We start from the raw sequence: 144,179 nt of genomic DNA, 5'->3' as shown, positions 1-144,179 counted from the left end.
TTTATAACTTAATTTGATTTCTAGAACATTTATTTCTCAACAGACAAATTGGAAACATGTATGTAGGAGAGCCATAAATGGGGCAATTATTGTTGGTCCTGATCTTTCCTGAACAAATGTGGAGGAGATTAGTTTAAAAAAGAAGGTGAAGATTTATATACATTTTTTTTAACAAGTTCTGTCATGTTGGAATTATTTAATCTTCTTGCATACAATTTATGGATGGAGGAGTGAATTTGTTAATGTAGAACATATTTCCTGACTTTATTGCTGGGCTATATATTTTCTTGCCTGCATACTGTAGGCAACCTTAGTCATTTTTATGTGCTTTCTTGAGAAAAATCTTCAACAAGCATAAATGAGTGACCCAGTGTTATAATTTTGTCCTCAAGATTGTACATACTCTCTTATCTGGTCTAATGTCTATATTGTTAATGTCTACAAGGTACTAATACATACACTTTATAATCTCTTGGACAATTGAGTGCTTTATCTTCTGATACACCAGGATTAAACTCTAGGTATTATCCAGCTAAAAGCTCTCCTGCTATTCTGTGATGCAAACACAAACCAAGTATATTGATCTTCCTGACAAGTCTAGATGTTGGTTCAGATACTAATGGATGTGAATATAATCCTTCCTCCAAGAGTTTATTCGTTTGCCATATGAAATAATGCATTTTCCAGAGTTTTAAGGCAGTGCAGTTTATTTTTTAAAACAATGCTCCAACTCATTGTATTGTAATTATCTACTGCAGATTATCTAGGGTTGCTAACCAGAAATAAAAATTTGTGCTTGCATTTCTTTAATTTGTGGCATTTTGACTCATTGATTCTCTATGTTTTAGTTGGAATAAAATTTTTTTGGAGAAGAAATCATAAAATGGCATGTAGGGTTGATTAAAATAATTAAACATATCATATTGTTTAATTAATCGACAATACCATTTTTAGGGTAAGAGCAGTAAAATGTAGCACAGAAACAATTTAATTAGCATTAGGGAACATGGACCATCGAATGCAAACAGTGTTTGCAGTGTTAGGCTGAGGGGAGCCATAGAGTGTCTGTGGCCAAATGGAGTAATGTTTGCTTTTGGTTTAATGTTTTGGAACATCATAACTTCATAGAATTGTATGAGTTGGTGTACAGGCAGAACTCACAGTATGGCATCATGTGGACATAGAGAGAGAATATGTGCATGCATGCACAGTGAGATTTTCACATTAAGAAGACATTTCTTCCACAACCAAAATGCTCTTACCTCGGGAGTAGGATGTGATGAGTGACTTCCCAGCTTCAGCAACTCAGCACACACAGCAGTCTGCAGCAGAAACCAAAGGGTATAATAAGCAAATAATGCAAATTACCACAGGCCAAATAAATTCTACCATTGCCCATGATTAGTAAAGGATTCAGTTCATTTTGCAAAGGGCTCTGTAGATTACATTCCAACTCAGAAATGTACAGCTTGATCAGTAAAGTTTGTAAATGACTTTACAGATGAGGGATGCCATTCAATAGTGAAGATGCACTTCAATTGCTAGAGCATTTACAAAACTCGACAGCTGAAATGTGCTGCAGCCCGGAAGCTGGTGACTGGATCTGTTTCAAGTTAAAGGGAATCAGCAGAGTACAGTCTAGAAGGACAGTATATTATATATACAGTGAATGTCTTAATTATTAAATTCTGAAAGTCAATTAGCAAAGTAGGCAACCAACTGACAGCTACAGTGTGAGATTAAATGAAGAAATTTGAGCTTTATCAGTAGTGATGCTGACATTGGGTCATCCAGTATATCTAGAATTTACCCTAGATCACAGTCATCCTTTCCTAGGGGGTGCTATATTCACAAGGAAAAAGGACATATAGGAGGAAAATAACATTTTATCCTTAGCTGGTCTTGGGTCCTCAATGACAGTATAGAGAACTCTAGTTAGTTGTGGCCATGTTTTTCCTCAATCAGTTAGGTTTAATAGCTACATATGGAAACAGGCTGTGGGTGGATAAGGCCTGCTCACTTACAAATTGCTCAAAACTAATATTCCGATTTTATTATTGAGCTGTGTATAGAAATAAATCAAATGAAGGTAGAGGAAAGGGAACTGGGGAATCAAGAAGGGGAGTGGGAAAGAAGGAGAGAATGTGAGGGAGAGAATGAAAGAGACAGGGAGAGAGAGGGAGGAGAGACACAGAGAGAGGCATAGCTGGTCTTTGCAAATGTACCTTCATTGTTTTAGTGCTATTGGATAGAGAGAAGAAGAAAAGAGTGTCTGAAAATGTCAGCATATGGCTTTGATTGCAGAAAAAGTCACCCACAAATATCACCCTTTTAATACAGAGCCTCCATATCCTCTTGCACATGTGTGCAATGTGTGTGTGGACATAAGACCAAAGAGATTTTGACTTCCAGCTGTAGCGTTTCCTCTGAACTATTGACTTGCATATGAAATTGTCTACCAGCAGCCACACTGGAGGTTGCACCAATTCCCAAAATACAACACATTTGAAGATTCTTGATTTTTCCCTCTACTATATTTTCATTCCATTAACACTACCCACTTTAATAGTTTTTCCCCTTTTAGTAATCTACCTCCATCATCCTCTCAATTGCTCGAGCCAGAAATATAAGTGTCATCCTTGATTTCTCCCTTTCTCTTATACCCCTCATCCAATCTATCAGTTCAGCGTATTCAGTCTTTCTCCCAAACATGTCTCCAACATAACCAGCTTTATTTGTTAACATTTTTTTTTCTGTCTCAGTCCATATAGACTGCTATAATAAAAATACCATAGACTGGTGGCCTAGAAACAAAAAAAAAAATATTTCTTACAGTTCTGAAGAATGGGAAGTCCAAGATCAAGGCATTGGCAAATTTGGTGTCTGATCAGGGCCCTCTCCTGGATTACTGACTGTTGTCTTCTTGTTGTGTCTTCACATGATGGAAGGGGCAAGAGATCTCTCTGGGATCTCTTTTATAAGAATACTTATTCTATTCATGAGGGCTCCTTATGATTGAATCACCAAAGTCCCCATCTGCAATACCATCACACTGGGGAATAGGTTTTAACATGTGAATTTGAGGGGGCACAAATATTCGTTCCATAGCACCTTCTTTAGGTCAACATCCTCTCCCACTATGAATAGTGCAACACCTTCCTATATTTATTCTTTGTCCTTTCCAATCCAGTCTTTAGGATTAAGTAGCTTTTTAGGTTATGAAAAGACTATGGCAGCCTTGCTCCCTCTTCCTCTTGCTTACTGTGCTCCTGACATTTTGGGTTGCTTTTACTTCTTTAACTATACCAAGTTCTTCTCAGGCTCAGAGACTTTGCCCATATATTTTCTCTCTCACTCCTGAATCTCTCATGACTGACACCACTGAATCCTCTGGTCTCAATCTACATGTCACCTTTTCACAAAAGTCATCCTGACTATTCTACCTAAAATAGGTCCTCAACGCCCATTCCCACTCTGTTTATTTTCTCATCAATTTCTTTTTTCTTTTTCACATCATAACTAATAATTGTTTGATTTACTACTCAAAATTGTTTTTCTGAAACTTGTAAACTATATTAGAATATTTGGCGACTTGGAGTCAATCACAGGTAATGTTGCCCTCTTAAGACCCACTCTTCCCTCATCAGCTGTCTAGATCTCATATAGTTAGGTCTATCTTTTGAAAACCAGTTTTATTATCCATCTTGCATGAAGCCCTCCCTATTTCATTTACCAATACATACGCTCAGATGTCCATTGGAACATCAACTTAAATGAAGATGCTAAAGTTTTATTAATTAATAGATCATAAGTAAAGTATAATTTGCAAGGGATGTGATTAGGGAATGGGTCTCAATTAGATTATTTTTTATCACACATGCGAGTGACATTTGTTATCCTGGGAAGTATTGGAACAAATGAGTAAAGATCCAATGACTAATAAAACTATTGTAAATTAAACTATATTTTATGCATGTCAAAAAGCAATGTTTTTGATGCAAGATTACATACATTCCTGGAAAGGGATCTATTACTGTGGTCAGCATTGCAGAGTGGCTGAATTTCTTATAACTAGTCATTATTGCCTCCATTTGTAGTGATGCACATACGAAAAGGCCACATATTTACTGAATTGCCTACTGAATGCTTTTACGCAAATAATCTAAGACTGAAAAATACAAACTGGAGACAATAGACAACACTAGGGATCAGAAAAATGTTAATCTTAAAACTACATGCCTAGTTGAAAAGCTCATGTATCCTCTTCTGCTTTCCCTTCCCCTTCCCCTTCCCCTTCCTTTCCCTTGGGATCAAAAAAATGTTAACCTTAAAACTACATGCCTAGTTGAAAAGTTCATGTAACACTGTCCTTCCCTGCCCTGCCCTGCCCTGCCCTTGCCCTTGCCCTTGCCCTTGCCCTTTCTCTTTTCCTTTTCCTTTCCTTTCCCTTTTCCTTTCTCCCTCTCTGTTTTGGCTTTGGAAAGGTGGGGTCACTGGAGAGAGCAACCATAGTCTAGGAAATGATTTCCAATATTCTTTTTCTTGTTGTTTTGATCTGTGTGCCAATATTTAATTAGTTTATTATGAATGGCCATGGTTATGGTGTTTTCCAGACTTTGATATTTCTTTTTTAAATTTTTTTAATTTAAAAATAATAAATTTCTGAGGGCTCTGTTCTGTTCCACTGATCTATGTCTCTGTTGTGGTACCAGTACCATGCTGTTTTGGTTACTGTAGCCTTGTAGTATAGTTTGAAGTCAGGTAGCGTGATGCCTCCAGCTTTGTTCTTTTGGCTTAGGATTGACTTGGCGATGCGGGCTCTTTTTTGGTTCCATATGAACTTTAAAGTAGTTTTTTCCAATTCTGTGAAGAAAGTCATTGGTAGCTTGATGGGGATGGAAGTCAGTGTGGCAATTCCTCAGGGATCTAGAACTAGAAATACCATTTGACCCAGCCATCCCATTACTGGGTATATACCCAAAGGACTATAAATCATGCTGCTATAAAGACACACGCACACGTATGTTTATTGCGGCACTATTCACAATAGCAAAGACTTGGAACCAACCCAAATGTCCAACAACGATAGACTGGATTAAGAAAATGTGGCACATATACACCATGGAATACTATGCAGCTGTAAAAAATGATGAGTTCATGTCCTTTGTAGGGACATGGATGAAACTGGAAAACATCATTCTCAGTAAACTATCGCAAGGACAAAAAACCAAACACCGCATGTTCTCACTCATAGGTGGGAATTGAACAATGAGAACTCATGGACACAGGAAGGGGAACATCACACTCTGGGGACTGTTGTGGGGTGGGGGGACGGGGGAGGGACAGCATTAGGAGATATACCTAATGCTAAATGACGAGTTAATGGGTGCAGGAAATCAACATGGCACATGGATACATATGTAACAAACCTGCACATTGTGCACATGTACCCTAAAACCTAAATTATAATAAAAAAAAAAGAAAAAAGAAAAAGAGAAAAAAATAATAAATTGTAATTTATTTTATTTTAAGTTCCAGGGTACATGTGCAGAATGTGCAGGTTTGTTACATAGGTAAACGCGTGCCATGGTGATTTGTTGCACCTATCAACCCATCACCTAGGTATTCAGCCCAGCACGCATTAGCTATTTTTCCTGATGCTGTCCCTTCCCTCGCCCACACCAACCCTGACAAGCCCCAGTGTGTGTTGTTCCTCTCCATGTGTCTATGTGTTCACATTGTTCAGCTCCTACTTATAAATGAGAACATGTGGTGTTTGGTTTTCTGTTCCTGTGTTAGTTTGCTGAGGATAATGGTTTCCAGCTCCATCTATGTCCCTGCAAAGAATATGATTTCATTCCTTTTTATGGCTGCAGAGTATTTCATGGTGCATATGTACCACATTTTCTTTATCCAGTCTATCAATAATGGGCATTTGGGTTGATTCCATGTCTTTGCTATTGGGAATAGTACTGTAATCAACATATACATGCATGTATTTTTATAATAGAATGATTTTTACCCCTTTGGGTATATATCCAGTATGAGATTGCTGGGTCAAATGGTATTTCTGGTTCTAGATCTTTGAGGAATTTCCTCACTCTGTTCCACAATGATTGAACTAATTTACATTCCCACCAACAGTGTAAAAGTTTTCCTATTTCTCCATAGCCTTGCCAGCATCTGTTGTTTCTTGACTTTTTAATAATTGTCATTCTGATGCGTGAGGTGGTATCTCATTGTGGTTTTGATTTGTATTTCTCTAATGATCAGTGATGCTGAACTTCTTTTTTATATAATTGTTGGTCACATAAATGTCTTCTTTTGAGGCATGTGTCTGTTCATGTCCTTTGCCCACTTTTTAATAGGGTTGTTTGTTTTTTTCTTGTAAATTTGTTTAAGTTCCTTGTAGATTCTAATTATTAGATCTTTGTCGGATGGATAGATTGCAAAAAATTTTCTTCCATTCTATAGGTTGTTTGTTTGTTGGGATGATAGTTTCTTTTGCAGATCTCCTTAGTTTAATTACATCCATTTGTCCATTTTTAAAAAAATTATTATACTTTAAGTTCTGGGGTATACGTGCAGAATGTGCAGGTTTGTTACATAGGTATACATGTGCCGTGGTGGTTTGTTGCACCCATCAATCTGTCATCTACATTAGGTATTTCTCCTAAAGCTATCCCTCACCCCACCCCCTGCCCCCCAACAGGCCCTGGTATGTATGGCCCCTTTCTGTTTTACTTTTGATGTTTTCATCATGAAATCTTTGCCTGTGCCTATGAGCTGAACGGTATTACCTAGATTTTTTTCTAGGGTTTTTATAGTTTTGGGTTTTACATTTAAGTCTTGAATCAATTTTGAGTCAATTTTTGTATAAACTGTAAGGAAGGTATCTAGTTTCAATTTTCTGCATATGGCTAGCCAGTTCTCCTGGCACCATTTATTAAATAGGGAATCCTTTCCCCATTGCTTGTTTTTGTCAGGTTTGTCGAAGATCAGATGGTTGTAGATGTGTGGTCTTATTTCTGAGTTCTCTAATCTGTTCCATTGGTCTGATTGTCTGTTTTTGTACCACCACCATGCTGTTTTGGTTACTGCAGTCTTGCAGTATAGTTTAAAGGTGGGCTGTGTGATGTCTCCAGTATTGTTCTTTTTGCTTAAGCTTGTCTTCATTATTCAGACTCTTTTTTGATTCCGTATGAATTTTAAAATAGTTTTTTCTAATTCTATGAAGAATGTCAATGGTAGTTTAATGGAAATAGCATTGAATTTATAAATTACTTTGGGCAGTGCATCCATTTTCATGATATTGATTCTTCCTATCCATAAGAATGAAATGTTTTTCCATTTGTTTGTCTCCTCTCTGATTTCCCTGAGCAGTGGTTTGTGGTTCTCCTTGAAGAGATTCTTCACTTCTCTCGTTAGCTGTATTCCTAGGTATTTTATTCTCTTTGTAACAATTGTGAATGGGAGTTCATTCATGATTTGGCTCTCTGCTTGTCTGTTGTTGGTGTATAGGAATGCTTGTAATTTTTGCACATTGATTTTATCCTGAGACTTTGCTGAAGTTGCTTATCAGCTTAAGAAGCTTTTGGGCTGAGACAATGGGGTTTTCTTTCTTCTTTTTTTTTGAGATCGAGTGTTGCTCTGTTGTCCAGGCTGGAGTGCAGTGGCATGATCTCAGCTCACTGCAACCTCTGCCTCCCGGGTTCAAGCAATTCTCATGCCTCAGCCTCCCGAGTAGCTGGGATTACAGGCATCTGCCACCATGCCTGGCTAATTTTTATACTTTTAGTAAAGACAGTTCCGCCATGTTGGCCAGACTGGTCTTGGACTCCTGTCCTCAAGTGATCCACCTGCCTTGGCCTCCCGAAGTGCTGGGATTACAGGTGTGAGCCACCACATCCAGCTGCAGGTTTTCTAGATATAGGATCATGTCATCTGCAAACAGACAAAATTTGACTTCCTTTCTTCCCCTCTGAATACCCTTTTATTTCTTTCCCTTGCCTGATTGCCCTGGCCAGAACTTCTAATACTATCTTGAAAGGAGTGGTGAGAGAGGGCATCCTTGTCATGTGCCAGTTTTCAAGGGGAATGCTCCCAGGTTTTGCCCATTCACTATGATATTGGCTGTGGATTTGTCATAAATATCTCTTATTATTTTGAGATACACCCCATCAATACCTAGTTTATTGAGAGTTTTTAGCATGAAGAGATGCTGAATTTTTTCGAAGGCCTTTTCTGCGTCTATTGAGATAATCATGTGGTTTTTGTCTTTAGTTCTGTTTATGTGATGAATTATGTTTAATGATTTGCTTATGTTGAAGTAGTCTTGCATCCTGGGGATGATGCTGACTTGATCATGGTGGATAAGCTTTTTGGTGTGCTGCTGGATTTGGTTTGCTAGTATTTTATTGAGATTTTTGCATCGATGTCCATCAGGAATATTTGCCTGAAGTTTTTTTTGTTGTATCTCTGCCAGGTTCTGGTATCAGGATGATGATGGCCTCATAAAATGATTTAAGGAGGAGTCCCTTCTTTTCAATTGTTTGGAATAGTTTCAGAAGAAATGGTGCCAGCTATATGTCTGGTTCCAGCTGTACATCTGTATATCCGGTCCTGGGCTTTTTTTGGTTGGTAGGCTATTTATTACTGCCTCAATTTCAGAACTTGTTATTGGTCTATTTAGGGATTCAGCTTCTTCTTGGTTCAGTCTTGGGAAAGTGTATGTACCCAGGAATTTATCCATTTCTTCTAGATTTTCTAGTTTATATGCATTAAGGTGTTTATAGTATTCTCGGATGGTTGTTTGTATTTCTGTGGGGTCAGTGGTGATATCCCCTTTATCATTTTTGTATTCTGTCTATTTGATTCTTCTCTCTTTTCTTCTGTATTAGTCTAGCTAGTGGTCTATATATTTGATTTTTTTTTTCAAAAACCAACTCCTGGATTCATTGATTTTTTTTGAAGGGGTTTTCATGTCTCTATCTCCTTCAGTTCCACCACAATCTTGGTTATTTCTTGTCTTCTGCTAGCTTTAGGGTTTGTTTGCTCTTGGTTCTCTAGTTCTTTCAGTTGTGGTGTTAGGATGGCAATTTCAAATCTTTCTAGCTTTTCGATGTGGGAATTTAGTGCTATAAATTTCCCTCAACACAGCTTTAGGTGCATCCCAGAGATTCTGATACGTTGCTTCTTTGTTCCTGTTAGTTTCAAATAACTTCTTGACTTCTGCCTTAATTTCATTATTTACCTAGGAGTCATTCAGGAGATTGTTCAATTTCCATGTAGTTGTGTGGTTTTGAATGAATTTCTTAATCTTGAGTTCTAATTTGACTGCACTGTAGTCTGAGAGACTGTTCATTATCATTTCAGTTCTTTTGCATTTGCTGAGGAGTGTTTTACTTCTAATTATGTGATCAATTTTAGAGTAAGTGCCATGTGGCACTCAGAAGAATGTATATTCTGTTGTTTATGGGTGGAGAGTTCTGCAGATATCTATCAGGTCCACTTGATCCAGAGCTGTGTTCAAGTCCTGAATATCTTTCTTAATTTTTTGTCTCCATGATCTGACTAATATTGACAGTAGGGTGTTAAAGTCTCCTACTATTATTGTGTGGGAGTCTGAGTCTCTTTGTAGGTCTCTAAGAAATTGTTTCATGAACCTAGGTTCTCTTGCATTGGATATATATATATATATATATATATATATATATATATATATAATAGTTAGCTCTTCTTGTTGAATTGACCCCTTTACCATTATGTAATGCCCTTCTTTGTCTGTTTGATATTTGTTGGTTTATTGTTATGTGTGAATTTGATCCTGTCATCATGATGATAGCTGGTTATTTTGCAGGCTTGTCAATGTAGTTGCTTCGTAGTGTCATTGGTCTGTGTACTTCAGTATGTTTTTGTAGTGGCTGGTAATAGTTTTCCTTTCCAAATTTAGTGCTTCCTCAGGAGCTCTTGTAAGGCAGGCCTGATGGTAATGAATTCCTTCAGCATTTGCTTGTCTGAAAAGGATTTCATTTCTCCTTCAGTTATGAAGCTTACTTTGGCCCAATATGAAATTTTGGGATGGAAATTCTTTTCTTTAAGAATGTTGAATATTGGCCCCCAATCTCTTCTGGCTTTAGGGTTTCCACTGAGAGGTCTGCTGTTAGTCTTATGGGCATTCCTTTGTAGCTGATTTGGCCTTTCTCTCTGGTTGCCCTTAACTTTTTTCCTTAATTTCCACCTTGGAGAATCTGATGATTATGTCTTGAGGGTGATCCTCTCATGGAGTGTCTTACTGGGGTTCTGTGGATTTCCTGAATTTGAATGTTGGCCTGTCTTGCTAGCTTGGGGAAGTTCTACTGGATGATATCCTGAAGCATGTTTTCCAACTTGGTTCCATTCTCCCTGTCTCTTTCAGGTACCCCAATCAGTTATAGGTTTGGTCTTTTTACATAATCCCATAATACTTGAAGCTTTTGTTCTTTTCATTCTTTTTTCCTCTAATCTTGTCTGCCTGTCTTATTTCATAAAGATAGTCTTCAAGCTCTGAGATTCTTTCCTTTCTTGATCTATTCGGCTATTGATACTTCTGGTTGCATTGTGAAGTTCTTGTGTTGTGTTTTTCAGCTCCTTCAGGTCATTTATGTTCCTCTTTAAACCAGTTATTCTGGTTAACAGCTCCTATAATATTTTATTATGGTTCTTAGCTTCTTTGCATTGGGTTAGAACATACTCCTTTAGCTCAGTGCAGTTCATTATTACTCACTTTCTGAAGTCTACTTCTGTCAGTTCATCCATCTCTGCCTCCACCCTGTTCTGTGCCCTTGCTGGAGAGGTGTTCCTATAATTTGGAGAAGAGGAACTCTGGATTTTTGAGTTTTCAGCATTTTGTGTCGATTCTTTCTTATATTTGTAAGCTTATCTGCCTTCAGTCTTTGAAGCTGCTGATCTTTAGATGGGTTTTTTGTGTGGGATCTTTTTTGTTGATGTTGTTGTTGCTTTCTGTTTGTTTGCTTTTCTTTTAACAGGCAGGCCCCTCTTCTGTAGGGCTGCTGTGGTTTGCTGGGGGTCCACTCCAGACCCTATTTTCCTGGCTCCCTCCCGCACCTGGAAGTATCACTAGTGGAGGCTGCAGAACAGCAAATATGGCTGTCTATTCCTTCCTCTAAACGGCACTGACCTGATGGTAGTGGGAATGGTCCTGTATAAGGTGTCTGGTGACCCCTTTTGTGGGGGTCTCACCCATTCAGGAGGCATGGGATCAGGGATCCACTTAACGAAGCACTCCAGCTGCCCTGCAGCAGAGTGTGCACTGCACTGGGGAAATCCCCCTCATCTGTACTGCCCAGACTCTTCAGAGACAGCCGGCAGGAAAGACTAAATCTGCTGAGCCCTTGAAACAGAGGCGACCCCTCCACCCAGGGACTCCATCACAGGGAGATCAGAGTTCTGTCTGTAAATCCTTGTCTATAATTGCTGAAATTCCTGCAGGGAGGCCCTGCTCGGTGAGGAGGAATGGATCCAGTTCCCACTTAAAGAAGCAGTCTTGTCACAGTCTTCCACAACCACTGTGTTGCACTGTGAGGAATTCCTCCTGGTCCAAACCACCCAGTCTCCTTAGGGCTGGTAGGGGAAAATGGCAGACTGGAGCCATAGTGGTGGTGGCTGCTCCTCTTCCCCAAGGACTTGGTCATCTTAGGCAGCCTCCAGCCTGCTGCCATTTGCTGCAGTCTGAGTGGCTTCCAAGCATCTGCACAGCTCTGTGCTTGGGACCCAAGGCCCTAGTGGCATGGGCTTATGAGGGGATATCCTGATGGGTTGTACAGATCCATGGGAAAAGTGTGGTTTCTTGGGTGAAGTAGCACAATCACTCACCACCTCCCTTGGCTGAGCTCCCCTTGCCCTGTGTGGCTCCTAGGTGGGCTGTTGCTTCACCCTGCTTTTCCTTGCTCTCCATGGGTCATGCCAACCACCTAGTCAGTCCCAGAGATAACCTGGATACCTCAGCTGAAGGTGCAGTATTCACTCACCGTTTTCATTCTTCTTAGTTGGAGCTGCAGACCGCAGCTACTTCTACTTGGCCATCTTGGCCCTTCCCTCCTATTTATTTCTTTATTAGAGTTACAAGTAAAACAAAAATCTATAGTAAAAAGAATTAATTATGGGTGGGTTGAAGCCTGTTAAGATAAAGTAAAGCAGAATTTTAGACAATTGTAATGCCGTAACACCAGGCATGAAAAATATTTGTGTTTGATTTTAAAAGCTGCTATTATTTATTTAAAGTAATTATTGAACAACTATTGAGTGCCCGGCATTGCATCAGGCATTGGGCATATAATAACTAAGAAGATTTTTTAAAAACTATATAGCCTATGGGTAGAAGACATAAAATAGAAAAACAAACATGTCAGGAGATAATAAGTGTTTTAAAGACAAATGAGTAAGGAAATAAAATAGGATAAGAATAGACCAGAGGGATGCATATGTGTAATAATTTTTTTTAAAAGAAAACGATGACGTTGAAACAGAAATATAAAAGAAGTATGAAAACATGCCAAAAAGAGAAAATAGCATGAGCAATAGCTCTAGAGCACACTAAGAAAGCCAGAAAAAGGATAGATGGTGCCATAGGAAGGAGATGAGGCCAACATGATAGTGGAGGGCTAGACCATGATCAAAGACCTTTGATGTAACTTAGTAGTATATGAGAAGCCACTGAAAAGTTTTGAGGACAGTGGTTACATGTTATAACGTGAAATGATTTATGCTTAAAGAGCACACATATACAAATATATTTTCCATCATAAGTAGGGGTATCACAATCACTTTGCTGGAATCAAAGATTTAAAACAGATGTTTAAAAACTCCAAATAGAGTTTATTACTTACTAGAGATCTATCTTCCTAAAATCTTCAGATAAAATATATCATTAAAAAACCTTATCTGTCACACTGTAGTATACACTAGTGCTAGAGGCAGAGGATATTAAAATTACCATTCTCACAGAATGGTTTCAACTCTTATTGGAATGATCTTTGTAATGATTCTAGTAGAATAAGATTTTAGAACAAATTCTGATTACTAGATTATTTTCTTGATAAAAATAATATGAAAGTTTTCACTTTGCATTTTAGAGACTACATATTAAAGTATTAGTGGTGAAAACATTACGTTTTTAAATTGAGGTTAGAATGACTTTTTTATGGAGGACACTTTTATGGGCCTTTTAGGTATTTAGATATTTGGCCTGATGGCAAATACTCAAAATTGCCTACTTTACACAGTAAAACTACTATTTTAAGCCTTATTCAATCTACATACTTTTATAAGTTGGTCTTAGTTAAATGATTTCTTATTCTGTAAGGTTCTCTTTTTATTATTTTTAATTGACACATTATTTACTCTTCAAAAATCCATTCTTAAAAAAGAAGTCACAAAAAACCCTTCAAAAAATCAATGAATCCAGGAGCTGGTTTTTTGAAAAGATCAACAAAATTGATAGACCGCTAGCAAGACTAATAAAGAAGAAAAGAGAGAAGAATCAAATAGATGCAATAAAAAATGATAAAGGGGATATCACCACCAATCCCACAGAAACACAAACTACCATCAGAGAATACTATAAACACCTCTATGCAAATATACTAGAAAATCTAGAAGAAATGGATAAATTCCTCGACACATACACCCTCCCAAGACTAAACCAGGAAGAAGTTGGATCTCTGAATTGACCAATAACAGGCTCTGAAATTGTGGCAATAATCAACAGCTTACCAACCAAAAAGAGTCCAGGACCAGATGGATTCACAGCTGAATTCTACCAGAGGTACAAGGAGGAACTGGTACCATTCCTTCTGAAACTATTTCAATCGACAGAAAAAGAGGGAATCCTCCCTAACTCATTTTATGAGGCCAGCATCATCCTGATGCCAAAGCCTGGTGGAGACACAACCAAAAAAGAGAGTTTTAGACCAATATCCTTGATAAACATTGATGCAAAAATCCTCAATAAAATACTGGCAAACGGAATCCAGCAGCACATCAAAAAGCTTATCCACTATGATCAAGTGGGCTTCATCCCTGGGATGCAAGGCTGGTTCAACATACGCAAATCAATAAATGTAATTCAGCATATAAACAGAACCAAAGACAAAAACCACATGATTATCTCAATAGATGCAGAAAAGGCCTTTGACAAAATTCAACAACCCTTCATGCTAAAAACTCTCAATAAATTATGTATTGATGGGGCATATCTCAAAATAATAAGAGCTATCTATGACAAACCCACAGCCAATATCATACTGAATGGGCAAAAACTGGAAGCATTCCCTTTGAAAACTGGCACAAGACAGGGATGCCCTCTCTCACCACTCCTATTCAACATAGTGTTGGAAGCTCTGGCCAGGGCAATCAGGCAGGAGAAGGAAATAAAGGGCATTCAATTAGGAAAAGAGGAAGTCAAATTGTCCCTGTTTGCAGATGACATGATTGTATATCTAGAAAACCACATTGTTTCAGCCCAAAATCTCCTTATGCTGATAAGCAAACTCAGCAAAGTCTCAGGATACAAATCAATGTACAAAAATCACAAGCATTCTTGTACACCAATCACAGAGAAACAGAGAGCCAAATCCTGAGTGAAGTCCCATTCACAATTGCTTCAAAGAGAATAAAATACCTAGGAATCCAACTTACAAGAGATGTGAAGGACCTCTTCAAGGACAACTACAAACCACTGCTCAATGAAATAAAAGAGGATACAAACAAATGGAAGAACATTCCATGCTCATGGGTTGGAAGAATCAATATCGTGAAACTGGCCATACTGCCCAAGGTAATTTATAGATTCAATGCCATCCCCATCAAGCTACCAATGACTTTCTTCACAGAATTGGAAAAAACTACTTTGAAGTTCATATGGAACCAAAAAAGAGCCTGCGTCGTGAAGTCAATCCTAAGCCAAAAGAACAAAGCTGGAGGCATCACACTACCTGACTTCAAATTATACTACAAGGCTACAGTAACCAAAACAGCACGGTACTGGTACCAAAACAGAGATATAGATCAATGGAACAAAACACAGACCTCAGAAATAATGCTGCATATCTACAACTATCTGATCTTTGACAAACCTGACAAAAACAAGCAATGGGGAAAGGATTCCCTATTTAATAAATGGTGCTGGGAAAACTGGCTAGCCATACGTAGAAAGCTGGAACTGGATCCCTTCCTCACACCTTATACAAAAATTAATTCAAGGTGGATTAAAGACTTACATGTTAGACCTAAAACCATAAAAACCCTAGAAGAAAACCTAGGCATTACCATTCAGGAAATGGGCATGGACAAGGACTTCATGTCTAAAGCACCAAAAGCAATGGCAACAAAAGCCAAAATTGACGAATGGGATCTAATTATACTAAAGAGCTTCTGCTCAGCAAAAGAAACTACCATCAGAGTGAACAGGCAACCTACAAAATGGGAGAAAATTTTCACAACCTACTCATCTGACAAAGGGCTAATATCCAGAATCTACAATGAAGTCAAAAAAATTTACAAGAAAAAAACAAACAACCCCATCAAAAATTGGGCAAAGGACATGAACAGACACTTCTCAAAAGAAGACATTTGTGCAGCCAACAGACACATGAAAAAATGCTCATCATCACTGGTCATCAGAGAAATGCAAATCAAAACCACAATGAGATACCATCTCACACCAGTTAGAATGGCCATCATTAAAAAGTCAGGAAACAACAGGTGCTGGAGAGGATGTGGAGAAATAGGAACACTTTTACACTGTTGGTGGGACTGTAAACTAGTTCAACCATTGTGGAAGTCAGTGTGGAGATTCCTCAGGGATCTAGAACTAGAAATACCATTTGACCCAGCCATCCCATTACTGGGTATATACCCAAAGGACTATAAATCATGCTGCTATAAAGACATGTGCACATATATGTTTATTGCGGCACTATTCACAGTAGCAAAGAGTTGGAACCAACCCAAATGTCCAACAACAATAGACTGGATTAAGAAAATGTGGCACATATACACCATGGAATACTATGCAGCCATAAAAAAGGATGAGTTCATGTCCTTTGTAGGGACATGGATGAAGCTGGAAACCATCATTCTCAGTAAACTATCACAAGGACAAAAAACCAAACACCGCATGTTCTCACTCATAGGTGGGAATTGAACAGTGAGAACACATGGACACAGGAAGGGGAACATCACACTCTGGGGACTGTTGTGTGGTGGGGGGAGGGAGGAGGGATAGCATTAGGAGATATACCTAATGCTAAATGACGAGTTAATGGGTGCTGCACACCAACATGGCACATGGATACATATGTAACAAACCTGCACATTGTGCACATGTACCCTAAAACTTAAAGTACAATAAAAGAAAAAGAAGTCCACTTTAGATGTGACCTTATGTTAACACATAACTGATTCAATAATGGGAGGAAAAAAGGGAAAGTCAAAGTAGTTTTGATGTTTTTGCCTTTGAAATACTTTAATAAATTCAAGACTGAGGATTAAGAGTGGCAATCAGAAATTATGTGAACTCTTTTAAGCAGAGTTATGTTTCACTGACACAATCCAACAGGCTAGGTAATAGAGAAAATTCATAATTTGCTGCTATATCAGTTTTAATATCCATACTGATTTTGAGAACTTGATATAGCTCAACTCTCAAGGGTATACCTGTAATTATGCTTTTGAGGTGCTCAAGTGCTTTATCACAGAAGGACATTTGAACTCCAACGTGAGAAGGTTAATTATTTAGAATACCCTTGAAAACATTCTCTGGTATGAGTGGATTACATGAAGACACCTTGAAATGACTACAGAAGTCCCAAGAAGGATAAATGTGAAAATCAATGATTTGTCTATGCTGAGTCTCACAAGGCTGCTTTTAGAATATTAATGATATTAGCTGCTAATCCTGTTTTCAGAAACTGTTTAAAAATTTTATTTCTCCCTCTAACAATACATGCCTCTGGAGGATTGTGAATTTTGTATTTCCTGACTTTTCTAATGGGATTAATTCATAGAAATTCATTTGGTGAGAAATAAATCCAACTTTCCTGCCATGGATGTCTCTTTGTAGTCTTCAATATATGAGTCCATGATTTTGAGACTTTTAGATAATAATAACAAGGGGCTGTTATTATTCTAAATTACTAATTAGAACACTTTTAAATCTGAAGTGTCCTCCATATTTGAGAGTCTCATGAGAGAAAAAACTAATATAACTTTGTAAGCATAAATTAAAGAAATCTGAGGTTTCAGTAGCCTACTTCCTTGCCCACACATCTGATGTCCCAAAAATATTTTGGACTGGATATCCTAGGGTTAAGGAAATGCACTGTTAAAACCTTATTCATATTTTTTCTTCTTAAATGTAAGCTTTCTTTCTTCATTAAAAATGAGAAATTTCTCCTAAAAATACAAAATTTGCTTTTTTATTCTATGTAATGACACTGAAGCTTATTATTTTTCTCCTTATCCATCCTAGGTTTTAATTTTTCTTTGTCTTCAGTGTTATCAATGGTCTCAGCAAAAGCCATTCTTTCTCCTTTTGAGGCCCCCTTCTCCACGGATCTGTAGTTCTCCCAGGATCACCATTTTGGCAGAGATTGTAACTCACAACTCAACTTGGCCCAGTCTCGGTAGCAGAATGCACAACACAGTTCAGTTGGATAATATCTTACACTACATATTACATTCTCACAGAATCTTAAGAAGCTTTGAACAACCAGGGAGGTGCTAGGGATCTCTAAAACTGACTGAATTTGTGGATCTTCCCTTTATCACATTGGAATTAACATAATCTTGTTCCATTGACACCTAGTTTCTGTGACTGTCAGTAAAAACTACAAATTCCTGGGAAAGAGAATTTGATTGGTTAGTATGGGTCTGTTGGTCACTGCTGGCTAATTATCTGTGGCTATACATGGGGTCTTTTTGAAGGGTGAGATATCCATTCCTGTGGATCAGGGGCATTTCACCAAGAAGGGAGAAATTATAACAAGTCAGGCAGTCAGTTTAGGAGCGTCTGTTACAGTCATAGGTTGCTTCTGCCTTTGATAAAGAACATAGAGGCTGGGCACTGTGGCTTACACCTGTAATCCCAGCACTTTGGGAGGCCGATGTGGGCAGATCATGAGGTCAGGAGATCGAGACCATCCTGGCTAACACAGCGAAACCCCGTCTCTAGTAAAAATACAAAAAAAAAAAAATTAGCCGGGCATGGTGACAGGCACCTGTAGTCCCAGCTGTTCGGGAGGCTGAGGCGGGAGAATGGCGTGAACCCAGGAGGTGGAACTTGCAGTGAGCCGAGAGCGCGCCACTGCACACCAGCCTGGGCAACTGAGCGAGACTCCGTCTCAGAAAAAAAAAAAAAAAAAAAAGAACATAGAATAACCTCAGCCTAGAGCTCCTCACCCATAGTGGTAGTATTTATTACATCTCACAATACATGTTTACCTCTATGCCATGCCTTGCTATCCTATATGACTATTGATGTATTTAGGATAGAGAGGGGTTTCCTGGAATCTAAACATACTCCACATGGTACCTTCTTCTCTTTCAGTGTTCTTCAGGTCTTAGGTTTTCTCTTGTTATTACTATATGATCACATATGTTTCTTCTGCTTAATTAATTAATTGAACACACATTCATTTAATGTATGATGACCACTGGGCTAGGAGCTAGGGAGGTCTATTATGGGACTACTAATGCTATTCAGTACAAAGTACCTTTTTCTTTTGTTGGTTTAATACTTCTTTTTCTGATCTTTACGTAAGATCTCAAATGCTAATTAAATGCAAGCAGTGTTTTGCATTTTACCCAGACTTCATGATAGCATCTTACCTGTTCCTCTTGAGTCTTGTAGACCAGATATTTATATTCTTATGTAGAAAGGCAAGCTGAAACTGGAAAGTTAAGTTCTTTATTTGGGTTTTTGTTGCTACTAAGTGGCAGATTTAGGACTGGAGTGAATGTCTGACAGTGTACCTAGTAGTAATTTAATATTACAGATTGTGATTTTTTTTCTTCTCCATCTTTACTGTTGAAAGGCCCACTAGCATCAAGTACATTCAAGATATGAGAGTATAAAATAAAGGATTACAGTAAATTTTTGCCAAGTGTATTCTACATCTATAAATCAAAAACCTGTCCCCAAACAATTTAGAAATAAATAATATAGAGTCAATAATTTGGTTGTGTACTGAAATACTGTCTTAACCTAACAAAAATTCATTAGGTTTACCTTTGCTGAATAATTAGAAAAAAATAGAATAATTTAAAATCTGACTCTAAATTTGCTGATGATTAGTAGATATAAAACCACCATCCTTTGTCACTAGAGAAAATTTTTATAATGCGAGTTTGCTGGTGATGAAAGACCATTACTTGTACCAATTACCAAGTTCTTAAATCATTGCATTCCATGAAATACTTAGAATCCAAGCATGATTGCTGAATCAAATCCTAGTTGAAAGAAAGCTATATGTATAAACATAAAAAGTTATTTTTTCATCAAAATATTGAAGTTTTTATCATGATGAAGGGTGACAAAATAATTTTTGAACAAAAATATCTGAGTCAGTGTGTAAATGTTATCAAATAACATTTGAATCAGCAAGATTTATTAAATATCTCCTATGTGACTGATGTGATATTACATAAGTGGAAAGATAAAAAGAAATGAATAAAACAAATAAAAATAAAATTTCATGAAGTACTCTTTAAGAACTTTGATAATTTGATTTAGTGAATTTTGCATTGAAAGGCTTATCTTTTTTACAATTTTCTTACAAAATTCCATATATAATTTGAGATATCTCAGTCATTTTTATAATTTGAAAATTGTAGATAGCATATCACTGGGAATAATTCTTAAAAACTTATTGCTGATTCTACAGTAAGAAAATTAGGAGACTTACTGAGCTAAATATAACATGAGAACTTTCCATCCCTTCTGCTTTATATACTCTCCCACCTTTTCTGCTCTTCCTCTAGGCCACCACCTACTACTTTCACTTTCTTTTTTTTTTTGAGATGGAGTCTCGCTCTGTTGCTTAGGCTGGAGTTTAGTGGCGCGATTTCGGCTCACTACAACCTCCGCCTCCTGGGTTCAAGCGATTCTCCTGTCTCAGCCTCCTGAGTAGCTGGGATTACAAGTGCGTGCCGCCATGCCCAGCTAATTTTTGTATTTTTGGTAGAGATAGGGTTTTACCATGTTGGTCAGGCTGGTCTCGAACTCCTGACCTCATGATCCACCTGCCTTGGCCTCCCAAAGTGCTGGGATTACAGGCGTGAGCCATTGCACCTGGCCTACTCTTGCTTTCTAGTCTTCATTCTGTGCCTCAGCATTTCTGGATTTAAAAACTTTGAGACATTCAAAATTCATTTATTTATTTAAACTAATACTTTAAAGAATCAATTATATAGTAAGCACTGTCTATAGTAAGTCTGAGGCAGCAGTTGAAGGTAAAGAAGATGGTGAGATTTTATTACATTATAGGCAGTGAAAATGGGTAGAAGCGGATGGAATTAAACTTGTTTGGAAGCCATCGTTGTCGTTTCCTGGTGATCAGTGGGTGTTGGGAGGTATCTTTCTCCCAAAGCTTGGTTTGAGAATTGAACATATTAGTCGTTCGATAAATTTTTATTCTACGAGTCTGAATTGATTTTTAATAAAAACATTAAAAATTGTATTAGTATTCATGTTCCAAGCTGCCTTATAAAGACAAACATATTTTGAGATGCACTCAGTTTTCCTATTCTTTTTGCATCATTATGAGATTTATACAAAATATGTTCAACATAAACCTTTAAAATAGAAGGAAGCAGAACAGACTTGTCAACAACTAAATAGGTTGTCAAAATAAATCTATACAATGTCAGATAAAAGTTACAAGTGTCGAATACAAAATTTCAATGAGTATTAAGGCTCCATTTTTAAACAACCTGAAACAAATGTCTTTTCAAAGCATTCTCCTGCCAATAACTATTATTACTGAGGTGGGATAATTTTACCTTCAGTAGCATTACTGCCACATAATTTAGGACAGCCCACATCACTACAGATGTTCTTCAGACAGGCAGATGGGGAATTCATGGACCATTTGCCTTTCTTCCCAGGGGCAAGTGTCAATCTGGAGGAGATATGAAATCCTGCCATTTAGTACCAGGCCAAAACACTCACATGATCTGTATCTATGTTTCAGTTGTTACCTTGAGGTAGAAACTTTTATCTTGACCTTACCATGTAAACAAAACACTCATCATGAGACAAGATGGTGTCTCACAATAAATTGTATATAAATGTGTATACTTCTCTTGTTTTCCTTCTTTTCATTCCATGGCTGGTTTTTTAATGAAATATTCCAGACACCCAAAATACCTAGAGAATAATATAATCAATACTTTCAAAAGCACTGTGCAGCTTGAAAATAAAACTTGAAAGGGACAATTGAAGAACTCTGTGTGGCTCTTTTATATCACATCTTCTCTATTGCCACCAAAGGTAGTCTCTGTTTGAATTTTGCATTTCTTGTCCTCATGCATTTCTTTATACTTTTACTACATGTATATGAAATAAAAGCTTTGTTTGGCAGGTTTTAAATCTTAAATAAATAGTATACTGGTTATTCAATGATCGTCTCTCCACTTCACTCTCATTCTTCTACACTCTGTTGTACGATGCTGGGGCTGAGACTCTACAAGCCACAGTTTTGCTTTGACAGATGGTTCCTAACTAGGCTTTACCAATAGAGACATTAGAGGGAGGCTAGAAGGTTAAAGAAAGAAGGGAATTGTTTTTTGTTTGCTTCCTGTTCCTAGTTTGTTTCTGTTTCTTGTTAGTGAACCTTAGCTTGGCACCTCTCCTTTGCCCCATTAGCAACAGTTTCTTCTATTAGCAGTGGCTGAATCCAGTTTGCAGTTTTACACTTCTAGAACCAGCCTTATTGCTACCTCCTTAGATGCTAGGCACTAGCCTTCAGCACCCCTCATCTCAGGATCTGGATCTTAATTTCACAGGATCCTTTCTGATTTGCAGACAACTGGAGTAGTTAATTAGGCTTCCTCCTCTGAGGTCTGATTTTCAGTATCTTTTGATGAGTAGACATTTTAATTTTGAATGTACTCAAATGTATAAACTTTGTCAACCCAATTAACAACAGAGAGTCTCTCTAATGCAAAATGATACTTATTCAGGATTAGGGCATTGCAGTAGGAATATGTGTGCCATAGTAAACTATGGGTGTATTTAGGGAAGTAAAGGAAGACAGATTTAAAAGAAAAAATGAAGAGGATTACACAATTGTGTTGAGATAATTATCCTTGGCCTCAAGGATTAATAACAAGGATGCCATCAGTCTGGGATTGGACAGCCATTTGCTGGACAGATGTTTCCACAGAAGTAGTTTTCTATGTAAGGTTGTGATTGCCTTTGTGCAATCAGAGTCTTTTGTAGTAGTTTTTGTTATGAGGCATTCATGTATGAGAATCTTCTCTTCATGGCCTTCTTTGGCTCTATTTGTCAGAGCTTTTTAATCTTTTTTTTATCATAAGTATTACATTTTGATTCCAAAAACCTTCACATTTTCTTTTGATCGAGGTCTTTTTCTGAAAGCATTGATGATCAATCATCCTGTAGTTGAGTTTTGAGTGTTACACAGTGCCAAGATGGATGTGTCCGAGGTTGCCGGTCTGGTCCTATGTTGGAGGGAGTGATAGCCAAATAGAAGTTGATGTTAAAACCCTTTTAGCCACATTTGAGCAACGAGGGAAGGTTGAAGGGAGTGACTGTCAGGCTAAGCCAACCTGGAGTCAATTATTAAGCTTAGTTTCATCTGTTTTATAGTATTTTGCTATCATCTCAATGTACTGGGCCATCATTATTCTGTTAAGATTTATACTTCTGCAAAAATTTAAAAAGAAACAAAATTAAAAAAATATAAAGTAAAACTAATGGTAATATGACAATTCCAGTTTGCATAATAGTTTGGAACCATGAACCTAGGCTTAAAGGCAACCAAATGAATAAATCAAATGACCATTATCCTGTCAAGTAGAAAAAGTAGGCATTAAAAGTGATAAGGGTCTCATTATGTTATGGAGTCTTGTTCTAATGCCTTGGGAAAAGCTGTCTACAGCATAAAAATATTAACCTCTTATCCTGGTTTGTAGCTAGAATGTTTCTTGTTACGGTATTGGATGGCTTGGTGAACTTTTTGTATGGCCCTTACATCAGGCATGAGATTTGTTCCTTAATATTCATTTAGTTTCAGCTTATAGGGCTTTAGGAAGACAGCAGTACCTGTTTTTAGAATTCTATGGAAGAATGTTGGATTTAAGGAATGTGGAATAATTTAGAATCTAGTCTAGTCTATAGGTAGATAATAAGAACTTAAAAAAATTCACAGAACTACAATCTAATAACAGATGTATTTTAGCTTTTCTTTAGAAAAGTAACTTTTTATTTCTACATCGATCACATAGGAATCTCAGATTTAGAAATCTCTTGGGGTTATGAAGCCAAACCAAGGCAGAGTTTAGATTTTTCCTGTAGCCTTAAGATTCCTGGACCTGACAGCAAGTAATAATTTTTACTCCCTCACTGTAAGGCTGGGAACCCTTGAAACCAGCCATTTAATGCGCATTCTCAAATACAATATTCCAGTCGAAGCCATGGTAATAAAACCAATGTTTTCAATTTTATCCTGTGATAAATAGGGAACAAATTTTTATTGATCTTATATGCAAATAATTATATTGCTGTAAAAATAGAAGTACTTATGAATAGTTTTTGAATTTTGTAGGGGTCAGGTAGGGAGAAAAAATATTTTCACCTTTATTCAAAAAATATACTTTACTAAATTGTTTTAAACAATAAATAGCTTAAAAGAAAAAATTTTCATCAATCTGGAAAACAGTAAATAATCAATGTTTTATTTTTACTTTTTAATTTAACTTTTAAGTTCAGGGGTACATGTGCAGGTTTATTATATAGGTAAACTTATATAATGAAGGTTTGTTGTACAGATTATTTTATTACTCAGGTATTGATCCTAGTACCCATTAATTATTTTTCCTGATCCTCTCGCTCAGAATCTTCACCCTCAGATAGACCCCAGTGTGTGTTTTTCCCCTCTATGTGTTCGTGTGTTATCATCATTTAGCTCCCACTTATTAGTAAGAACGTGTGGTATTTGGTTTTCTGTTCCTGCTTTTGTTTGCTAAGGAAAATGGCCTCAAACTCCATCCATGTTCCTGCAAAGAACATGATCTCATTTTTATGGCTGTATAGTATTCCATGGTGTATATGTACTACACCTCCTTTATCCAGTCTACCATTTTTAAAATCAAGTTTAGCCTAAAACTGCCTCCTTATGTATTTTAAGTTTGGGCTAAAGGTTTTTCTTTACATTGTGAACTACAACTAGTGGAAGTGTAAACAGACCATAGCCTACACTTGTGCCAATTACCAAGTTTTGGCCAATCAAATGTAGCCAACTGTTAGAACTGCGTTCAAATAAGGTAAATGCTGAGCTGTAAGCAATCCAGCTATCTCTGTATCTGATTTCCATTTTCCATAAGTCACTTTCCTTTTTCTGTCCATAAATCTTCTTCCACCACGTGGCTGGACTGGAGTCTCTGAGCCTACTCTGCCTGGGACGGCTGCCCAATTCAGGAATCATTCATTGCTCAATTAAACTGGTTTAAATTTAATTTGGCTAAAGATTTTCTTTTATCACACTGATGATGGGCATTTAGGTTGATTTATGTCTTTGCTATTGTGAATGGTACTGCAATGAACATATGTGTGCATGTGTCTGTATAATATACTGAATTATATTCCTTTGGGTATATACGCTGTAATGAGATTGCTGGGTTCAATGGTAGTTCTGTGTTTAGGTCTTTGATGAATCACCACACTGTCTTCCACAATGATTGAACTAATTTACACTCCCACCAACAGTGTATAAGTGTTTCTTTTTCTCCACAATATTGCCAGCATCTGTTATTTTTTGACTTTTTAATAATAGCCATTCTGACTGGCGAGAGATGGCATCTCCTTGTGGTTTTGATTTGCCTTATAATCTCTAATGATTATAATGTTGAGCTTGTTTTCACATGCTTGTTGGCTGCATGTATGTCTTTTTTTGAAAAGTGTCTGTGCATGTCCTTTGCCCGCTTTTTAATGTGGTTGTTAGTTTTTTTCTTGTAAATTTAAGTTCCTTATAGACGCTGGATATTATATCATTGTCAGATGCATAGTTGGCAAAAATTTTCTCCCATTCTATAGGTTGTCTGTTGACTCTGTTGATAGTTTCTTTTGCTGAGCAGAAGCTCTTTAGTTTAATTAGATCCTTCGAATAATGATGGTTAAAAATCTAGTGGAATTTTTAATCAGCAATTGACAAGAAAATTTATATCAGTTTTTTTAATATCAAAACTCAATCTTTAGAAAGACTCATAAATAACACCCTTTTAATTATAGCCAACTTGATCACACACAAAATTCCTTTTAGAAATTCATCCTTCACAATCTCATATGACCTGCATGAACCTTTGATGACAAGCTTAGACTTTCTCTTTTCTCCTATATTTTCTCCTTCCTAAATAACCAGTCCTTTTACCTTTGGACAAAAATTTACTGCATAAGATTATTTTTCATAGAAAATCTTTCTTACCAAAAATACACCTCTGTACTTGTAACTTTCTTCACATCTCTCACCTACTTACTGGTTGCTTTTTTTTTTTTTAAAAAAAGGTAGTTTCTTTTTATCTTGTTTCTATTTTTTTTTCTAAATACATATTTTAAAATAACTTCTAAATAACCTGCAAATTAGACAAAAGTATTTTTCTCAATAAAAAACAAATTGTTATACTTTTCTTATAAATTTTATTATCAAAAACACTTGTTTGGTACACTTTGCATACACAATTCTATATGTTAATTAGAATTTTAACTCCTGGTAACCTAATTTTTAGTTAACACCTAGAAAGCAAGACATTTTGAGCTGTCTGTCACATAACAGTATTTTCTAGATGAGAATAATTTTATAATTTTTAGAAACATTTAACAGAACATATTTTTTATGTGTAATAGACCCAAATATATTTAGTGTTTCTATAAAATTTAAGGAGCCAACATGAAATTACATTTATGTTCAGCAATTTGTTTCATTTTTAAAAAATTTTATTTGGAAATGACTCAAACATTTAATGATTATCTACCATAGCTCACTGCAGCCTCAAACTCCTGGGCTTGATCAATTCTCCTGCCTCAGCTTCCCAAGTAGTTGGGACTACAAGGATATGCCACCATGCCCCACCTAATTAATATTTTTTAAGAGATGGTTTCTTGCTATGTTGCCCAGGCTGCTGTAAATGGTTTTTTTCTAAAGTTATATTTTCTGTTTGTTGTTTATAATAGGAATATAATTGATTTTAGTATACTTATATCTGACATACTTGTTGAACTCATTCGTTTAAATGATTTATAGAGTTTTTTTCTACATTTCTTATAGAGGTCATCATTACCTTCAAATTTTGTTTTTTATTTCTAATCATTATACAGTCATGCATCTCATAATGTCCAGTGTGATGGTTAATATTGGGTGTCAACTTGATTGGATTGAAGGATGGAAAGTTCCTGGGTGTGTCTGTGAGGGTGTTGCCAAAGGAGATTAACATTGAAGTCAGTGGACTGGGAGAGAGGCAGGCCCACCCTCAATCTGTGTGGGCACCATCTAATCAGCTGCCAGCATGGCTAGGACAACAGCAGGCAGAGGAAAGTGGAAGGATTAGACTTGCTGAGTCTTCCAGCTTTCATCTTTCTCCTGTGCTAGATGCTTCCTGCCCCTGAACATCGGACTCCAAGTTCTTCAGCTTTTGGACTCTTGGAACTACACCAGTGGTTTGCCAGGGGATCTCAGGCCTTTGGCCACAGACTGAAGGCTGCACTGTCGGCTTCTGTACTTTTGAGGTTTTGGGACTTGGATTGGCTTCCTTGCTCCTTAGCTTGCAGATGGCCTATCGTGGGACTTCACTTTGTGACATGTGAGTCAATAATCCTTAATAAATCCTCCTTCATAGATAAATCCATCCTATTAGTCCTGTCCCTCTAGAGAATCCTGACGAATACATCCAGGATATGCTCAAAGAAATTTGTTGTTAGGCAATTTTGTCCATGTGCGAACATCATAGCTTGTACTTACATAAACCTAGTTTAGCCAATTACACAACTAGGCTATATGCTGTAACATGTTGCTCCTAGACTACAACGTGTACAGCATGTTACTGTACTGTAGGCAATTGTAATATAATGGTAATATTTGTGTGTTAAAACATTTAAACATAGAAAATGTATGGTAAAAATATGGTATAGAAGATGAAAAATGGTAAACCTGTATAGGGCACTTACCATGAATGGGGCTTGTAGGACTGAATGTTGTTCCAGGTGACCCATGAGTGAGTGGTGAGTGAATATAAAGGCCTAGGTCTTTACTGTACACTACTGTGGACTTTATAAACAGTGTATACTTAACGTTATACTAAATTTATAGAAAATATTTTTTATTCAATAATAAATTAAACAGCTAACTGTAACTTTTTACTTTATGTAATTTTTAATATTTTTAACCTTTTGACTTAATAACAGTTTAAACACAAACATATTGTACAGCTATATAAAAAAACAGTTTAAACACAAACATATTGTACAGCTATATAAAAATATCTTCTTTCTTTATATTCTTATTCTACAACCTTTTTATTTTTAAGATTTTCAATTTATTTTACTTTTGAAATATTTTTTGTTGAACACTAAGACACAAAAACACACATTAACTTAGGCCTACACAGGGTCAGGATCATTAATATCACTGTCTTCCACCTCCACGTCTTGTCCCACTGGTAGATCTTCAGGGGAAATAGCAGACATTGGAGCTGTCATTTTCTATGATAAAAACGCTTTCTTCTGGAATACTTCCCTAAAGATCTGCCTGAGGTTGCTTTTCAGTTAACTTTTTAAAAAAAATAAGTAGAAAGAGTACCCTGTAAAAGTTAGTTTAGTAAATATATAAACCAGTAATATAGTCACTTATTATTATCACTATCAAGTATTACGTACTGAACATAATTGTATGTGCTGTACTTTTATATGACTGGCAGTGCATTAGGTGTGTTTACACCGGCATCACCATAGACATATGAGTAGTGCATTACACTATGGCACTATAATGCCTTACAGCATTACTAAGTGATAGGAATTTTTCATTATGATGTTATGGGACCATTGTGGTGTATATGATTTGTTTCTGATTGAAACATTGTTATCTGGTGCACGACTATAAAGTATTTTACTTTTTTTTTAACTCATTGAACTAGGACCACCTTCTGTACCACATTGAATAATCAATGACGGAGGTTAACATTCAGTATGAGTTTTCCCTTGTGTAATTGGTAGATATTCTTTTTCAGGGAGGAAAATATCCTTCTATTCATAGTTTATTGAAAGATTTATTTATGTGGCATGAATGGGTATTCAGTTTTATAGAATGCTTTGTCTATATACGTGGAGATTATAACCATAGAAGAAGTAGGACTAGATAGAGTGTGATAAAAACAACTTTAATTTCATCTCTCTCCTCTGACATCACACCTGCTTAATGCCCTAGTTCTTTTCCAGATCTTGGAATGAAATATAAGGTAGACAGGCGTTTCCTGTCACTACTAGTTTTAAAAAGTGGAAGTAAAAGGTGAGGGATTAGAGGAGGCTTCAGTCTCTTCTAAGCCCAAATATAGCCTCATTTTAGTAGGTAAACCATCTATGTGTGGCTAATCTGAAATCCAAACTTTTCCAGCCCAGTTTTTTTCCTCAATTCCCAGAGTTTTCTCCCATTTGGTTTTGTTTTGGGAATAGAAGCTTAAAGTAGGGCAAGGAGCATGGTCGGCTTTGTTCCTTGGAACTCTGCCTCCTTCGCTGCTCACTAGCTGTTGTAAACCCTCCCAACTCAGGTCTAGAAGAAAGACATTTGGGTGAAAAAGAGAAGAGTTTTTTTTTTTTATTTTTTATTATACTTTAGGTTTTAGGGTACATGTGCACAATGTACAGGTTTGTTACATATGTATCCATGTGCCATGTTGATTTCCTGCACCCATTAACTCGTCATTTAGCATTAGGTATATCTCCTAATGCTGTCCCTCCCCCTTCCCCCAACCCCACAACAGTCCCCGGAGTGTGATGTTCCCCTTCCTGTGTCCATGAGTTCTCATTGTTCAATTCCCACCTATGAGTGAGAATATGCAGTGTTTGGTTTTTTGTCCTTGCGATAGTTTACTGAGAATGATGTTTTCTAGTTTCCTCCATGTCCCTACAAAGGACATGAACTCATCATTTTTTATGGCTGCATAGTATTCCATGGTGTATATGTGCCACATTTTCTTAATCCAGTCTATCGTTGTTGGACATTTGGGTTGGTTCCAAGTCTTTGCTATTGTGAATAGTGCCGCAATAAACATACGTGTGCATGTGTCTTTATAGCAGCATGATTTATAGTCCTTTGGGTATATACCCAGTAATGGGATGGCTGGGTCAAATGGTATTTCTAGTTCTAGATCCCTGAGGAATCGCCACACTGACTTCCACAACGATTGAACTAGTTTACAGTCCCACCAACAGTGTAAAAGTGTTCCTATTTCTCCACATCCTCTCCAGCACCTGTTGTTTCCTGATTTTTTAATGATGGCCATTCTAACTGGTGTGAGATGGTATCTCATTGTGGTTTTGATTTGCATTTCTCCGATGACCAGTGATGATGAGCATTTCTTCGTGTGTTTTTTGGCTGCATAAATATCTTCTTTTGAGAAGTATCTGTTCATGTCCTTTGCCCACTTTTTGGTGGGGTTTTTTGTTTTTTTCTTGTAAATTTGTTTGAGTTCATTGTAGATTCTGGATATTAGCCCTTTGTCAGATGAGTAGGTTGTGAAAATTTTCTCCCATTTTGTAGGTTGCCTGTTCACTCTGATGGTAGTTTCTTTTGCTATGCAGAAGCTCTTTAGTTTAATTAGATCCCATTTGTCAATTTTGGCTTTTGTTGCCATTGCTTTTGGTGTTTTAGACATGAAGTCCTTGCCCACGCCTATGTCCTGAATGGTATTGCCTAGGTTTTCTTGTAGGATTTTAATGGTTTTAGGTCTAACATGTAAGTCTTTAATCCATCTTGAATTAATTTTTGTATAAGGTGTAAGGAAGGGATCCAGTTTCAGCTTTCTACATATGGCTAGCCAGTTTTCCCAGCACTATTTATTAAATAGGGAATCCTTTCCCCATTTCTTGTTTTTGTCAGGTTTGTCAAAGATCAGATAGTTGTAGATATGTGGCATCATTTCTGAGGGCTCTGTTCTGTTCCATTGATCTGTGTCTCTGTTGTGGTACCAGTACCATGCTGTTTTGGTTACTGTAGCCTTGTAGTATAGTTTGAAGTCGGGTAGCGTGATGCCTCCAGCTTTGTTCTTTTGGCTTAGGATTGACTTGGCGATGCGGGCTCTTTTTTGGTTCCATATGAACTTTAAAGTAGTTTTTTCCAATTCTGTGAAGAAAGTCATTGGTAGCTTGATGGGGATGGCATTGAATCTATAAATTACCTTGGGCAGTATGGCCATTTTCACGATATTGATTCTTCCAACCCATGAGCATGGAATATTCTTCCATTTGTTTGTAACCTCTTTTATTTCATTGAGCAGTGGTTTGTAGTTCTCCTTGAAGAGGTCCTTCACATCCCTTGTAAGTTGGATTCGTAGGCATTTTATTCTCTTTCAAGCAATTGTGAATGGGACTTCACTCATGATTTGGCTCTCTGTTTGTCTGTTATTGGTGTACAAGAATGCTTGTGATTTTTGTACATTGATTTTGTATCCCGAGACTTTGCTGAAGTTGCTAATCAGCTTAAGGAGATTTTGGGCTGTGACAATGGGGTTTTCTAGGTATACAATCATGTCATCTGCAAACAGGGACAATTTGACTTCCTCTTTTCCTAATTGAATACCCTTTATTTCCTTCTCCTGCCTGATTGCTCTGGCCAGAACCTCCAGCACTGTGTTGAATAGGAGCGGTGAGAGACAGAACAGTTTTAAATAGCTGGTATTCTCTTGCTCTCGTGTTAGAAATTTGTGGGCTTGACAGATATTCAAACCTGCTTTTTTCCCCTAGTGATTATTTCTGGGATATCCAGAAATTTTCCCTGTCGGAACATAACTGCAGTTCCTATGTTATAGGCTATATCACCTTCAATTTGACATTTATGACTCTGACTCTCCGTTTTTGTTTTCAGGAGTCTATTTCGCTGTTTGGTTAGAGTCTCACGACAATTTCATACCGGTTCCACCCACTTTTAAGTCAGCCCAGCCTATCTGTGCTCTGCTGCCTTGGGTCTATAGCTAAAACTTCTCATGTTTATGTTTTCTAGGTATGTTTAAGAAACTCATTCTCTGTGTGTTCCAAACCCCAAGAGCACATGTATCAAGCAGTTCCCTTGAATTTCATCTCCCTTGACTTGAAGCACCCTCTCTCTGCTTTCCCTAGCAGTTGTTAGGAAGAAGTGCACAGCACTCCAACAACTCTGTAAAGAAATCTCTACAAATCTTTCCAACCAGCTGCTCAACTCTTTAGCTACCTTTTGTATATCCTTATAGTAGCTTATAGCTAAGGTTCTCCTAGTAGGTTTTGTACCATTTCTTCGGCAAATTTTATTTTTCTACCATTTTTCCTTGCAAATTCTGCACAAGTGGATTAGATATAATGTGCAATTATATGGGACATATTCTTGTGTTCCTGTCTTTGGTGGCTTCCGCAAAACAGAAGTGTCCCATTTTAACATGCACCTGTAAAATGATCCAGTGTTTAAAAAAATTTGTGAATGTAGTGAATACATAAATTTTCTAGTGTTAACAATTCTTGCATTTCATCCATATTTATAGAAGATTATTCATAAAATATTATTATCTATACTTAACTGAATGAAGTCAGGCTAATATTCTTTTGCATGCCATCTGTCCCTTCTCTCTGGCTGCTTTATTATCTTCTTTTTGCTTTTGGCACTCTATATTTTCACTATGATTTTTTCAAGTGTAGTTTTCTGTTTGGGAGCTATTTCAGGATTTATGCTCATTGTCAATTCAGGAAAAATTTATTATTCATTTCTTTCAAACTTGCTTCTTTCTCATCTGTCCACTATCTTCTGAAATTCCAGTGAAAAATATATACATTAATCTATCCTTTGTATCTCTTTATCTCTCCTTTATTTCTTTTTCTTTCTCTGTCTTCCTAGGTAATTTATTTAAATCTATTTTTCTGTTCATGAATAATCTTTTCAGATATCCTTTAACTTGCCATTTTATATATTATTGGTATTTTCTATTTAAAATTTTATATTATTTGTTTCACTTAAAAATCTGTCCACTTGTTTCAGGCAGTTCATGTTTTATGAATTTTTGAATTCAACCTTTTATTCTTTCAAAAATTTAAAGCATACTTACGTTATATTCTGATACATTAGTCAGAATTCTCCAGAGAGACAGAGCCAACAGGAGACAGAGAGATGGATGGATAGACAGATGGACAGATCGACAGACAAGAGGGTGTTTATTAGGGGAATTTGCTCACATGATTATGGAGGTTGAGAAGTATTTCCATAGGCTATCTGCAAACTGGAGAACGAGAGAAGCTGGTAGCATGGCTCAGTCCAAGTTTGAAAGCCTCAGAACCAGGGAACCTGATGGTGTAACTCTCAGTTTGAGGCTGAAAAACTGAGAACCTGGGGGACTGCTGGCAGGTCCTGGAGTCCGAAGGCCCGCGATTCTGGAGTACTGACATCCAAGGCTAAAGAAGGACTTTTCAGCTTCAGGAGGTAGAGACGGAAAGTGAGAAGAAAGTGAGTTTGCCTTTCCTCTGCCTTTTTGTTCTACCGAGGCCCTCAGTCAAATGCATGGTGCCCATCCACATTGATTTTCAGCAGATCTTTCTTACTCAGTACACTGATTCAAATGCTAATCTTTCTGGAAACACCCTCACAGATGTACCCATAAATAATGCTTTACCTACTATCCGGGTATCCCTTAATTTGGCTGAATTCATAACTGAAATTAACCATCGCATCTGCATTTTTTCATTCCAAGCATTAGAATCCCAGTGAATTGACTTCAGTCCCAACTGAAATCGTTGGGAATATAATTTGCTTTTTATTGTCTGCTTTTGTTCATAATTGCTTGTTTCTTCATATGTTGTTGTTGTAATAGTTTTGACTTGGGACCAATGTTTGCAATGTTTTTATTATTATTATTTTTTTATTAGTACTAACTGTGTTTGTCCTATTTTGATGATATATCCAAGGAGTACTCTCAACTAGGGAAAACTTAGTTAATTTCTTAGCTAGGGATTTTCTGAACAATGTTAGCAACATAAGTTTGAATCCTAAGCCCTTATAGCACAGTTCTGTGGCTGAGAATTTTCAGGGTAGACTTTTCTTTTTCACTTATCGAGAGCACTGTTCATTTTTATTTAGTCGGATTGGGCTAGGCTTTACTATAGTACAAACCCCAAATGCTCATTAACTTAGTGCAACAAATGCTAATTTATTATTCTTGCTAAGCCCCATATGGGTCAGGGTGGAAGCTATTCTTCACATGGTGACTGAGGGACCCAGATTCCTTCTACCTTGTAGTGCCACCATGTCAGTACATGGCTTCTGAATTTGTGTGCCAGGGAAGGTATTCAGACTGTAATATCATCAGTTATAGAAATCATGCAGAGTTCTTTAACTAGTATAGTTCTCTATTTTTGATCAGTTAATGGTGTTTGAAACTCAGGAAAAAACATTAAATTTTCTATGCTTGCCAAGCACAAGGACTGTTGTTACTGAAAGATTTATTATACACTGCTGTAAAATGTGTGTGTGTATATACATATACATATACACATATATATATGGGTTCAAAATTTCTATGTTAAAATATATATACAGGTTCAAAAATTTCTATGTTCAAATATATATATATTTGTGTATATAAACTATGAATATCTGTATACACACATACACACTCACAGAATAATATAAAAAATACTCAATGTTTTTTAACATAGCAAATGTGAGAACATAAAAACTCTAAAAGTAGGATTGGTGTAGAACTAGAAAGTTTCATTTTTTGACTAATCATTTATTTTGAATAAAATTTTAATTAAAGCATCAGATTGAAGTCCTATGATTAGTCGTAAAGTTGGTCCTTTTCATACGTCAAGATGACTTAATGTGTATCCTATAATCCTATGGCTGTTCTTTTGTCTTTTTATCTAATCTATTGCTGAACCCTCTGACACTTTTCCTTCATATTGGCTATCCGCATTACCTCTTTTTCTACTGTTACAGTGTTGGTTGAGACTATGCTCCTGTCTGGTTTGAATAACAGCAGTCTCATCCAGTAATCCATAGCTTTTCAATTATCCTTTCCACTGACTCTAAACTTATCGTCCCATTTCCTTGCTTTTAGCTTAGTTTCCATGTTTAAATCCAGGACATCATAAACTATATCACCTTCCTAGTCCAGATTTTGTTTCTCATACAGGATAAAATAATTATTTTCTGAATAAGATTCAAATAAGAATTAGATGAAGTTAATTTGAGTTTTAAATTATCAACTAAAATAACTACATTCTTCTCCTTTGTAATAAAAAAATGATAATTCTCAAGAGTAATAGGATACTGAATTCCTTTAGTCAAAGCTTGGGTAGCATGGATAGGTGAAAGGGTCTGTGAAATCCCTCTGTACCTCCAACAAGTAAATTAGTTTCATTAAACTAAAAATAGACCAGTGTGGTTGAAAAAAGTGCAAGTCAAGGGACTAATTGTAGCTTGTTGAAAAGCTGCCATTCTTTAATTCCATATATATTTTAGAAGAAAATTAGCTTTTTAATAAATAGTTACAAAGGAGAAAATAGGATTTGCAAGTTAGATATCATTTATAGTATATATCAAGGGCAATAAAATATCAGTAGGATAAATTAAAAATGATTTCTGCCCTTTCACTGCAATATTCTTCAAAAGATTCATTGATATGCTTTGCCATCAATGCTGACCATCCACTCACTCCTGATCTTCTGGCAACTTTGATTTCTCTCTCCTTTTACTCTAATGAAGTCTCTCTGTTGTCACCAATGAACAAATGGTCACATTTAATTTTTTTCTCTTTAGTCCATATCTGCCTGGACATTTCTGAAACATAACACTGTTGAACATGTTTACCTTCCTTTGCTCCACAACCTCAGCTCCTCTGTGGCGATCTTTTTGAACACACACACACACACACACACACACACACACACACTTTAGAAGGTGAATATATGTTAGACTTTTTTACTCTTTTCATCCCCTAAATGAAAGTATTAATCAAGATTTATTTTAGCCCATTGACTTTATCTTTACATATTCTTCCTCAAATGGTTCTTTCACCCTCACAGCTTAAAGTAACCTCATTCTTATGCCTTTAATTTTAGGGTATCTTGGGCTGTGTTAGAACTAGTTGACTGAACACTGCCTACAGGTCTTTAAATTCTGGGATCTGAGGCTTTAAAATTTTCCATTATGGGAAAACCAAAGGAAATCACTAGGTGGAAAATTAATTTTCTGGAATATAGCAGCAGTGACTCTCAAGGCTGGATTAAATGAAGCTGTAGACTTCATGCAGTCTCAGCTCAGAGCATCTTAATTCTCTCTGGAGATTCTTAACCTCTCCATGATGGCCAATGAGGAAAAGTAATTTATGTAAGTCTGGAGACCCCATCTGAGTGAATCTAGTTGCACTGAAAGAAAGTGATTTACTTTTTTTTGTTTTCTTTTTTCGTTTGTATTATTTCTGCAGTCTTTTCTTCACCTCCCTTTCCAGGTCACTAAAAATACCAGTTGTAAATAGCTTTGCTTGGATTCGTTGCTACAGTGAAATTTTCGGAGACCTTAAATTTTGTTTTGAAGCTTCTGGCTCTGCTCTGAGAAGACGATCATGAAATGGCTGTCTTTCTCTTTTTAGTATGTCCTTAAACTGAAAATTTTTTTAAAAAATTGGTGGGGGTGAATAGTTTATAAAATAGCTCTGTCAGCTACTGTGTAAACTTACAATTTTCCACCAGTGTTTGGAAACATTTATATTTGTGTAGAAGTTCATAGCTCTGTAGCCAAGTTTATTTAACCATAAATAGAATTGGAGAGAAAAAATTTAGAGGGAAGAAACTGGAACTACCCAAGGGGATTAAAGGATTAACATAGCAGATCTCGAACCCATTGTCTTCCTGAGTTGGATTGGGGAATGTGTCACCCTTAGAAAAATAGAAGGCAGGTTACCTGGTCTAATCCACTTAAAACATGCTAACGAAAGACATCCTGGCAAAGCTCATGATATTTATTACTAGCAGAAGTTCTTATCTGTGGAATGCCTTAGGAGGATGTACTTAATTATCTAAGATTGTTTATAGTAAACAAACCTATGGATTTATGTGGACAGCTTGCTGCAAATTGTCACATAAACTATGCAACTATCTGACGTAATCTGCTGCGTATTAGCTTCCTTTGAAATGAACAAAATTCGATAGTGTGGAAGATATCTGATTTTCATATGTTTTATTTGACAATTTGAATATTTTTGTGTATAAATGCAGCTCCAGTATATGTAGCACATAACACTAGTTTTGAAAAAGATAGGTCTAGGTTATGGCATTTAGATTTGTGTTACTTAACTTTTACAACCTCAAGTTTTCCTAATCTTTATAAAGAGAGAACAGACTTGTTCTGAGAGTTTTGCTGGTATTAAATGGTGTACAGGCAGAAAAATTTCACCTCCATCTTCTTAAGGTCTGAGCTGGGTCTGAGGATTAAATTGACATAACATAGATTAACAGGAGAAAAGCATGATACAAACTTTTTTTTTTTTGGGAGGGAAACAGGACCCCTTATAAGGAATTTAAAACCCAGGGTAGTAGTTAAGTCAGTTACTTATTTACTGAATTGAACAAAGAGTAGCAAGCTGTGAAGAAGTGTCTACCTTATGTGGGGAGGCTTAAAAGATGAGTTACTTTTCACAAGGTCTGTATAAGAATTCTTTTTGGCTCCATTCCAAGATGGCCAAATAGGAACAGCTCCAGTCTGCAGCTCCCAGCGTGATCGACACAGAAGATGGGTGATTTCTGCATTTCCAGCTGAAGTACCTGGTTCATCTCATTGGGACTGGTTGGACAGTGAGTGCAGCCCATGGAGGGCGAGCTGAAGCAGGGTGTAGTGTCACCTTACCCGGGAAGCACAAGGGGTCAGGGGATTTCCCTTTCCTAGCCAAGGGAAGCTGTGACAGACTCTACCTGGAAAAATACTCCCACCCAAATACCACACTTTTCCCAAGGTCTTAGCAACTGGCAGACAAGGAGATTCTCTCCCATGCCTGGCTCGGTGGGTCCCACACCCACAGAGCCTTGCTCACTGCTAGCGGAGCAGTCTGAGATCGAACTTTGAGGCAGCAGCCTGGCTAGGGGAGGGGTGTCAGACATTGCTGAGGCTTGAGTAGGTAAACAAAGCTGCCGGGAAGCTCGAACTGGGCAGAGCCCACCACAGCTCAGCAAGGCCTACTGCCCCTATAGACTCCATCTCTGTGGGCAGGGCATAGCTGAACAAAATGTAGCAGACAACTTCTGCAGACTTAAACATCCCTGTCTCACAGCTCTGAAGAGAGCAGTGGTTAACACGGCATTTGAGCTCTGAGAATGGACAGACAGCCTCCTCAAGTGGGTCCCTTACCCCCGTGTAGCCTAACTGGGAGACACCTCCCAGTAGGGGCCGACAGACACCTCACCTAGGTGATTGCCGCTCTGGGACAAAGCTTTCAGTGGAAGGATCATTCAGCAATAGTTGCTGTTCTGCAATATTTGCTGTTCTGCAGCCTCTGCTGGTGATATCCAGGCAAACAGTGTCTGGAGTGGACCTCCAACAAACTCCAACAGAGCTGCAGCTGAGGGACCTGGCTGTTAGAAGGAAAACTAGCAGACAGAAAGGAATAGCATCAACATCAACAAAAAGGACATCCACAACAAAACTCCATTTGTAGGTCACCATCATCAAAGACCAAAGGTAGATAAAACAACAAAGATGGGGAGAAACCAGAGCAGAAAAGCTGAAAATTCTAAAAACCATAGCACCTCTTCTCCCCTAAAGGATTGTAGCTCCTTGCTAACAATGAAACAAAGCTGGATAGAGAATGACTTTGACAAGTTGACAGAAGTAGGCTTCAGAAGGTCAGTAATAACAAACTTCTCTAAGCTAAAGGACCATGTTTTAACCCATTTCAAGGAAGCTAAAAACCATGAAAAAAGATTAGATGAATGGCTAACTAGAATAAACAGTGTAGAAAAGACCCTAAATGGCGTGATGGAGCTGAAAACTATGGCACAAGAAATTCGTGATATATGCACAAGCTTCATTAGCCGGTTCGATCAAGTGGAAGAAAGGGTATCAGTGACCGAAGATCAAATTAATGAAATAAAGTGAGAAGACAAGGTTGGAGAATAAAGAATAAAAAGAAATGAACAAAGCCTCCAAGAAATATGGGACTATGTGAAAAGACAAAAATCTACATTCGACTGGTGAACCTGAAAGTGACAGGGAGAATGGAACCAAATTGCAAAAAAACTCTTCAGGAAATTAACCAGGAGAACTTCTTCAACCTAGCAAAGCAGGCCAACATTCAAATTCAGCAAATACAGAGAACACCACAAAGATACTCCTTGAGAACAGCAACCCCATGACACATGATTGTCAGATTCACCAAGGTTGAAAAGAAGGAAAAAATGTTAAAGGCAGACAGAGAGAAAGGCTGGGTTACCCACAAAGGGAAGCCCATCAGACTAACAGCTGATCTACAAGCTAGAAGAGAGGGGGGGCCAATATTCAAAATTCTTTTTTTTTTATTATTATACTTCAGGTTTTAGGGTACATGTGCACAATGTGCAGGTTTGTTACATATGTATCCATGTGCCATGTTGTTTTGCTGCACCCATTAACTCGTAGTTTAGCATTAGGTATATCTCCTAATGCTGTCCCTTCCCCCTCTCCCCACCCCACAACAGTCCCCGGAGTGTGATGTTCCCCTTCCTGTGTCCATGAGTTCTCATTGTACAATTCCCACCTATGAGTGAGAACATGCGGTGTTTGGTTTTTTGTCCTTGCGATAGTTTACTGAGAATGATGTTTTCCAGTTTCATCAATGTCCCTACAAAGGACATGAACTCATCATTTTTTATGGCTGCATAGTATTCCATGGTGTATATGTGCCACATTTTCTTAATCCAGTCTATCGTTGTTGGACATTTGGGTTGTATACCAATCACAGACAAACAGAGAGCCAAATCATGAGTGAACTCCCATTCACAGTTGCTTCAAAGAGAATAAAATACCTAGGAATCCAACTTACAAGGGATGTGAAGGACCTCTTCAAGGAGAACTACAAACCACTGCTCAATGAAATAAAAGAGGATACAAACAAATGGAAGAACATTCCATGCTCATGGGTTGGAAGAATCAATATTGTGAAAATGGCCATACTGCCCAAGGTAATTTATAGATTCAATGTCATCCCCATCAAGCTACCAATGACTTTCTTCACAGAATTGGAAAAAACTACTTTAAAGTTCATATGGAACCAAAAAAGAGCCCACATCGCCAAGTTAATCCTAAGCCAAAAGAACAAAGCTGGAGGCATCACGCTACGTGACTTGAAACTATACTACAAGTCTATAGTAACCAAAACAGCATGGTACTGGTACCAAAACAGAGACATAGATCAATGGAACAGAACAGAGCCCTCAGAAATGATGCCACATATCTACAACTATGTGATCTTTGACAAACCTGACAAAAACAAGCAATGGGGAAAGGATTCCCTATTTAATAAATTGTGCTGGGGAAACTGGCTAGCCAAATGTAGAAAGCTGAAACTGGATCCCTTCCTTACACCTTATACAAAAATTAATTCAAGATGGATTAAAGACTTACATGTTAGACCTAAAACCATTAAAATCCTACAAGAAAACCTAGGCAATACCATTCAGGACATAGGCGTGGGCAAGGACTTCATGTCTAAAACACCAAAAGCAATGGCAACAAAAGCCAAAATTGACTAATGGGATCTAATTAAACTAAAGAGCTTCTGCTCAGCAAAAGAAACTACCATCAGAGTGAACAGGCAACCTACAGAATAGGAGAAAATTTTCACAACCTACTCATCTGACAAAGGGCTAATATCCAGAATCTACAATGAACTCCAACAAATTTACAAGAAAAAAACAAACAACCCCATCAAAAAGTGGGCAAAGGACATGAACAGACACTTCTCAAAAGAAGACATTTATGCAGCCAAAAAACACATGAAAAAATGCTCATCATCACTGGCCATCAGAGAAATGCAAATCAAAACTACAATGACATACAATCTCACACCAGTTAGAATGGCCATCATTAAAAAGTCAGGAAACAACAGGTGCTGGAGAGAATGTGGAGAAATAGGAACACTTTTACACTGTTGGTGGGACTGTAAACTAGTTCAACCGTTGTGGAAGTCAGTGTGGCGATTCCTCAGGGATCTAGAACTAGAAATACCATTTGACCCAGCCATCCCATTACTGGGTATATACCCAAAGGACTATAAATCATACTGCTATAAAGACACATGCACACGTATGTCTCTTGTGGCACTATTCACAATAGCAAAGAATTGGAACCAACCCAAATGTCCAACAATGATAGACTGGATCAACATTCTTAAAGAAAAGAATTTTCAACTGAGAATTTCATATGCAGCCAAACTAAGCTTCATAAGTGAAGGAGAAATAAAATAATTTACAGACAAACAAATGCTGAGAGATTTTGTCACCACCAGGCCAGCCATAAAAGAGCTCTGGAAGGAAGCACTAAACATGGAAAGGAACAACCGTTACTAGCCACTGCAAAAACATGCCAAATTGTAAAGAACATCAAGGCTAGGAAGGAACTGCATCAACTAACGAACAAAATAACCAGCTAACATCATAATGACAGGATCAAATTCACACATAACAATACTAACCTTAAACGTAAATGGGCTAATGCTCCAATTAAAAGGCACAGACTGACAAATTGGATAAGGAGTCAAGACCCATCAGTGTGCTATATTCAGGAAACCCATCTCACGTGCAGAGACACACATAGACTCAAAATAAAGGGATGGAGGAAGATCTACCAAGCAAATGGAAAACAAAAAAAGGCACCGGTCGCAATCCTAGTCTCTGATAAAACAGACTTTAAACCAACAAAGATCAAAAGAGACAAAGAAGGCCATTACATGATGGTAAAGGGATCAATTCAACAAGAACTAACTATCCCAAATATATATGCACCCAATACAGGAGCACCCAGATTCATAAAGCAAGTCCTTAGTGACCTACAAAGAGACTTAGACTCCCACACAATAATAATGGGAGATTTCAACACCCCACTGTCAACATTAGACAGATCAACAAGGCAGAAAATTAAGAAGGATATCCAGGAATTGAACTCAGCTCTGCACCAAGCGGACCTAATAGACATCTACAGAACTCTCCACCCCAAATCAACAGAATATACTTCTTTTCAGCACCACACCACACCTGTTCCAAAATTGACCACATAGTTGGAAGTAAAGCACTCCTCAGCAAATGTAAAAGAACAGAAATTATAACAAACTGTCTCTCAGACCACAGTGCAATCAAACTGGAACTGAGGATTAAGAAACTCACTGAAAACCACTCAACTACATGGAAACTGAACAACCTGCTCCTGAATGACTACTGGGTACATAACAAAATGAAGGCAGAAATAAAGATGCTCTTTGAAACCAACGAGAACAAAGATACAACATACCAGAATCTCTGGGACACATTCAAAGCAGTGTGTAGAGGAAAACTTATAGCACTAAATGCCCACAAGAGAAAGCAGGAAAGATCTAAAATTGACACCATAACATCACAATTAAAAGAACTAGAGAAGCAAGAGCAAACACATTCAAAAACTAGCAGAAGGCAAGAAATAACTAAGATCAGAGCAGAACTGAAGGAAATAGAGACATAAAAAACTCTTGAAAAAAATCAATGAAACCAGGACCTGGTTTTTTGAGAAGAACAACGAACTTGATAGACTGCTGGCAAGACTAATGAAGAAGAAAAGCGAGAAGAATCAAACAGATGCAATAAAAAATGACAGAGGGGATATCACCACCAATCCCACAGAAATACAATCTACCATCAGAGAATACTATAAACACCTCTACACAAATAAACTAGAAAATCTAGAAGAAATGGATAAATTCCTGGACACATACACTCTCCCAAGACTAAACCAGGAAGAAGTTGAATTTCTGAATAGACCAATAGCAGGCTCTGAAATTGAGGCAATAATTAATAGCTTACCAACCAAAAAAAGTCCAGGACCAGATGGATTCACAGCTGAATTCTACCAGAGGTACAAGGAGGAGCTGGTACCATTCCTTCTGAAACTATTGCAATCAATAAAAAAAGAGGGAATCCTCCCTAACTTATTTTATGAGGCCAGCATCATCCTGATACCAAAGCCTGGCAGAGACACAACAAAAAAAGAGAATTTTAGACCAATAACCTTGATGAACATTGATGCAAAAATCCTCAATAAAATACTGGAAACCGAATCCAGCAGCACATCAAAAAGCTTATCCACCATGATCAAGTGGGTTTCATCCTTTGGATGCAAGGCTGGTTCAACATATGCAAATCAATAAACATAATCCAGCATATAAACAGAACCAAAGACAAAAACCACATGGTTATCTCAATAGATGCAGAAAAGGCCTTTGACAAAATTCAACAACGCTTCATGCTAAAAACTCTCAATAAATTAGGTATTGATGGGACGTATCTCAAAATAATAAGAGCTATCTATGAAAAACCCACAGCCAATATCATACTGAATGGGCAAAAACTGGAAGCATTCCCTTTGAAAACTGGCACAAGACAGGGATTCCCTCTCTCACCGCTCCTATTCAACATAGTGTTGGAAGTTCTGGCCAGGGAAATCAGGCAGGAGAAGGAAATAAAGGGCATTCAATTAGGAAAAGAGGAAGTCAATTTGTCCCTGTTTGCAGATGACGTGATTGTATATCTAGAAAACCCCATCGTCTCAGCCCCAAATCTCCTTATGCTGATAAGCAACTTCAGCAAAGTCTCAGGATACAAAATCAATGTTCAAAAATCACAAGCATTCTTATACACCAATAACAGACAAACAGAGAGCCAAATCGTGAGTGAACTCCCATTCACAATTGCTTCAAAGAGAATAAAATACCTAGGAATCCAACTTACAAGGGATGTGAAGGACCTCTTCAAGGAGAACTATAAACCACTGCTCAATGAAATTAAAGAGGATACAAACAAATGGAAGAAAATTCCATGCTCATGGGTTGGAAGAATCAATATCGTGAAAATGGCCATACTGCCCAAGGTAATTTATAGATTCAATGCCATCCCCATCAAGCTACCAATGACTTTCTTCACAGAATTGGAAAAAACTACATTAAAACTCATTTGGAACCAAAAAAGAGCCCGCAACGCCAAGTCAATCCTAAGCCAAAAGAACAAAGCTGGAGGCATCTCACTACCTGACTTCAAACTATACTACGAGGCTACAGTAACCAAAACAGCATGGTACTGGTACCAAAACAGAGATGTAGACCAATGGAACAGAACAGAGACCTCAGAAATAATGCCGCACATCTACAACTATCTGATCTTTGACAAACCTGACAAAAACAAGAAATGGGGAAAGGATTCCCTATTTAAAAATGGTGGTGGGAAAACTGGCTAGCCATATATAGAAGGCTGAAACTGGATCCCTTCCTTACACCTTATACAAAAATTAATTCAAGATAGATTAAAGACTTACATGTTAGACCTAAAACCATAAAAACCCTAGAAGAAAACCTAGGCAAAACCATTCAGGACATAGGCTTGAGCAAGGACTTCATGTCTAATACACCAAAAGCAATGGCAACAAAAGTCAAAATTGACAAATGGGATCTAATTAAACTAAAGAGCTTCTGCTCAGCAAAAGAAACTACCATCAGAGTGAACAGGCAACCTACAGAATGGGAGAAAATTTTTGCAACCTACTCATCTGACAAAGGGCTAATGTCCAGAATCTACAATGAACTCCAACAAATTTACAAGAAAAAAACAACCCCATCAAAAAGTGGGTGAAGGATATGAACAGACACTTCTCAAAAGAAGACGTTTATGAAGCCAAAAAACACATGAAAAAATGCTCATCATCACTGGCCATCAGAGAAATGCAAATCAAAACCACAATGAGATACCATCTCACGCCAGTTAGAATGGCAATGATTAAAAAGTCCAGAAACAACAGGTGTTGGAGAGGATGTGGAGAAATAGGAACATTTTACACTGTTGGTGGGACTGTAAACTAGTTCAATCATTGTAGAAGTCAGTGTGGTGATTCCTTAGGGATCTAGAACTAGAAATACTATTTGACCCAGCCATCCCATTACTGGGTATATACCGAAAGGATTATAAATCATGCTGCTATAAAGACACATGCACACGTATGTTTACTGCGGCACTATTCACAATAGCAAAGACTTGGAACCAACCCAAATGTCCAACAATGATAGACTGGATTAAGAAAATGTGGCACATATACACCGTGGAATACCATGCAGCCATTGAAAAGGATGAGTTCATGTCCTTTGTAGGGACATGGATGAAACTGGAAAACGTCATTCTTAGTAAACTATCGCAAAGCCAAAAAACCAAGCACCGCGTGTTCTCACTCATAGGTGGGAATTGAACAATGAGAACTCATGGACACAGGAAGGGGAACATCACACTCCGGGGTCTGTTGTGGTGTGGGGGTAGTAGGGAGGGACAACATTAGGAGATATACCTAATGCTAAATGACGAGTTAATGGGGGCAGCAAACCAACATGGCACATGGATGCATATGTAACAAACCTGCACATTGTGCACATGTACCCTAAAACCTAAAGTATAATTAAAAAAAAAGAATATTCAAAAAAAAAAAAAAGAAAATGTGGCACATATACACCATGGAATACTATGCAGCCATTAAAAAGGATGAGTTCATGTCCTTTGTAGGGACATGGATGAAACTGGAAACCATCATTCTCAGCAAACTATTGCAATGACAAAAAACCAAACACCGCATGTTCTCACTCACAGGTGGGAACTGAACAATGAGAACATATGGACACAGGAAGGGGAACATCACACACTGGGGACTGTTGTGGGGTGTGGGCAGGGGGGAGAGATAGCATTAGGAGATATACCGAATGCTAAATGATGAGTTAATGGGTGCAGCACACCAACGTGGCACATGTATACATATGTAACAAACCTGCACATTGCGCACATGTACCCTAAAACTTAAAGTATAATAATAATAAAAAAAGAAAAAAATATTAATATTAAATGTAAATGGGCCAAATGCCCCAATTAAAAGACACAGACTGGCAAATTGGATAAAGAATCAAGACCCACCAGTGTGCTGTGTTCAGGAGACCCATCTCATGTGCAGAGACACACACAGGCTCAAAATAAAGAGATGGAGGAAGATCTACCAAGCAAATGGAAAGCAAAAAAAAGCAGGGGTTGCAATCCTAGTCTCTGATAAAACAGACTTTAAACCAACAAAGATCAAAAGGGACAAAGAAGGCCATTACATAATGGTAAAGGGATCAATTCAACAAGAAGAGCTAACTATCCTAAAAATATATGCACCCAATACAGGAGCACCCAGATTCATAAAGCAAGTCCTTAGAGACCTACAAAGAGACTTAGACTCCCACAGAATAATAATGACAGACTTTAACACTCTGCTGTCAATATTAGACAGATCAACAAGACAGAAGGTTAACAAGGATATCCTGGAATTGAACTCAGCTCTGCACCAAGCAGATCTAATAGACATCTACAGAACTCTCCACCCCACATCAACAGAATATACATTCATCTCAGCACCACATTGCACTTATTCCAAAATTGATCACATAGTTGGAAGTAAAGTACTGCTCAGCAAATATAAAAAACAGAAATTGTAAAAAACTGTCTCTCAGACCACAGTGCAATCAAATCAGAACTCAGGATTAAGATACTCACTCAAAACTGCACAGCTACATGGAAACTGAACAACCTGCTCCTGAATGACTACTGGGTAAATGATGAAATGAAGGCAGAAATAAAGATGTTCTTTGAAACCAATGGGAACAAAGATACAACATACCAGAATCTCTGGGACACATTCAAAGCAGTGTGTAGAGGAAAACTTATAGCACTAAATGCCCACAAGAGAAAGCAGGAAAGATCTAAAATTGACACCCTAACATCACAATTAAAAGAACTAGAGACGCAAGTGCAAACACATTCAAAAGCTAGCAGAAGGCAAGAAATAACTAAGATCTGAGCAGAACTGAAGGAGATAGAGACACAAAAAACCCTTCAAAAAAATCAATGAATCTAGGAGCTGGTTTTTGGAAAAGATCAACAAAATTGATAGACCACTAGCAAGACTAATAAAGAAGAAAAGAGAGAAGAATCAAATAAATTTAATAAAAAATGATAAAGGAAATATCACCACTGATCCCACATAAATAGAAACTACCATTAGAGAATACTGTAAACACCTCTACTCAAATAAACTAGAAAATCTAGAAGAAATGGATAAATTCCTGGACACTACACCCTCCCAAGACTAAACCAGGAAGAAGTTGAATCTCTGAATAGACCAATAACAGGCTCTGAAATTGAGGCAATAATTAACAGCCTACCAACCAAAAAAAGTCCGGGACCTGATGAATTCACAGCCTAATTCTACCAGAGCTACAAAGAGGAGCTGGTACCATTCCTTCTGAAACTATTCCACTCAATAGAAAAAGAGGGAATTCTCCCCAACTCATTTTATGAGGCCAGCATCACCCTGATAGCAAAGCCTGGCAGAGACACAACAAAAAAAGAGAATTTTAGACCAATATCCCTGATGAACATCGATGCGAAAATCCTCAGTAAAATACTGGCAAACTGAATCCAGCAGCACATCAAAAAGCTCATCCACCAAGATCAAGTCGGCTTCATCCGTGGGATGCAAGACTGGTTCAACATACCCAAAGCTATAAACGTAATCCGTCACGTAAACAGAATCAAAGACAAAAACCACATGATTATCTCAATAGATGCAGAAAAGCCCTTTTACAAAATTCAACAATCCTTCATGCTAACAACTCTCAGTAAACTAGGTATTGATGGAACATATCTCAAAATAATAAGAGCTATTCATGTCAAACCCACAGCCAATATCATACTGAATGGGCAAAAACTGGAAGCATTCCCTTTGAAAACTGGCCCAAGACAGGGATGCCCTCTCTCACCACCCCTATTCAACATAGTGTTGGAAGTTCTGGCCAGGGCAATCAGGCAAGAGAAAGAAATAAAGGGTATTCAATTAGGAAAAGAGGGAGTCAAATTGTCCCTGTTTGCAGATGACAGGATTGTATATTTAGAAAACCCCATCGCCTCAGCCCCAAATTTCCTTAAGCTTATAAGCAACTTCAGCAAAGTCTCAGGATACAAAATCAATGTGCAAAAATCATAAGCATTCTTATACACCAATAATGGACAAAAAGAGCCAAATCATGAGTGAACTCTCATTCACAATTGCTACAGAGAGAATAAAATACCTAGGAATCCAACTTACAAGGGATGTGAAGGACCTCTTCAAGGAGAACTACCAACCACTGCTCAATAAAATAAAAGAGGACCCAAACAAATGGAAGAACATTGCATGCTCATATATAGGAAGAATCAATATCGTGAAAATGGCCATACTGCCCAAGGTAATTTATAGATTCATTGCCATCCCTATCAAGCTACCAATGACTTTCTTCATAAAATTGGAAAAAAGTACTTTAAAGTTCATATGGAACCAAAAAAGAGCCCACATTGCGAAGACAATCCTAAGCAAAGAGAACAAAGCTGGAGGCATCACGCTACCTGACTTCAACTATACTACCTAAAACCATAAAAACCCTAGAAGAAAACCTAGGCAATACCATTCAGGGCATAGGGATGGGCAAAGACTTCATGATTAAAACACCAAAAGCAATGGCAACGAAAGCCAATATAGACAAATAGGATCTAATTAAACTAAAGAGTTTCTTCATGGCAAAAGAAACTACCATCAGAGTGAAGAGTCAACCTACAGAATGGGAGAAAATTTTTGCAATCTACCGATCTGACAATGGGCTAATATCCAGAATCTACAAAGAACTCAAACAAATTTACAAGAAAACAAACAAACAACCCCATCAAAAAGTGTGCAAAGGACACTTCTCAATGACACTTCTCAAAAGAAGACATCTATGCATCCAAAAGACAGATGAAAAAATGCTCACCATCACTGGTCATCAGAGAAATGCAAATCAAAACCACAATGAGATAGCATCTCATGCCAGTTAGAATGGCGATCATTAAAAAGTCAGGAAACAACAGATGCTAGAGAGGATGTGGAGAAATAGGAACGCTTTTACACTGTTGGTGGGAGTGTAAATTAGTTCAACCATTCTGTAAGCCGGTGTGGCGATTCCTAAATGATCTAGAACTAGGAAAACCATTTGACCCAGTGATCCCATTACTGGGTATATACCCAAAGGATTATAAGTCATGCTACTATAAAGACACACACACATGTATGTTTATTGTGGCTCTATTCACAATAGCAAAGACTTGGAACCAACTCAAATGTCCATCAATGATAGACTGGATTAAGAAAATGTGGCACATATACACCATGGAATACTATGCAGCCATAAAAAAGGATGAGTTCATGTCCTTTGTAGGGACATGGATGAAGCTGAAAATCATCACTCTGAGCAAACTATCACAAGGACAGAAAACCAAATACTGCATGTTCTCTCTCCTAGGTGGGAATTGAACAATGAGAACATTTGGACACAGGGCAGGGAACATCACACACCTGGGCCTGTCAGGGGGTTTGGGGCTGGGGAAGGGATAGCATTAGGAGAAATACCTAATGTAAATGATGAGTTGATGAGTGCAGCAAACCAACATGGCACATGTATACCTATGTATCAAACCTGCACGTTGTGCACATGTAACCTAGAGCTTAAAGTATAATAATATTAATAGAATTCTTTTGATTTTGACTTCTTGTCTTTGCATCTTTCTAGTATAGGGAGGGCATCGTTCACATGGGAATTTCTTCTGCTTTTAAAAACAGTATGAAGGTCAAAGTGATCTTTTTGCTCCTGCTCTTATTTCTAAATGCTTTTAACTCAAATAGTTAATACAGAAGAGTGATATATTTTTAACTCCTTTATTTCCCTGTCTGAAACTTCCTAAATGTTTCACACATTAAAACCTGACTTGGTGGCTATGGAGAAAAGAATTGGGTTAGTGGCTCAGTACCAAGAGATCTGCAAAGGGAGAAAAAAATATAAGTGGAAACAAGCAGAAAAGAACTCACTTAAGTATATATTCCAGTATCTTATTTAATCAGTTTCTTAGTAATGAGAATACTTTAGTCCAGTTAAGAAGGTGTGTCTCATTTTTAGGAGGTGAGGTTGTAAGTGGACTTCCATCTAAGTTATTTCTTTATATGATGTGAGAACGAGGTATTTCTAAGGCAAACAAAAGAAAACAAAAATTAATGGTTGGAAAAATTGTAAATCCATCCAGTTTTTAAATCTGGGGTAATCAGTTCAAAAAATTTCTAAACATTGGGTTTGAAGTATCTTTAGTTTGGATGTCTTTAAGTCATGCGTGAGTGTTCCATAAGGCAATAGGCTTGAAGATTGTTTTATATATAAGCTGTTGTGATTTTTCTGAAGTCTATATGGAGTTGTCCAACTTTAGTTTGCAAGGCTACAAAAAAGTGAAATTTTAGCTTTTAGTAATTTCTGGTCAGAAATATGAGAGAAAAAACTGGGTGTGGTGGCATGTGCCAGTAGTCCCATACCCAAGAGGCAGAAGTGGGTGGATCACTTGAGCCCAGGAGTTTGAGATCAGCCTGGCCAACATAGCCAGACCTCATCTAAAAAAGAGAGAAAGAATGAAAAACAAGGTGAAAGAAAAATTAGAAATGCTAATTATTGATGAAATGCACAAAATGGCAGGAGCTAGTTTACAAAGAGGAAAAATTTCATGTGGTACAGTTCAACATTCCATCTGGATATGTTATAGTTTTTATTGAAATAGAAGTTTCTCCCCCCAATTATCTCCATTTTTAGAAAGAATAATTCAAATAAGACTAATTGATTTGCCAAATAAGGCAGGTTTTATAAAATGTGGAAAAATTTTTGACATAAGTGCAGCAAGAATAGTGATTGACCATATAGGCCTTTTTAAAATCAGCTTTGCTGAAACTTTTAATAAGGAATTTTAAATTACAATATTAAAAGCCTCTTGGAAATAGGAAGCCAAGCCAAGGACTTGTCATCTAACTTATTCTTGGTGACTGAGACTTGGGTGAATTTGTGTGTGTTTGTGTGTGTGTGTTTTGAGACGTAGTCTCATTCTGTCACCAGGCTGGAGTGTGGTGGCATGATCTTGGCTCACTGCAACCTGTACCTCCTGGATTCAAGTGATTCCCCTGCTTCAGCCTTCTGAGTAGCTGGGACTACAGATGCACGCCACCATGCCTGGCTAATTTTTTTTTTTTTTTTAATTTTAGTAGAGATGGGGTTTCACCATGCTGGCCAGGATGGTCTCGATCTCCTGACCTCGTGATCCACCCGTCTCGGCCTCCCAAAGAGCTGGGATTACAGGCGTGATCCACTGCGCCTGGCTGAATTCCTCTCTTGAAACCCCCCAAATATTTTTAGGTCTCTGGGCCTGCCAGGAAGTGATATTCCTTACTCACCTGTAAGACCAGGAACTGTTCAAGTCAGATAGCAGACCAGTTTTCCCAAGGGCTTTATAAACATTTGCCTCATACAGTAAAACTTAGTTTCTTAAAGCTGTCTTATCATACCTGAAAATATGACATTTCAGTCAAAGCCATGGTAATATAACCAGCATTTCCAACTGTATCCTGTTGCAAAGAGAACAAATTCTTATTGAACCCATGTTCACAAACATACTGCCATGAAAATTAAGAGTCATTAAGAGTTTCTAAATTCTGGAGGGATTGGGTAGAGAGAAAAAGATAAATGTTTCAAGTCTGTTTACAAAGCTACATCAACCAAACTACTGTAAGCTATAGATAGTTAAAATAGAAAAAAGTATCCTGAAACCTAGGAAACAAAATATTAAAGAATCAGCAATGTTTCAGACAAAAAATCATTTAAAAAACCTCATCAGTTTGTGTAGCCCCATGTAATGAATTCTTGTTTTGATTATCTTGGGCTAGCAATTTTATGAATCCATTAGTTTCTTCATTACAGGTCTCGACATTCTTACCCAGTCCAATGGCATGATCTATTTTGTTTGTTTGTTTGTTTTTGTTTTTTTGAGACAGTCTCACTCTGTCACCTGGGCTGGAGTGCAGTGGTGCGATCTTGGCTTAGTGCAACCTCTGTCTCCTAGGTTCAAACGATTCTCCTGCCTCAGCCTCCTGAGTTGCTGAGATTACAGGCACTTGCCACTACGCCCAGCTAATGTTTTGTATTTTTAGTAGAGATGAGGTGTCACCATTTTGGCCAGGCTGGTCTCGAACTCCTGACCTCGTGATTCATCTGCCTTGGCCTCCCAAAGTGCTGGGATTACAGGCGTGAGCCACCCTGCCTGGCCAATATGATCTTAAGGTTATTAGAAACCTGTAGGCTGGAGGAATTCTTGGAGTCTTTTCCATAAGTATTCTTTAAGATGAAACACTATTGGAATGTAGTTGATCACTGACAAGGAAATTTGGTTATTTTTTGTGGCATACAACACTTTGACATAGTAACCAAAATTGTGATATATATAATCATATGAGGACGTATCAGATATCTAGGAATTTCATGTAGTTTCTGGAACACATATTAATAACATATCCATACAAATATAACTCAAAGAAGGTTACACAACAATTTTTGGACAATGCTTCCTGTATAATTTAACACATCAAATAAGCCTAATTTGTTTAGTATCACTTTTTTTTAATAAGGAGAGAGAGCAGATCTTTTGAGATCTTTCACAAACCCCTCTAGTAAACCCAAACATTAGTTTCAGGTTAAAAAGACTTAATTTAGAATTTAGATGTGAAAAGTTTGTGTAAAAATGTCAAAAGGTTTAAAATGTTAAAATAGAATCACAGATCATTATGAAATAATACTGCTATGGATTGAATGTGCCCCATAGTTCATGTACAATAGTGTTGAGTGGTGGGAACCTTAAGAGGTAATTAAGTCACATGGCTTCTCCCCTGATGAATAGATTGTTTTTGCAAAAGTAGGTTCATTATAATGGGAATGATATTCTTTTTTTTTTTTTTTTTTTCTGACGGAGTCTTGCTCTGTCAACCAGACTGGAGTGCAATGGCACTATCTTGGCTCACTGCAACCTTCGCCTTCCGGGCTCAAGCGATTCTCCTGCCTCAGCCTCCCGAGGACTCAGGATTACAGTTGCATACTACCACTCTTGGCTAATTTTTGTATTTTTAGTGGAGATGGGGTTTCACCATGTTGGCCAGGCAGGTCTCGAAGTCCTGACCTCGTGATCCGCCCGCCTCAGCCTCCCAAAGTGCTGGGATTACAGGCATGAGCCACTGCACCCGGCCTGGGGTGACATTCTTATAAAAGATGATTTCGGCCCCCTTCCCTCACTCGTATACACTCTATTGCCATGTAATGCTTTCCACCATATTACAAAATAGCAAAAAGGCCCTCACCAGGTGCAATGCTTGATCTTGAACTGCTTAGCCTTCAGAAATGTGAGCTAAGTAAAATTCTATTGTTTATAAATAACCCAGTCTGTGGTATTCTGTTATAGCAGCACAAAATGAACTAAGACAAATACCAAAGTGACAAAAAATTTCAGAAGTAAATACAGAAAAGTTGTATAGTTGTAAATACATAGCTTACCTCTTTTAATATTGAGAAAACATAGTTTTCTTAAGTAATTAAAGACCAAATAAGGACAATACAAAGCACAGGAAATTATTTTAACAAAACATAAAATCTTTGTTTTCTAAAAAAATTACTTAAAAGGTAAAGAAAAATATTTTTACAATCTCTTATAAAGAATAGATCAATACTCCAAGAAAAAATTGTCCTTTTAATAGAGAAGACCAAATTCTAGTTTTGCTTCAGTTTAATCATATTAAGGCTCATTTTTAAAACCTTCTAATAAGTTTATCTAGTACAGTTATCTTGATTATATAAGATTCTCTCCTCTGTTCTCTTTCCAACTTTTTAGATCCACTAAATTTTATTCTTTATTTATCAATTCATTCTGAAACAGCACCTGAATAACTTCCAAATTAAAACAAATTTACTCTTTTTTGACCAAAATACATCTTTTATATGTCACAGTGAGAGGTGAAGCCAGCTGGGCTTCTAGGTCGGGTGGGGACTTGGAGAAGTTTTGTACCTAGCTAAAGGATTGTAAATGCACCAATCAGTACTCTGTCTAGCTAAAGGATTGTAAACGCACCAATTAGCACTCTAAAAACGCACCAATCAGCACTCTGTAAAATGAACCAATCAGTACTCTATAAAATGGACCAATCAGCACTCTGCAAAATTGACCAATCAGCAGGATGTAGGTGGGGCCAAATAAGGGAATAAAAGCTGGCCACCCAAGCCAACAGGGGCAACTTGCTTGGGTCCCTTTCCAAGCTGTGGAAATTGTGTTCTTTTGCTCTTCACAATAAATCTTGCCGCTGCTCATTCTTTGAGTGCGCACTACCTTTAAGAGCTGTAACACTCACTGCAAAGGTCTGCAGCTTCACTCCTGAAGTCAGCAAGACCACGAACCCACTGGGAGGAACAAACAACTCCGGGTGGAAAGAATAACTCCAGCCGCACCACCTTTAAGCGCTGTAACACTCACTGCGAAGGTCTACAGCTTCACTCCTGAAGTAGTCAGTGAGACCATGAACTCGTGGGGAGGAACAAACAACTCTGGATGTGCCACCTTTAAAAGCTGTAACTTCTAACTCACTGCGAAGGCCTGCAGCTTCACTCCTGAAGTCAGCGAGACCACGAACCCACCAGAAGGAAGAAACTCCAGACACATCTGAACATCTAAAGGAACAAACTCTGGACACACCATCCTTAACTGTAACGCTTACTGTGAGGGTCCACGGCTTCATTCCTGAAGTCAGCGAGACCAAGAACCCACCGGCGAACCAGTTCTGGACACAATAATTGTTTTTTGAAAACTATATAAAATAATTTTATTTTTCTTGTGCACTTTGTATACAGAGTTGATTCCACTAATATTTCTAGTAGTTTTAATTGCACATATTAACTAGAATTCTTTAATCTTAGTGACTTCAATTTCTAGTAAAAACTAGAAAATTAGAAAGTAAGCAGTTGTGAACTGTCTGTTACAGATTTGTGAATACATTATTACATAATTTCTTTTTTATTTATTTCTTTATTTTTTGTTATTTTTTTTTTGTAGAAATGGAGCCTTGCTTTGTTGCTCAGGCTGGTCTCACACTCCTGGGCTGAAGTCATTCTCTTGCCTTGGCCTTCCAAAATGCTGAGATTACAGGTGTAAACAACCATGCCTGATCTCCTTCTTAATTTTAAAAAATATTGGGAGGCTGAGGTGGGCAGATCACAAGGTCAAGAAATCAAGACCATCCTGGCCAACATGGTGAAACCCCGTAACTACTAAAAATACAAAAATTAGCTGGGTGTGGTGGCGTGTGTCTGTAGTCCCAGCTACTTGGGAGGCTGAGGCAGGAGAATTGCTTGAACCTGAGAGGCGGAGGTTGCAGTGAGCCGGGATTGCGCCACTGTACTCCAGCCTGGTGACAGAGCAAGACTTCCTCTCAAAAAAAAAAAGTATATGTATGTGTATATGTATATCTCCTCATGGCACAACTTTTCTATATCACACAGGACTTTTTTAGTAACAGATCCAAACAAGTTTTGTTCTTTGGCAATAAGAAGCCAAAGTATGTAGATTAAATTTATGTTTAGCAATTAACGTTTCAACATTATGTTTTATTTGAAGGTAATTTAGATATTCAACAAATATCTATCACTTAATTTAACAGTATAACTCTAAGGTTTTAAGTTACCAAAAAGATTTTGAATTTTTAAGAAGACATATCTTGTAAAACATAATCACTTTAAAATTTTATTTATAAATGTTTATCTCACTTATATTTAGTAATTAGTTTTAATAATTATGGGTCAATTGTTCCCGAAAACTTTGTGAGACACTAAACAAAGCTAGTCATTATCTTAAATTATTTTAGCCTGCAGATAAATCAGGCAAGTATTTTAAAAATCACAGAAGCAAGGAACGTGAAAGTCAAAACATATAGCTTTTTAAAACTGTTTTTGGCTGGGTATGGTAGCTCACACCTGTAATTCCAGCACTCTGGGAGGCCGAGGTGGGTGGATCACCTGAGGTCAGGAGTTTGAGACCGGCCTTGCCAACATGGTGAAACCCCGTCTCTATTAAAAATACAAAAATTAGCCGGGAATGGTGGCGGGTGCCTGTAATCACAGCTACTTGGGAGTCTGAGAGAGGAGAATCACTTGAACCTGAGAGGCGGAGGTTGCAGTGAGCTGAGATCGTGCCATTGCACTCCAGTCTGGGCGACAGAGTAAGACACTGTCCCCAGAAACAAAACAAAACAAAACTTTTTTTTTATTGATATGTTTGACATACATCAATAAATTTATTCATTTTACATGTTATTCTCAGGTTGAATTTATACTTTTACAATCTTAAATATACATAAGCTTTTTGATTAGTAAATTCAGGTAGAAGTTGTATGTCTGCATTATATTTAATGTTGATAACTTTGAAGACGTGCCTGTTTCAATTAAACCAACGACTTAAACTAGATTTTTTATTTACCAAAGATTATCCCAGATTATGTGAACTTGAAAAACTTTTAGGTTAGTTCCTATTTTTCTGAAAAAATGGTTAATTTTTATAAGTGCTTATTTTCTTCTTTTAAGTCAAATCTTCCTATAGGTACCGATGAGAGTACTCTAAAAAAAACAAAAAACAAACATCAAAACTTTTAGATGCAAAAGTCCAAATCTCCAAAAGTATACCTACTTTGTGACTCAAACCCAATAAGCCCTTTTTATGGCTGGAAACCAATAAGCCTTTTGTGGCTTAACCATGGATGCCAGAAGTGTGTCCCCAGGGGTGCAAAAGATGCTGTTCCCCTCAAGATTCAAAGGCTCTCTTAATGATAGCCTCAGAAACTGAGTACCTTCACTGTTAACAAGGCAATGGGGTTGAGACAATTAAGACAAACACCAAGGATTGCTGGTATGGTCAGGCAAAAAGACATTGTGTTTTGGGCTGTAGTCTGCTGGCAAGCCACCTAATGCAAGCCCGTACCCCCCCAAGTGGTAGAAACCAGAGAGAATATTTTCACTGGTCACAAAGCCCAGCTCTCAAGATGAAAGGAGCACTTCTAGTATGTGTTTCCTCCTTATAACAAATCACATAACAAGACAGAGACAAAAGAAAAAGGACTATTCCTGGAAGGCTGTAGGTAAATAATTTGTGAGTACCCAGAACCAAATTCACTAGAGAGTCCACATTTCAAAGAATCAATTCTTATAAATGTTTTTCGCCTGCCAATCCAAATTTGGAAAAGAATGAACAAAGAAACATTTTATACTTTCCTCTCAACTGGCCACTATAGAAGAGATCCAGGAGAGCTGATGCTGGTAAGAATTCCTACCTTCTGCAGACTTGTCAGCCTTCTCAGGATCCCATCTGCAGGCTCCAAAGCAGGGGGATATACCAGCCTTTTAGGGTCCTATCTGGGTTGCCACAAAACGCAGGAGTGGAAAAGTTCCACCTTCATTCTCTTAGGGTCTCAGCTAGGTTTGGGAATTAAAACGTCATAACATAGATTAACAGGAGAAAAGCATAGTACAAGTTTTACATGGCATGGGAGCCCTCATAAAAAAATGAAAACCCAAAAAAGAAGACTCAGTTACTTACATACTAATTGGACATGGAGTAGTAAGTTGTGAAAAAGCAACTAGATTGTGGAGATACTTGTAAGATAAGAGTTATTTTTCACAAAGTCTATTCAAATTCTCTGTTTCAATTTATTGTCCTTGAGGATAAGTATGTTGCATCTTTCTAGTATAGGAGGGCATCTTTCATATGGGAATTTCATCATCTGCTTTTAAGAGACAGCACAAAGGTCAGATTGATTCTTTTGCACTTGATTTTTTTAAGTGCCTTTAATCTAAATACTTAATATGGTAGAGTGATATATTTTAAACTCTTTCAATGGCAAACTAGTTAAATCACCTGCCACAGCAATTGGCACTGTCAGTTTCACTTAGATGGCAAACTTCTTGAAGTCTAGGACTCGTATATAATTCTTTATGTCCTACACACCTATTACTGTACCAATAAATAATGGCTCCTCAATAAATATTTATAGAACGAATGAACATGTTAGGTGACAAAAATAAGATGGTAAGTGGCAAATCATGGTGTTGTTTTTCTTTGAAAAGGTAACCTATCTGATGAAAGATACATATTTTAAGCATGATTACATTTAGTACAAGGGAGCTTCATGGGGGAAAGTGCTAAATGTGCACCTATATATGTTTCCTTTTTTTCTTTTTTTAAGAAATAAAGTTATAGTTAGGCATTTACCCACCAACTGGAGACTGTTTCCAAGCTCTCTCTTTACTGCAATATGGTTATGTGACTAAGTTATTTTCAGTGGAACTGGAGCAGAAATAACCTATGTTACTTTTGGGACTGTGTTTTAAAGCACTGGAGGTACACAACCACACTTACCTTCTTGTTAGCTGGACATGGATATACCTGAAGCCCAGCTTTGACAATGCAGGTAAGAACCATAACCACGAGATGGAAGAGAAACGTGATAAAAGTGACTTGGATGATGAATGACTGAAGAGAATGGAGCAACTGCCTGCCAATCTTGGAATGGAATTTGAATGAGAAATAGGAAACTACTTCTTCTACTCAATTTTGGGTTTCCTCCTTATAGCAACTTAACTTTTAAAATTGTAGTATAAGTAGGAAAAGGTAAACAAATGAAAAGCTCTAAATTATGATGTTTTGGTTGATAAGGAGATCTGATTCATTTGCAAGTTTAAGAGTAACACTGGAGAAAAAGGCTTAAAAGGATGCATTTATGATTTTATTTTTTAGTTTTCTTTTAAGTTATTTAAATATTTAAAGTACCATGTCTATTTTAGAAATTGTTTTACATTTAACTCTAATTAACAATAAATCTCAAAGAGATACAAAGTTTTATTATCTGCTCATTACATTTAAGATACTTTCATCATCTTTAAAAATGATGTTTTATTTACAGTAGTGAATTTATACCTGATAGATTTTAAGTTCCCAAAAGAGTTTAAAGAGAGTAGTTTTTATTGCATAAGATTTTTCCTTACTTTGTCTACTCTTTAACGTTTGAATAAGTCTTCTCTTTTAAGTATGCATGCTCTTGAACTTATGATGAGGTTAAAATGTCCTGATGAACCCATTGTAAGTTGAAAATATTGTAAGTCAAAAATGCATTTAATACACCTAGCCTACCAAACATCATAGCTTAGCCTAGCTTACCTTAAACGTGCTGAGGAGCACTTACATTAGCCTACAGTTGAGCAAAATCATCTGGCAATACAGTCCACTGTAGACTATCAGTTGTTAACACTAGTGATTTTGTGGTTGACTGGGAGCTATGGCTGGCTGCTGCTGTCCAGCATTGTGATAGATTATCATACTGCATATTGCTAGCCCCAGAAAAGATCAAAATTCTAATTAGAAGCACGATGTCCACTGAATGTGTTATTGCCTTTGCACCACTGTATAATCAAAAAATCCTGTCTGACCATTATAAGTTGGAGATCATCTGTATATGAATTCTATTGCTTTTGTGCTAGAAAATTCATTGCATTACCATTTCAATGAAAATTTTTCTCTTTTGGCTGTGCTCAACTTACATGTAAATATTTTTAGTCAGACTTTCAGGGGAGCATTTTGTTTTCTTTATCCAAATTCTTCTTCATGCTACACTTGCACTTAGGTCAGATTTGAACTGAGAAGATTTTCCTTTTCCTTTTCTTTTTCTCTTTCTTTCTTTCTTTCTTTCTTTCTTTCTTTCTTTCTTTCTTTCTTTCTTTCTTTCTTTTCTTTCTTTTCTTTCTTTCTTTCTTTCTTTCTTTCTTTCTTTCTTTCTTTCTTTCTTTCTTTCTTTCTTTCTTTCTTTTCACTCCATCACGCAGGTTGGAGTGCAATGACATGGTCATGGCTCACTACAGCCTCCACGTGGCCTCACCTCCTCCCAACCCATAGGGCTCAAGAGATCCTCTCACCTCAGCCTCCAGGGTAGCTGGGACCACAGGCATGTGCCAGCATACCCAGCTATATTTTTTTTTTTGTATTTTTTGTGGAGGCAGGGTATCACCATGTTGCCCAGGCTCGATCTCTAAAATGTAAGAAACATGGACCACATCATTTCATAGATGGTTGCTATGGGAAACAAATGTTTGAGGTGTGGCTAAGTTTTAGTTTTAGGCAAAAAATAAATTATAGTAGTTTCTTATAAATAAATAGGAAATAATTTCTAGGTTAAATACTCATTTTATAAGTCCTTATAGAATTGTGTATAAACTTGTAGCATCTGTCAAAAATACCATTTTACCTTTCATTGGTCTGATTATTTGAGTAATGTCTTCCTTCCTCTTCCAACTCTGTTCAGGAAGACACTGTGCCTGTTTTTGGTATTGCTCTAAATCCAGTTCCTAGCACAGTATCTGACTTTATAAGTTTGCAATTAATATTTGAAAGTTAAAGAAGCACATGAAATTGATTAAAGCTGTACTATCAATGCATACCTTGTATAACAAATTGATGCTATACTTTTCTGACACCAGAAAACTTTTTTCCTTTCTTTTAATTTATTTTGAAATATGTAAATTTCAGTTAGACGCAGTAGAAGCACAATAAAACATTTACCTATATACATAAAAATGATTATATTGTTTAGGTACCTAGATGTGTAATTTAATATAAAATATCAAGATTAAAAATACAAAATTTGCACAGTAATTCTATATAAGGAAAGAATAAAGAATACAGTGGCAAAGGCAAGATTTATGGTATATTAGAATGCTTAAATCGACAAAATATTTTATATTTTAAAAGTATTATTAAATATAATAAAATATGGAATATAGTATTAAAGATGAAGAATTATGTACTGTCCAATGTTATCTAGGATTCGAAGAAATCAGAGATCTATATTGTTTTTCTGAGTAATGTATATATCTTATATTTGGTTATATATAAGTCTCAAAAATGTGCATATAATAATAAGCATTTTAAATCTTAGGAATTTATTTTAATAAAACAATACTTACTTGTAAAATGGAAACAATTTAAATATTCAAGAATATAAATAACTAATTCTTCGATGAAAAATAACTAACTCAAAGTACATTTTCAACTTTTTTATCCAAATATGTAACAAGCAATATGAAATAATTAGATATGGCAATTTGCAATTCCAATTTATTCAGGTTAATCACTATAATTTCTTGCGGATACTAACTGGTGGATTTCATTGGTGCTGTTTGTTGGTATACCATCCTGGTAGCTTTGAATTAGAATAATATTGACTCACTTTAAAACAAGAAGAACAATAATGATTTACTCTTTCCATTTTATATGGCCCTTTCAGGAAGAACAAGTTCATAGGCTGATAGAAACAGAAAAGAGAAGAAATGCTAAATGATGAGTTAATGGGTGCAGCACACCAACATGGCACATGTATGCATATGTAACAAACCTGCATGTTGTGCACATGTATCCTAAAACGTAAAGTATAATAATAATAATAATAATAATAAAAGACTAAAATAAACCCTGTAACCATAAAAAAAAGATGTGCCATACTGACTGAGAAAAAAAAAAAGAAAATAGAAGAAATGGTCCTATTTGAAAAGAGAGAAGGTAGAGGCATATTTTGCTGCATAATTCATTTTAATAACAGGATTACAAACTAAAGGAAATAATTATTAGATCATATTACTAGAAGTCTTTGTTTTCCACTGAAATAACTGAAATAACTTTAGGTGGGTCTTGTAAAAAGCAGTGCTATGTGTTACTACAGATTTGGAAATGCGACTGGAAAATCATATTTGGAATAATAAGACTGAAGACAGCAGAGGTCAAGTGTTAACTAGATTTGCAAGGGTTCACAAAGACCTCAGATCTGGATGAGTGTCTGTGTTAGTTCATTTTCTCACTGCTCTAAAGATACTACATCTGAGACTGGGTAATTTATGAAGGAAAGAGGTTTGATTGACTCACAGTTCCACATGGCTTGGGAGGCCTCAGGAAACTTACAGTCATGGTGGAAGGGGAAGCAGGCACATCTTGCATGGTGGCAGTTGAGAGGGAAGAGAAAGCTAAGAGAGAAGAGCCCCTTATGAAACCATCAGATCTCATGAGAAATCACTCACTATCATTAGAACAGCATGGGAGAAACCACCCCCATGATCCAATCACCTCCCTCCCTCAATACCTGGTGATTACAGATCTCTCCCTTGACACATGGGGATTACAATTCAAGATGAGTTTTGGGAGGGGACACAGAGCCAATCCACATCAGTGTCATTCTTTGGAAAGATTTTATTTTTTTAATTGATGGTCACTCAATTTTCCAGGTAACTCATTTCAAGAATTTACCATTATTTAATTATATTTACAAATAAAACAATTTAAATATAAGTTTAACTCAACTCCACAAATAAACAGATCATTCAAAAGAAAGCCTTATCTTTATTTGGAGATGGGAAGAAATAATTGCCCTCCATAAAAAAAGTGTGTTCTTTTTTTTCTCAAACTTGAAACTACTTTAACTTTTGTTTTGATAAGGTGTACATTATGAAGTTTTTTTTTTAGCTTAAACTAGTTTTCTTTTATTTTTTTACTTATGAAAGGGACCATTTAATTTTTTAGGACAAATTTTATTTTTTTAAACATTCAAATACAAGATCATATATTGCATTTATATATTGCTTTAGAAGTAGAAGGCCCCAACTGAGCCTTATAACCTTAGGTATGCTAGAAAATTCTGTACCCATCAGAGAAATACAATAGTGTCCTTAACAGATCACATTATAATCATTGAGTCTGTATCATGCAGAATAATAATCATTTATATAATTTGTGAGAGAGCACAGCCTTGAGTCTTTTAAAATCATTTCCTGTCTTTCTTCACCAACTTTTCTTCTAGAGTCAATTAGTACTTTTGCTTGACAGGGGATTAATGAGGGAAATTTTTTTTCTAAAATTCTTCAACTGGTTTGGCCGCTAACATGACATTCTGCCTTTTAAAATTAATTTATTATTATTTTTAAAATTCATGGTGTGTTTGCTGTGCAGTCAGATATAGAGTTTTTATCTGCTAAGTAATACTGAACATGAAAGATTTTGTTAGAGCAAAGGTCAAAGTGGCTCGGCAAATGTTATCTTCAAGTTGTATCTACAATTTTCTGTGTTTCAACTTTCATTTTTTAAGAATATGTTACTGTCTGTGTAAAACGCATTACAAAGGCATTAAAATGCATTGCAAACAATTCACACTTTACAGAAAAAAAAATTTCTCCATCCAGAAATAACAATTGAGTTCACATTAAGCAATTATAATTTCAGATTTTTTTCATGCATTATAACAAAAAATGCTGGATAGAAATAATAGTTTTATAAAAAATGAGATTTTATTGTTAACCAAATACTGTTTAACAATAAAATGTGTTAATTTTAATTTTACTTGAATTTAGCACAAGAAAAAGAAACATACAAACTAAAGGAGTAGGTGAGCTTGTTTTCCATCATCTGGATTATTAGTTTCTAAAAGAACTATTTTTAAGTTAAGAAAAAAAGATTATAAAAGACATTAAGAATGCATTACTGTCTTGTCAAATTTTATACCATTGATATATTTTTGAAATGTAATCCTCTCGTTTGTTTAGTTTTAGTTTTATATTCATATATAGTCAGTGTTATTTTTCTTGAATTCTTTAATGTCTGGGAATGTCTATGTTCTAGGGGGACAATTTAGCTGGGTCTAAAATTCTTGGCTCATATTTTAATCACCACAGAAATTTGTGAACATTTTTGTTGTATTATTTTTTGGACTTATACGTTATTTGTAGTATTCGGAGCCCAGCTTAATATTTTACTCTTAAGTGACTCTTTATTTTCTTCCTACTTCAATGTCTCAGGAAATATTTCTTGTTATAGAAATTCAGTATGACAGAAAAGATCTTTTAAAAATCACTGCTGATTATTTTACATTAGTTTTTCCTTCCATATACTGCCATACGCTTCTACTGGAAGATTTACATTTTTCTTTATTTAAGGAAAAAGTTTTATAATTATATATTTAAATGCTTTTTCTGCTCTAAGTTCAATATTGCAGGAAGGCTAAATATTTTTTATTGAATCATCGTTGTCTCTGTCACTCAGTTGATGATCATTTTTCTAGTTTTTTTGTCTCTCTGTCATTTTCCTCTTCATTTACTATGAACAGATACTTTCAATTTTATTGTATGCCATTTACTTAACTGACTTGTACTCAAACAGCCTACCAGATTAACTGATAGTCTATATATACCCAGTTTGCTTCATAGTTGTTTTGAAATTTTTGTTCATCATTATTTTATCAATGATTTAAAAAGTGAAGAACTAATCTGTAGACTCATGCCAGAAAAAAATCTATAACCCTGTATTAACATATAGGTAAGTAAATGCACATTTGTATGTGTTAAAATAAAAAATTTTAATGTATGTATGTCATAAACTATTCCCACACTCCTGAAAAACATCAAATTAAACTGTGTGTATCCTTAATGAATTTTCTTCTTTAATTCAATATTATGTTTATGGGATTCCTTCATATTGGTGAATGTAGGTAAAGTTTCTTTTCATTGTTTTATAGAGTTCCATTGAAACACAGTTTATCTATTAGCTTCTTGTTCCTTCAGCAAGCTTGTTTTGTGTATTCTCTTCAGTTCTCCTGAGTCACAATTTATTGGTGCTTATGTGATTTTTCTTCCCCATCTGTTTTTCTCCTTGCCTGGAGATACCAAAGTGAGGATCTCTGTTTGTCTTGCTCTACTAAGAACATGTGGTGATAGAGAGGACTTTTAATGTTTGATAGCTTTTCTTTGCTTTTCTGCAGAGTAAAAACCGATATTTAATCTATTTTTCTCCAATGAATGTAAGAAAGGAGTATGGGTATTGTATTAATGAGGATTCTTAAACTTTTCTTGATTTATTTTCTTTCCTTAGTACCAATTTAGGGTTGGTAAGGTGGGAACAGAGTTAGGAGTAGACTTGTATATTCAGTCTGTGTCATAAAGTTTGCCCATTTTTTTTTTTAACCACGGATACCTTATATTTGCTGTTTTATCTTTGTAAAATGAACAATGAACTTCATTACGTTGTGAGAGGAGATTCTCAATCCAGTTTTATTTTGCCCCCTGTAGGAGGATATTTTTCCTTGAATATTTCTTGTTATGTGACAAATTCCTGATTACCTTTGTTATTACTTGTGTTAGTCCATTTTGCATTGCTAAATACCCTGAGGCTAGGTAATTTGTAAAGAAAAGTTTATTTGGCTTACAATTTTGTAGGCTGTACAAGAAGCATGACATCAGCATCTGCTTCTCGTGAGGCCTCAGAAAGTGTATGGCTCATGGAAGAACACTAAGGGGAGCCAGTGGATCAGATGACAAGAGAGAGAGCAAGTGAGAGGGGAGGAGGTGCCGGGGGCTCTTTTTAACAATCCAATCTCATGGTATGTAACAGGGTGAAAACTCACTCAGCACCACCAGATGACACCAAACCATTCATGAGGGATCTGCCCCCATGACCCAAATGCCTCCCACCAGGCCCCACCTCCAATGCTGGAGATCATTTTTCAAATGAGATTTGGAGGGGACAAATATTCAAACCATATTACAACATATATTTGAAGTCCATATTTTTGTTATTTATTTAATGATGATCTAAACATTAAATTAACTATCGGAGTGTTCCTGTGAACTTTCTGTTATTAGCCATAGCGGAAAAGAGCCATAATCATATAATCTTTTAGTTAAGAACATATCTTTAAAACTTCCAAATGACAGTTTTCACCGTATTTATTAACCTCAATTTAAGATTCACGCTCTATCTAAATGTTTTGCAATAAGAACCCATAATAGTAGTTTTTCAGTGCTTGCTATGTGTCTGGAAATGTGCTTTGTTGGTTTTTTGCCTCATTTTAATTAATTCTCATATAAATTTTAAGGACAACCCCTAATGTAAATATTAGAAAACTGAAGTTTAGAGAGAGCAGAGAAGTGACTGTCATATGTGACTTGAAATCAAGTCTGGCTACTTAGATTGAGCTCATGACTATGCTGTGTCATCTCTTTCAGATTCAACTTCAAAGATTAGCCACTTAATAAGTTTGATTTTTATGCAAGTCAAGCAGTATGAAGTATTTTAGAGTGAAGAATTGTCATCATTACTTTGGATTTTCTTCGTGGGATGTTAAGTAGTAAATGGCCCAGATCTTGCCTTCACTGATGCATTTACAATAGTCATTTCCTATAATACTGAGTCACTTTCCTTGGTTGGGAGGCCTCACTCTGAATTTCATCCTGGCTTCCCACTGCCTCCCTGTCTAGTAGAGACTAAGAGTTTTTTGAATTTTTTCTTCTGCTAAGTGTCTTCTTTATTCTCTGTTCCCATTACCTGGCCCTGCCAATCTCAATTTCAAAAAAGAAATTTTCTTTCTATGTTTCCTTTCTCTCTAATTCCACAGTGGTGACCTTCAGACTGTCTCTTGTGCCATATTGATTTTACTGAAAACTCTAAGAAATAACAAATGAAGCCTAGTGTTCTGTGTTTTTCCTACCAATGTCCCAGCTTTTATAGCCTCCACTGTGATTGCTTGAACCTTATCTCTGTATCTTTAGGTATGGGCAATCATTGAATCAAATATTTCATTGTCATGTAGTAAGATTCTCCATATTCTTGCCTGGATGGTATGATGCCAATTTAATTCTGTCCTACTTTCTGTATGCATCCAATTCCACATTTTAGTGCCTATACTTAACAGGCCTCTTCTTTTAAATATATAATTTGGTAATACTCAAGGTTTTTAATTTCAAGTGATAAAAGCAACTCTGCCTAATTTAAGCAAAAAGGGAGTTTGTTAAAGAAGACTATGTAGCTCACAGAATCTCCAGAAGGGCTCGATTGTCATTCCACTGAACTGATCTCATGAAGACACTATTGCTGACATATGTCTCAAGATATCAGTATTGTCTCTGAAAACTCAATTTCACTATCCGGTTTCTATTGCTCCCATCACCAGAATAAATTATGCATCTTACAAGCTTTTGTTTGAAAATTTGTGGTGATTATATTGGGGGGCGGGGGCGAATGTTCTGGTATGTTACCTCTCAAAAGTAGTCTGTTCTCTTTAGTACGTATATCCTATAAAATGGGAGCCAGAAGATAAAGCTACATGAGAATTATTTCAAGTGTTCGTCTACATGTCAATAACGTCATGGAGATGCATCATATAGATAACTTGAGATTACTTGTTTCTTGAATCCACTTGCGTCCTTCGTGGACCTTCAGTGTCAAACAAAGAAGGAGGTTTCTGCCAGAAAATAGCTCCACTTGATGAGAATTTGTTAATATTTTAGAAAGATAATATTATTCTTTTATTCTCACCTACATATAAGATACCAAGGTAAATTTATCCTTCCTTTATTATCCATTTATAGGTTTATGTTCCATCAACAATCATTTCCTCATGTTACTATTTTATTTTCAACCAGACTTTCCTCTGTAGGTAATATTAGCAGATTCAGAAGGAGGACTGACCTATATAACCGGCCAGCAATGTGAGTCTGACCAGCACTTTCCCCTTCGTTCATTTCTAGTCATATGGAGTAGTGTTGCATAAGTAAAAACTTATAATGACTATCTTGTCCACTGAGTAGGAAAGAGATAGTAATTGTTAATCCCAGATTAGGCGTGGAAAGAGAAAGTACTTAATAATTGATCCTTACTTTGGAACTCATAAATATAATTCAGGTCCTGGCACTACAGAATCAATCAAGGAAAAAGAAAAACACTTAGGTAAAAAGTTTCAATCAATTTCTATGCCTTCCCCATATTTTTCCCTGTATTCCAATGTTACTTCAACTATCTATCCAATAATAATTCCACTTTCATGTATATTAAATATAACAAACATTCGATTTTGGAATTCATTCCTTCAGTGTATTATCATCCCTCAATTTAGTAAACACATTTAAAAAATTGTGACAAAAAGCACAAAACATGAGAAAACCCTCAAAAATTTTAAGTGTACAATAGGGTATTATTAATGACAAGCACCATGTTGTACAGTAGATCTCTAAAAGTTTTTTATCTTGCAAAATTGAAACTGTGTAGCTGCTGAGCAGCAACTTTTCATTTTTCGCTCCTCCTAGCCCATGGCAACCACCCTTCTACTTTCTGCTTCTGTGAGTTTGACCACTATAGATACTTCATGTAAGAGGACTCGCACAGTCATTTGTCCTTTGGTGACTGAATATTTCACTTAGCATAATATTCTTAAGGCTCATTTATGCTATCATATGTGATAACAGTTTCTTTGTTGCTAAAGCTGAATAAAATTTTGTTGTGTGTATATACCACATTTTATTTATCCATTCATCTGTTGATTGATACTTACTGATTTCTTCCACATCTTGGCTATTATGAGTAATGCTACAATGAACATGAGAGTGCAAATAAATCTTTGAGATCCTGATTCCAATCTTTTTGAATAAATACCCAGAAATGAGATTGCTAGTTCATGTGGTATTTCTATTTATAAATTGTTGAGGAAGCTTCATACTGTTTTCCATAGCTGTTATGCCATTTCACATTCCCAACAGTGCACAAGGATTCCAATTTCTCCCTTTCCACGCCAACACTTATTATTATTTTTATTGAAAATGCCCATTGTAATGTGTGAAATGATACCTCATTGTGGCTTGTATTTGCGTTTCCTTGATGATTAGTGATGTTGAGCATCTTTTCATATGCCTCTTGTCCATTTGTATGTCTTCTTTGGAGAAATGTCTGTCTATTCAAGACCTTTGCTCATTTTTTTAATTGGGGTATTTGGCTTTTTGCTATTAAATTAGGAGTTTCTTATATATTGGTTTTTTTTTTTTTTTTTTTTTTTTTTTTTTTTTTTTGATGCGTATCAAATATATTAGGAAGGTTGCACATGGGAAGTCGGGGAATAAAAATGGGGGGTGGGAGTTAAAATAAATGAGAGAGGGACTTTATGTGGATCAGTGATAATAACTCAATCCCCTATTTGACAAGAGGGAGAAGGAAGAGGAAGAAAAAGAAAGTGGGATAAAGGATCAGAAAGGGAGGAAAATAGAAAAAATTAGAGTATGACTCCAGGGTAGACCTGTTTTGTTGTCACTGAGTTGGTTGGTTGGTTTGTCTGTTGTATTTTTCATGTTTCGCCAAGTTGGCCAGACTGGTCTCGAACTCCTAGCCCGAAGTGATCAACCCACCTCGCCCCCCAGAGTGCCGGGACCACAGGCGTGAGCCACCACAACCAGCCCCCACATTGCTTCTGGTCTCCGTGGTAGACCTCCCAGACGGGGCGGCCAGGCAGAGATGCTCCTCACTTCTTCCCAGACGATAGGTGGCCGGGCAGAGGCGCTCCTCACTTCCCAGACGATGGGTGGCCGGGCAGAGGCGCTCCTCACTTCCCAGATGGGGCGGCCGGGCAGAGGCGCTCCTCACTTCTTCCCGGACGGGGCGGCCGGGCAGAGGCGCTCCTCACTTCTTCCCGTATGGGGCAGCCAGGCAGAGGGGCTCCTCACTTCTTCCCGGACGGGGAGGCCGGGCAGAGGCGCTCCTCACTTCTTCCCCGACGGGGCGGCCGGGCAGAGGCGCTCCTCACTTCTTCCTGGACGGGGCGGCCGGGCAGAGGCGCTCCTCACTTCCCAGACGGTGGGTGGCCGGGCAGAGGCGCTCCTCACTTCCCAGACGGGGCGGCCGGGCCGAGGCGCTCCTCACTTCCCAGACGATGGGTGGCCGGGCAGAGGCGCTCCTCACCTCCCAGAGGATGGGTGGCTGGGCAGAGGTGCTCCTCACCTCCCAGACGATGGGTGGCCGGGCAGAGGCGCTCCTCACTTCCCAGACGGGGCGGCCGGGCAGAGGCGCTCCTCACTTCCCAGATGGGGCGGCCGGGCAGAGGCGCTCCTCACTTCTTCCCGGACGGGGCGGTCGGGCAGAGGCGCTCCTCACTTCCTCCCGGACGGGGCGGCCGGGCAGAGGCGCTCCTCACTTCCTCCCGGACGGAGCGGCCGGGCAGAGGCGCTCACTTCCTCCCGGACGGGGTGGCCGGGCAGAGGCGCTCCTCACCTCCCAGACGATGGGTGGCCGGGCCGAGGCGCTCCTCACCTCCCAGACGATGGGTGGCCGGGCAGAGGCGCTCCTCACCTCCCAGACGATGGGTGGCCGGGCAGAGGCGCTCCTCACTTCCCAGACGGGGCGGCCGGGCAGAGGCGCTCCTCACTTCTTCCCGGACGGGGCGGCCGGGCAGAGGCGCTACTCACTTCTTCCCGGACGGGGCGGCCGGGCAGAGGCGCTCCTCACTTCCCAGACGGGGCGGCCGGGCAGAGGCGCTCCTCACCTCCCAGACGATGGGTGGCCGGGCAGAGGCGCTCCTCACCTCCCAGACGATGGGTGGCCGGGCAGAGGCGCTCCTCACCTCCCAGATGGTGGGTGGCCGGGCAGAGGCGCTCCTCACTTCTTCCCGGATGGGGCGGCCGGGCAGAGGCGCTCCTCACTTCCCAGACGATGGGTGGCCGGGCAGAGGCACTCCTCACCTCCCAGACGGTGGGTGGCCGGGCAGAGGCGCTCCTCACTTCTTCCCGGATGGGGCGGCCGGGCAGAGGCGCTCCTCACTTCCCAGACGGGGCGGCCGGGCAGAGGCGCTCCTCACTTCCCAGACGATGGGTGGCCGGGCAGAGGCGCTCCTCACCTCCCAGACGATGGGTGGCCGGGCAGAGGCGCTCCTCACTTCTTCCCGGATGGGGCGGCCGGGCAGAGGCGCTCCTCACTTCCCAGACGGGGCGGCCGGGCAGAGGCGCTCCTCACTTCCCAGACGATGGGTGGTCGGGCAGAGGCGCTCCTCACTTCCCAGACGGTGGGTGGCCGGGCAGAGGGGCTCCTCACTTCCCAGACGGGGCGGCCGGGCAGAGGCGCTCCTCACTTCCCAGACGATGGGTGGTCGGGCAGAGGCGCTCCTCACTTCCCAGACGGTGGGCGGCCGGGCAGAGGCGCTCCTCACTTCCTCCCGGACGGGGCGGCCGGGCAGAGGCGCTTCTCACTTCCTCCCGGACGGGGCGGCCGGGCAGAGGCGCTCCTCACTTCCTCCCGGACGGGGCGGCCGGGCAGAGGCGCTCCTCACTTCCCAGACGATGGGTGGCCGGGCAGAGGCGCTCCTCACTTCCCAGACGGGGCGGCCGGGCAGAGGCGTTCCTCACTTCCCAGACAGGGTGGCCGGGCAGAGACGCTCCCCACCTCCCAGACGGGGCAGCGGCCGGGCAGGGGCTGCAATCCCAGCACCCTGGTAGGCCAAGGCAGGCGGCTGGGAGGCGGAGGCTGCCGCGAGGCCAGACCACGCCACCGCACTCCAGCCCGGGTAACACCGAGCACCGGGTGAGCGAGACTCCGTCTGCAGTCCCAGTACCTCGGGAGGCTGAGGCGGGCAGAGCAGTTGGCGTCAGGAGCTGGCGACCAGCGTGGCCAAGATGGCGAACGCGTGCCTGCAGCTAAAGGAGAAAAAGCAGGCAGCGGTGGGATGCGCCGGCAGTCCCAGGTAGTCCGCGGCGCGGGCAGCAGAGAGCCGAGTAGATTGGAGCCGGGGCCACAGAGGGAAGGAAAGAAAGAAGAAAGGAAAGAAAGGAAAGAAAGGAAAGAAAAAGAAAGAAAGAAAGAAAGAAGGAAAGAAAGAAAGAAAGAAAGAAAGAAAGAAAGAAAGAAAGAAAGAAAGAAAGAAAGGAGGAAGGAAGGAAGGAAGGAAGGGCTAACAAGTATTTTCTGATATATATATTGGTTTTTATTCTCTTATCAGATAAGGGGTTTACAACTATTTTTTCCTATCCCATAGGTTGCTTTTTCACTTTGTTTCTTGTTTCCTTTGCTGTGCAGAAGCTCTTCAGTTTGAGGTGGTCTCAAGTTTGGGACTACACTACAAACGCCTATGCTTTTGGTGTCATAGCCAGGAAATTATTGCCAAGACCAGTGTCATAAAGCTTGTATTCTATATTTTCTTTCAGGAGTGTCGCAGTTTCAAGTCTTATGTTTAAGTCTTTCATTTTGATTTGATTTTTCTCTATAGTGCAAGATAAGGGTCCAGTTTCATTCTTTTGCATGCATACATCCAGTTCCCCCAACACCAGTATCCTTGAGTTATCCTTTCCTTGTGTGTATTTGTGGCATTTTTGTGGAAGATCGGTTGACTGCATTAGTGTGGGTTCATTTCTGGGCTCTCTATTCTGTTCTATTGTTCTAGATGACCCTTTTATGCCAGGAACACCCTGTTTAGTAACTGTGTTTTGTAATAGGTTTTGAAGTCAGAAACCGTGATGCCTCAAGGTTTGCTCTTCTTTCCTACAATTATTTTGGCAATTCAGGGTTCTTTCTGGTTCCACATGGAATTTAGAATTCTTTCTTCTGTTTTTCTAAAAATGCCATTGGGATTTTGGTAAGGATTGCATTGAACCTGTGTATTTCTTTGGTTAGTACAGACACTGTAACAGTATTCAGTCTTCTGATCATTGAACATGGATGTCTTTTCATTCGTGTCTACTTTTATCAATATTTTATAGTTATTTTATTTTTTAATTGACACACAATGGCTGTACATATTTTGGGGATACATGTGATAATTTTATACATTCATATAATTTGTTAAAATCAAATCAGTGTAATTGCAATATCTATCACATTAAATAATTGTCCTTGTAGTTTCCAGTGTAGAAGTATTTTACTTACTTTGTTGTTTACTCCCGAGTATTTTATTCTTTTTGGTGATATTGTAAATTGTGTTTTTTTTCTCAATTTCCTTTTTGGATTTTTTTTGTTGGTTTATAGAAATACAACTGATTTTTGTATCCTGTCAATTTTCTAAATTCATTTATTAGTTCTAACAATCTTCTTTTGTGTGTGGAATCTTTAGGGTTTTCTACATGTAAGATCATATTATCTGTAAACAGAGGTAATTTTCTTTCTTTCTTATGTGGATGCCTTTTATTTCCTTTTCTTGCCTAATTGCTCTGGCTAGGACTACCAGCACTATGTTGAATAGAAGTGGTGAGAGTGGGTATTTTTGCCTTGTTTCTGACCTTACAAAAAAACTTTCAGTTTCTCACTATTGATTATGATGTTAGCTATGGACTTTCATATATGATTTTTATTATGTTGAGTTGGTATCCTTCTATTCCTAATTTGTTGAGTTACCTTTGTTGTAAAAGGTATTGACTTTTGTTAATTGTTTGTTCTGCATGTATTGAGATGATCATGTGATTTTTTGTCCTTTGTTCTGTTAATGTGGTGTATCACATTCATCAATTTGCATATATTCAACCATCTTTGCATGCCAGGGATAAATTTTTTGTCTTAATTTATGATTTTTTAAATGTGCAATTGAATTCAATTTGATAGCATTTTGTTGAAGATTTTTGCATCTATATTCATCAGGGATATTGGTTTATACTTTTTATTTTCTTCTAATATTTTCGTCTGGCTTTGGTCTCAGAGTAATCTCTACCTCATAAAATGAGTTAGAAAACTTTCCCTCCTCTTCAACTTTTTCGGAATAGTTTGAGGACAATAATGTTAGTTCCTTAAATATTGGGTAGAATTCACCACTAAGACATTTTGGACCTGGGCTTTTCTTTGTTGGGAGGTTTTTGATTACTGATTCAATATTCTTACTAGCTAGAAGTCTGTTCACATTTTCTCTTTTTTCATGCTACAGTCTTAGTAGGATGTATATGTAAATGGAAAAGGAATTTTTCCATTTCTTCTAGGTTATCTAATTCTTTGGCATCTAATTGTGCATAGTAGTCTCCTATGACTAATTTTATATTTCTGTGGCATAAGCTGTAACATCTCCTCTTTCATTTCTGATTTTATTTGTTTGAGTCTTCTCTATTTTTTTTAGTCTAGCTAAAGGTTTGTCAATGTTGTTGATCTTTTAAAAATCAACTCCTCATTTCATTGATTTTTTTCTATTGTTTTCCATTCTCTCTATTTCTTTTGTAACTAATCAAATTGAATTATATATATATTTTGAAGGCCTCTAATAATGTTACAGGCATTGATTCGTTAATTATTTTTGCTCTAAACTATATTATTTCCTTTCTTATGCTTACTCTGGACTTTGTTCTTTCTGAGGTGTAATGTTAAGTTGGTTTTTTGAGATCATTCTTATTTTATTTTTATTTTTGAGAGAGGGTCTCACTCTTTCTCTGAGGCTAGAGTGCAGTGGCGTGATCATTGCTGATCATTGCTCACTACAGCCTTGACCTACTGGGCTCAATGATCTTCTCACCTCAGTCTCCTGAGTAGCTGGGGCTACAGGTGCATGCTACCACACCCGGCTAATTTTTGTATTTCTTGTAGAGATGAGGTCTTTCTATGTTGCCTATGCTGGTCTCGAACTCCTTGGGTTCAAGATGTCTGCTTGCCTCAGCCTCCCAAAGTGTTGAGATTACAGGTGTGAGCCACTGTATCCAGCCAAGATCTTTCTTACTTTTATTTTTTATTTCCATAGGTTTTGGGGGAACAAGTGGTGTTTGGTTACGTGAATATGTTCTTTAGTGGTGATTTCTGATATTTTGGTGGACCTAGCTCCCTAGTAGTATACAGGGTACCCAATTTGTAGTCTTTTATCCTTCACCCCCCTTCCATGCTTTCATCTGAGTCTCCAAAGTCTATTGCATTATTCTTATGCCTTTGCATTCTCATAGCTTAACTCCCACTTGTAAGTGAGAACATATGGTGTTTGGTTTTCCATTCCTGAGTTACTTCATTTAGAGTAATGGTCTCCAATTCCATTCAGGTTGCTGTAAATGCCATTATTTTGTTCGTTTTTATGTCTGAGTAGTATTCCATGGTATACAGATACCACAATTTCTTTATCCACTCTTTGACTGATGGGCTTTTGGGTTGGTTCTATATTTTTTCAATTGTGAATTGTGCTGCTGTAAACATTGTGTGCAATGTGTGTGCAAATATCTTTTTTTGTATAATGACTTCTTTTCATCTGGGTAGATATCCAGTAGTCAGATTGATGGATCAAAGGATAGTTCTACTTTTAGATCTTTTCTTTTTAAAAAAATATTTTTTATTTCAATAGGTTTTTAGGGAGCAGATAGTGGTTGGCTCATGTGAGCTGGCTTCCTTTCTCAGGAGGGAGGCTCATGGTCTGGGGCAAGTTCTCAGCTCTGGTCACTGGTTGCCTGGAAATAGACCACTACTTTTAGTTATTTAAGGAATCTCCACAATTTTCCACAGTGGTTGTACTAGTTTACCTTCCCCCCAGCAGTATAAAAGTGTTCCTTTTCACCACATACATACCAGCATCTATTATTTTTTGATTTTTTGGATTGTGGCCATTCTTGCAGGAGTAAGGTGGTATTACATTGTAGTTTTGATTTGCATTTGCATTTCCCTGATAGTGATGTTGAGTATTTTTTCATATGTTTGTTGGCCATTTGTGTATCTTCTTTTAAGAATTGTCTTTTCATGTCCTTAGCCCACTTTTTGATGGAATCGTTTGTTTTTTTCTTGCTAATTTTTTGAGTTTCTTGTAGATTCTGGATATCTTTGTCAGATATATAGATTGTTAGTTCTTTTTCAGATGTATAGATTGTGAAGATTTTTTCCCACTGTGTGGGTTGTCTGTTTACTCTACTCCTTGTTTCTTTTGCTGTGCAGAAGCTTTTTAGATTATTAAGTCCCATTTGTTTATCTTTGTTTTTGTTGCATTTGCTTTTGGGTTCTTGGTCATAAAATCCTTGCCTAAGCCAATGTCTAGAAGGGTTTTTTTCCAATGCAATCTTCTAGAATTTTTATGGTTTCAGGTCTTAGATGTAAGTACTTGATCCATCTTGAGTAGATTTCTGTATAAGGTCAGAGATGAGGATATAGTTTTATTTCTCTACGTGTGCTTTGGCAATTATCCCAGCACCATTTGTTGAATTGGGTCTCTTTATGTTTTTGTTTGCTTTGTCAAAGATCAGTTGGCTGTAAGCATTTGGCTTTATTTCTGGGTTCTCTATTCTGTTCCATTGGTCTATGTGGCTATTTTTTATACCAGTGCCATGCTGTTTTGATGACTATGCCTTATAGTATAGTTTGAAGTCAGGTAATGTGATGTCTCCAGATTTGTTCTTTTTGCTTAGTCTTGCTTTGGCTATGTGGGCTCTTTTTTGGTTCCATATGAATTTTAGGATATTTTTTTCTCTTTGAAGAATAATGGTGGTATTTTGATAGGAACTGCATTGAATTTGTAGATTGCTTTTTGCAGTATGTTCATTTTCACAATATTGATTCTACCCTTCCATGAGCATGGGATGTGTTTCCATTTGTTTGCATTGTCTATGATTTATTTCAGCAGTGTTTTGTAGTTTTCCTTGTAGAGGTCTTTCACTTTCTTTGTTAGATATATTCCTAAGTATTTTAAGTTTTTTGCAGCTATTGTAAAAGGGGTTGAGTTCTTGATTTGATTCTCAGCTTGATCACTGTTGGTGTATAGCAGAGGTACTGGTTTGTGTACATTAATTTTGTATCCTGAAACTTTGCTGAATTCATTTATTAGTTCTAGGAGGTTTTTGGAGGAGGAGTCATTAGGGTTTTCTAGGTATATAATCATATTATTAGCAAACAGCAACAGTTTGATTTCCTCTTTACTGATTTGGATGCCCTTTATTTCTTTCTCTTGTCTGATTGCTCTGGCTGGGACTTCCAGTACTATGTTGAATAGAAATGGTGAGAGTGGGCATCCTTGTCTTGTTGCAGTTCTCAGAGGGAATGCTTTCAACCTTTCCCATTCAGTATTATGTTGGCTATGGGTTTGTCATAGATGACTTTTATAGAGTTAAGGTATGTCCCTTCTATGCCGATTTTGCTAAGGGTTTTAATCATGAAGGATGCTGAATTTTGTCAAATACTTTTTCTATGTCTATTGAGATGAAGATCTTTCTTATTTTTCAATGTCAGTGTTTATCACTATAAACTTCCCTCTTAATATTGCTTTGGCTGAAACACAATGGTATGGTGTCTTTCCATTTTCATTTGTCTTAAGATATTTTCTAGTTATCCTTTTGATTTCTTTTTTGTCTCATTGGTTGTCAAGAGGATGCTGTTTAATTTTTACATTGTAAATTCCCAGGGTTTTTTCTGTTAATTTCTAGCTTTATGCCATTATGGTTGGAAAAGATATTTAATATAACTTCAGTCTTCTTAAAGTTGTTAAGACTTGTTTTGTGATCTAACATGTAACATATCTTGGAGAATAGGTCCTTTTTTATCAGCTTTCATATTTGGGCAACACAGAACAAGTCTCTTCTGCAGACCTTTGAAAAGTCAGAACATTGAATATACAGTCCAGGCCTCTCCTTTCTTCCCCAGGGAGAAGCTAGGAACTGGCAATTTATTTCCAATCATGTGCCAGGGGAAAGAATTATAGTGAGAGGATGTGATAAATAGTCAATTTAAACCATCTTTAATGCAGCTGGTTTTGTGCTTGCCCAGGACACAGGAGCCTCTCAACTGATCTTTGGATAGCTCATACAGGAAATTGTTATTCAATCAGTATGTTCACTGGAAAAAGGAAGGTCCAGAGCTTCCTGTTCTGCCATGTTTCTGACCTGACTCCTTTAATAAGCATATATTTTATTTTCACATTCCAATTATCACTATATTTATTAATTTGTAGATGGAAAATTACGATAATTTTATTGTACATGTTATGTCTTAGTCTGCTGTTGTACTTGCAGTAAAATGGGTTCCTTGATTAGTGATGTATAAGTCGGGGGCACAAACTGAAATCACATATTTTTTTCCAAGGCCTCTAGTAGTGTTAGAGACATTGATTCAGTTACCTGGTACGCATATTCAAATCTTGAATGAGTATCCCTTTGGTCAAGACTCGTAAGTATATACCTAAAATCATAAGCAATAAATCAATGTAATCCATTTTCCAGCTATGAGCTTGCCTGGATTTTGCCAATAGACAACCCATACTTGCTTTTAGCCTCTGAAGTAATGTTAAAAACAGAACAATTATTAGTCAGTTTTTGAGCATCTGAGCATAGAGTGGGATGCACCTTTTTGTTGTTGTTAATTCATCGATTACCTCTGTGAGTACTCATTTTGCATACTCAAGAGCCCACATGGTAACTACTTGTTGCTTTCTGTACCATCCTGAATTCAAAATTCTTGTTTCATTTTTTAATGGGCAGCAGCCTACCCTACCTTGTTTCCTTTACACGTCCATAAAGTTTTTCATAGCAGTTCACAACACCCGGGTTTCTTTTATCTTCTGGTCATCTAAGGCCCACTTTCTGGACCATATAGCTACTCCATTGGCCAATGCCTAAGAATTGGTATAAATCCATACTATGTTATTTTTATTATCTAGTTCCATGAGAACTACAACTCTTAATTCTGTCTATTAAGTGAAATTATCTTTTACTTTTTCAGTAAAAAGACAACAATCAGCAAAGTGCAATGTAGTTGACTTCCAGATTAAGTGTTAACTCTACCCTGGACTCTACTGTCTGTGGGCTATGCTACTTTTGAGGCAGCCTCAGGTAATATTCTAGTTCAGATTCCATGACTGCTTAATGTTGTTCAAAGGATTATTTAAATTCAGTTTTTTCCCTTGTTACTATGAGAATAAGGGCTAATAAAATGTACAGATTTGGTACGTGATTTCTTCAGAAACCAGTCTTTGTGACTCGTTTTAATTTTGGAGCTAGACAGACAAAAATTCATTATACTTGGTTGAAGAATGCTATCCCACCATTCCTTCCTTCCTTCCTTCCTTCCTTCCTTCCTTCCTTCCTTCCTTCCTTCCTTCCTTCCCTTCCTTCCTTCCTTTCTCTCTTTCTCTCTTTCTTTTTTGTTTCACTCTTGTTGCCCAGGCTGGAGTGCAATGGCGCAATCTCTGCTCATCGCAACCTCCACCTCCTGGGTTCAAGCAATTCTGCTGCCTCAGCCTCCTGAGTAGCTGGGATTACAGGCATGTGCCACCATGCCCGGCTAATTTTGTATTTTTAGTAGAGTTGGAGTTTCTCCATGTTGGTCAGGCTAGTCTCGAACTCCCAACCTCAGGTGATCCACCCACCTCAGCCTCCCAAAGTGCTGGGATTACAGGCGTGAGCCACTGTGCCCAGCCTAAGAATGCTAGTATTTCTACCCCATGTAATTACTAGAAATTTTAACAGTTATGCTGGACCCTATATTTCAGTAGGATTAGTTGACTATTCCCAGGTGGTCATACCATTAACATTTGGAAGTCATGCTTAGCTTGATTTCTAGATTTAGATATCAACATTATATTATTGATGCAATGAATATCAGTAGTTTATAGATGGAGTCAAATCAATGTTTCTTACCACCAGGTTGTAGCTATAAAGAAGATACTTTAAATACTCCCATATTGAGCACAAAAAGGTATTGGAGACTATTTCACATGAATGCACATTTGATTTTTACTTTCTTTCAAAATAGAAATCTAAAAGGAAGTGCTGGTCAAATTGATCATAGAATATCAATCTCCCTCAGCTTGTTGCACAACTTGAATTTTTAACACCACATAGAGCATGAATGATGGTATTAAATGACTCCTTACTCAGTTCTCTAGAGTCTTTAGTCCTCTTCCAGGCTCCATCATCTTTCTTTACATGTTATACTGTACTATTAAGCAAATAATTTGAGGATACTAATTTATCTTTATCTAACATATCTTTTTTTTTTTGTTTTTTTTTTGAGACAGAGTCTCGCTCTGTCACCCGGGCTGGAGTGCAGTGGCGCAATCTCGGCTCACTGCAAGCTCCGCCTCCCGGGTTCACGCCATTCTCCTGCCTCAGCCTCCGAGTAGCTGGGACTACAGGCGCCCGCCACCGCGCCCGGTTAATTTTTTTTTGTATTTTTTAGTAGAGACGGGGTTTCACCGTGGTCTCGATCTCCTGACCTCGTGATCCGCCCGCCTCGGCCTCCCAAAGTGCTGGGATTACAAGCGTGAGCCACCGCGCTCGGCTATCTAACATATCTTTAATCAAAACTAAAATTTCTTGATGTTCATTTTTTCCCCTACTTCCTTTCCCAGTATCCTATTAGGCTGGTACAAAAGTTACTGCGGTTTTTGCCATTACTGATTTTTTTTTTTTGGGACAGAATCTTAATCTGGTCCCCAGAATGGAGTGCGGTGGCCTCATCTAGGCTCACTGCAACCTCCACCTCCCGGGTTCAAGGGATTCTTGTGCTGATTAGCTGGGATTGCAGGCGTGTGCCACCATATCTGGCTAATTTTTTGTTTTTATAATAGAGACAGGGTTTCACCATGTTGTCCAGGCTGGTCTTGAACTCCTGACCTTAGATGATCTGCCTGCCTCAGCCTCCCAAAGTGCTTACAGGTGTGAGCCACTGCGCCCAGCTGCCATTACTGTTAACAGCAAAAACCACAGTAACTTTTGCATCAACCTAGTATGTTACTTTATATTAATGAATTGACTAGATTTAGGTAGTTCTAAAGGTTACCATCTAATGTGCCAAATTAAAAGAGAATGAATAGCAGATTTATATGTCATCTCTGTTTCCACTGGTTTGGATAAGACAAGAGTCCCATATTCATATATCATATTCATTTCAGTAATATGTTCTGGTAGGAGTTATGCAACAAACTTACATAACTTTCATTCATTAATTCCTACTTTGAACCACATTTTTACTTTAGAATATTTTACCATGTCCTGCTAAATTAATTGCATTGCCTTTTACCTTTTAATTAGCAGATTTAGGTATATTCTGATTTTGTGTATCAGTGTCTAGGAATTCCAATCATGTTATTTTACTACCCTGGATGATTTCCTTGCATACCAGTGCAAATGGCCTTAGATACTATTATGGAAAAAAATATTTTCCCCTTCAAATTTATATGTCGAAGCCCTAACCCACAGTGCAACGGTATTTGGAGGTGGGACCTTTGGAAGATAATTAGGTTTATATGAGGACATGAGGGTGGGGCTCCCATGATGGGATTCATGTCCTTATAGGAAGAGGAAGATGGACCAGACCTTTTACTCTCTTTATTTATTTCTCTCTCTGTCTCTCTCAAGCCACCATTTGAGGATATAGCAAAAAGGCAGCCATCTGCAAGCCAGAAGAGAGCTCTCACCCAGAGAAGCACACTGGCCAGCACCTTGATCTTAACCTTCCAGTCTCCAGAATTGTGAGAAATAAATGTCTGTTGTTTGAGCCCCTAGTCGGTGGTATTTTGTTATGGTTGCCTGAACTGACAGATTGCCTGCTCTGAAATTGCACCAACAGTCCCTGGCTATTTTGTCATTCAGAATAAACCTCTTTTTAGACACTTGCTGTTTTAAACAACATTGCCTTGAAAGAGACTACAGATTCTGTTTTTATGTCATCATTAGGTTTTTAAAATTCATCAAGGCAAGGATAAATGGAGGAGTTGGTAAAGCAGCCTGATCATATAATCTCTTATAGTGATCCATTAAAATTTTAGTAGCTACTCCATCTATCCCCTCCTTTTCTGTATCTTTTTAAATTAATCATGTGACTATATTCTACCCAGTTTAAATATCTCTAGCTTCTTTTTTAAAACCCATTTTATCCTTTTTCCCCTTTCTTCTGAATAATCCTGATTTTTTCCCTATCATTTAGCCCTACTTATGGAATCTGAATCAGGAGGTCAATGAAAGCTTTCCTTACAGTATCCTGCTCATCTGTTTGTAGAGTAACATAAGAAGCCCAAGCATCTGGAAACTCTTTAATTACAACATCAGTCATCACTTGAGTCAAAGGCATTAAATTATGGGGTAATTCAGTATCATCATGTAACCAATCCACAGTCGCTGGTATTTTAAACATTTCAGGGGCTTTAGAAGGATTATTTTATTTAGTATCTAATTTTTCATTTATACACGTTTTATGTACTTTGCCTTTATCCACCTCTACAGATTGCGAGTTTGACTCTAACACATCTCTGTAAAAATTGCAACTAATTGAGAACTCTGAATAAGACCAACATTCTCTTCCATTGATCAGTACATAATGCAAGGGAAGTACCTCCTTAGATCTGAATGCATAAACATAATTTTAGCAGAGGCTTCCCAGGATGCTGTTTATAACATTCCACAAATGACTTAGGTCTTTGACTGACTACCCATTTCATTTGTCTTTGGTTTCCTCACCCTGCAGCCTGTATACTCTTTTTAGTGATCCTCATTCAGACTGTCACATTCTGAGCAAAAGAAATACCTGCCCAATTCCCTTTTGGACACTTTCTCTTCCCTTTAGTATCACCAGCCATTATTTGGTATACTTGGCAGCCTCTGTTCTTTCTGTTACTTTCATTTTTTCAAACTAGCGACGTTACAAAATTCTTGGCTGACTTCCCCTCTGTCTGGATTTCTTTCTCAACCCATGTAGCTATTTCCCTTGGTTCAGAATATACCACCTCCATGTTCCATTGATATGCTTCTTTTTTTGTCAGTGGTTGCAGCATTTGCCTGACTCAAGCCAGAAGTGACCCAGGAGACAGACTATCATCAAAAGTTCATCATCTCCCACTCCTCATCTTTCTTTTCCTTAAACAAAATCTTAGCCAACATTTACAATTAGAGACAAAGGTCATTTCAATACTCAACTCACTGTGCCAACTGCATCAATTACACAGGGTCAGAGAACTATTTTAAAAGGACTCCACAAAGTATGCTTAAATTAGGTTTTGATAAAGGTAAAGGGTATGATACAGCAGGAGAAAGAAAACACAGACAAACATTAGAGAGGTTTGAGATTCCCAGACATAGCTCCCATGATCTTTCTCAATTTTACAGGATGTGCTTTGTCATTAGATCATGATTCACCAGGACATGTATGAGATATGGTGGTCTTAGGGCAGCCAAGCACAAGTTTCCTGAGGAATCTTCCTACTTGACTGGTCAATAGCTTGAATCGGGCTGTATAACTAGTTTAAGCAGGTACAGACCATCAACCTACATTCTCAAGGAACAATGTAGATAACTTGTTAGTGGGTGCTACTAGAGAAGTTTCAGAATGCAAACTGCACATTATAATTCTGTAGGTAGTACATTTTATCCCATTACTGGCCAAGGGTTGATAGCATGGTTCCAGGCAAATTTGGAGATAAACACAGAGTTACAATTGCTTAGACCAGCTTCAAGTTCATCTTATCTGTACACAATGTTTCTTTACTATATGAATTTTAGTTTTCCATGGAGTTGATATTTGATTCCTTTTTTATTGCTTGGCTTCCTATTATATTATTACCTTAGTTTGTTTCCTGTTACCTATCCTCCTCTCCTTCACTCTTGTTTGGAGGCAAATATTCTTTTTTCCAGGTTTAACTTGTCCATCTTTATTCTTTATTCCTCTCTCTCATTCCCTCTCATTCATTCCACAATTAAATATTGGGTTTCTACGATGTACTAGACACTGTCTTTGACCTAAGGAGGTCAGTATATGAAGATAGGTAAACATGGAAACATATAAATACGATTGAATGTTGTCAGTAATATGAGAAAATTGTGGCTTAGGTTATAGTGAAGCACAAATAAGAGGGTTTTCAATCTACCTGCTGATTCAGGAAAAGTTTTATGTAAGAATTGGTGCTTGAAGGGTCAGTTGGAGTGAAGGATAAAGAGGTACACTAATGACAGATATATACTATGCTGTGTAATAAATAGGAAACCACTGAAAGACTTTTAGTTGGAGAATAAAGTGGTCAGATATAATATTCTGGAAGTGGTTGGATAATGGATTGGAGTTAGGCAAGACTGGAAGCAGTAAGTTTGTTACAGTTGAGGTCTCTATTGCTGCATCGCCTATGTACTCTATGCTCACCCTAAATCATTAAATTACACCGGTAGACACCTATATTTACTTAGCTGCAAACTCAGTGCTTTATTTTCAGCACTCATCCTCTTGGATGCATTTGCCACTGCTTGTTCTTATGCCCCTTTTGAAACTCCCTTCCCTTGGCTGACAGGCTACTATTTGTTGAAGAAAAGTCATTATCTGGATTCCTGGAGAGTTAGAGGCAGAAATCATGATCCGGCACCCCTGAGCACTGACTGTACTTTCTCCACCCCATGATGATCTAGCCTTCCTGATGCTGATTTTGGTTCAAGATCCAAGTGTGCCTGGTGTGGAAAATAGTTCTTTAAACAGAAGTACAAAAATAAGAATAGTTTCTTCCTGGAAACAAGTAGAAAACCAAGTAACATAGCCAAATGGTGTCTATTTTCCAAATTTTGATAGCAGTTGCAATTGAAGAGGGTAAACAGCATTGAGGTGTGTTTATTGCGCATGCAACAGATTTCAGTATTCTTGGTTAAATAAATCTGGAAAGCGCATGTTATGATTATGGGGATTACATGTCTTGGTGATGGCAGGGGAATGGATGGTAGCAGCATTGTGGGATTGCTCCTAGACAATTTATAACTCACCTGATGTGCTTTACTCTCCCTTCTAGGTCTCCTCTTATTTCCCTATTTGATGTGTCCTCCGTGGCCATGCCTACTGTTGTAGACTCTACAGCCAAGTAACACAGTTGGCCTGAACTCTCAACACAACTCCTTTGTCACCCTTCATCATGTCTTTCTCTTTATATAAAACACTCAAATGATCTACTCCATTTATTTTTAGTAGGAACAGATTTTCTACTTTCATTTTGGGATAATGAAGCCACACTGAGAAGACCTCATAAAGTCAGAGCCAGAATACTACTTCCTCATTCTGAACTTCTGCTCAATTAATTCCTAAAACCTATCAATGATGCCAGTCGACAGCTTGTCTCTCATGTGGATTTTAAGCAGTTAACTCTTTTGGGGTTCTTTCGTTAACGTTAGGGGCAATGGTTAAGTGGGTCTCAAAGGGCCTCTCTGGATTTTGTTTAGCAAAGATAAGCAGAAAACCAATGAAATAAACAAAAGAAGTAATGAGAAAAGCATTTATGTTTGTTTTGACAAACTTGAAAGTACCATTACCCATCTTTTCATAAAGGAAAGTAGGAACAACGTGCTGGGTAAAACCAAGAGTTGACTTTTTCATGAGATGCTTGGTGTTAATAAGTTATGTTCTCTCTACAGGGAAACATTCAGTATCCACCATCCATTTAAGGCCTTGAAAATTGTGCACATCTAAAAAGAAGAGTCCTGGTTTTTTGTTTTAGAATAATGATGATGATGATGATGATAATGATGATGATGGTAATAGTTGTTAAGATAAAACATGCCTTAACACAAAATGACAAGAGAAGATAGGGTGCATGTTTAAGATAAAACATGCCTTAACACAAAACGACAAGAGAAGATAGGGTGCATGTTTAAGATAAAACATGCCTTAACACAAAATGACAAGAGAAGATAGGGTGCTAGTTTCTGTGCATTCAGAAACTAACCATATATTCAAAAATATTTTAAAGACAGATGTACAGAAACCAAGTAAAATACTATGTGACGTTAAATTCTAGTCGTACTAAAAGTGCTTCACTGCTTGAAAATGAGACAGGATTCTGAACTAATATTTCGGAGGTTCCACTTCTTGAAAAGCTATTAGGATTCTGAACTAATATTTGGGAGGTTCCACTGTTTGAAAATATAGTAGGATTCTGAACTAATATTTAGGAAGTTTCTAAAAGAATAATATAGTAATTTGATTTCTACAAAATAAATGTTTACAGATCATGGAAGGAGACTATGTGAACAGTATTTGTGGAAGCAATCACTACAGTTGGAAGGTACTAGGCCCTGCGTTGCTGAAGAATTCTTGCCAAAACAAGCTCACAGTAGTTCATAGAAGACAGTTCATAATATTATTTGAGAAACAACAGACAATTCAGTAAAACATAAAGTGAAAATATATTTAATAAGGGTCTATATTATTTTGCAAATGGCATACCTATTAAAGTCAGGAATTCAAGTTTATGCTTTATTCATTAAAAGTATGAGGCCTTGGAAAATTCTTAGATCTCAATTATTATGACTTTAAAATGGGTTATCAAATTTTTTTTATTATTATTATACTTTAAGTTTTAGGGTACATGCGCACAACCTGCAGGTTTGTTATGTATGTGTACATGTGCCATGTTGGTGTGCTGCACCCATTAATTCATCATTTAGCATTAGGTATATCTCCTAATGCTATCCCTCCCCACTACCCCCACACCACAACAGTCCCTGGTGTGTGATGTTCCCCTTCCTGTGTCCATGTGTTCTCATTGTTCAGTTTCCATCTATGAATGAGAACATGTGGTGTTTGGTTTTTTGTCCTTGCAATAGTTTGCTGAGAATGATGGTTTCCAGCTTCATCCATGTCCCTACAAAGGACATGAACTCATCATTTTCTATGGCTGCATAGCATTCCATGGTGTATATGTGCCACATTTTCTTAATCCAGTCTATCATTGTTGGACATTTGGGTTGGTTCCAAGTCTTTCCTATTGTGAATAGTACTGCAATAAACATATGTGTGCATGTGTCTTTATAGTAGCATGATTTATAATCCTTTGGGTGTATACCCAGTAATGGGATGGCTGGGTCAAATGGTATTTCTAGTTCTAGATCCCTGAGGAATCACCACACTGACTTCCACAATGGTTGAACCAGTTTACAGTCCCACCAACAGTGTAAAACTGTCCCTATTTCTCCACATCCTCTCCAGCACCTGTTGTTTCCTGACTTTTTAATGACGGCCATTCTAACTGGTGTGAGATGGTATCTCATTGTGGTTTTGATTTGCATTTCTCTGATAGCCAGTGATGATGAGCATTTCTTCATGTGTTTTTTGGCTGCATAAATGTCTTCTTTTGAGAAGTGTCTGTTCGTATCCTTGTCCACTTTTTGATGGGGTTGTTTGTTTTTTTCTTGTAAATTTGTTTGAGTTCATTGTAGATTCTGGATATTAGCCCTTTGTCAGATGAGTAGATTGCAAAAATTTTCTCCTATTTTGTAGGTTGCCTGTTCACTCTGATGGTAGTTTCTTTTGCTGAGCAGAAGCTCTTTAGTTTAATTAGATCCCATTTGTCAATTTTGGCTTTTGTTGCCATTGCTTTTGGTGTTTTAGACATGAAGTCTTGCCCATGCGTGTGTCCTGAATGGTATTGCCTAGGTTTTCTTCTAGGGTTTTTATGGTTTTAGGTCTAACATGTAAGTCTTTAATCCATCTTGAATTAATTTTTGTATAAGGTGTAAGGAAGGGATTCAGTTTCAGCCTTCTACATATGGCTAGCCAGTTTCCCCAGCACCATTTATTAAATAGGGAATCCTTTCCCCATTTCTTGTTTTTGTCAGGTTTGTCAAAGATCAGATAGTTGTAGATATGCGGCATCATTTCTGAGGGCTCTGTTCTGTTCCATTGTTCTATATTTCTGTTTAGGTACCAGTACCATGCTGTTTTGGTTACTGTAGCCTTGTAGTATAGTTTGAAGTCAGGTATTGTGATGCCTCCAGCTTTGTTCTTTTGGCTTAGGATTGACTTGGCGATGTGGGCTCTTTTTTGGTTCCATATGAACTTTAAAGTAGTTTTTTCCAATTCTGTGAAGAAAGTCATTGGTAGCTTGATGGGGATGGCATTGAATCTATAAATTACCTTGGGCAGTATGGCCATTTTCACAATATTGATTCTTCCTACCCATGAGCATGGAATGTTCTTCCATTTGTTTGTATCCTGTTTTATTTCACTGAGCAGTGGTTTGTAGTTCTCCTTGAAGAGGTCCTTCACATCCCTTATAAGTTGGATTCCTAGGTATTTTATTCTCTTTGAAGCAATTGTGAATGGGAGTTCACTCATGATTTGGCTCTCTGTTTGCCTGTTATTGGTGTATAAGAATGCTTGTGATTTTTGAACATTGATTTTCTATCCTGAGACTTTGCTGAAGTTGCTTATCAGCTTAAGGAGATTTTGGGCTGAGATGATGGGGTTTTCTAGATATGCAGTCATGTCATCTGCAAACAGGGACAATTTGACTTCCTCTGTTCCTAATTGAATGCCCTTTATTTCCTTCTCCTGCCTGATTTCCCTGGCCAGAACTTCCAACACTATGTTGAATAGGAGTGGTGAGAGAGGGCATCCCTGTCTTGTGCCAGTTTTCAAAGGGAATGCTTCCAGTTTTTGTCCATTCAGTATGATATTGGCTGTGGGTTTGTCATAGATAGCTCTTGTTATTTTGCGATACGTCCCATCAATACCTAATTTATTGTGAGTTTTTTGCATAAAGGGTTGTTGAATTTTGTCAAAGGCCTTTTCTGCATCTATTGAGATAACCATAGGGTTTTTGTCTTTGGTTCTGTTTATATGCTGGATTACGTTTATTGATTTGCGTATGTTGAACCAGCCTTGCATCCTGGGGTTGAAGCCCACTTGATCATGGTGTATAAGCTTTTTGATGTGCTGCTGGATTCCGTTTGCCAGTATTTTACTGAGGATTTTCGCATCAATGTTCATCAGGGATATTGGTCTAAAATTCTCTTTTTTTGTTTTGTCTCTGCAAGGCTTTGGTATCAGGATGATGCTGGCCTCAAAAAATGAGTTAGGGAGGATTCCCTCTTTTTCTATTGATTGGAATAGTTTCAGAAGGAATGGTACCAGTTCCTCCTTGTACCTCTGGTAGAATTCGGCTGTGAATCCACCTGGTCCTGGACTTTTTTTGGTTGGTAAGCTATTAATTATTGTCTCAATTTCAGAGCCTGTTATTAGTCTATTCAGAGATTCAACTTCTTCCTGGTTTAGTCTTGGGAGTGTGTATGTGTCAAGGAATTTATCCATTTCTCCTAGATTTTCTAGTTTATTTGTGTAGAGGTGTTTATAATATTCTCTGATGGTAGTTTGTATTTCTGTGGGATCGGTGGTGATATCCCCTCTGTCATTTTTTATTGCGTCTGTTTGATTGTTCTCTCTTTTCTTGTTTATTAGTCTTGCTAGCAATCTATCAATTTTGTTGATCTTTTAAAAAAACCAGCTCCTGGATTCATTGATTTTTTTGAAGGGTTTTTCGTGTCTCTGTCTCCTTCAGTTCTGCTCTGATCTTAGTTATTTCTTGCTGTCTGCTAGCTTTTGAATGTGTTTGCTCTTGCTTCTCTAGTTCTTTTAATTGTGATGTTAGGGTGTCAATTTTAGATCTTTCCTCCTTTCTCTTGTGGGCATTTAGTGCTATAAATTTCCCTCTACACACTGCTTTGAATGTGTCCCAGAGATTCTGGTATGTTGTGTCTTTGTTCTCATTGGTTTTAAAGAAAATTTTTATTTCTGCCTTCATTTCGTTATGTACCCAGTAGTCATTCAGGAGCAGGTTGTTCAGTTTCCATGTAGTTGAGCGGTTTTGAGTGAGTTTCTTAATCCTAAGTTTTAGTTTGATTGCACTGTGGTCTGAGAGACAGTTTGTTATAATTTCTGTTCTTTTACATTTGCTGAGGAGTGCTTTACTTCCAACTATGTGGTCAATTTTGGAATATGTGTGGTGTGGTGCTGAAAAGAATATATATTCTGTTGATTTGAGGTGGAGAGTTCTGTAGATGTCTATTAGGTCTGCTTGGTGAAGAGCTGAGTTCAATTTCTGGATATCCTTGTTAACTTTCTGTCTCGTTGATCTGTCTAATGTTGACAGTGGGGTGTTAAAGTCTCCCATTATTATTGTGTGGGAGTCTAAGTCTCTTTGTAGGTCACTAAGGACTTGCTTTGTGAATCTCGGTGCTCCTGTATTGGGTGCATGTATATTTAGGATAGTTAGCTCTTCTTCTTTAATTGATCCCTTTACCATCATGTAATGGCCTTCTTTGTCTCTTTTGATCTTTGTTGGTTTAAAGTCTGTTTTATCAGAGACTAGGATTGCGACCCCTGCCTTTTTTTGTTTTCCATTTGCTTGGTAGATCTTCCTCCATCCCTTTATTTTGAGTCTATGTGTGTCTCTGCACGTGAGATGGGTTTCCTGAATACAGCACACTGATGGGTCTTGACTCTTTATCCAATTTGCCAGTCTGTGTGTTTTAATGGGAGCATTTAGCTCATTTACATTTAAAGTTAATATTGTTTTGTGTGAATTTGATCCTGTCATTATGATGTTAGCTGGTTATTTTGTTCGTTAGTTGATGCAGTTTCTTCCTAGCCTTGATGGTCTTTACAATTTGGCATGATTTTGCAGTGCCTGGTACCGGTTGTTCCTTTCCATGTTTAGTGCTTCCTTCAGGAGCTCTTTTAGGGCAGGCCTGGTGGTGACAAAATCTCTCAGCATTTGCTTGTCTGTAAAGTATTTTATTTCTCCTTCACTTATGAAGCTTAGTTCGGCTGGATATGAAATTCTGGGTTGAAAATTCTTTTCTTTAAGAATGTTGAGTATTGGCCCCCACTCTCTTCTGGCTTGTAGAGTTTCTGCCGAGAGATCTGCTGTTAGTCTGATGGGCTTCCCTTTGTGGGTAACCCGACCTTTCTCTCTGGCTGCCCTTAACATTGTTTCCTTCGTTTCAACTTTGGTGAATCTGACAATAATGTGTCTTGAAGTTGCTCTTCTCGAGGAGTATCTTTGTGGTGTTCTCTGTATTTCCTGAATTTGAATGTTGGCCTGCCTTGCTAGATTGGGGAAGTTCTCCTGGATAATATCCTACAGAGTGTTTTTCAACTTGGTTCCACTCTCTCTGTCACTTTCAGGTACACCAATCAGACGTAGATTTGGTCTTTTCACATAGTCCCATATTTCTTGGAGGCTTTTGTCATTTCTTTTTATTCTTTTTTCTCTAAACTTCTCTTCTCACTTCATTTCATTCATTTCATCTTCTGTTGCTGATAACCTTTCTTCTAGTTGATCACTTTAACAAGTGTCTGTAAGAATTGATTGAAATTAAATGTATATCAAAGCATTTTTGTAAACTGTAGAGCACAATATGAGGCTACTTTTTTTTTTTTTTTTTTTTGAGATGGAGTTTTGCTCTTTTTGCCCAGGCTGGAGTGCAATGGCGTGATCTTGGCTCACTGCAACCTCTGCCTCCTGGGGTCAAGCAGTTCTCCTGCCTCAGCTTCCCGAGTAGCTGGGATTACAGGAAACCACGCCTGGCTAATTTTGTATTTTAGTAGAGGTGGGGTTTCTCCATGTTGGTCAGTTGGTCTCGAACTCCCGACCTCACTTGATCCACCTGCCTTGGCCTCCCTAAGTGCTGGGATTACAGGCATGAGCCACCATGCCCAGTGATTTCTACTTTTTAATTCTGCTTTTAAATTTGTGAATAGCACCATCTTTACTATCATATCAGGACATGAGAGTAGGCTACTTTAAACTGGTTGAAATTAAAATAAGTCTAGACACAACAGATTCAAGTTCTCAAATGATGCTTTCTAATTTCTTAATTATTCTTTCCTCTGTATTTATTTTATCCTCAGGAAAGTTTATCCCAACTGTTTTCAAAGATGAACTTAGCAACCTCTAGAGAGAGAAAAAGAAAAGTTTCTTTCCCCAAAGAATTCCAGCCAATCTGAGTATGTAGTTTTATCTTGAGCTATGTGAATGCATCTACAAATGTATTACTGTGACTAGATTTCTGAATACTCTTACTGAGTGAGTCTTGGTCAAGTGCTCATGCTAGAGCTTGGAGGGTACAGTCAGTCCTATTTAATTCTTAAAGAACAATTTAGTAAGGTATAGTTTGTTTTCTGCTCCTGTAACAAAATATCATAGACTGAGTAACAAAATATCATAGACTGAGTAATTTATAAATAAAAGAGATTTATTTGGTTCATGGTTCTGGAAGCTAGGATTCAAAGATTGAGAGGCCACGACTGGTGAGGTCCTTCTTGCTGCACTATAACATAGCAGAAGGCATCACAAGGTCAGAGAGCACATGAGAGAGATAGAAAAAGGGGGTGAAGCTCTCATATCCCACTCCCAAGATGATGGCATTAATTCATTTGTGAGTGCAGAGTCCTCATCACCTAATGCCTCTTAGAGGTCCTACCTCTTAATACTGTCACAATGACAATTACATTTCAACCTGTGTTTTAAGGGGACATTCAAACCATACCCCAAGGGCAGGCAAAAAAGCAGATTCTGCTGTACACATATCACTGTCATCTTTTCATAATGGTCACACTCTAATAAAAAAATAGGTAAGGTTTTTCCTCCCAGTTTTCTAGTAGTTTAACCATTAATTAATATTTACAACAAATGATACATTTATGTTGTTTAAGAGGTTAACCATACTTTGTTGTATACTTTAAACTTTTCTAAGAGTGTAGATTTTATGTTAAGTGTCCTTATCACACACATACACAACAGAAAGACGGCAGGAAGAAACTTTTGGAGTTGATACATAGGTTTATGGCATAGACTATAGCGATCGTTTCATGGGTATATTCTTATTTCCAAACTCATCAAATTGTATACATTAAAAATTGACAGTGTGGAATGTATAAACCTTGAGTATAAAATTTGTTGAATTTAGCCATTCTATATACCTTTATAATCAACATCCTTGTAACTAACATATTAGTCAAGTTTTAGAACACTTTTCTCTTTCCAGACTGTTCTATCTTACCCCTTGCCAGTTAATTCCATAGCCCTTCCCCCGTGGGCACCATTATCTTTTACCTCTATCATTATAGATTAGCTTTGCCTGTTCTTGAATTTTATTAAATATATAAACATAATCATATAGTATGCAATTTGACTTCTTTCTCTAAACAGAATGCTTTTGAGATTAACCCATATTGTTGCTTGCATCAGTAGTTCATTTTATTGTATTGCTAGAGAATATTTCATCATATGAATATAAAACATTTTATCTGTTTTCTGTGAACATTTGGGTTGTGTTGTTTTGGGCTATTATGAATAAAACTGTTACAATTATTCAACTCAAGTCTTTTCTTTGACATATATTTTCATTTCTGCTGGGTAAATGTCTATGAGTGGTATTGCTGAGTTGTATAGTAATAATGTGCTTAACTTTAAAATATATTGCCAAACAGTCTTTCAAAGTGGTTGCAACATTTTATAGCCCTATCAGCAATGTGTATGAGACGGTTCATTTGTTCCACTTTCTTGCCAAAAATTGATAATTGTCAGTCCTTTTAAATTTTAACTATTTCCGTAGGTGGTGAGTAGAGTCTTATCTGGTTTTAATTTGCCTTTTCCTGATAATGTTGAACATCTTTTCATTTTTCTCTCTGGGTATTACTATACCTTTTCTTTTGTGAAGTATCTGCTTCTTTTGCTCATTTATTAAGTTGTGTTAAACTTTTGATTATTGATTTATAATAGTTCTTATATATTTTGGAGTCAAGTTATTTGTAAGATATGAATATTTTTCTCCCAGTGTGGCTTGCCTATCCATTTCCTTAATGGTGACTTGGATAAGTGGAAATTTTTAATGTTAGTGAAAGTTAATTTATCACCCTTTTCTTTAATGATTATTGATTTTGGGGATTCTCTAAGGAACCTATGTGAACCACAAAGTTGCAAATATATTCTTCTACATTTTATTATATGAGACTTAGTTTTCACTCTTACATTTAGATCTATGGATGATCAAAACTCACATTAATTTTTGTGTATAAAGTAAGGTAGGTGTCCAATAGACTTCAGTTTTGATTTTAACAGATATCCATTGTTATTATTAATAGAAATATGTTGCTTAACTAAAATAATACAATTTCTATGTCCATTTTTGTATCATTAAGTAAAAGGAATTATATTTTTTTTAGCATCTTTTTTTTATTATACTTTATGTTTTAGGGTACATGTGCACAATGTGCAAGTTTGTTACATATGTATCCATGTGCCATGTTGATTTCCTGCACCAATTAACTCGTCATTTAGCATTAGGTATATCTCCTAATGCTGTCCCTCCCCCCTAACCCAACCCCACAACAGTCCCTGGAGTGCGATGTTCCCCTTCCTGTGTCCGTGAGTTCTCATTGTTCAATTCCCACCTATGAGTGAGAACATGCAGTGTTTGGTTTTTTGTCCTTGCGATAGTTTACTGAGAATGATGGTTTCCAGTTTCATCCATATCCCTACAAAGGACATGAACTCATCATTTTTTACAGCTGCATAGTATTCCATGGTGTATATGTGCCACATTTTCTTAATCCAGTCTATCGTTGTTGGACATTTGGGTTGGTTCCAAGTCTTTGCTATTGTGAATAGTGCTTCAATAAACATACGTGTGCATGTGTCTTTATAGCAGCATGATTTATAGTCCTTTGGGTATATACCCAGTAATGGGATGGCTGGGTCAAATGGTATTTCTAGTTCTAGATCCCTGAGGAATCTCCACACTGACTTCCACAATGGTTGAACTAGTTTACAGTCCCAGCAACAGTGTAAAAGTGTTCCTATTTCTCCACATCCTCTCCAGCACCTGTTGTTTCCTGATTTTTTAATGATGGCCATTCTAACTGGTGTGAGATGGTATCTCACTGTGGTTTTGATTTGCATTTCTCTGATGGCCAGTGATGATGAGCATTTCTTCATGTGTTTTTTGGCTGCATAAATGTCTTCTTTTGAGAAGTGTCTGTTCATGTCCTTTGCCCACTTTTTGATGGGGCTGTTTGTTTTTTTCTTGTAAATTTGTTTGAGTTCATTGTAAATTCTGGATATTAGCCCTTTGTCAGATGAGTAGGTTGCAAAAATTTTCTCCCATTCTGTAGGTTGCCTGTTCACTCTGATGGTAGTTTCTTTTGCTGTGCAGAAGCTCTTTAGTTTAATGAGATCCCATTTGTCAATTTTGGCTTTTGTTGCCATTGCTTTTGGTGTTTTAGACATGAAGTCCTTGCCCACGCCTATGTCCTGATAAATTAGGTATTGATGGGATGTATCTCAAAATAATAAGAGCTATCTGTGACAAACCCACAGCCAATATCATACTGAATGGGCAAAAACTGGAAGCATTCCCTCTGAAAACTGGCACAAGACAGGGATGCCCTCTCTCACCGCTCCTATTCAACATAGTGCTGGAAGTTCTGGCCAGAGCAATCAGGCAGGAGAAGGAAATAAAGGGTGTTCAACTGGGAAAAGAGGAAGTCAAATTGTCCCTGTTTGCAGATGACATGATTGTATATCTAGAAGACCCCATTGTCTCAGCCCAAAATCTCCTTAAGCTGGTTAGCAACTTCAGCAAAGTCTCAGGATACAAAATCAATGTACAAAAATCACAAGCATTCTTGTACACCAATAACAGACAAACAGAGAGCCAAATCATGAGTGAACTCCCATTCACAATTGCTTCAAAGAGAATAAAATACCTAGGAATCCAACTTACAAGGGATGTGAAGGACCTCTTCAAGGAGAACTACAAACCACTGCTCAGTGAAATAAAAGAGGATATAAACAAATGGAAGAACATTCCATGCTCATGGGTTGGAAGAATCAATATTGTGAAAATGGCCATACTGCCCAAGATAATTTATATATTCAATGCCATCCCCATCAAGCTACCAATGACTTTCTTCACAGAATTGGAAAAAACTACTTTAAAGTTCATATGGAACCAAAAAAGAGCCCGCATTGCCAAGTCAATCCTAAGCCAAAAGAACAAAGCTGGAGGCATCAGGCTACCTGACTTCAAACTATACTACAAGGCTACAGTAACCAAAACAGCATGGTAGTGGTACCACAACAGAGACATAGATCAATGGAACAGAACAGAGCCCTCAGAAATGATGCCGCATATCTACAACTATCTGATCTTTGACAAACCTGACAAAAACAAGAAATGGGGAAAGGATTCCCTATTTAATAAATGGTGCTGGGAAAACTGGCTAGCCATATGTAGAAAGCTGAAACTGGATCCCTTCCTTACACCTTATACAAAAATTAATTCAAGTTGGATTAAAGACTTAAATGTTAGACCTAAAACCATTAAAATCCTACAAGGAATTATATTTTTATCAGATCTTTTTATTGTTAATCTTTGTCTTACTTCTCCTTCTGGATTTAATGTAAGACCAGTTATTTCTACATTTAATATAGCTGATAAAATAGGAGAAGGGATGAGGGAGAAGTAATGAGTTTAATTAATAAGTTAATTAGTATTACTATTGCAGCTAAATGGATACTAAACAATACCACTGATCTGAGCTCACAGTAGGTTGGAGAGGGAGATAGTTGACAAAGGAAGGGCTTGAATATGATTCATATGAGGGTACGTTAGGTGAGCCCTTCTATTTTCTTCTTTTCCCATGACAAATGCAAGTTCTTTTTGAATATTCAAGATAAATTAGGAACTGCCAAAACCTTTAAAGAAACAATTACAATAAAAGATTGGAAATATTTTCATCCACACAATAAAGAAAGTACTACATGCCAAAACTTGAAGTAAGCAATTTGTAGAGACATATTCAGAGGTTTAAATGTATGTATTCAAAATGGTCAAAAATTAAACTAAGCATCCATTTTAAGAATTTAAGGCCGGGTGTGGTGGCTCACACCTATAATCCCAGCAATTTGGGATGCTGAGGCAGGCGGATCAGCTGAGGTCTGGAGTTTGAGACCAGCCTGGCCAACATGGTAAAACTCAGTCTCTACTAAAAATACAAAATTAGCCAGGCGTGGTGGTGCATGCCTGTAATCCCAGCTACTTGGGAGGCTGAGGCAGGAGAATAGCTTGGACCTGGGAGGTGGAGGTTGCAGTGAGCCGAGATCGTGCCATTGTACTCCAGCCTGGGTGACAAGAGCGAAACTCCATCTCAAAAAAAAAAAAATTAAAAAAGAATGATAAGTTCATTAAGGTGGAAGGGAGAACATATTAATTATAAGGCAGAAGTTATAGAGAGAATGAGTAACACCAAAGTCTCTTTTTTAAAAAGACTAATAACACTGACAAACTTCTGATGAGAATGAGCAAAGAAAAGACACAAATTGTCAACATCTGCTGTGAGAAAAGTACAATATTAGGGATATTGGAGAAGCTAAGCAATGACTGGACATTATTAGTCACATATCAATAAATTTGAAAATGTATCAAAAAATTTGAAAATTATAACTAATCAAAAATTAGTCAGAAAGAAAGAGAAACTTGGACAATTATTAATCATTAAGGAAACTGAATCAGTAATCAGCATTTTCTGAAAAAAGCCGTCTAGGTCAAATTAGCTTTTCTAATAAGTTCTGCCATTCAAGAGGAAAGAAAAATTGGGAATATTTCCCGACTAAATAATAAGACTAGTAACCTTGATAACAAAACCAGATAAGGACAGTACAAGAAAGACAATTTATAGGTCAATATCATTATGAACAAAGATAAAAAATTCTCTAAACAAAATATTAGCAAATGTTGGCAAACAGAATCCCAATCTTTATAGAGGCATAATATATTATGGTAAAGTTGGATTTCTTCCAGGATCTCATTCATAGATTAACTTTGGACAATCAGTTAATGAAATCCCCAACATGATTAGATTATTAAAGAAAAATGATACAGTCCTATCAGCAGATACAGAAAATGCATTTGATAAAAATTCTGTATCCTTTTAAAAAGAAACTAAGCAAACTAGGAGAAGATACTGGATACCTACAATAAACTTACAATAAATAATATAATGAATGTTGAAAATATTGAATAATTTACAAAATTATTTCATCTTTAACCACATCTGAACAACATTGTATTGGAAGTGTTAGCCAGTTCAGTAGAGCAAGAGAGAAACAAAACAAAACAAAAAGTTTGGAAAGAAGAAACAAAACTGATGTTATTCTTGGTAGACAAGATCATTTACATAGGAGTTCAAAGAGGATCCACATACTAATTATTAGAATTAATGAGCCTAGCAAAATTTCTGGATTTAAAGTGAATTATTAAAAAATCAATTTATTTTTCACAAACAAGAAATAGAATATAAAATTTAGAAGGTATTCAAATAGTATAAAAACTATAACATACCTAGGAACAAATTTATCTAAAAGTATGCAGGACTACCAATGTATAACACTATTATACATTACTGAGATAAATTAGAAAGCTCTCTATAGGGAAATATGACATAAACATGGATTGAAAAACTTAATAATAATCTAGAGCTTGAATGTAATTCCAATCAAAATCTCAATAAGATTTTTGTGTGGTCAAGTTGGAAGGCAGATTCTAAAATTTATACATAAGTGCAAAGGGTCAAGAATGGAGAATACACATATCAAAGAAGTAAATGATGAAATTACTTGCTCTACCAGATGTCAACATATATAATAAATTGCAGTGATTAAGATATAGGAAGGCAAGTAGACCCAATGCAGCACCATAGAGAGCTCAGAAGCAAACCTGTACATGGACACTTGATATATGACAGAAGCAGTTTGACACATAAATGACGAATGACATATTTTTCATTAAATAGTGCTGGGTCACTCATATATTTATGTATTTATGTATCTATCTATAATCTACTTTCTTTATTCTATTGATGTATTATTTATCTCTGTATTCTATTATGAATCTGTTCTCATGGTCATCCATTCATCTATTTATACTTTATTATTTCTCAAAAGATATGAGGTAGTTTACGAAAATTCAGGAAAGAGGAAAAAATAGTTGAAGGAATCAAGAGTACTGTTTTTATGTATAAAATGTGGTTTCTGTTGGGAGGAGTCCAGTGTTAACAAAAATGTAATCAGAGGAAGGATTTCTTGTGCATGTCCAACTGAATATTCAGGACAAATTATGTTTCATTTGCTTGGCCATTATCATAAGGGTTTGCAGCTTCTTGGAAATAAATTTCAGGCAATGCTTTTAATCTGGTTAAAATTTAAGACTGAGAGATGCATTCCATTTAACAGAAAAGGGGACTGGCCGGGTGCCATGGCTCATGCCTGTAATCCCAGCACTTTAGGAGGCCTAGGTGGCTGGATCCCCTGAGCTCAGGAGTTCAAGACCAGCCTGGCAACAGGGTGAAACCCCGTCTCTACTTAAAATACAAAAATAGACCTGGTTAGGTGTCATGGCCCTTGCCTGTAGTCCCAGCACTCAGAAGGCTGAGGTGGGAGGATCACTTGAGCCTGGGAGGTCAAGGCTGCAGTGAGCCATAATTCTGCCACTGCAGCTAGGGTGTGAGTGAGACCCTGTCTCAAAAAAAAAAAAAAAAAAAAAAAAGGGAACTAATTGCTGTTAGTGTTATGTACAATGAATTAAATATTTGTGTTCACACTCCCCACCTCCAAATTTATATTTTGAAATCATAACCCCCAATATTATGTTTTTATGATGTGGAGCCTTTGGGATATAAAAGAGGGTTGAGCCTTCATGAATGCGGTTAGTGTCCTTACAAAAGAGACCACAGAGAGCTCTCTAGCCTTCTTCCTTTATTTGAGTATACAATGAGATAATGGTGGTCTGAAACCTGGAAGAGGAGCTTCACCAGCGTGCAACCATGCTGGTGCCCTGATCTTGGTCTTCCAGCCTCCAGAACTGTGAGGAATACATTTCTGCCATCTATAAGCCACCCCAGTCTATGGTACTTTGTCTTGGCACCCTGAATGATTTAAAATAGAAATTGTTTCCTGATTGTTTGGCTTTGTGCTTTTCTGGCAGAATTGAACTACCATGAGGTTATGATGATCTTTGCCAATTTCTGTAACTAGCAAACAAAATAGATTTAATTGTGGTTCATGTGATGAGGATTTTATTTTTCTAATCATTGACCTGTGTAGATCAGATAACCTGTTATAATAAGGGTATATATTATCCACACTGTGTTAGATATATATTGACTATATTCGCACATATTTTGGAGTTTATTTTGTGTTATTGGGTTTACAATCCTCCAACATTTTGTTAGACTTAGGGCTCAGATTTTTCTAAACTGTGAATATTTCCAAGTAAATAACTTTTTTCCTTTAAAGTTGATTAGAAATTGGAAAGTATTACTTTGGCAGTGAAGCATAAAAACCCACATCAGAGGGAACACGCACACAGAAACTTACACTCTTAAATATATACATATACAATTTGAGAAGGCAAGCTGTTTTAAGAAACAAAAGGTTTTTAAATCAGATAGCTGTATAGTACTGTTTTGTAGACAAGAGGAGACTTATGAGGATGTGAATATGTATGTAGGTAGTTCCATTTGTGGAATTTTATAAGAAGGAATGAAGCTTTAATGAAAATTTAATATAACTTCAAAATATTAGAAGACCTTAATATTGGAAAACAATTTTTTGCATTGTACAGGTGCAAATGCTAGATTTTTGTAGGTGACAACACCTTATAATAACTGTGAACTGAGCATACTATGGCAAATGACATCATGATCTCTCTAATTTAGTATTTTACAGAAAAGTGTTATGAGAAATTTAACTAAGGGTTGCAATATCCAGTGCTATTAAAATGTTCAGAACAAACAAAGTCTTTCAAATAGAAAATTATGAAAGAAATTGGGAATTTAAGGGAGGATCTGGTACTAACAAAGAATGATATTTCTCAGAGTGAACTTTTAAGGTCTAGTGCCAGACCCAGAGCACAGACACTGCTCAGGGCAGGAGCTTGATATCTCCTCAGGAGTAGATAATAGACAGTACTAGTCAGGTAATCAGGATCAGTCAGTTATAGTATTTTGGGATTCCATTGCAAAATCACATCCTGGCTTAGATCTGCAAACTTAGTTGTCCTTTAGGAACTACTTGTTGAATAAACAAATGAATGGGGAGTGTGGTGATAGTAGAAAGCTGGTATCTCCGATCAGTGATTAAAAAAACATTCAAAGGAATTTGGCTAATGCCCAAACAGAAGACATTAACCAAAAAGAGGGTGGGCAAAGGACTAAGGAGAGTGGCAGTAGGATAAACGTGATGACAATGGAGGCAACTAGTCAGTTACAAAATTCTCACAGCTGGAGCATGACCCAGACGCTGGGATGGGTGTAGGTCCAGGACTTAGGTCTTGGAGTTTCTGGAGGAACAAAACAAAATCTCAGACTGAGAAAAACACATCTACTGGTGCAGTTATCAAGGTTGACATCTTAGGGAACCAGAAGGTGTGTAGCAAGGTTGAATCAAGATGGGATCACTTGAGGTCTGAAATGGGATTGTGTTGACCCTAGAACCTGAGTGAGGTTTGAACCTTCAGGAAAGAATCAAGTTTCTGTTTTTGAGAAGGAATAGTTTCAGAAAACGGATTAAATTCATGTTTATCATGGCAGTTTGACTTTTCTTTCCAGTGAAATTCCATGGAGAGAATAACATAAATTACATTCCCAGTAAAATTACATGCAACTAGGGAACATATGAGGTAGTTAGATTCTTAACTAAACAGTTCAACTCATAAAACAAATTTTGGAACAATCTAGCAGGCAGCTTGAAGCAGGTGTGGATCAATTTGTTGGGAGACAATTTTCCATGGGTTTCTAGTGGTTCTGCACATCTTATAAGCAAAACTTTGACTGTCCTTTGTTCTAGATGTTGGCATCATACCTTGGAAGACAGAGAGGATCTCTCTTTAGATCAAAGTACAGCCATGCTTACTATCTAGTACAATAAAAATGTCTCTGGAGCAAATGGTAAGCACAATTACTGCCGTCATTAAAGCTCCTGATTCTCTAAGCTCAGGTTCCTTTCCTGTAACACAACCCACAACGTTGTGTGGGCTTGTGTCATTTGGCTCTCTTCACATTACCCTGTGTTAATTGAGGCTTTGGTAACCAGCCCCAAAATGCTGACACTGTGGCTACTGCTATTGATGTGGGTGAAAAACTATTCATCTCTCATCTAGGAGTCTCAGATGTTCTACCAACATTCATGAAATTGTGACAGAGTGAGAGAGTGGCTAACAAGAGAATGCAATCTCAGACATTTTACAGTTTTTGGCATAACTAGAGCTGACTTTGGAAGTCTGTAAATATAAAACTTTATTCTAAATAAGCCAAAAGAATATTAAAGCTTTTAAAGACGCACCCATGCATACCCAAATCAATATGTTTCTTTAAATCCTTATTCTAATAGCATCTTTTAGGTAATTCATCTTTTAAAACATGATGGTTATCTAATTTAGGACTGAAAACTCAAAGTTACTGAATTTTACAATATGATTCTTATAAGAAACTAAAGACATCTGTATTTGGGGAAAAAATGTGGAGGAGTGCCTTTGATTGATTGATTAGATTGATTCAACTCGTCAACATATATCCTAACGACTGTATTTTCCCCATTGAAGTTGGCATTATTTTTTAAGGTATGCTATGGGAATTGTAAATCTCTAAATGTAATTGGAAACAGTGTATCGGGATGATATTTTTTAAAAAACATTGGCCTTTCTGCAGGAAGACTTGGCTTAAGGTTCCAGATTTTAAGTTTTATCTTATGATCGTGAATAAATTATTCATTTTCTTTGAGCATTGTTTCAGTCTGTTTGGTCGAGTATAACAAAATAACATAACCTACGTCGCTTATAAACAAGAAAAATGTATTTCTTACAGTCCTAGAGGCTGGGAAGTCCAAGATCAAGGCACCAGAAGATTCACTGTCTGGAAAGGGCTCCCTGTCTGGTTCATAGATGGTGCCTTTTTGCTGTGTCCTTACATGGTGGAAGGGGCTAACCAGTTCTCTCTGTTCTCTTTTATGAGGGAATTAATCCCCATCATGAGGTCTCTGCCTTTGTGATCTAATCAGTTCCCAAAGGTTCTACCTCATAATGCTCAAGGGTTTGGATTCTCACATATGAATTTTGGGGAGACACAAAGGCTTTCTATTTTCTCTCATTTTCAAGATCAAACTAGCCCAAGCCCACAGGATCCAGAATGAAAGCAATTGCTCTCCCTTTTTCTTCATCTAAACACCAGTGATACTATAAAAGAAGCACAAAATCCCACTTCATGCACAAGTATTTCCTGGAGCGGTCTTTCCCTCCCTGAATTCTAACATTAATTAGCATTTGTACTATACACGTATGACAATCATGTACTGCCTCGTGACACTTCTCTTGTTTGCTATCTTAACATGCCATTTAAAGTAAATTTATTTAACAAAACCCACAGAAACATTCGTATCTTGTCTCTAAAATTAGAATGTAAACTCTTTGAGGGAAAAAGTTTTATAATTTTTGTTTTCTTCATAGCACGTAATGCAGTGCTTTGAAAACAGTGTGTTCCTTAAATACATGGGGATTCAAGTGAAGAGCTTAGAATGACAAGAACAAATAATTATATTGTGTGAGTTTGCTGACCATACTGTGTTTAATCTGGCTGCTTATTCCCATGCTGAGCTCTCAAAGGCACAGATTTAATGTGGTAATTCCAATCGATTTAAACTAAAATGAAAGTACTGGGAAAGGAAAACTGTTGGCACTTTCTAATAGCATGTAATAAGTTTATAGACTTGGAAGCAGTATTTTTAACCTTGGCATTTGTTTCAGAATGTGTTTTGTTTCACCCTATTTTTGCTAACTACTGGTGGAGTGTTGGATAATTGAACTGAAGAGTTTATAATACTCTCATCATTTGTCAGCATAATGTTTGGAAACTATGGTATTAGATAGGAGAAGTTGTGATTTATATTGCCACTTTTTAATCTTCTCTGTGACAGTCTTCTGGGAACTGTGAGATGTAAGCAATAGCTGAAAATGAAGGTAATGAGTGACACCTTATCCTGACGAATGAGTTAGATGATGTGACATTAGATACTGTGTCTTGCTGTTTTTGTCATCTATTTGCATAACAATGGTCCTCATTATTCTCAATAAAAATTTGGGTCGTTGTATTTTATAACCTCAGTATTAGGCAAAACCTTATGAAACTGCTGATACTTGATCTTTTTGACTTACTAAAATGGTAATATCATATAATTTAACCTACCTAATATTTAGCTATCTAAATTACTGCCTCATGTATACACTTTTTGAAAGAAAAGATCTTGAGACCAGTCTTTTCTATCAATGAATCCATGTTTAAATTTATTTAAAATATATATCTTTAGACTCCGGTTGAATGTGATATTATTGAGTTTTGTTTACCTTTCTTTCCTCTTACAGTTGGAGTGGTACCTGTACATGGCAAGATAACCATATTCAGGTCTGATACAGACTCAGTGCACTTTCCTTATAGCATCTAATGTCCAGCTTCTGAATATCAGCTTTTTTAGCATCTGTCGTCACCACCCTTGCCAAGAACAGACCAGAAAACTTCCCAATCTGGAACCAATGACATTAAAAGTGCTTTGTCTATTGTTTAGTTAGTACAATCCAAGCAGCAACATTTATGATGGGAAAATACAAGGGTGAAAAAGTTGTCCTGTATCTATAAATAAAGTGTGTGATTTTAGAATAGGATAGCAACTGTGGTTGAAGAAGAAATTAAACGATAATGTTGTGGGCTACTTCTAAGGCAGATCATGAAGATCACATGGCAGTGATTCAAATGACAGAAAACTGGTCGAATTTTTTCGCTATAAATAAAAGAAATGTTATAAAAGAAAATGTGACAGATCTTAGTAATAGACTGGACAGTTTGATGGAACAATAAGAACTTCTGTTCCAGACAGGGTACAAATGAAGATTTACAACACTGTGCTTTATCTTGTTCTCTATGCACAAACTATGTGAGCACAGGCCTACACCATCTGGTATGGCCTATGTAACCCATATGTTTGTTATTATACTATTTTACCTGGAAGAGTAAATTTACATGAGTAGATTTTTGTTGTTGTTGTTATGTAAAGACCTTTGAGTTAGACAAATCAAATGTAAAGTGAGTATGCTAAAGCAGCTAAGGTGAGTTTGTGCCTGCAATTTGTCTGTGAGAAGAGATTAACCTATCAAAGACCAAAAAGCAATTGTAGGTTATGCATATTACATTACTAAATGGCACCAATGCCTGATAGTTGTAAATAAAAATGATTTATCATAGATTTTACAAGTCTGTAATATTTTATTAATTGTACAATATAAGAAAACTTTTCAATTATTTTTGATGTGTTATAATTAACCATAGCACATAATTTAAAATGTTAATCGAATATGAGGGAAAATACTTCCATCAGATATACATCCAGTTATTGCCTATCATTTGATGTCTAAGGAGACATATTTCTTCAGATTTATTTTGAAGCATATTTAGAATACATTGATTCAGGGAAGTATAAATATAACTATTTCAGTAAGTGTAATACACATAGTTATGAAACATTCTCTTAAAAAATTGTATTTTTCTCTAGGCAAGAGAAACTTTTCCAATTATCCTTTAAATTTGTAGTCTTAAAACAAGACAAAGTATTTGTTATCTAATGTTATAATAGTATAGGTACATTATAGGTGTATGATTAGGAGTATGTGATCTGGAACCAGGCTGCATAGCTTCAAAACTTGGCCCCTTATGTGTTTCCAAACAAGCTATTTAGACTCTCTTAGAAACAGTTTTCTTTTCTGTAAAATGAAAATAATATTGGCTACCTCATAGAGTTTTCGTGAGAATTAAATATGTTTAGTACCTGAAAGCTCTTAGAACATTGCCTCTGCCTATGCCATTGGCAAATATCAATAAATATTAGCTATTGTTATTACTACCCACTGTTTTCAGCAAAATTTATTTTTAAAACTTAAGTATGCTTAAAAGTAAAGTGATTTAAAGAAGTTATTTTGTTGTCTTCAAATACAGACAGAAAAATGAGAACTAAAGAGTTTTGTATTAAAAAAGAAGTGAAGAAAGTTATACATATATAAAACATATAAATATCTTTGGGGAGATATGGGTTGAATTATTTCTCCACCCAAAATTTATATGCCGAAGCCTTCATTTCATTGTGATTGTCTCTGGAGTTGTAGCCTTTGCAAGCTACTTAGGGTTAGTTGAATTCATGACAGTAGGGCCTGCATGATGCAATTAGTGTCCTTGTGTCTTTATTAGAAAGAGAGTAGCATTTTTTCTCTCAGTCTATCTCTCTCTCTCTCTGCCTTTAAGGATACAGTGAGAAGGTGGCCATCCGTAAGCCAGGAGGAGAGTCTTCACCAGTAACCTAAATAGGCAGCATCTTGATCTTGGACTTGCCAGTATACAGAACTGTGAGAATAAATGTCTATTGTTTCAATCACCCAAGCTATGATATTGTGTAATAGCAGCTTGAGCAGACAAGTAAAAGGGACAACCAGAACATTAATTTATGGGCTTAACCTTTTAAATACTCTCACTAGTTATGGAGAAAGTTCTTCAATATAATTTCTTTTTTTTTTTTTTGAGACGGAGTCTCGCTCTGTCACCCAGGCTGGAGTGCAGTGGTGCAATCTTGGCTCACTGCAAGCTCTGCCTCCTGGGTTCACGCCATTCTCCTGCCTCAGCCTCCCAAGTAGCTGAGACTACAGGCACCCACCACCACGCCCGGCTAATTTTTTGTATTTTTAGTAGAGACGGGGTTTCACCGTGGTCTTGATCTCCTGACCTCGTGATCCGCCCGCCTCGGCCTCCCAAAGTGCTGGGATTACAGGCGTGAGTCACTGCACCCGGCCCAATATAATTTCTTAACTGTACACCAATAAAAGAACTTTTTATCATGTAAATCACATCATTGTGACATATGTTTTTTTTTTTTTTAACAGCACACTTACAATTTAAAGAATGTGAAACCATCAACATGGCAGTTGTTTCTGCATATCAATATTCAGCTTAAGTTTCTCTAGGAACCTAACTAGTCTTTTACAAATGAGATTGTCCATATAGAAAATCTGGAAAAATTGACAAATAACTCCTGCAACTAATAAGTGATTACAGCAAGGTTGCTGGATACTAGGTTAATATGTACAAGTCAATCACCATCTTATATATTAGCAATGAACAAGTGAAACTTGAAATTAAAAACAATATCATTTCTATTATCACCCCCCAGGATGAACCACTGAAGTATAAATTTAATGAAATATATACAAGATCTATATGAAAAAAAAACTACAAAACTGATGGCAGAACAGGGAAACACTAAGTAAATGGAGAGATATTCCATGTTAATGGATAGGAAGACATAATATCATTAAGATGTCCATTTTTCCCAACTTATTCTAAAGATTTAATGCAATCCCAATAAAACTCTCAGCAAACTATTTTTGTAGATATCATAAACTGATTATAAAGTTTATATGGAGAGGCAAAAGACTCATAATAGTCAACGAAATACTCAAGAAGAACAAAGTTGGAGGACTGACACTACCCAAATTTAATACTTACTATAAAGCCATAGCGATTAAGAGAATGCGGTATTGGTGAAAGAATTGGCAAACAGAGCCATGGAGCAGAATTAAGAACCTAGAAAAAAGGCTCACATAAATATAGGCAACTGAACTTTGACAGAGGAGCAAAGGCAATGGAGGCAGTCTTTGACAATGGAGCAAGGGTAGTGATTTTAACAAGTGATGCTGGAACAACTGGACATCCACATGTCAAAAAGTGACAGAGATCTTACACTTTCAGAAAAGGTTAACTTCAAAAATGGATGATAGACCTAAATGTAAAATGCAAAATTATGTAACTCCTATAACATAGGAGAAATCTTGTGTATGGCGAGCATGACTTTTTAGATACAACATCAAAATATGATTCATGAAAGATGGATTAGCTAGACTTCATTAAAATTAAAAACCTCTGCCCTGCAAAAGACTCTGTAAGAATGAGAAGACAAGCCACAGAGTGGGAGAAAATATTTTTAAAAGACATGCCTGATAAAGGACTGTTATCCAAAATATACAAAGAACACTTAAAACTCAACATTAAGAAAACAATCGATTAAAAATGGGCCAAATACCTTAACAGATACCTCACCAAGAAATATAAATACAGATGGATAATAAGCATATAAAAATGCTCCACATCATATGCCATCAGGGAAATGAATATTAAAACAGTAATGAGATATGGCTGTGCACCTATTAGAATGGATGAAATCCAGAACAATAACACTAGAAATGCTGGTGAGGAGGTAGAGCACGAGGAACTCCCTTTTGTTACTGGTGGAGATGCAAAATGGTACATCTACGTTGGGAGATAGTTTGACAGTTCCTTACAAAATGAAACATACCATTACCATTTGATCTAGCAATTGTGATCTGTGGTATTTATCTAAAGGAATGGAAAGCTTATGTCCACACAATAACTTGCACATCGACGTTCATAGCAGCTTTATTTATAATTGCCAAAACTCTGAAGCAACCAAGATGTCTTTCAGTAGGTGGATGGGTAAATAAACTGTAGTACATCTAGACAATGGAATATTATTCAGCACTAAAAAAGAATACGCTATCATGGAAACAAATTCATATTACTAATTGAAAGAAGCCAATCTGAAAAAGCTGTATATTGTATGATTCCAATTGTATAACATTTGAGAAAAGACAAAACTATGGAGACAAAAGTAGGAAAGAGTTGTCAGGGGTTTGTAGGAGGGAAGGATAAACAGGCAAAACACAGAGGATTTTTAAGTCAGCAAAACTGTAATATTCTGTATGATACTATAATGGTGGATACACTCTAATGGTGGATACAGGGCACTGTGCATTTATCCAGTCCCATAGAATGTACAATACTAGGAGTAATCCCTAATGTAAACTATAGACTTTGGGTGATTATGGTGTGTCAGTGTAGGTTGATAAATTGTAACAATGTATCCCTTTGGTGGTTGATGTTGACAATTGGGGAAGCTACGCATGTGTGGGAGCAGGGTGTCTATGGAAAATCTCTGTACCTTCCTCTCAATTTTGTTGTGAACTTGAAACTGCTCTAAAAACATAAAGTCTTAAAAAAATAGGACACCAACAAGTGAGAGTCTGAGTAGTAGGAAAACTGACAGCGAGCATTTACATTGAATTTATGTTGTATAAAGATCCATCTGTAACATGAAAATCAAAAGTAGTTTTTTTTTTTTGGAAAAATACTTCAATAGCCTTTTAAAATGACATTTTCTCAACAATGTTTTTGTAATGTCATTTATGGAGAAGTGATTAAAATATACACAGTCAGGGCAGCATTCAAATGCAATGATTTTCATTTATGCAAATAACACTTTAATGTTGCTTTCAGAAAGGTGAAGGTTAAGTGCAGTAAATACCAGTAATAGCGATATAGTTTGCAAGTGAAATTAGCAAGAAGATTTTAATCAGTCTCTGAAGTGTGAATTAGAGATAAGAAGAAAAATGTTCCAAATAAAATTTTCTTAAAAGGTCAATGTCTTAAAGTTGTAGTGTTTATAATCTGACCATTTCTTAATGCAAGATTAGTATACTGGTAAAACTTGTATGTGAGAGTAAGAGACATTAAAAATGCAGAGCACAGGATTTAGTAAGATATTTTTATTATGACAAACCTAGGTACCATTTCACACTCTTTCACTCCTCACAAATATGCCATTGAGATGATTTGGGAAGAATCAAGAAGATTTGACAGATATCTTAAAGGAAATGCTGTTTGAATTTAAGTTTTTAAATGTTGCAAAACAGTATATTCAGTATGATGACATTTATTTAAAGATACAAAAATTATCCCCAATTGTACAAGAACGTGAATGGAAATGATATAGCTAACTCTGGAGAGGGGGAGAAGAGAAAGAGACAGGGGCATTAGTTGTATTTTTTTTCTTTATTTGATAATATTCTGAAGAAAAAATGGTAACATATTTACATCAGTTAATCCTGTGTTGTACTATACTTTATATGAGTCTATGTGTTTGAACACTTTATTTTAAATATAAAAATGTAAGCTGAGTGCTGTGGCACATTCCTGTAATCCTAGACACTTGAGAGGCTAAAGCAGAAGGATTGCTTGACCAGCAGCCACAGGCTATAGTATGCAATGATTGTGCTTGTGAATAGCCACTGCACTCCAGCCTGGGCAACATAGCCAGACCCTATCTCTCAGCCACAGGCTATAGTATGCAATGATTGTGCTTGTGAATAGCCACTGCACTCCAGCCTGGGCAACATAGCCAGACCCTATCTCTAAACAAATAATAAAAATAAAAATTTAAAATATGTAATAACACATTTCAAAATATAAATAGTGAGATGCAAAAACTATCCATGGCGGAAGCATTATATTTGAATAAATAACTGCTAATATCCATGAGCACTTACTATATGACAAAAGTTTTACCAAATATTTCACTTCTTTTATCCATGAAATCCTCTCAGTAACCATATAGGTAGGCATTATTATAGGCCACTTTTTACTGATAAAGATTTAGAAGGTTAGAGTAGGGACCTTCTTCATCTTGTTAATTGCTTTGTCCTTGATATCTAGAAAAGCAACCAGCTTTTAGGAACTGATAAATATTTAAATTTGACATTACAAAAATAAAACAAATACATATTTTATAAAACAAGTATATGTATAGTAATTCTATCAATGTAACAGTGAAGAAAACACATTCTGCCTTCTTAGAGCTTCTATTCTGGTAGGACAGACAAACAATATAAAAAAGTTGATGAGAGGAATAATGAAGAAAAATAAAATAGGTGAAAAGGGAGAGAAAGTGAATGAATAAATTAATAAATGTGTAAGATAATGTTTGCAGAGACAATACTCTTTGGTTCTCTTGCATTCTTACATATCTTTCTGGGTGGGCCAGACTTTAAGTCCCTGACAACTAGAATATTTCTTATGGTTGAGAGATGAAGCTATGTCTCTTTTCTCACTTGGACAAAGAACAGGCTTGCTTACTTATTGCTATAAAACCAGTGGATCCCAAAACTCAGTTTTTCTCATTTGTGACATAAACCTTCTGCTTGTGTAGTTTCCATCATGGTCTGTTATGTTGCACTGGTGGGACTTATACAATGGGCCATTGTACTGGCTTGATACATAATTAATTGTATCTTCATGCCTGCTAACTTGAATGACTATTAACACTCCTCTATTTGTAATATCAACGCTTTATTTAAGTTTTTGAATTAAAGTTTTTTTTTTCTGTCCTTATGATTGCATTGGCTATCAGTGGATCTCAGGCATGTTATTTAATACCTCATAAATATAGTTAAAATTCTGATAAGTATTTTCTATTATTGATATGTAATCAAAATTATATTTAAACTAAAAGTGAATGAAAACTATATTCTCATTTTATTCCTTTATACTTTCAGATTTACAATGATCATCCACTATGTTCCAGATGCTACATGATACTAACAAGACAACAGGTATTATGACACAATCTTCTCTTTTTCTTGATGTATTAGTCTATGATTATGAAAACTATACACAGAATGGCTACTGACGGCCAAATTATGACTATATTGGCAGTCATTACCAAGCTTTATTAGGAGCTCTATTAACCAACTACAGACTACAAAAGCAAGAACACAAGTATATTAGTGACAATGTTATCTATATTGGCCTTTTATGCTCTTTTGAATTATATTTTGAAACCTATGCATGGAGTAGTGTAAAGTCAAGTAAGCCTTAATTTCTTTTTTAAAAATAATATAAGCCAGATTAATTTCTTTTGCCTTAGGCTTTCCTCTCCTTGTTATGGTGCCTAGTTTTTGCTCTATTTGCATCTAAGCTTTGTCATAGTTTCTGAACCAATCCTAATGTATGTCAATGACCTCTGCTTCCCAATTGGAAATAACCCATCAAATATGGAATCTGATGGCCCTAACTCTTCAATTCTAGTGCTGCTTTCCCTGAGTCTTCTCTGAGGCTAATCAAATCTGGGAATAAGCCTTAAGATTCTATAGTTCCTTAGAAATTGCCTTCAGCTTTTCTCCCATTTGCACACAGTGGCTCGTCCATGGAATTGAATTTACACTTTGGCCCCTACTCCTCAGTTCCATTTGGTTGTTTCAGTCCCTTTATTTAATTTATTTTTTTTGAAAGTGGAAATTCAAAGAGATTTTATTTTCAAAGCTTATTTAAAAAGTGACAAGAGGCTTGCATGATGAACATCGATTCAAAACTCCTCAATAAAATACTGGCAAACTGAATCCAGCAGCACATCAAAAAGCTTATCCACCATGATCAAGTGGGCTTCATCCCTGGGATGCAAGGCTGGTTCAACATATGCAAATCAATAAATGTAATTCAGCATATAAACAGAACCAAAGACAAAAACCACATGGTTATCTCAATAGATGCAGAAAGGGCCTTTGACAAAATTCAACAGCTCTTCATGCTAAAAACTCTCAATAAATTAGGTATTGATGGGACATATCTCAAAATAATAAGAGCTATTTATGACAAACCCACAGCCAACATCATACTGAATGGGCAAAAACTGGAAGCATTCCCTTTGAAAACTGGCACAAGACAGGGATGCCCTCTCTCACCACTCCTATTCAACATAGTGTTGGAAGTTCTGGCCAGGCAATCAGGCAGGAGAAAGAAATAAAGGGTATTTGATTAGGAAAAGAGGAAGTCAAATTGTCCCTCTTTGCAGATGACATGATTGTATATCTAGAAAACCACATTGTTTCAGCCCAAAATCTCCTTAAGCTGATAAGCAACTTCAGCAAAGTCTCAGGATACAAAAATCAATGTACAAAAATCACAAGCATTCTTATACACCAATAACAGACAAACAGAGAGCCAAATCATGAGTGAACTCCCATTCACAATTGCTTCAAAGAGAATCAAATACCTAGGAATCCAACTTACAAGGGATGTGAAGGACCTCTTCAAGGTTTCAGTCCCTTTAAAAACAGAGTTCTCCCTTGAACCTCAATCTTGAGTGGGAAAGGTAAGCTAATTTCTGGATATCTTTGGTTTATAAATATATTAATTATAAAATTTTATTATTTTTATGCCATAAACATGGAAATTACTTGTATCAGCTTTCTTTTGAATTGTTTGAGATCTGAAGTAAAAATCTTGAAATAGACTTTGTACTTGTTTTTATTTTAAAGGTCACATGATATAGTGCTACAGTTTAGCACTTATACTGTTAGCTCTGATCCAAGGTGCAAGTTTAAAGAATGCTGTTTGCTGTTAATTTAAATGACAAGCAAGTTTTAACTTTATTTTTCCAAAGTGATATGACCATCTGTTTATCTGTCTATTTCCCATCTGTCTATCTATCTTCATATTTTTATATTGTCTGTTTGAGTTGAGCAAATTCATTTTAATTATTATCTTCTCAGTCCATGCATATGGAACCGGGAGAAAAGGGCAACAAATGCTTTAATTACTCTCCTTATGTATTTGATATTAAAAAGGAAAATTAGTTTATCTGAAATATGTACACAGTGTCAATCTCATATGATTTTAATTTGGAGTTAGAGTTGGCATTAATAAAATAAGCATTTGTGTCTGTTGAGATTTATTGATTTATTTTGCTGAACTATGCTTGACATTTAGTTTAGCATGGGAAAGATAAATAAAATAGTGCTTTACTATCAGAGGAAATTATGTTTTATGTAGGTTATAATTGTGAATGTTCACTAAAAGAGTGATAGTAAAATATCCAAAACAGGAAAACTGAACTGAGTTTTTAAGTAGAATAGGCATAAGTAAGTTAAATTGTAACTTTTTATATATGAAAAGGCCAATGTAAAAGCTATTTTCACCATAACAGAATTGAAGTAGTATTGGATTCGAGAGGATTGAACTTGCATTTTCAATCCCCTTTGTAAATATAAGCTGCGCTCTTGCTTCACTCCAGGCTCCTAGCTCACCTACAGTCTGTCTTCAAAACAGTGTCATCATGACTTTCAGTGTTTTTATCCACACTATTTTTTTCTGTTTTCATTAAAATGAATCCAACAATCCACTTCCTCCACTACTGACATTGACTTCACACAGATTATACATCATTACGACTATAAATTTAGGGCTTGTCAATGTCTGCTGAGCCATCATAACTGTTTGGCAATCATTTTTCTTTCTCTTTTCAATTTCCTTTTGAGTTTCCATAATGTCTATACCTAAGCCTTTATTCTGAATCCTATTGTACTTTCAATGCCATCACACTCAATAGATTGTTATCTCACAGAGAAAAGATTATCAGGTGGAGTATCCATGACTTTGCATTCCCTCTTGTCAACATTCTTATAGGGACACCCATTCTTCCCTTATGAGCCAGAGGTGGAGATGCCTTTGCTTATTTTCTGAGGTAGCTGCTACGTCCATACCATAGAGACCACATCCTATAAGCTGTCTGAAACCTGGTTAGTCTTTTTCTTCAGAATCCTTTCCCTTCTGATTATAAGTAAGCTCAGATATTCTCAACTTTCATCTATCTTTCCTTCAAGCCCAATCTCCCTCCTTCAATTCTTCAGTGAAATGTATGACAACGTAGCTTAAGCCCTGCTTTTTCAAAATAATTACTATCTATCCATTAACTACTTCTAACAAGAAGGGCATGTTTAGTGCCTGAGAAAGCTGCTCTTCCTGCAGTCACCTCTTAACTGCCAATAGGAGTGCCCTTTTGAACCTCATCTTAACTCATCTTTTGTTCAGCACTTGACACTCTTCACCATCCTCTCCTTGTGGAATTTGTGCCTTCAGTTTCCAGGTCATTATTATCTTAAAATTATTATAAACATTGGAAAGTTGCCTTTAAGTGTCCTTTAGTAGCTTCTTCTCCTTTGCTTGTTCTTTTAGATTGTTGTATTCACCAGAGTTCAATTCTTTGGCTCTCTTTTTTTCTCACTCTAACATTATCCCTTGGTATTTCAGGCTTCCATGCCTTTAATTGCCATCAAAATGCAGAGATAGGCAATTGTAATTTCATTAACTTCAGCTTTATCTGTTTTTTTTAATTGCCATGCCAACCTGTATGTCCTCAAGCTACTTTAAAATTAATATGTTGAAAATAATTTATTTCTCCTCTTAAAGTAAGTTTCTATTCTGATATTTTCTACTTTGGTGGAAGTATCACAATCCACCTCCATCTTTTAATCTGGAAATCTAGAGAAAATGCTAGCCTGTTTTGCTCTCTCTTTTCCTCCTTTCTTTCCTAACCCAAATTATCAATAATAAGTCTTTAAATTCTAGTAATTTTAACTCTGAAAAAATTATTGAAGCTAGTTCTTCTCATCTTTCCTGACACTACCTTTGAAGCCATCATCATATCTCCTTTGCACACTTAAAATAGCCATCTTATCTGATTTCACTGCATCTGATCACCCTCATTTAAACCATTCTTCACTCTGTCTCCTAAATTATCGTCACTCCTTTATCAAAATAATTCCCTTTAATGCCCACAAAATTAGACCCAAATTTCTTAACTTGCCTGAGAAAGCCTTTTACAATATAGTCCCAACCCATTTTTCAGTCTCTTCTTCCGTTAACCTCTATGTGCAACTTTATTCTAGCCGTGCCCACTTCTTCACCTTTGCACAAATGCTTCATTCTGTTGAGACTATTGTGTTCCCTCTTTGTCTTACAAATTATCTTCCTTCTTCAAAACCCAGCTTAAATATTGGTTTCTTCATGTTGCATTCTTCAGTTCCTCAGTGTTGCCTAAACACAAGATATTAATTTTGAAAATTAAATAAAAATTTAAATATCTTTTTTGGAGAAAATGAGAGTATATGGTTAGACATATCTTTAATTTTCCTGCAGATATCTAGAAGATATGCCTTCTCTTTGGCCTATTTGATGTGTCTTAGCCCAATGTAAGGCCATTTTTTTGCACTCTATCTAAACACAAATTTCAATTACTTATTATTTATTATGATTCTATAGGTTGGCTGCACTGGGCTCAGGTGACTTTGGCTAGGCTTACTCATCATCTGTGGTCACCTGGGGTTGGGTGATGATAGGTTGATTTACATGAATCTGCTGGAAAAAATGGTTCTGCTCCAAGTGGCATCTCATCCTCCAGAACGCGAACCTGAGCTTGATCTCATGGTAGACGTAGGAATCCCAAGACAGACTGGAGGAGCACAAAGGCATTTGTAGCCTAAGTGTGAAACTGGCACTCTGTCACTTTCTTGCATTTTAGTGTGAGAAACAAGCCACAAAGCCAGCCCAGATTAAAAGGAGCACTGAAGCAGGCTCTAGACCGTGATGGGAGAAACTGCAAAGGAACATTGCAAGGAAAGAGTGAAAAATTTGCAGTCAATCCATCATAAATGAGAAGGAATATTTTAAACATTATATACCAGTCACACAATGAGCTGTAATTATTGCATCCTTTTGAAGTGAATGAGTATATGGTGAATGATGCAAAAAGGGGAGTACAAAATTATGGTGTTCTATAATATTACACTCTGCTGTGCTATGCATATTGTAATTCTGGACTATCCCTCAGATTTTAGACATCATAAAATTATGAAGTAATAATCCTTTTGACATATGGTGTAAATTACAAGGAATAATTAAAGTTTAGTCTTAATAGTAAATTGTAAAAATTTGAAGAGATTAAAAACATATTAAATAAAGACTAGTTTTAGGAGAATAAAAATTATACTAAAATGCGTCTTCAATATGATAAAATAGAATTGAAAACAAAAATATCATACTTTGAGAAAGTCAAGGAAAGAACCTTGGAATACCTTCAAAAATATTATAGGTAGAGCTACTAAATAATTTTGAGAACTCTTCTCCTGCAGATAGTGAAAATTGCTTGCAAGACGACTGGCTGCAGTTGATATTGTCAATTTGTTCATAGCATGGCTTCCAAGTACTGAGCACCTGAATCTTGTGCTCAGCTGACAGAGAGGCATGCTTCAGTGAAGTGGCATTGGAATACAAATAAATTGGATACCACTTAGAGACCTGAAATGCTACTGTGAGATTAAAGGCAAACCCCACTGAAAGTGACAGCAATATTTTCTTTTTCTGGCTAGGGAAAATATACAGGAAGAAGATGAGAGACCTTTTTAATAGAATAAAGAAAAATGATAGTGCTCCTATACCTCAAGCTCCATGGTTCTGAATATGATTCAGTAAATGCCTCAAAATAGAAGTACATTAAACTTCAAGGCAATCAGAACACAACTACTGGATTGTCACAATGTGGTAAAAGAAGAGGTATCCAAAGCTGGCAAAGGCACCTATAGGACCTATGATGCATCAGATCTTTTAGAGCCATTTGACAGCCTCTATGAAGATGCATATTGAATTAAACATGCTATCATCCTCATTCAATACTTTTTGTGTGTTTCAAAATATACCTAATGATAGATTTCTTTTCTTAATAAACTTTAAATTAATTGATCCCAAGACACTGACTTCATATCACACTTAATAATCCTGACATTTTACACACGCAAGCCACAACCCGCTAAACAGTCTCATAGAAATGCACACTTCATTTTGAAACTAATCAAGTGTGTCTTGCTCATTTCTCAAGACATGGTGGCATATTAAATCTCTAAGGTTTAGCCATTAAGCTTTTGAGATAGAAGAGTCTCAAGTAGTTGGCGGGGATGGCATATTAGCTACAGTAGAATAAATTTCATTTGAATCTTATGGTGTGTGTGTGATTATAATTTTAATCATCAAATTCTTATATAGTTATTTTTATACATCCATTGTCTTATTTGACGTGAGACACATACGTATATTTATTGTTACTTATGTACATAAAGGCTTATATTATATATATTTTATATAAATATTCTGACATTTTTACATGAAAATATACTATTTCTATATGTCTCTGTGTATTTGTATCAAAAAATGTTAAAAATTTGTCTGACTAGTTTCCTAATATTGAAAAAACCTTCCAAAATCTTCTTATGAATATTTTATATATTATGTTTAAATAACACCAGCATGCAGTAACATACCATAGTGCAGCCATAACTAGTCAAATTCTACAGTTGCCAATGATGGTGTTTGTTTTTTGACTCCTAAGTTTTAAGCACTTCAGCTTTATGCGTACACATGAATGTGTTGGCTGAGTCCATGACTCAGTGTATAAAATGTATTTTTTATGAATTTTAGGAACATTTGAAATTACAAACATGGTCAGGGATAGTGGCTCATGCCTGTAATCCCAGCACATTGGGAAGCCGAGGCAGACAGATCACTTGAGCCCAAGAGTTTGAGACCAGCTTGGGCAACATGGTGAAACCCCATCTCTACCAAAACAAACAAACAAACAAACAAACCAAAAAAACAAACAAAAACAAAAAACAGGTATTGGGACATACACCTGTGTTCCCAGCTGCTCTGGAGGCTGAGGGGAGAGGATCACCTGAGCCCAGGAGTCAGGGGTTGCAGTGAGCTGAGATTGTGCCACTGCACTCCAGCTTGGGTGACAGAGTGAGATCCCGTCTCAAAAAAAAAAAAAAAAATTACAAACATATCTCTACCTACTAATGGCCAAATGAAGACAGAATATTTATTATACACAGTAATTAGATTGGTACAAAAATATAAAGGCAAATAGTTAATTGACTATATAGTTGAATCATTGCTTCTGTAGGACATGGATTTCTGGAAGTGTCTCAAATCCTTGTTTTGTTTTAGGAGTTAACTGGAGGTGGGATTGGGGAGGTGATTCCTAGACTTCTCAGATCAAAACACCTAGGCCAACAACCAGACACTTTAATCCATCTACACATGAGATCAAATGACCATATTACATTCCTTAGCTGTTTTTATGCTCAGGACCACAAAAATCAGTATTTCCTCTTTTAAATATTTCAAAGCACTTTACTCACATTACTTTTTTTACTTCATTTCATTCTTTATTATAACATGCTATGAAGAAAGAGATTTGTAAAGCATCAAAATCTGTGTAATGAGATGGTCACTGAATAGTGATTTGACCTTGGTAATTTTGTGTTACTGAGTTTCATTATTTGTAAAATAAGACCAGACTAGGCATCAGTGAAACTTGCATGGTGTGAAGATTCTTTGATTGTATTAGGATTTCCAGTAGGGAATAACACATTTAAAAATCTAGTATAAAGTTTATGGAATAGAGACATGTAATGTGGAACACCTCGCTCTTTTTACCTGTTTGTCTCTCTGTCTTTGTCTCCACACACATACACAAACACACACACATGCACACACACACATACACCACACATTCATATACACACAAACACATTGCAGAGGGAAATACATATGGATATATGGAATAATGTAACAGTTTTTAAATACAAAGGTGGATTTTTAACCTAGCTCATCCAGACTACTAAGTGTTAACTTAAAAAAAAAAACAACAGATAAAAATGATAAATTAATTGTAGGTTCCATGTAGTTCTATCTTGTTTAATCCATCCTATCACATTTTATTCCTATTTGGAGAAATACACATGAGGAAGGTAATATTATTTTTGACATTTTGCACACTTCAGAAGCATAAGGTAAACATAGATTGTAGCATAATACTTCCATTGTCCCATTCTCTCCCTACTCTTTTCTATGTCCTTTTTTTTTTTTTTGGTACTCATCTCATTTGCCTTTTTTTTTTTTTTTTTTCATTTTAGACTTTTTTTTTTCCAGCTCCCTGCTTCCCCTCATCTTACTCATTCAGTTTCTTTTTGTTGGGATTTTGGGGTAAGGTGGAAGAAAGATTCAAGAGAAAAGGGGATAGATGGAATGTCAACTTCAGAATGGGAGTTGAGAAAGCCATTGACTACTGCCTCCTTTAAGACAGAGATAGTATGAATGAGACAGCAAATGCTTCTCTTAAGTCAATGGGCTCTAATATAAAGACTTGCATCTTTGAGATTGTGCTGCAATAATGCTATGCTAGAAAAATCACCTATGTTGGAAATGACAGCTGCTAAATTCCACCAGAGTAAAACACTTAATGTTGCCTTGCAAAGATTTCCAGATTACCAAGACTTGGTAGTCATGGCAAATCGTATCATTTCTTCCCTCTGTGCTTTTGACAACTAGCTGGTTGATAATGGTATTATCGTGGACCAAACTTACAATACCCTATTGGCTCTTACATTAATTAGGGTCAACCTCAGACCAATGAAATTAGAACCTCCAGGTGGCATGGCTAGTTTTTAAGTTCCACAAATTATTCTATTTTGCAAGTAGATTAAAGAACCACTGAAATTCAAGTATAAGTAGAGGGAAAAGAGTCTTATCCTAAATCTTCCTCCAATGCTCAGGAGAACTAACACGTTTTGGTACTCCACAGCATACTCTTAGAAATTAAAGGATGGCTATTTTGACAGCATTGCTGTCAACAGGTTCTGTTTCTGGGTAATTTGGTGTAATGGGTGGTGTTTCTTTCAAACTCTTTCAACAGATCAGTCACTTCTCCCAAGGAGTAAAGCTAATTAGTGGAGTGCAGAGAGAAGGAAGATGTGTTTCTTGAATACTGTACGCTCCTGGCATTTCACATAGAAGTCTTTCATATAATAATAAGATGAAAAAAATAAGGGGCTGCTATTTAGTTACTGGCGTTGGATCCCTACTACAAATGACAATGCTATGTGTCAATAAAATTGAATCTTTTTTTTTTTTTTTTTTTGAGACGGAGTCTCGCTCTGTCACCCAGGCTGGCGCCACTGCCTCAGCCTCTCTGAGTAGCTGGGACTACAGGCGCCCGCCACCACGCCCGGCTAATTTTTTGTATTTTTAGTAGAGACGGGGTTTCACCATGGTCTCAATCTCCTGACCTTGTGATCCGCCCGCCTCGGCCTCCCAAAGTGCTGGGATTACAAGCGTGAGCCACCGCGCCCGGCAATAAAATTGAATCTTAATGTCGCATTCAGGATCATAGGTTAAAACAGTGATTTTAACTAGATGACAACATTTTTCCAATTTTGTATAAGAAATTTAAATTTGTACACAATATTTTTTTCTAATTGCAGGATTTTTTTAAAATTATAGATTCAGGGGGTACATGTGTAGGTTTGTTACATGGATACACTGCTAATGGTGAGGTTTGGGCTTCTAGTGTAACCATCACCAGATAGTGAACATTGTATCTAATCGGTCATTTGGAGTCTATGCTATCTATGATTTACATCTTTATGTTTATGGGTTCCCGTTGTTCAGCTCCCACTCATGAGTGAAAACGTAATATTTGATATTCTGTTTTTGAGTTATTTCACTGAGGATAATGGTCTCAGGTTCCATCCATGTTGCTGCAAAGGACATTATTTTATTCTTTCTATGGCTGAGTAGTATTCTGTGGTGCAAATATACCACATTTTCTTTATCCAGCCATCAGTTGATGGACACTTTTGTTGATTCCAGGAATTTGCTGTTGTGAATAATTCTGCAATAAACATATGAGTGCATGTGTCATTTTAATATAATGATTTCTTTTCCTTTGGGTACATATAAACAGTGGGATTGCTAGATCAAATGATAATTCTATTTTTAGCTCTTTGAGAAGTCTCCATACCGCTTTTCACAGAGACTGTACTAATTTACATCCTCACCAACACTTGACAAACATTCCCTTTATCCATATCCTCATCAAAATCTGTTTTTTTTTTTTTCACTTTTCAGTAACAGTAATTCTGACTGGCGTAAGGTGGTATCTCATTGTAATTTTAATTTGCATTTCTCTGATGGTTAGTGATGTTGAGCTTTTTTTTCATATATTTGTTGGCTGCTTGTATGTCTTCTTTTGAAAAATGTCTGTTAATGTTGTTTGCACATTTTTTAATGTGGACATTTACTTCTTCTTGTTGAGTTGTTTAAGTTCCTTGTAGATTCTGGATACTAGTCCTTTGCCAGATGCATAGCTTCCAAATATTTGCTACCATTCTGTAAGTTGTCTATTTATACTATTATTTCTTTTGCTATGCAGAAGCTTTTGAGTTTAATTAAGTCCCATTTGTCTATTTTTGTTTTTGTTTAGTTTGCTTTTGATGTCTTATATTCTTTGCCTAGGCCAATGTCCAAAAGAGTATTTCTTAGGTTTTGGTTTTCTTTTCATTTCTTTTCTTGTTTCCTTTCCTTTCCTTTTCTTCTCTTTTCATTTCATTTCTCTCCTTCCTTCCTTCCTTCCTTCCTTCCTTCCTTCCTTTTCTTTTCTTTTTTTCTTTTCCTTTCTCTTTCTCTCTCTCTCCTTCCTTCCTTCCTTTTTCCTTCCTTCCTTTCTCTTTCTTTATTTTTTTTCTTTGTCACACAGGCTGGAGTGCAGTGGTGCAATCTCAGCTCACTGCAACCTCTGCCTCCTGGGTTCAAGCGATTCTTGTGCCTCAGCCTCCGGAGTAGCTGAGATCACAGATTTGTGCAACAATACCCAGCTAATTTTTATATTTTTAGTACAGACAGGGTTTTGCCATGTTGGCAATATTATACCTAGAAAATCCTGAAGACTCCTCCAAAAGTTGGCTGGTTTCGAACTCCTGACCTCAAGTGATCCATTTGCCTTGGCCTCCCAAAGTGCTGGGATTTCAGGCATAAGCCAACATGCCTGGCCCTACTGAGTTTTCTTCTGAATGTTTTTAGTTTCAGGTCTTACAAGTGTTTAATCCATCTTGAGTTAATTTTTGTGTATGGTGAGAGATAGGGGTCCAGTTTCATTCTTCATCATGTGGCAATCCAATTTTCCCAGCATCATTTATTTAATAGGGAGCCCTTTCCCCACTGTGTTTTTGTTGACTTTGGCAAAGATAGGTTGGCTGTAGCTATGTGGCTTTATTTCTGGGTTCTCTATTCTGTGTACCAGTATCATGTTGTTTTGGTTACTATAGCCTTGTAGAATAATTTGAAGTCAGGTAGTGTGATTCCTCCAGATTTGTTCTTTTTGCTTAGTATTGCTTTGGCTCTGTGGACTCTTTTTTGGTTGCATATAAATATTAAGAATGTTTTTTTCTAATTCTGTGAAAAATGACGTTGGTAATTTGACAGAGGTGAATTGAATCTAAATTTTTTTTAGGCAGTTCGGCCATTTTAATGATATTGATTCTTCTGATCCGTGAGCATGGGAAGTTTCTTCCATTTGCTTGTGTCATCTATGAATTCTTTCACCAGTGTTTTGTAGTAGAGATCTTTTACCTCCTTGGTTAAATGCATTACTAGGAATTTTTTGTGTGTGTGTCTGTATGTGTGTATGGCTATTCGAAGAGGATTGAGTTCTCAGCTTGAATGTTATTAGTGTATAGAAATGCTACCGATTTTGGTATGTTGATTTTGTATTCTGAAACATTACTGAAGTCATCTATCAAGTCTAGGAGTCTTTTGGAGGAGTCTTTAGGGTTTTCTAGGTATAATATCATGTCATCAGTGAACAGAGATAATTTGGCTTCCTCTTTTCCAATTTGGATGCCTTTTATTTCTTTCCCTTGCCAAATTCCTCTGTCTAGGACTGCCAGTATTGTGTTGAATAGGAGTGGTGAGAGTGGGTGTCCTTGTCTTGTTCCAGTTGTTAGAGGGAATGCTTTAAACTTTTCCCTATTCAGTGTGATGTTGGCTGTGGGTTTGTTATATATGACTAATTATTTTTAGCTATGTTTCTTCAATGCCTATTTTGTTGAGGGTTTTTATCATGAAAGGGTGTTGCATTTTATCAAATGGTTTTTCTGCATCTTTGAGATAATCATATGGTTTTGCTTTTAATTCTGTTTATGTGGTGAATCATATTTATTGATTTGGATGTATTCCACCATCCATGCATCCCTGGAATAAAACAGTAAAACCAACTCGATCATTATGTATATTATTATTTTTTTTTTTAGGGGAGTCTCACTCTGTTGCCCAGGCTGGAGTGCAGTGGTGTGACCTTGCCTCACTGCAACCTCTGCCTCCCAGGTTCAAGTAATTCTCCTGTCTCAGCCTCCTAAGTAGCTGGGATTTTAGGCGCTTGCCATCACGCCTGGCTAATTTTTGTATTTTTAGTGGAGACAGGGTTTCACCATGTTGGCCAGGCTGGTCTCAAGTTCCTGACCTCAAGTGATCTGCCCACCTTGGCCTTCCAAAGTGCTGTGATTATAGGTGTGAACCACCATGCCAGGCCATGTATTATCTTTTTGATGTACTGTTGGATTTGGTTTTCTAGTATTTTGCTGAGGATTTTTGCATCTATGTCATCAAGCATAGTGGCCTGTAGTTTTCTTTTGTTGTTATGTTCTTGCCTGATTTTGGTATCAAGGTGATACTGGTTTTGTAAAATGAGTTAGGGAGAAATCTCTCTTCCTCAATTTTTCAAAGATAGTTTCAGCAAGATTCATGCAAGTTCTTCTTTGTATGTCTGGTGAAATTTTGCTGTGAATCCATTTGGTACTGGATTTTTTTTGTTGTTGGGAGATTTTAAATTAGAGATTTAATTTTATTACTCATTATTGGTCTGTTCAGAATTTCCATTTCTGACTGGCTCAATTTTGGGAGCTTGTATTTTCCAGGAATTTATCCATTTCCTCTGTTTTTCTAGTTTGCATGCATAAATATGCTCATAGTAGTCCCTCATAATCTTTCGTATTTCTGTGGCATCAGTTGCAATGTCTCCTTTATCCTTTCTGATTGTGCTTTGTGCTTGTTTGAATATCTTCTTTCTCTCTGTTTTTTTTTTTTTTGGTTAATCTAGCTAGCTTTTTATCAGTTTTATTAATTTATCAATTTTATCAATTTATCCCGGAAAGAAACAACTTTTGTTGATTTTTTTGTATCTTTTTTTGGTGTCAATGTCCTTTTCTTTCACTCTGATCTTCATTATTTCTTTTATTCTTCTAGCTTTGGGTTTAGTTTGTTCTTGTATTTCTAGTTCCTTGAGATGCAATGTTAGGTTGTTAGTTTGAGATCTTTCTATCTTTTGGATATAGGCATTTGACATTATAAAGTTTCTTCTTAGCACTACTTTTGCTGTATCCTAAAGGTTTTGACATGTTTTGTCTCTCTCTCTCTCTCTCTCTCTCTCTCTCTATATATATATATATATATATATATATATATATTTTATTATACTTTTAAGTTCTAGGGTACATGTGCACAATGTGCAGATTTGTTACATATGTATACATGTGCCATGTTGGTGTGCTGCACCCATTAACTCGTCATTTAACATTAGGTATATCTCCTAATGCTGTCCCTCCCCCTCCCCCCACCCCACAACAGGCCCCAGTGTGTGATGTTCCCCTTCCTGTGTCCAAGTGTTCTCGTTGTTCATTTCTCACCTATGAGTGAGAACATGCAGTGTTTGGTTTTTTGTCCTTGTGATAGTTTGCTGAGAATGGTGGTTTCCAACTTCATCTATGTCCCTACAAAGGACATGAATTCATCTTTTTTATGGCTGCGTAGTATTCCATGGTGTATGTGTGCCACATTTTCTTAATCCAGTCTATCATTGTTGGACATTTGGGTTGGTTCCAAGTCTTTGCTATTGTGAATAGTGTCTTTATAGCAGCATGATTTATAATCCTTTGGGTATATACCCAGTAATGGGATGGCTGGGTCAAATGGCATTTCTTGTTCTAGATCCCTGAGAAATTGCCACACTGACTTCCACAATGGTTGAATTAGTTTACAGTCCCACCAACAGTGTAAAAGTGTTCCTATTTCTCCACATCCTCTCCAGCACCTCCTGTTTCCTGACTTTTTATTGCTCACCGTTCTAACTGGTGTGAGATGGTATCTCATTGTGGTTTTGATTTGCATTTCTCTGATGACCAGTGATGATGAACATTTTTTCATGTGTCTGTTGGCTGCATAAATGTCTTCTTTTGAGAAGTGTCTGTTCATATCCTTCACCCACTTTTTGATGGGTTGTTTGTTTTTTTCTTGTAAATTTGTTTGAGTTCTTTGTAGATTCTGGATATTAGCCCTTGGTCAGATGAGTAGATTGCAAAAATTTTCTCCCATTCTGTAGGGTGCCTGTTCACTCTGATGGTAGTTTCTTTTGCTGAGCAGAAGCTCTTTAGTTTAATTAGATCCCATTTGTCAATTTTGGCTTTTGTTGCCATTGCTTTTGGTGTTTTAGACATGAAGTCCTTGCCCATGCATATGTCCTGAATGGTATTGCCTAGGTTTTCTTCTAGGGTTTTTGTGGTTTTAGGTCTAACATATAAGTCTTTAATCCATCTTGAATTAATTTTTGTATAAGGTGTAAGGAAGGGATTCAGTTTCAGCTTTCTACATATGGCTAGCCAGTTTTCCCAGCACCATTTGTTGAATAGGGAATCCTTTCCCCATTGCTTGTTTTTGTCAGATTTGTCAAAGATCAGATAGTTGTAGATGTGTGGTATTATTTCTGAGGGCTCTGTTCTGTTCCATTGGTCTATATCTCTGTTTTGGTACCAGCACCATGCTGTTTTGGTTACTGTAGCCTTGTAGTATAGTTTGAAGTCAGGTAGCATGATGCCTCCAGCTTTGTTCTTTTGCCTTAGGATTGTCTTGGCAATGCGGGCTCTTTTTTGGTTTCATATGAACTTTAAAGTAGTTTTTTCCAATTCTATGAAGAAAGTCATTGGTAGCTTGATGGGGATGGCATTGAATCTACAAATTACCTTGGGCAGTATGACCATTTTCATGACATTGATTCTTCCTATCCATGGGCATGGAATGTTCTTCCATTTGTTTGTATCCTCTTTTATTTCATTGAGCAGTGATTTGTAGTTCTCCTTGAAGAGGTCCTTTACATCCCTTGCAAGTTGGATTCTTAGGTATTTTATTCTCTTCGAAGCAATTGTGAATGGGAGTTCACTCATGATTTTATTCATTTCAAAAAACATTTTGATTTCTACCTCAATTTCATTGTTTAGCCAAAGATCATTCAGGAAATGTTACTTAGTTTCCATGTCTTTGGGTAGTTTTGAGATTTTCTTTTGGTATCAATTTCTAATTTTATTCAACTCTGGTCTGAGAAGATACTTGATATGATTTTGATTTTTAAAAAATTTATTGAGACTTGCTTTATAACCAAGGATATGATCTATTTTGGAGAATGTTCCCTTCACAGATAAGAAAAATGTATATTCTTCAGTTGTCTGGTAGAATGTTCTGTAATGTCTTCTAGGTCCATTTGGTTGAGGCCAGTTGTAGTCTTTTTTCAGCTTAGCAAGTGTATCTGTGATGCTTGGCTTTTGGCCCCCTTTCTCTATTTTTAAAGCCATCAACAGTGAGTTGAGTCCTCCTTACACTACATCTGCCTTCGTCTTTCACTTTTAAGAATTCTTACCATTATACAGGGCCCACCTAGTTAATCCAGGCTGATCTCTCTATGTTAAGGTCAGCTGATTAGCAATCTTAATTCCACCTGTAACATTAATTCCCCTTTGTCATGTAACCTATTTTATTTACAGGTTGCAGGCATTAGGATGTGGAAATTTTTGTGGGGTGGCATTACTCTATCTACCATCACCCCCACAACAGGGGCATACACACACACACACACACACACACACACACACACACAGACAAAACATACATATATACACTCATATATGTGAAAAAAATTCTAAAGATAAGTATCCTCATATTAATAGTAGGGGACTGAATTATGCTGATTATATTTTCTTCATATCTCTGCTATCCAGATTTTCTATAATAAATACAACTAGAAATAGTTAATAAATGCTATTTTTAATGTAAGTTTCTAAATTATATTTGTTACTCATCTACTGGATACTACTGAAGCAAATATCATTCATTGAGGTTTATAACTTGGGCATTTAGAAAGCAATTTATTTTAAAAGTTGATGGTGCGCTGAGTGAGTATCACATGCTCAGAGGCTTAGGAATGAGGCCAACCAGGAGAGAAGATCTCGCCTTCTCAGCCATTGATTTCTGCACAATCAATTGACTCAGATCATGCAGTTAATCCAATTCAGTAGTTAAGAAAATTGGAAAGACCAGCTGTGTGGTTTCTAGGCCCAGTATTTTTTTTTTTAAATAAGAGACAATGAAAGCAACATTATTTTTGTTAGTCTGTTTGGAGATTCAGAAGGGTGAAAAATAAAAAAGCAAAAATATTACTTTGCAGGCATTAGGATGTGGAAATTTTTGTGGGGTGGCATTATTCTATCTACCATCACCCCCACAACAGGGGCATACACACACACACACACACACACAGACAAAACACACATATATACACTCATATATGTGAAAAAAGATTCTAAAGATAAGTATCCTAATATTAATAGTAGGGGACTATTTTCTAGAGGCAGTAATAAAATATATATCACTAATTCTCATGGGAACTCCATATAAACAGAAAAAAGCCAAATTAATATTGTAATTTGTGAGCCATACTGGATTAAACTTCTATGGATATTTAGCAGAAGGAAAGTAAGTTTAAGTAAAAATAGAGCAATCTCAGTTTGTTCAAGTATTTAAAGTAACTTTTCATATCTGAAATGAAATAATTCTGTTTGCCCTTAAATAAGAACAAATATTAACAAGTCACATGTTGAGTGCCAGTAAGTGCTATGGTAATGAATTAGGTCTGTATGTCACTCCTAATTATGATTTAATGAATAAGTACATTCAAATATAATGCAATACAGAAAAAAATTAACCACTTGTTCTGTTATTCTTGTAAAACATAGGAAATGGCTCAATTAGGTTCTGTGCTACAGAATGCATACCAACTACTATTGGGATTTTAACTAGTTTCCTTTTTGTGAAATTAATCCTTTTTAAACTATAAAATGAGACCTTTACTTCTCCCTACATTCTTATTAATTGCACAGTACTTCACAGGCTCTTGTTGAATTGAAGAAAGAAAATTAGTCAAGAAAAGGTCACTTCTTTTTTTGCCGGTTGCATGTCAATGAGTCAGGAACACAAGGTGCAACTTGTGAGGTGAATTGGACTGTGGTAGGTAAGAAATGATAAAAGCATATATGGAATGAGGAACATAGCAAGAACATGAGGTCGCATTATCACAGCTAGGAAGGTTTCGCTCCCCCTTGAAGTTTTGGCTCTCTCTTCTGACGTGTGGTAATTTGTGGTTCTGAAACACCTGCCCTTCACTTTCTGAAAATATCTTATTTTATTGAATTTCTTAAGATTATTTGACATGAGCTTTCTAAATTATCCATTCTTTCACCTGAAAACTTTCCATGTATGGTCTCTCAGTCCCTCTTGCTGATGAGGTGGGAAGGTGAATTTGTGTTTCTAAGACTAATTCTTCCACCTGGATTATATTCCTCTAATGGCCTCAAGGACTTCAGTTCACCAAATACACTTTATCGTTAGTATGACCATAGAACATATCATTCAAACCACGACACTTTAGAACTACACTGTTCAATATAATAGCCAGTAGCTACATGTAGCTAATTAAATTTAAATTGAAGTTGAATACAATTAATTGAGTCGCACTAGTCACATTTTGAAGGCTCAATAGCCACGTTGACTAGTAGCTACCTTATTGGGTAGCCTGGATAGAGAACATTTTTATCACCACAGAAAATTCAGTTGGATAATGCCATGATGGAGACTGAAACTGGCCACTAATAAAGCTACAATAACAGGTATTCACTGGTACTGTCACAAGTAATAAGGACATATGCTCACCCTATTTATATTCAACTTTTCTCTCTAATGGCTCCTTTTTTTGTCTGCAGATGTGAAAATTGTTCCTATATAAAAACATAATGAAAATAAGGGTGACCACCAGCTGTCACACACCGATATTGATTCTGTTTGTGACACTAAATGTTTAGCTAATTAAATAAAAATAAAACAGCCAAACTATTTTTTAAGCTGTTGGTCAACAAAGCAATTATTTGCATCAGTTTGCTTTTACTTTACAACTGGTTGCTGTAGGACACTGTATCTAGTAGCAGTTGCCATTAATTGAGTGTCTTTGATGTTCTTTACATAGTGAAAAATGCTTCATATTTATTATAATTACATCATCTAATTCTCATAATAACCACTCGGTGGAGGCCTTAGGGTCAGTAATTGAGTTCTGAGGAGTCAGTCAGGATGTAGAATCCTATCTGAGATTGCATGAAGTGAGTGGGAAAATGGAAGGCATCTGCACAAGACAAAGATGAAAGATGAGGAATGGCAGGACATTTTAGAAGCTGGAGGAACTCATTGCTGAAACTAATTCCAAATAGGAGGAGCTATAACTTTAAATGAATAACAGATGAAATCAAGAGTCTGGCAGAGGATGGGCACGGACTGAAGCAGGAAAAGCAGGAGAAACCATGGACAATTGCTATGAACTCTATTTCATACCTCTGGTTTGCTTTAACGGGTCAGTAAGCATGAGGCTTGTGACTGTGTCCGACTGGCATAAAAACATAATATGGAGGTATGAAGAGAACTCCTTACTGCTTGTAAGCATCACCAGTGCATTTTAACTTATTGAATATTACTAAGCCTGAACTGAACCCAAGTTTCCATCCCTTTCTTGATATTGTAGTTTTGACTTCTTAGTTCGCTCTACTTCAGGCTGGCCAAACTCTTTTGCAGCTACTATTATGCATATATACACGATGCTGCAATTTCCTCCAACGAATCAAAGCAAGATTTTTGAATCTCATTCTTATTTTTTACTTTCTAAGTAATATCTCTGTCATATGTAGGAAGTAATAAGACATTCAGAATAATAAGATATTCAAAGAGTGAGTGTGATTTATAAGCAAATGAAAACTAAAATATGAAAAACTGCATCAAAACCATACAATTGCATTTTCAGAAAGTATCTTGCTTGGAAAACTCAAAAAGTATATATGGGATACCTGGCCATGAAGAAGTGTTTAAATGTTGAGTTCTGGGTCAGGCTTAAAATATAAGATAAAAGCAATAACTTTAGATTATTTTCTTCCTCTGAAGAAAAAAAATGTGATCTCAAAGTTTAAAATAATGGACTAAACATGTAAAAATGCTCTACTATGAATAATTTGGTATTATAAAATGTAAATGTTTATAATTAAAGAAACTGTTGCAATATCATTTCTATTACAAAACATGACAGATGTCTAAAGTTTGGTTTTCTTAAAAATGGCAAGAAATTGAACTTACCTTAAGGGCATAGAGAAAGGAGAAAATAATGATTGTCTCTTTTCGTCGTTATGTAATTAGGCCATTTTTTAGATTCAGCATGCCATGTTCTAAAAACTTACATTAATTCCAATCAAATATAGAGCTGACATCTTGGTAATTTACCACATATTAAACTGTTTTTTTTCTTCAAATGTGACAATATGATTCTCAGTTCATCTGGAAGAAAGAAAGTGAGAATAACCTAGGTAATTTTGAAAAATAAGAGTAATGAGGACAGACTTTCCTTATTAGATATTATAGTATATAATAAAAATCTAATAATTGAGAAAATAATTAGGTACTAGACCAAGTTTAGGCAGATAAATGGAGTCCAGAAATAGACCTAAATAAAATAAGGCTAAGTATAGTATCAAAGTGGCATCTTAATCAGAGGAGGATAAAAGATGAATTATCTAACTAATGATGTTGGGATAATTAGGCAGCCACTCACGGAAGAGGAAAGGATATTCATTATTCACATCTCACAAATATATTTTAGATATATTACAAACATGTAAAAATGAAACAAAAAATTCAGTAGAAAATAATAGGTGACTAATTTTGGAGGTAGAGAATTACTTTATAAGCTTATTATTAAAATAAATAAAGATAAGGAATAGATTGATTCATTTAACTTTATAAAATTCAAATAGTAGCACTATGTATTGAAAACAGCATGAACAAAATTATAGGATAAACTACAAAGATGGAAAATATTTTTCATTTTATATGACAAATAGCATGATTCCAAATTTATGAAAATTCTTCCTCAAATGAGTGGTCAAGCTAAAAATTAGTGGGCCAAACTTTATATCTTGTTCTAACACTTCACATCCAATGCATCAACAAGTGTGTCACTTGCTCTAGCTGCAAAGCATTTTCCAACTATGATGAGCTTATTCCATCTCTGCTACTACATCTCTATACTAAGCCCTCATTTCCTCTTACTCACATTCTTATAACAGCTTCTGATGTCACTCTTCCCTTCCTAAAATTGATAACCCTTGATACCCAGAATGAACTTTTAAAAATGTAACTCAGCTGGGTGCAGTGGCTCATGCCTGTAATCCCAGCACTTTGTGAGGCCAAGGTGGGCGGACCACTTGAGGCCAAGATTTGGAGACCAGCCTGGCCAACACGGCAAAACCCTGTCTCTGTTAAAAATACAAAAATTATCTGGGCGTGGTGGTGCACACCTGTAGTCCCACCTACTCTGGACGCTGAGGTAGGAGAGTTGCTTGAACCTGGGAGACGGAGCTGCAGTAAGCCAAGATCAAGACACTGCAATCCATCCTGGCCACAGGGAGAGACTGTCTCAAGAAAAAAAAAAAATTTAACTCATCTTTACCTTGTTCAGAAATCTCCAGAGGTTTTTCTCTGCATATAGGAAAGAAACCCTGCCCATGGCCACTATTCTTGGCTCAAAGTCTTTGCAATGACTCTTACTCTGCTTGAAATGCTCTCCCTCCAGATCTTCCCATGATGACCTTATTCTCATCATTCAGGTTTCAAAACACGTGTTTTCTCTTCATGAGATATTCAGTTGCCACTCAAGTTAAAGCAGTTTCTCCTCCCTACTCTATCACATTGTCTATTTTTTCATAGTACTTGCTACTTCTTGTAACTACCTCATTTCTTTTTGTCTTTCTCTCCCCAAGAGAATGTCATCTCCTTGAGAGTAGGATTACCCTCATCCTATTTTACCTAGAATAGTGTGTAAAACTGATGCATGTGAAAATAATGATGCTTAGCTAAATATACTGCAGTGCCTCTGTACAAAGGAATGTACAGTTGTATAGAAAGATATTTAATAGTAAGGAAGGCATATTGTTGGGTCAAGAAAGCATGATTCCTATTTGTAAAGAAGAAAATGAGCATATATATGCTTACAAAAAGCTCTGAAATATACACACCAATGAGTTAAAATGGTAATCTTAGCATGATGGAAAAGCTGGTGACTTTTTTCCTCCTTTTCAATTTAGTTAAATTCTTCTTATAACTGGAAAGCAAATAGGATGTTCAAAACAGCTTTGCTGAAGAAAGAGAAGTTTGGTATAAGAAGTAGAGAATAGAACTTTGGTATCATCCTATTTTTTAGGACTAGCCCATTCATAAGTCAAGAGAAGAATTTTGAACTCCTAACAATAAAAGAAATAATATGTGTAATTCTTCAGTGACACAATGTCTTTTAGTGTGAATAGAATCCAAAGAAAGTGAAACTTTTTGAGATTTCTTTTTTTTCTTTTTTAGAAATTATAAAGACCAAACACTGCTCTGTCGGTGATTCCTCAATAAAGTGCCCACTGAGCTCTATTTTAACGCTTTTTTCCCCCCTTGGAAGGTGTACAGAAAATCTTTAACATAGCAGGTCTGAGACTGCATCTTCTTAGAAAGAGAAGCTTAGCCCTTGGTTGCTGTCTGGGAACTTAGATTTCCCAACATTAACTGATAAGAGTGATTTACTCTGCCTAAACTGTTCTGCCTAAACCTTACAATAGGTTCTGCCTAAACTTCAACAAATGGTTTATGCTGAACAACTGCTTTCTTTTTAAGTGTTTGGAATTTTGGTATATGCCAGGCAGAAACTGCCTATATGACCAACCCCAGGTAAACACCCAGGGCACTGAGTCCCTAATGAACCTCCCTAGTTGAAAACATTTCACTCACATCATTACTTCTTTTTGGGAAATTAAGAGCATCCTGTGTTATTCCACTAGGAGAGGACCTTTGAAAGCTTGTGCCTGGTTTCCTCCAGATTTCACCCCATATACCTCTTTCCTTTGCTGATATTGCTTTGTATCCTTTTGCTATAAAAAATCATAATCCTGAGTTCAACTTATGCTGAGTCCTGAGGCAGATCATTAAACTTGTGGGTGGTCTTGAGGACTCCCTGACACAGAAGCTAACATACAGAGTAGGATCTCTAGCCTGTCTTCCACATATTTATTGTAGCTATATTGTGATTAACATATATTGTATCTCCTCTATAATATTATATAATGAATCTATAGCATACCTCTCTTGATGGTGCTCTTGTACTTAACTAATTCTCAGAGAGAGACTCTCCAAGTATAATCAGACTCCAGGTAAAATACACAATCCCTGAATCTAATTGGACTGAGTCTTTGATTTGGTTGAGAAACCAGAAACCAGGTTCTTCTCAGTGAAAAGCAATTTAGTTATTGGCGACAGACCGTGAGAAACTGTGTTATTTTATTGCCCTAACCAGAATTTATATTTAGTGCTACCTAGTAGAAACTGGAATAGGAGCTGAGAGTGAGGTCATATAGAACAGAATTGGGTGAATTATGGCATCTGACTCATAAATAAAATAATTCTTTTCATGTTTAAAAGATTACTCTGCTGGGTCATATTAATGAATAACATGTCTCTCAAAAGGATTTTTGCACCTTCTTTGAGACGATCCACTGTTAAAAGACAAGAACCTGGAAGTCAAGATTATGTCTTATTTACATCTTATCCTCATGATACCTTGCCATCCGGCACTAATAAATGTTCTGGAAGAGTGGGTGAATATGTGAAGGAATACTATACAGAACACTGCTATTCCATGCCTTGATTCTGGTGGTTTGAATAAATACAGTGTTAAGAACACTGAAACATGTTCTGAGAATTCTGAATTCTAGTTTTGACTCTATCTTAAGCTGGTTGGTTGACCTCGGACACGTCACTTAATATTTTCACTAAAATGTGATGCTAATAATACCCCTGCTACATGTTCTACAGAAATAAGACAAAGGAGTGGATGTAAAAGTACCTCGGGAAATACAGAAAAGGTACTGGTGCAAATGATGAAAAATTCATAGGCCTGTTTTTCATTCAAAGAAAAAAAGAGAAGAAATATGCATGCTCCAAACTTACGTTCTTCACATTGGCTACTTATAGCATATTTTCAAAACCCTAGTGTGATTCATTTATATTTCTGCTCCCCTATCATTTCCATGCACAAAAAAACTTAAATGACTGTAGGTGGCATACTTTAATTCTTTCCATTTTTTGAATTTTCAAAAATGAACATCTTTTTTTTTCCCCATCCATTGGACCCTAATATGGTTTGGCTCTGTGTTCCCACCCAAATCTCATTTCAAATTGTAATCCCCACGTGTGGAGGGAGGGAGGTAATTGAATCATGCGGGTGATTTCCTCCACGCTGTTCTTGTGATAGTGAGGGAATTCTCACGAGATCTGATGGGTTTAAAACATGGAACTTCCTTGTTTGCTTGCCCTTCTCTCTCCTCTGTCTAGTGAAGAAGGTGCTGGCTTCCCCTTTGCCTCCCGCCGTGATTGTAAGTTTCCTGAGGCCTCCCCAGCCATGTGGAACTGGGAGTCACTTAAACCTCTTTCCTTTATAAATCACCCAGTCTCAGGTATTTCTTTATAGCAGTGTGAAAATGGGCTAATACAGACCCCCACGGCTTAGAGATAAAAACTCAAACTCCTTAATATTGTATTTAGTCATACCTTCTTGCATCTGGGCCTAATTTTTCTTTAACAATTCTATCTCCTTTTATTGTTCTATAGGTACTTTGCTCTGTAAAAAATTTCATTCTACTTTATGTTTTTTCAAACATAAATGAACAATTTTTACCCCTGTTTTTGCTTATCCTATTTCTTCTTCCTTGAATGCCAATTTATGATGTCTACCTCTTAGAATCCTGTTCTTCAAGAATTAGGTTGAATCCTAATGTTTTTCATATCCTTCTCTGATATCCCCATGAAAATTTTCTCTTTTCACTGAGAACTTACACTTTGCTCTGTTGTATGTGTTTTTCTTATATTCAAGTTTCATTCTTGCTTGCATTTGTATACATCACAGAACCTAGTAGCATGCCTTGCTGTTAGTATTCATTTACTAAATGCTTATTGTCTAGAAAAAAAAAAAATAAAATAAATGACCCAATGACGCCTCTCCCTCAGTGGTTTTACCCGGCAGCACTAAACTATTCCCTCAGGATAGCATAATCTAAAAAGATGAAAGTACCAAACATTAGCCTGATAGTTTTTAAACCTTTAAAAGCCAAGAAAATCTGATAATGAATGCATCAAAAATTTGTTTTTCTGTTTCATTATTCCTCTGTTCTTTGTATTACTGATTAACTTGTAATCACCATGCTAATGAGGTCCCTTGTGGGCTACTTCACATCTTTAATATATGCCCATAAGGTGAGCTGCAAATATACTCCTTAATCACAATTAGAATCTAATGAAATACTTTTAATGCAGCATCCTGTTACTGCCCTCATTTCTGAAAAACAAAAAAGTTTAAAAATGGGAAAATAGCACTACATTTGCAAGCAAAGACATGATTTCACTTAGTATATTTGTGTGTATAATGTGTAAGAAGACCCACCTGAATAATACTATTATCTCATCTTATACATATGATTTGAGGTACAGCTAATAAGAAAAGGTGTTATATATAAATAATAATAGAATAATAAATTAGAAATATCCTGGCAATGAACATTAACCATGTAATATGCAAATCAGAGAATCAGATATGATGCTAGGTCTATAAAATATAATGGCAGAAGAACGTTATTATCTAAGCTTGAAGAATAGTGTCAACGAATATTTTGCAGGTATGTAAGCTGTCATAATAATATTTCTAGTCTGTGTTTTCCACAGGATATGCAAAAAATAAGCATCACATTCAATATTTGTGGCTTTAAAAAGCCAGTGTCTTTGTGAACTAACTTAGTATTACATTTTTTGAATATATTTTACAAATAAGATAAAAAAGAATAAGATAATTGAAATCCATTTAGGATAGTTGGAAGCCAATGTATTTTCTTATTAAAATTAAACTGCGCAAGTAGATGAATTTCACCAAAATAATCTCAAATGCCAAATGTGGTTATTCCAAACTGTCTAGTTTACAAAGTCTTTGCTTTTCAGAAAATTTACTCCCTGCACCTTGTCCTGTTAATAGGAATGTGCAAATGATACAACAGTTTTCAACATAATAAAGTAACTCTGCATAATTCCTTTAAAATATCATGCAGCTTCTTTCCTGTGACATATCTTTGTAAATATGCAGTGTGTATCATCTACTTATTTATTATTCTTATGTAACCCATAAAACAAAAATCTTTTCCTAATCAAAATTTCTTTAAATTTTTTCTTCTGATTATTAAAATGGATGATGTAGAAAACAATTCTCACAGATACCCCTATCTGGGCCAACTTACGTTATTTTTATTATAAAAATGTTAACTTAAAATATGTGTCTGTAAAACTAATATCAATTTTTATGCTTGTTATTCTTACAAGTTACAAAATCAATTTGCAGATTAATTGCCAACAAAACTTCAATGCCAATAAGATCCAAATAAACTACCTTAATTTGATGGGCTGATGATGTAATTTTTATAGGAACCTATGCTATTAGCCATGTGAATTAGGTGCTGAGGCTTTAGTGTTGAATGGATTTGGTCTCTTCTCTCTTTGAACTACTGTGAAAACTTTTATTTCAGGAATGTGCCTTGACATCACTTGGCCGTAAGCTAATGTACAATGCATCTTTAATAAATCTGCTTTGTTCAGTCTTTCATCATCCTTGACAATAAAATTTTTACTACCTGATACCAATGAAATCTTAGTAAAAAACTGCAGACCCAGGCACTGAAATTCCACGCTTAAAGCTGATAGTTCCTAAAGCCATAAAAACCCTAGAAGAGAACCTAGGCAATACCATTCAGGACATAGGCATGGTCAAGGACTTCATGACTAAAACACCAAAAGCAATGGCAACAAAAGCCAAAATTGACAAATGAGATTTAATTAAACTAAAGAGCTTCTGCTCAGCAAAAGAAACCACCATCAGAGTGAACAGGCAACCTGCAGAATGGGAGAAAATTTTTGCAATCTACTCATCTGATAAAGGGCTAATATCCAGAATCTACAAAGAACTCAAACAAATTTACAAGAAACAATGAACCCCATGAACAAGTGGGCGAAGGATATGAACAGACACTTCTCAAAAGAATACATTTATGCAGCCAACAGACACATGAAAAAATGTTCATCATCACTGGTCATCAGAGAAATGCAAATCAAAACCACAATGAGATACCATCTCACACCAGTTAGAGTGGCGAGCATTAAAAAGTTAGGAAACAACAGGTGCTGGAGAGGATATGGAAAAATAGGAACACTTTTACACTGTTGGTGGGAATGTAAACTAGTTCAACCATTGTGGAAGACAGTGTGGAGATTCCTCAAGGATCTAGAACAAGAAATGCCATTTGACCCAGCCATCCCATTACTGGGTATACACCCAAAGGATTATAAATCATGCTACTATAAAGACACATGCACACATATGTTTATTGCAGCACTATTCACAATAGAAAAGACTTGGAACCAATCCAAATGTCCATCAATGATAGACTGGATTAAGAAAATATGGCACATATACACCATGGAATACTATGCAGCCATAAAAAAAGGATGAGTTCATGTCCTTTGTAGAGACATGGATGAAGCTGGAAACCATCATTCTGAGCAAACTATTGCAAAGACAGAAAACCAAACACCGCATATTCTCACTCATAGGTGGGAATTGAACAATGAGAACACTTGGGCACAAAGCGGGGAACATCACACATCGTGGCCTGTCGTGGGATGGGAGGAGTGGGGAAGGATAGCATTAAGAGAAATACCTAATGTAAATGACGAGTTAATGGGTGCAGCACACCAACATGGCACATGTATACCTATGTAACAAACCTGCATGTTGTGCACATGTACCCTAGAACTTAAAGGAAAAAAAAGCAGATAGTTGAGATATTCCAGGACGTGTTTATATTTTTATCACTTTTTAAGCTTAACAAAAAATGATAAAACAAAATTTTAAGGTCCTCATAGAAAATGTGCAGACCTACGAAACCTGTGGAACCCAATCCCTGTTAACCACTAAACTACTTTCTGTCTTTATTGATTTACCTATTCTGAATATTTCATATAAATGGAATCATATAAAATGACCTTTTGTGTCTGGCTTATGTCACTTAGCATAATATTTTTGAGGTTCATCCTCGTAGTATGTGTCAGTGCTTAATTCCTTTTTAAAAAGTTTGAGTAATATTTTAATTTCTCCACATCACCAACAATTGCTATTTTCTGTATTTTGATTATGGTCATACTAGTGCATGTGAAGTGATATCACATTAGTTTGACTTGGATTTACCTAAATGATGTTGAGCATCTTTTCATGTATTTGTTGGGCATTTATATATTGTCTTTGGAATAATGTCAACTTAAGTCTTTTGATCATTTTTAAATTCATTATTTTTCTGTGTGTTATTGAGTTGCAAGTGTCCTTTTTATATTTTTGATACTAGACTACCATTATCAGATGTATTTTTTACAAACATTTTCTCCCATTCTGTTGGCTGTCTTTTTTATGTACTTGATAGCATCCTTTGCTGAACAGAAATTTTCAATTTTCTAAAGGTCCAACTTATCTTTTTTTCTTCTTTTGTTTGTGCTTTTGGTGTCAAATCTAAGAACTAATATCATGAAGATTTACCCCTTTGTTTTCTTCTAAAAGTTTAATAGTTTTAACTCTTCTATTGAGGTCATTTATCTATTTTGGATCAATTTTTCTTTGTATGTGGTGTGAGGTAGAAGCTGAACTTTAGTTTTTACATGTGAATATCCTGTTGTCCCAGAATCATTTGTTGAAGAGACTGTTCTTTCTCTATTAAATAATCTTGGTAGCCTCATTGAAATCAGTTGGCTGTAGATGTGTGGGTTTATTTCTGCACTCTCAATTCTATTCCAATGATCTGTATATCTATCCTTATGCTAGTACCACAGTTTTAATATTGTAGCTTTGTAATACATTTTGAAATGGAAGCATGAGCCTCTAAATTTTGTTATTCTCAATATTGTTTTGTTTATTTAGCAAACCTGAATAAAAATCAGATTTTTATTATTTCACTTTTAATGAATAGATAACATGAAAGACAAGGGGGTGTGTGAGGAAGGTAAGATGAGAAGGAACTCAGAGAAAACAAAGGCAATGCAGAAAGCAGAAAAAAAATCCAAAATGCTGTATTAAATAGCCTTAGAGAGGAATAGATATTGCACCCATAAAGCAAGAGTAATTCAGTATAAAAAAAGAGAATATTCTTAGAACAAGAAAGAGCCCTTAGAAGTTAAAAATTAGGAACTGAATTTTAAAAACCAATAGATAGATTGTAAGATATAGTTGAGTATATCAGCTAGAGAAAAATAAAAGGATGCAGAGATAGAAAGTAAAAAGGTAAAAATGTGAGACTAATTTAGAGATCCACATTTTTCAAATTAGAGTTTTGTAATGGAAGAACGATAAAAAATAGGGGGTAAATTTAATAACAAATGATGCAAGAGTATTTCACAGAACATAACATGATTTTACAGATGGAAAATGCCTACCACAATTAAAAGGCCCAAATCATGGCACAACTTTTTGAAATATCAGGATAGGAGTGATTAAAAAAAAAAAAGGATCCTAAAAGTTTCCCAAGGATTGGGGATCAGAAAAGACTAACAATCAGAATGTCACTGAACTTCATAAAGAACACACCTAAAAGTTAGAAGATGAAGAATCACATGCTTTTAAATATCTCAACAAAATAAGTTTTAACCCAGAATTCTATATTCATTAGAGCTCTCAAGTAAGTTTGAGGGTGAAATAAAGATAGATTGATGCATTTAACAATGCTGAGATGACATATATTTCTGTGGGAAGTTTGGGGGCAGATAATTACTAGGTATATAAAAAACAAAGTAGAAAAAAGACTCAATGTAAAAATTTCAACAGAAAGAAATTGATTTACTAAAAATTGACTTAACAAAATTTAATTGTGATATAACCAATAGTATTATTATTGCTGGATTACTTATAATACTTAATACAATGTAAATTCTATGTAAATAGTTTTATATTGTAATTTTTAGAGAATGAATGCAAGAAAAAGTCTGTACACATTCATTACATCCATTCATTTTTAAAAAATATATAATTTCAACTTTTATTTTTGATTTAAGGATACATGTGCAGGTTTTTTACATGAGTATATTGCATGATGGTGAGGTTTGTGGTATCAATGATCTTGTCATCCAGATAGTGAGCATAGTATGGAATAGGTTTTAAACCCTTGCCCACCTCCCTGTCTCCTTCCTGTAGTAGTCCCCAGTATCTGTTCTTGCAATTTTTATGCCCATGAGTGCCCAGTGTTTAGCTCCCACTTATAACTGAGAACATGCAATAGTTGATTTTCTGTTCCTGCATTAATTCGCCTAGGATGATAGGCTCCAGCTCCATCCACATCGCTGCAAAGGACATGGTTTCATTTTTTATGGCTGCATAGTATTCCATGGAGTATATGTACTACATTTTCTTTATTCAGTCCACCACTGATGGGCACCTAGGTTGATTCCATGTCTTTGCTAATGTAAACAGTGCTGAGATAAACATACAAGTGCCTGTGTCTTTTTGGAAGAATGATATATTTTGTTTTGGATGTTTACTTAGTAATGGGGTTGCTGGGTTAAATGGTAGTTCTGTTTTAAGTTCTTTGAGAAACCTGAAAACTGCTTCCCACAATGGGTGAACTAATTTATGTTCCCACCAACAGTGTGTAAGCGTTCCTTTCCCCCTGCAGCCATGTCAGCATCTGTTGTTTTCTGACTTTTTAGTAATAGCCATTCTGACTGATGTGATGTGGTATCTCATTGTGCAATCATCCATTTAAAAAATATGTTTGATCTGCTATGGATTGAATCCATGGATGTGGAACCCAGAGAAATGAAGGGCTGACTGGATAGAGTAAAATTAAATGAGTAGTGAAGATAAGGTTAAAAAAAGGCAAGTTGGAAATATTTATGAAGGACGTTGAATACAAGGAGGAGAACACTGTTTTTAAATAGTGAAGCTTTTTAATTAAATCAGTGATATGTTCAAAAAGTAATAATGTGATTAATGCTGGTAAGAAATGGAAACCATGAATCAATTTGGAGAGTAGTCCAACATTGCGGAATTATGTGAAGTGTCTGAATTTAAGGTCTTGACAACTGAAAGGAAATAAAAAGGAAAATATATTCTTTATCTTAAGATAGAGTTTATAGGATGGAATACAATTTTGAAAGAAGAGAAGGAATTAAACCTGAATCCTATTTTAATGTGTTTGAATACTGAGTGTGTTTGAATACTGAGTGAATGATTTAATAGCTTTTAACAGCATGTGTTTGAATACTGAGTGAATGATTTAATAGCTTTTAAAAATACCTTTTAATCTTATCGTTCTCAAGGCTTATGTTTGCCATATCTACCAGTGTACGTCCTAGGTTAGCTCTGGCATTCTTACTGGGAAATATTCCATTCTCAGTATTCTATTGTTTTTATTGTTGCTGAAATATTTATTGTATTTAAGCATGTAAGTACACTTGTAATTGTACAAGTGAGATATGAATGTTTTTCTTATTTGTTTGGTTGAGCTTCTTGATCAATTAATCAAAAATCTACATTTTATTGTGAGCTAAAATATCATAAGCAAAGATAATTCTTTGAAAACAGATTGAACAGATAATTCCAAATGTCTCTTAGTCACACGTGAAGGTCTACAACCAAGGCACAGGGATTAATGTTTGTCATCCCTTTTCAGGTACAGAAATGTCACAGCTGGTAGTATTTTTATATTCAACTGTTTCATCAAGTCCCCTAACCTTGCTATTCTCGTTTGGTTATCTGTAAAGTAGTAATGAAAATGTCTATAGTTCTCGAAGAAGTCAAGGCAAAGAAATAAAATTCTCAGAGTAATGAAATAACATTTACTCATAATCATAATTAGACTTATAATTTTTGAGGTAAAATCCTCAGTTCCAACAGCATTCTGCTGGGAAACTAAAAAATATATATTTTAAAGTACTTAGAAAATTATTGCTATTAGCGTAATTGTTTCAGGAAAAGGAAAAACAAATGAAAGAAAATCTCCTTAAGTTCAGCCAGCTACTTATGACATGAGTTTTTAGAGTAGTTAGTTCCCATTTCTTACTTGTAAATCAAGGGCAAACTTTGCAAGAAAGTGCAAAAAACCCAAGGCACTGGTACATCAGAGTTTAAGCAAGCCTTTGATGCAGTTTTTCTTTGAAGGTTTGTGGAAGTTATTTCATCTCAGTATGATTTTCTTTTCTCTAATTTTAAATTGGTATAAATTTAGTTGATGTTGGTGGTTCTTCCTGCTCTTGGTCAGGTTGTACTAAGCAAGGTGCAGTGAATGTTATAGTTTAGAAAAAATCCTCTAGCGCAGACTGAGTGCAAATCCCAGCTTGCCACTTACAAGCTGCTGCCTCAGGACAGAATATTTCACCTCTCTATGGTTCAGTTTTTTTCCCATATATTGTGGAGATAATGTATCTCATGGCTTGGTTGTGAAAAGTAAATATAAAATAATTTATTACAGAGCTTGGAAAATACAAAGTAGTACCTAAGAGTTTTGTACATGGAAGTATGGACAACCAGAAATTCCCATCAGAAATTTAAATGTTGATTTATGAATTCCCTAGTCCACTCTAACATTAATGACAATAGCCAGACATTGACATGCTATAAGTTCATTATCTAACTTCCTTCTCAAACTAATCCTATGACATTGATATTAGTATCTTTATTTCATAAGTAACAGAAGATTGGAAGGGTACTAAATACTTGTTCAAATTCTAAGTTAAATGGTGAGATTGTGCTTCAGATACACGCAAGCTACTCTGACATTTAGCAATTAACTATTTTGCTGAGCAACTTCCAAATCCAAGAGGAAGTACCAGGGAAAATGACTTATTAGTGAGGTTCTGCAGAAATGACAGCAACAGTATTTGGGTGCTGCTCTTTGAGTGTGAGGCTGCAGTCTTGCTCTCTGTAATCTTTTTCTTCAACAGCCTCCAGAGATAACAATACTTCTAATGAAAGGTGGTTATGAAAATACATTTTTACAAGCACATCATTATTATAAAAATGCTTAATTTTCATCTTTAGATATTAAAAATCTAGCTGTCAAGTAATCCTCCTACATCCATCAGCTGCTAATAATAAATAATGAACCAGTTCATTTTTACTTTGCTGAAAAATATAATTTTTCCCCCAAAATGGATTACATGCTACTTGAAAAATAGTCTTTCTAATTTTGCCTGGCCCGACGTCATCACTGAATCCCATCATTTGGGGGCACCTTTAAGATCATGAGAAGACTTTGAAACAATAAAAGGACTTCTTTACTAGGAAGAATAAATGAGCTGCCTTTATCACCTTTAGCAGGGAACTAAATTAGACTCACACTAATGATGATTTCTATTCCAGGAACCTAAGTACACGGTGTTTCTCAGAAATATGGCATATTAAAACAATGAAATCCACACATTTTTATGGCACAGGAAACATGGAGAATCATTTCAAACTCCTTTCATCCCTTTAAGTTTTAATTGAATTTTCTTCTATTTCTAATCACCAATTTAATTTTTATTTGTATTTCAAGGGTATTATTTTATCTTTTTTATTATCGGGAATTACTTTGTTACATACAATCCGTTGAGAGTGGGAAGAAGTGGAAGAGATTAGATGAGGGAATAAATCGGGGGAAAGAACTGAAATTTGGGATTAGGAGGTCGTCTTAAATTAATTTATTTTGTAAATAGTTTTTGTGTGCCAACCATGTACCTGGTACATGGTAAAGTGTTTTATGTACCTACCACAGTACCCGGT

General features: G+C 36.7%; 1 long non-coding RNA gene across 2 annotated transcripts; it reads right to left on the bottom strand.

Moving 5' to 3' along the window:
* Window positions 1–51,179: 51,179 nt before the first annotated feature.
* Window positions 51,180–102,204, bottom strand: LOC129488208 (uncharacterized). Of its 2 annotated transcripts, XR_010122299.1 has the most exons (5): window positions 102,105–102,204; window positions 95,775–95,942; window positions 61,658–61,722; window positions 57,024–57,165; window positions 51,180–51,239 (listed from the first exon to the last, which is right to left on the bottom strand). It is a non-coding gene; the product is annotated as an uncharacterized lncRNA (long non-coding RNA). The 2 variants fall into 2 exon arrangements; XR_008659614.2 differs by lacking the exon at window positions 61,658–61,722.
* Window positions 102,205–144,179: the final 41,975 nt, after the last annotated feature.

This window comes from Symphalangus syndactylus, chromosome 8 (assembly GCF_028878055.3).
Source record: "Symphalangus syndactylus isolate Jambi chromosome 8, NHGRI_mSymSyn1-v2.1_pri, whole genome shotgun sequence".
Taxonomy (NCBI): domain Eukaryota; kingdom Metazoa; phylum Chordata; class Mammalia; order Primates; family Hylobatidae; genus Symphalangus; species Symphalangus syndactylus.
Note: the sequence above shows the minus strand (reverse complement) of the source record. Positions and strands in the feature narration are given on the sequence as shown.